Source organism: Marmota monax, unplaced genomic scaffold (genome assembly GCF_021218885.2).
Source record: "Marmota monax isolate L192 unplaced genomic scaffold, Marmota_monax_Labrador192_F-V1.1 WCK01_AAM20220418_F8-fsc00019, whole genome shotgun sequence".
Lineage (NCBI taxonomy): Eukaryota > Metazoa > Chordata > Mammalia > Rodentia > Sciuridae > Marmota > Marmota monax.
In genome coordinates this window covers 9356294-9484111 of record NW_026695242.1, presented here as the reverse complement: position 1 = coordinate 9484111, position 127818 = coordinate 9356294, and the positions used below count along the sequence as shown (strand labels likewise).

The 127818-nt window shown below is 40.9% G+C and overlaps 2 protein-coding genes and 1 pseudogene across 4 annotated transcripts; all 3 read left to right on the top strand.

Moving 5' to 3' along the window:
* The first annotated feature begins 7624 nt into the window (after positions 1-7624).
* On the top strand, positions 7625-12074 carry LOC124075972 (protein MIS12 homolog; annotated as a pseudogene).
* Positions 12075-62439: 50365 nt separating this feature from the next.
* On the top strand, positions 62440-76215 carry Srgn (serglycin). The gene is made up of 3 exons (XM_046419926.2): positions 62440-62594; positions 71284-71431; positions 75190-76215. Exons 1-3 carry the CDS (start codon positions 62516-62518, stop codon positions 75449-75451), a joined length of 489 nt encoding a protein of 162 aa, XP_046275882.1. The 5' UTR covers positions 62440-62515; the 3' UTR covers positions 75452-76215.
* A 10343-nt stretch (positions 76216-86558) lies between these two features.
* Positions 86559-125541, top strand: Vps26a (VPS26 retromer complex component A). 3 transcript variants are annotated; one of them, XM_046419853.2, is made up of 9 exons: positions 86559-86667; positions 94375-94524; positions 109988-110063; positions 111272-111428; positions 112610-112774; positions 114811-114917; positions 118872-118940; positions 120880-121022; positions 123805-125541. In XM_046419853.2, the coding sequence occupies exons 1-9, from the start codon at positions 86665-86667 to the stop codon at positions 123916-123918; spliced, it is 984 nt and encodes a 327-aa protein (XP_046275809.1). In that variant the 5' UTR covers positions 86559-86664; the 3' UTR covers positions 123919-125541. The 3 variants fall into 3 exon arrangements, with proteins under 3 accessions (XP_046275809.1, XP_058433901.1, XP_046275810.1); XM_058577918.1 differs by lacking the exon at positions 86559-86667 and adding an exon at positions 86860-86994; XM_046419854.2 differs by lacking the exons at positions 86559-86667; positions 109988-110063 and having other exon boundaries at positions 94386-94524.
* The last annotated feature ends 2277 nt before the right edge of the window (positions 125542-127818 follow it).

The window sequence follows — 127818 nt, the reverse complement described above, 5'->3', positions numbered from 1 at the left end:
GGATCTAAAATTCAAGTCCAGTCTCAGCAATTTAGACCCTATCTCAAAAAATAAAAAGGACTGCAGCTAAAGCCCAGTGGTAAAGCACCCCTGGGTTCAGTCCCCAGTAGCAAAAAAAATAATAATAATAACCCTAAGTTATATTGTCATAAAGTGTTATAAAATGGCTTGTTTGTCTCAATTATTGGGGGGGGTGGGGAGACCTTGGAAGTATAATAAATGAACTTATTTCAACTAATAAAGGCTTCCATTTTCTTTTTTAAAAGATGGTTTTATTTTTGTCACCCTCAAATATATTAGCTTATTTAAAGCCAAAGAATATTTCTCCAAAAATATTACAGTTAGAAAACACTAAATACCACTCATTTAATAAATGTTTACTGAGCTTGTACTATGTGCCAAAAAATCTTATAGGCTATAGTTTCTCATCAGAGGATCCTGCTATATTTATAAATCTTTAAGCTCTGTTGAAAAATATATATATCATAATTAATCATTATTAATATGTTAGTCATTTTAAGAAATACAGAATTGAAATGGCATCCCAGTTTACCTTGGTTGTAAAATTTAATATGGAGAATACCTCTATATGTTGACTTGCCTGTTAATTTGCTTCTGAAAGCTTAGAACTAGGTCAGCACAAAGATTCCATAACACATACACACACACACACACTCCTGGGCACAGTGGCACATGACTGGAATCACAGCAACTCGGAGATTGAGATATAGAGGAACCAAAAGTTTAAGGCCAGCTTTGACAACTTAGACCCTCAGCAACTTACTGGGGGTTGGGAATGTAGCTGTCTCAAAATTAAAAATAAAAAGGGCTGGGGATGTAGCTCGGTGGGAAACCACCCCTGAGTTCAATCCCCAGTACCAAAAAAAGAAAAGGTACTTGATGGAATTCACTACATGGGCTTGGACTTTTATCTGTGGAAAAGTTTTTCATGAAAAAATTGATTTTTTTTTTTTTTTTTCTTTTTGATGGGGATTAAGCCTAGGGACAGGATGTCATTACAGAGAAGCACTGTCCACTTGATATATAATGCCAGTCATGAGTTGCATTTCAGGTGTTCTGGCCATCCAGGGTGATTTAATCCAGAGGCTGAAGCATGAGGATAGCGAGTTCAAAGGCAGCCTGGGCAACTTGGTGAGACTCTCAAAATAAAAAAAAGGACTGGGGAGTAGTTCAATAATGAAGTGTCCCTGGGTTCAATACCCACCACCCTCCCCCCAAATCCATATATACATATATAACATACACAAACATGCATATATGTATGTTTACATACATGATAATTACCTTATTTTTCCTTTGAGATCAATTTGCCAGGAAAAAAATTTTGGAGTATAACAGCAATGTATAATTCACTGAATATTTAATATTTATTAAAATCTATTATTGGTCAGGAACTACTCTCACTTTTCTAAGCATAGAGTGTACTAGTGAACAAGATTGGGCTGGGGATGTGGCTCAAGCGGTAGCACGCTCGCCTGGCATGCATGCGGCCCGGGTTCGATCCTCAGCACCACATACAAACAAAGATGTTGTGTCCGCCAAAAACTAAAAAATAAATATTAAAATTCTCTCTCTCTCTTTAAAAAAAATAATAATAAAAAATATTTATTTAAAAGATAAATGAGGTCCTGCTCTCATGGAGCAAGTATGCAGAATAACTTCAGGTAAGAGCTATTAAGCAAGGAAAACCAGGTAAGAGCTATTAAGCAAGGAAAACCACTGCACCTCAGCTACCTTCATCTCCTCAACCAAGACATTTTGGGGAAGGGTGCTGTTTTAGCTATGGTGATCTAGAAAGGCCTTTGAGTAGGCAGAATATGACACTGAGTTGAGAACTAATGGGGTGAATAAGCAGCCTTATAATTTTGGGCAGAGCATTCCAGGGTGTGCAAGGCTAGAACAAGGTTTGGAAAGAATTTGGTGTTTTTATTTATTTATTTATAATTTTATTTGTAGTACGAGGGAATTGAATCCAGGGGTACTTTACTACCGGGCTATAGCTCCAGGACTTTTTATTTCTTTATTTTGAGACAGGGTTGCTAAGTTGTTGAAGGCCTCATTAAATTGCTGAGGCTCACCTTGAACTTGTGATCACAAGCTGTTTTTAAACTCCTGCACTAAAATGGTTTTCCCAAAAGCTGAGATTATAGGTGCACACTACCACACCCAACTTAAAATTTCAAGTCTTTTTTTTGGGGGGGGAGGTGCTGGGTTTGAACCCTGGGACTCAACCCTAACCCTAACCCTCACTCCTTTTCATTTATTTTTAGTTTAATTTTTTGTGGTGTTGGGAATTTAATCCAGACCTGCTTGGAATTTTAAAGAAAACTAAACTATTCTGGCTTTTAAGGGGCAAACCAGAGAATCAGGAAGACAAACTAGGTTTTATTAAGATTAATTCAGCTGGGTGCAGTGGCGCACACTTGTAATCACAGTAGCTCAGGAAGCTGAGGAAGGACTATTGCAGATTCAAGGCCAGCCTCAGCAACTTAGTGAGGGCCTAAGCAGCTCAGTGAGACTGTATCTCAAGATTAAAAGGGATGGGGATGTGGCTCAGTGGTTAAGCACCTTTGGTGCAATCCTCAGTACCAAAATAAATAAGAAAGATTAATCCAACCAAGAGTCAAAAGTGGTTTGCACTAGGGTGAGAAAGTAGGGATAGAAGGGGATAAAATCAGTGTGGAATCTTGGAAGTGGAAACACAATATGCTAAAGGGTTAAATGCAGGGCATGAGAGGAAAATAATCAGGAATCATATTAAGTTGAAGTCTGCAGGCAAAGCATGTTTCTATGGGGAACCTGAATTAGAATCAAGAGTTCTGTTTAGGTCATGTTTGTTTAGGGTGTTAAGCTTGAGATGAAACAATTGTTATTTAATAACATCCTTTCATCAGTCCTTAAAAGGAAATCAAGGAGGATCAAGAAGCAGCAAAAACAGGAGGGAGGTTTCTTGAAGACAGTGATGGGCACTGCACCTCAGCTACCTTCATCTCCTCAACTGTCTTCAGAACTTATTCTAGAACAACGCCTCTTGTTATGAACCTTTCTTGATACAGCTACTTTCCTACTAACCTTATTCAACTTCATTTATGTATTTATTCCTTTATATAACAACTCCTTATTGAACTCTTTCTGTGTGCTAAGCTTTGAGAATATGATCACTAAGACAGAGTCTTAAATCTTAATTTTTCTTGCTGATGCTCTTATTCAACTTGATTTCAAAAGATAACATTCAAATATAACAGGCAGTGATCTTAAAACCAGTCGTTATTCCAGTAGCCATCGCATACTCTGCTATTTGTCATTTGCTGTCTGTAATGACTTTTCATATTTTTAAGACTTTATCTTGAGGCTGGGGTTGTGGCTCAGTGGTAGAGCGCTCGCCTCGCATATGCGAGGCCCTGGGTTTGATCCTCATCACCACATAAAAATAAATAAACAAATAAAGGTATTGTGTCTAACTACAACTAAAACCTAAATATTTTTTGAAAGAAGACTTTGTCTTTATCAGTAGAAAATCTCACTGTCTGCTCTCTAGTCCTGCCCTCTGTTCACATAGCCTGTTCCCTAAACACTGCTTGCCTGATCATGGCTCCCGAAAGAGCCGCCTTCTGAGATTTTGCTGCTTCTCAAGATGAGTACTTCTCAAACGTTTTGGTCCTAAGCCTCCTTTGCACTTAACGTGATAGAAAGACACCAAAGAGCTTTTGTTTATGTGGGTTATATATTTCTATATGTACCCTATTTGAAATTTAAATTGAATTTTAACAATTAATGATAAAATGATAATAAGCCCACTACATTTAAACATGACCTTTAATGAAAATCATTATTTTCCAAAACAAAACAAAACAAGAAACAGTGGTGAGTGGTATATTTTGTATTTTGGCTTAACAGCATGACTCTCATAACTTGTGATTTAACATGTCATGTAGCCTTTGGAAAATTCCATAGTACCTTTGTAAGAGAATGAGAGTGAAAAAGGTAATATCTTTTTATCATGAAAATAATAAAATAATTCCATGAGACTCCTTTCTCCCCATGGTTGCCCCAAGGTTCCCTGAAACACTTTGAGAACTGTTAAGTAGACTATTTCATGTCAGGAATGGCAGAGCGGATGGTGTTGAAAGTTGGCTTAGGGAACTAATGTGACAACAGAGGCTGAATCTTCCCATTTCTTAGTACACATTGGCTTTGATTGAGTCTGAAGTCATGGCAATATTACATTTTTAATCATTATTTTGCCATAGAATATATTGGATTTCTTGGCAGTGCTGGATTCTTTAACAAAAACTCCTTTATCTGCCTGAACTCTGCCGAAAACTATGTGTTTCAATGTTGTTGTTTGTTACTGTGAAGTTGCTGAAATGTAATTAGGGACCCTCTCTCACTTGAACGATTGGCATGATTTTGTGTGAAGTTTGCAAAATCTTACATGAAATACTTGTGCTCAGAATACTTACTTCTAAGTGCTGGCAACATGGTAGAGTTTGGGCCAGAGTTACTGACTATCAGAGCCACAAATTTACTTCAAATAACCTTTTGTTCCTCTTTCCATCACCCCATAAACCGATTATCAAGACAAATACTGAGCTAATGAAATGCTTCTTTGCCACAAACTTTTTTGCAATATCCTGCTAAATTTAGACAATTAATAGCTAAAGACATTCTTCATTTGTTTACTACATCCACTCCTTCATTCACTTACTCAATAATATATATTGAATGCCTATTACCAGAAAACTGCATATTACCTGTCAGTCCTGCAATTGCCTGGGGAAAATGCTGAAATTTATATATAAATCTGAAGATCTTCCACATGGCATATTTGGAATATCCTAGTTATTAAGAACAGATTATGGCTAGGTGTGGAGGCCCAGACCTGTAATCCTAGCAACTAAGGCAGGAAGATCGCAAATTTGAGGCCAGCCTCAACAATTTAGCAAGGCCCTAAGCAACTTAGTGAAACCCTGTCTCAAAATAAATAAATAAATAAAAAAGGCTGGGATGTGACTCAGTGGTTAAGCGCCACTGAGTTCAATCCCTGGCACCAAAAATGAACGTGTAGCTCAGTGGTAGAGTGCATGCCTAGCATTCATGAGGCCCTGCCTTGGTTCAATCCTTAGCGCTGCAAGAAAATTTTTAAATAAACAAAATGCCACTCTCAGTTCTTTGCTGTTGTTTGGGGATGGGGCACACTGAGTGGAGGAGAGACTTTTCTTTTAGAATTCCTTGAGGAAAGTAGTTGAAATCTCCTAAAACTCAGCAGGATTTCTGGGTTATCTCTATCTTGCTCATCTCTATTCAGATCCCATCTGAGCCCATTCTGTCAGTTTCTCCCTGAATCATGTGACAGGAAGGGTTTCATAAGGACATGCATTTTTTGCCAGGCATGGTGGCACACACCATGTGGTAATCCACTTGTAATCCCAGTGACCAGGAAAGCTGAGGCAGGAGGGTCATAAATTCAAGGCCTGCCTCAGCAACTTAGTGAAGCCCTAAGCAACTTAGCAAGACCCTGTATCAAATTAAAAAAAATAAAGACTGGGGATATGGCTCAGTGATAAAGCACCCCTGGGTTCAATCCCCAGTGCCAAAAAAAAAAAAAAAAAAGAATGTCCTAAATAGACTGTGAGAAGGGATAGCTACATCTCAGGTAAACTTGCTGACAAGCCATTAAGCCAAAGAGAAGCAATAATAAGGGAATATTAAAAAAAAATTGTCCAAACTAATTATAATACCAATGTAGAGATATATATATATTTAAAAGTTTGCCCATAAGTGGCTGTTGCAATGTTTCTAACTTATGTCATAGTCACCTTCAATGATTATCTGTTTTTTGATTATCATTATCAGTTACAAATCATGAGTTATAAAGTCAGAAAAATATGGTATGGCCATAATGATACTTTCTAACAGAGTGTTATAAAATTAAATTGCTGGTTCTAGCAGTATGTGGCATTAGCTATATATATGGATACGTTCATATTGTAATACCAGTAAACAAATGGGCCTTTTGGTCATTTTGAAAGCCAGGGAAATGTAATAATCTCTTTGAGAAAAATTAATTGGAACCCATTATATCAATTTATTTTCTTTCTTTTTTAATTGATTTTGTGTGTGTGTGTGTGTGTGTGTGTTTAACTAGGATTGAACCCAACTAAGCTACAGCCCCAGCCCTTTTTACTTGGGTCTCTCAAAGTTGTTAAGACTGGCCTCAAATTTATAATCCTCCTACCTTGGCCTCCCAAGTCCCTGGGATTACAGGTGTGTGCCACCTGTTGTTTTTATTATTACTTTTGATCATGATGATTGGATGGATTTTTTTTTTTTTTGTTCATTTGTTTTGTTTTGTTTTCAGTGGTAGGAATGGAATCCAGGTCCTTGGGCTTCATGTGGTCTACCACTGAGCTGCACCCCCAACCCCCTATTATTAGTTTTCGAAGTAAAATACTTAGGGTGGGGGAAAAATTCAGGAAAACAACCAGGAACCATGTGTCAAGGAGAAATCCCAGAAAATTTACAGCTTTCATAAACTCTCCCTCGCGGAACCCGTAGAATCCAACCCGACATTTGAAGCCCGTCGTCTCGTTCTCAGCAAGGTCATGACCCACTATTCATTTTTTGAATCTATAGGAAATGACAAAAAGGCCGTACATATATTCTGTGTGAATGGGGGGTTCAAAATACAGTTCATAAACCTGAGGACATGCTGGGTGACAGCGAACTGCTGAATGTGACGGGATCAGCAGAGCCACACACCAGTTCTATCAGCACAGAGCTCTTTCCCCACTTCCTTCTGAATTATCACCCTCATTTTTTCTCCACTGGTTATCTTAATCACTTTGTCTTTCCTGTTACCACCCTAAGTCAGGTTTTGTTATCAGAAGATACATCACCCTCTGTAATCGGATGTAATCTGACTTATATAGATGAATTTTACACTCTTTTTTTAATGCTTACTTTTTAGTTTTAGGTGGGCACAATATCTTTATTTTTCATTTATGTGGTGCTGAGGATCGAACCCAGCACCCCACGCATGCTAGTCGAGCACCCTACCACTGAGCCCCAGCCCCAGCTTGAATTTCACACTCTCAACGTTCACCCAAAGGCTTGGATACTAAGAAAATGGTACAATCATGTGAAAAAATTCAACGATAAAAAACAAATAATCTTGTCCGCTCTGTAGGTGGCACTATATTAAGAACACATTGTCCTTTTGCATTTAGGAGTTTCGACTCTGCTTAATAATTAATCCTTCATCTGTTTTTTTTCTTCCCTCTCTTTCTTTCTTTCTTTCTTTCTTTCTGTATGCAGAAGCCATAAAATCTAATTACATTCTACTTATACATAAAAGATTCCCAAGCTTTTCGGGGGAAAAAAAAATAGTTTAGTTTTCATTCATTGAGGATGAGCTAGAGTGTACCAAGTTGTAAAAAAGTTAAGTCATTCAAGCTGGAATATTGAGGAACCAGCAGTGTTGCCCCTACTTGGCAGCTTGTGGTCCCCTAAAGGAGGTGGCGGGAAGCCTGTATGTGGTCGACTTTATCGCCACCATGGTCACTACAAGTTTTCATAATTGAGGACAGCAAAAGTAACTAAGATGTCAGTGGATCCAGTGACTATGGGGCCTAATTCTTTGGCTTCACACCATAAACTTGCATGTTTAGGATCTACGTTGCATTTCAAGACTGCCTGTTTGAAGTGATGCAGGCTCTTGAACAGGTTATTCTGAAGAAACTGGAGGGAATCCCAGGCTGTGAGATGAGCCCAGTCCAGCCAGATTTGTAAATGCACAAAGAAGTTTCTTTGCTTCATCAAAGGACATTTTCATAACCTTTTTGGTAAAATGGAACAGTTGTTTTCGCAGTTTGATTGTGTGTATTCCCCCAAATATCTTGCTTCCTAAAGATAAATGTCAGTAGGTGCATCATTATAATGAAGAAGAAACCCAGCTTCTCCAGAAAGAAATTGAAAAGTTACAGGAGAAGTATAAGACAAAATTAAGTACTAAGCAGTCCCTTCTCACAGAATTAGAAGAGCGAAAAATTGTTCAAGCCAAACTCAAATTAGACCTGGACTTAATTGAAAATGTTGAGCTTGAAAATGTTGAGAGAGATCATAGGACTAGTAATTTTAGGGAAAGTTTGAAGTCCCCGGACCAGAACTCTAGGAAACTCCAGAACATTAGAGACAAAGTGGAAAAGGAAAGCAAAAGACTGAAAATATCTTAATTTCTCAATAGTTAAAAGCAAAGAGCTTGGGCTGGGGCTGTTGCTCAGTGGTAGAGGCCCTTGTTTGATCCTCAGCACCACATAAAAATAAATAATAAATGAAATAAAGGTATTGTATCCATCTACAGCTAAAAATATTAATAAAAAATTAAAAACATAAAGAATTGGGCTGGGGTATACCTCAGTGGCAAAGTGCTTATCTCAAATATGAGAACCCCTGGTTTCTATTGCCAGTTCCAAAAAAGAAAAGTCAAACAGGCACGGTGGCACGCGCCTGAAATCCCAGCAACTCGGGAGGCTGAGGCAGGAGGATCGTGAGTTCAAAGCCAGCCTCAGCAATGAAGAAGCACTAAGCAACTCAGTGAGACCCTGTCTCTAAATAAAACTACAAAATAGGGCTGGGGATGAGGCTCAGTGTTTGAATGCCCCTGAGTTCAATCTCCGGTACTCACCCCCCAAAAAATTAAAAAAACCCACAAAGAGCCTTTAAAGAAATGGGTTTTATTTGTTCACTTTCTTAAGTTCCCCATCTGTTTCCCATTTTTTTTGGTTCACTCTTCTGAAGTATCTTTGTACTACCTTGAACAAGTTTGTGAAGCATCTGTTCATTAGAGACTTCTACTTAGTGGAAAAGAATTCTTTTTTAAAAAAATATTTATTTCTTTAGTTTTAGGTGGACACAGTATCTTCATTTCACATTTATGTGGTTCTGAGAATCAAACCTAGTGCCTCATGCACGCTAGGCAAGAGCACTACCACTTGAGCCACATCCCCAGCCTTGGAAAGGGATTCTTAGTAATGGCTCATTTGGGGGCATGATTAAAGAAGCAAAGCTACACCCCAAAATATTTTTTAAAGTTGTACCTGGATTATGAGCTCTTTGTGATCCTGATCTATGCCAGGGCAAGGTGATTAGAGAATCAAGCAGTCACCCTCCAGAGCACCTCATAATAAGGTAACTTGAGAGGCCTGGATGACTCCTGTTCAACAGAGATGGTGTAAACTGCCACAGACAGAGAAAGCAAACAGCTTTACATATGAGCCCCAAACTCAAGTACTTATTGCTATTGAAACTGCTTCGACATGAGCAATTCTCTTTCAGGCTTGGCAGCAGGGATTCGTTTATGTAATTACTTAAAGACAACTAATGATGACTGAATAATGGGAATAATCATGTTTAAGACCATATTTTTAGCAATAGGTTTTATTAGCACAAGCAATAAGATTATTTCCTAGAGTCAAGTCCCAGGACTGAATGTATCAGAATTATTTAGATATACATCCTTAGATGCAGATTTCCTGTCTCTCACCCAGACCTAATAAGAAAAACTGGAAATCCATATGCAACAAAATGAAACTGAATCCCTTTCTCTCGCCATGCACAAAAGTTAACTCAAAGTGGATCAAGGAGCTAGATATCAAATCAGAGACTCTGCGTCTGATAGAAGAAAAAGTTGGCTCCGATCTACATATTGTAGGGTCGGGCTCCAAATTCCTTAATAGGACACCCATAGCACAAAAGTTGATAACAAAAATCAACAAATGGGACTTACTTAAACTGAAAAGTTTTCTCTCAGCAAGAGAAACAATAAAAGAGGTAAATAGGGAGCCTACATCATGGGAACAAATTTTTACTCCTCACACTTCAGATAGAGCCCTAATATCCAGAGTATACAAAGAACTCAAAAAATTAAACAATAAGAAAACAAATAACCCAATCAACAAATGGGCCAAAGACCTGAACAGACACTTCTCAGAGGAGGACATACAATCAATCAACAAGTACATGAAAAAATGCTCACCATCTCTAGCAGTCAGAGAAATGCAAATCAAAACCACCCTAAGATACCATCTCACTCCAGTAAGATTGGCAGCCATTATGAAGTCAAACAACAACAAGTGCTAGAGAGGATGTGGGGAAAAGGGTACTCTTGTACATTGCTGGTGGGACTGCAAACTGGTGCAGCCAATCTGGAAAACAGTATGGAGACTCCTGGGAAAGCTGGGAATGGAACCACCATTTGACCCAGCTATTGCCCTTCTTGGACTTTTCCCTGAAGACCTTAAAAGAGCGTACTACAGGGATACTGCTACATCGATGTTCATAGCAGCACAATTCACAATTGCTAGACTGTGGAACCAACCCAGATGCCCTTCAATAGATGAATGGATAAAAAAAATGTGGCATTTATATACCATGGAGTATTACGCAGCACTAAAAAATGACAAAATCATAGAATTTGCAGGGAAATGGATGGCACTAGAGCAGATTATGCTTAGTGAAGCTAGCCAATCCCTAAAAAACAAATACCAAATGTCTTCTTTGATATAATGAGAGCAACTAAGAACAGAGCAGGGAGGAAGAGCAGGAAGAAAAGATTAACATTAAACAGATACATGAGGTGGGATGGAAAGGGAGAGAAAAGGGAAATTGCATGGTAATGGAGGGAGACCCTCATTGTTATACAAAATTACATATAAGAGGTTGTGAGGGGAATGGGAAAACAAACAAGGAGAGATATGAATTACAGTGGATGGGGTAGAGAGAGAAGATGGGAGGGGAGGGAGGGGGGATGGTAGAGGATAGGAAAGGTAGCAGAATACAACAGTTACTAATAGGGCATTATGTAAAAATGTGGATGTGTAACCGATGTGATTCTGCAATCTGTATTTGGGGTAAAATTGGGAGTTCATAACCAACTTGAATCTAATGTATGAAATATGATATGTCAAGAGCTTTATAATGTTTTGAACAACCAATAAAAAAAAAAAAAAGAAACTCTGGGGATGGGGATCTTAGAATCTGCATTTTAACAGAACCCTACACGATTTTTTTTTTGTTGGGGGAGAGTACTTGGGATTGAACTCAGGGACACTCAACCACTGAGCCACATCCCCAGCCCTTTTGTGTGTTTTATTTAGAGACAGGGTCTCACTGAGTTGCTTAGGGCCTCACTAAATTACAGAGATTGGCTTTGAATTTGATCCTCCTGCTTCAGCCTCCCAGCCTCTGAGATAACAGCCATGTACCACCAAGCCTGACCCATGTGATTCTCATATACCTCTCAATGCTAGAATCCCTGCTCTTGGAGTTAAGAAGCTAGAGGCTGAGTATATTGGGGCACTTTTATAGGAACAGGCATCCTGAACCAGAAAGTTATTCTGTGCCTTTGGTTCTCAAGGAGACCCCAGCCTGGAGACAGAGGGACAAAATGAACTTTCCTGGGAGCTTCAGTTCTCCCTTTTCTGGTGCTCTCTTCTCCTCTTACTGAGAGGAGCATTCTGCAGGGCTCCCACCTGGTGCTGAGTTTGGTAACCACAGCTCTGAGCACCCCTGGGGAGGTCTCCTGGGTGAAAGTAGGCACTCTCTAATAACTCCTGGGGAACACTCAGGGGAGGCAGGGAAAGGGAAAGAGGTCATTTGCTTAGGAACACAGAATAAGCAAGCAGCAATTCTTTGGGGATTTGAATGGAAATACCCAAACAGCTGCCCATGGTGTGGGATCAGCTAGTTACTCGCAAGATATAGTCAGGACCATTTCTCAGAACCTTTGGAGTAGAACAGATACTCCGGAATCCCCCAACTTCCACATCTCAAGAGGGCTGCATTCTGATGACCTCTGGCTAACATGAAAACAGAGTCCCTGCAATCTTTTCTCCAGTAGCAGACAGAGCCTCTGGTCCCTGGGGAAATCCCAAATGGAGCTGGGAGCAGTGGCCCACACCTGTCATCCCAGCAGCTTGGGAGGCTGAAGCGGAAGGATCTTGAGTTCAAAGCCAGCCTCAACAAAAGCAAGGCCCTAAGCAACTCAGTGAGACCCTGTCTCTAAATAAAATACAAAGTAGGGCTGGGGATGGGGCTCAGTGGTTGCGTGCCCCTGAGTGCAATCCCTGGTACCGGGAAAAAAAAAAAGATAAGGGATGTGCTGCAGTGGTAAAGCACCCCTGGATTTGGTCCTCAGTACCAAAAAAAAAAAAAAAAAAAAAAAAAAAAAGGAGGGGGAGTTATTTTATTCTAAATAATATCATCAATTTAAGAAATACCCTTGATAAAACAAAATAGTTTCAATGAGTTTAAAATGAAAAGTAACAGTCCCTAGTGGTATCCTTCCCTACTCCTCTCAACCTCTCCCAGGAAGGAACCTGTTTAACTGTCTTCTAGTGGTTACCCAGATATGATGTAATAATGTTCTCAAATCACTATTTTTTTGACTTATCAATGTGAAACATTATCTGTGACTGAGGATGTAGGTCAGTGGTGGAGTGCTTGCCTCGCATATACAAGGCCCTAGTTTTAATCCTCAGTACCACAGAAGAAAGAAAGAAAAAACAAAACTTTTGAGATAAAGGATATAGTTCATGTCCAGATCTCCCACTTCTCCTCCCTTTTCTCACTAGATATTCCAGTACAGTTTAACGCTTTTTCTGGGGGAGAGGGGTACTGGGGATTGAACTCAGGGGAACTTGACCACTGACCATCCCCAGTCCTATTTTGTATTTTATTTAGAGACAGGGTCTCACTGAGTTGCTTAGGGCCTTGCTTTTGCTGAGGCTGCCTTTGAACTCGTGATCCTCCTTCCTCAGCCTCCTGAGCTGCTGGGATTACAGGCATGCACCACCATGCCCGACTCTAGTTTAACACTTTTTGATTAAAGTAGATATGTTTTATATGTCGTGTATATATGTGTGTGATTCCATTTATTTTCTTTCTTTCTTTTTTTTTTTTTTTTTTGGTAGGGGGGATTGAACCCAGGGCCTTCATGCATGTGAGGCAAGCACTCTATCAACTGAGTTATACCCCCAGCCGGTGCTTGACCATCCATGAAAATAAGGATAAAAGTACCCCTACCCTTCCCTTTTAACTCTTTTCTGTGCTGGGTGGTGGCACACACCTGTAATCCCAGTGGTTCAGGAGGCTGAGGCAGGAGGATCAAGAGTTCAAAGCCAGCCTGAGTAATTTAGTGAGGCCCTAAGCAACTTAGTGAGACCTGTCTCCAAAAAAAAAAAAAAAAAAAAAATTTTTTTCTTTTCTTTATCAACCTTGCAAATCATCTGTATTTTCATTTACACATTGTCAGGGGTTGATAATTATGTGTTCTATAACATAGTCATAATTAAGTTCTGCTATCTCTGCCTATAAGGGAGATTCTAAGTTATCAATAAACAGTAGCTACATTATAATGATTGTACAAATATTACCGACTGCAGAATCAATTAAAATGTGCTGACTGTATTGCTTTCCTGTACAAGCTTGTGTTCTTCCTGGAGTTCCCACTGTCTTTCTTTTTGCTTCGGTGTTTGCTTTTGACATAGTCTGATTGTCAGGCTGACCATCACCATCACCATCATCTCCCGGAAGACCTCCCTCTAGGACCCTTCCTTCTTCCGGTCTGGGCGATTGTTCTCTGGGCCCATGTTCAGCTCTAACCCTGGGACTTCCTGTCGCTGTTCTTCTAGAGTGTAACCATTATTTCTTTGATCCTATATCTCTTTTTCTTGATTCAGTAAAAATCTAATTAGTCAGGTGTGGTGCTGCACACCTGTATTCAATCCCATCTACTCCAGAGGCTGGGGCAGGAGGATTGCAAGTTTGAGGTCAGCCTAGGCAATTTAGTGAGACCCTGCCCTAAAAAATAAAAAGTGCTGTGGACGTAGCTCAGTGGTAAAGTGGAGAGGACTTGCCTATATGTGCAAGGCCCTGGGTTCAACCCCAGTACTGAAAAAAAAAAAAAAGCCTGAAAATATCATGTGCTTGTTGTAATGCTTCAAGCCCAGGGATATATGAAAATCTGCCCTCTTCTTCTCTAACTTGCACCCCTGAGGTAACCAATGTTAGTGGCGTGGCCAGCGCTCTTCCTACCATACACATATACATTCAAACATATAAACACGTATATAGACTCTTTTTTGTTATTCTTTAAAAAAATGGAATCAAACAATTCATCTCACTCTGCAACTTACTTCCCCACTTAGTAATTTAGCACAAACCTTTCTCCAGCTCAATACAGATGGATGGAATTTTTAAGTAAGTTGCTTAGATTCCCTAGGTTGGCTACAGTTTATTTATTCAACTATTTCCTATGATGAACATTCAGTTATTATCAGTCATTTTAGACAGTGTGTGCAGGCCATGGACCCAAGGGCAGCAGACTACATGTCCTCATACTTCTTCCCTCAAACTTTTTTTTTTTTTTTGGCGGGGTGCCCACATGGTAGGCAAGCACTCTACTACGGAGATCATCGGCACCCGCTTCTATCAGACTAAGAATGGACATTTTTAAAGTTAGTATTTTAACAAAGTCATCTTTTCTTTTCTTTCTTTTTTTTTTTTCTTTTTCTTTTTTTGGTACCAGGGACTGAACTCAGGGGCACTCAACCACTGAGCCACATCCCAGCCCTGTTTTGTATTTTATTTAGAGACAGGGTCTCACTGAGTTGCTTGGGGCCTCACATTTGCTGAGGCTGGCTTTGAACTCATGATCCTCCTGTCTCAGCCTCCCAAGCCACTGGGATTACAGGCACCTGGCGATTCTTTCTTAATTTTAAATTTTATTTCAGTTATTTTAGGGCAGTGTCAATAGCTGGAAACTATTAGACAATGGCAATCTGGGAACCTATGCAGACTTTGGAAGGTAAATCTTTTATTTTTTCTCCCCCCCCCACCCCGAGTGATGGGGATGGAACCCAGGATCTCACACATGCTAGATGAGTGCTCTACTACTGAACTACATCCACAGTCATTTAAAAAATTTTTATATAAACAGGACCTTGCTAAGTTTCCTAGGTTGGCCTGGAAGTTTTTATCGTCCTTCCTGCTTCTCCCCGTGGCTGGGATTACCACCTGGACTATTAATTCTTAGGGATTTTTTTCTCTCACAGGTGGTTTTGCTACAACTATCCTTTTTTGGATCGAACCTTGTCGTGTCACATGAACTCTCTGTTGAAGGCCTTTCTGCAAGACTTTCTTGGATGGCTGCATCAAATGACCCTGATCCTTCCTTCAGGTTGACAAAAAGATCATTGATAGAATCCAGGCTCCCTCCGCATTAGCATCACTGCCCTCAGGGTGGCGCTCAAGAGTGACTCCAGCTCATCAGGAGCCAGAGGAGGGCAGAGGCTGGGTTTGCTCCCAGGCGGCCTTGGTGGGACACGTGGGCCCCTGACTTGAAGGATGGCTCAGCTGCCATTGACACATGTGTGGGACTACAGAGGTCTGGGTCCCCTTCAAGCTCCCCGGCCAGAGCCCCACATAGACCTGACCCATCTGGCTAAGTTTCCTAGGGCCTCCCTAAATTGCTGAGACTGGCCTCCACCTTGCCATCCTCCTGCCTTGTCTCCTGAGTCGCTGGGGTCACAGACTTTCACCACCCGGCTCTGCCCTGCAACAGCTCCATGAAGCACCTATCAGGAGGCCCGGGCCCAAACTAGTAGGTCACTGCGCCTAAACTAGTAGGTGACTGCGTTGGTTAGCCAGCTTGGCTAGGCTATGGTACCAGGTTTGGGGCAAACATCGTAATGGATGTTTCTGTGAAGGTATTTTGGGAAAGAGATTAATTTTAAAATCTGCTTTGAGTAAAGCAGATTATGTTCCATAATGCTGTGGCCCTTGTCCAATAAGTTGAAAGCCTGACAAGAAAAGACACCCCTCTGCATAGGAAGGAGTCTTGTCTCCAGACTGCTGCTTTTGAACTCAGGACTGCCATTTTAACTCCTGCTAGGATTTGCAGACTCTCAGACTGCCCTGAAAATTTCATACTTGCCAGCCCCACCATGTCCTAAGCCATTTCCTTAAAATTAAAGTCGTCCATCACTTAAAGATGGAGATAGATTCTGAGAAACCTGTTAGGTGATTTCTTTTTATTTTGGTGGGGGGACAGGGATACTGGGAATTGAACCAAGGGGTGCTCTTCTACTGAACCACATCTCCAGCCCTTTTTAAAAACTTTTATTTTGAGATAGGGTCTCACTCAGTTGCCAAGGTTGGCCTTGAATTTGCAATCCTCCTGCCTCAGCCTACCGAGCCACTGGTATTACAGGTGGGTGCCACCACACCAGGTTAGTTAGGTGATTTTGCCATTGTGCTGACATCATAGAGTGAACTTACCAAGACCTAAATGGTATAGGTCCATCACTTCACCTGGCCTCTTGATGCAATCAGGAGACACAGTAAACACGAGCTGTAGGAGGCTGTCACATGGCATATTGTTGGTTTTTTAAAAATACTTTTATTTTTTATATGTGGTGCTGAGGATCGAAACCAGGGCCTTGCACGTGCTAGGTGAGTGCTCTACCGCTGAGCCACAACCCCAGCCCCAGCATATTGTTTTAGAGTAAACTTTTTCTTAAAATTTGGAGCGCTGGGGATTGAACCCAGAGCCTTGTGCATGCTAGAGAAGAGCTCTACCACTCATCTACATTCCCAGCTCCCTTCATTTAATTTTTTTTAATATTTATTTTTTTAGTTGTAGTTACCACAATACCTTTTATTTTATTTATTTATTTTTATGTGGTGCCGAGGATCGAACCCAGGGCCCTGCAGCACTAGGTGAAGGCTCCACCGCTAAGCCACAACCCCAGACTTCCCTCTTTTCTTTTTTAAGTACAAGGGGTACACTAAAATACCAGTAAGAAGCATAACATAGTAAATAAATAAACCAGCAACATAGCTGTCCGTTCTGTTTACCAGGTGCTACGCACTGCGCGTGATTGTGTGTGTTGTCCTCTACAGGATTGTCAGCACAGTAGGTTTGTTGACACCAGCATCATCATAACACATGTGAGTAGTGCATGTGCTCTGATGGTATGACAGCTGTGACATCATTAGGTGACAGAAAATTTTCAACTCCAGCCAGGTGCTGTGGCATACATCTGTATTCCCAGTTCCTTGGGAGGCTGAGGCAGGAAGGTGACAAGTGCAAAGCCAGCCTCAGCAACTCAGGGAGGCCCTAAGCAACTCAGTGAGCCCCTGATCTAAATAAAATATAAAAAAGGATGGGGATGTGGCTCAGTGGTTGAGCATCCCTAGGTTCAATCCTCAGTACCAAAAAAAAAAAAAAGAAAAAAGAAAAATGTTAACTCCATTATGACCAGTGTCATCTGTGTGGTCCTTTTTTTTTTTTTTTTTTTTTGCACCAGGGATTGAATTTAGGGGCTCTCAACCACTGAGCCACATCCCCAGCCCTATTTTGTATTTTATTTAGAGACAGGGTCTCACTGAGTTGCTTAGGGCCTCACTAAGTGGCTGAAGCTGGCTTTGAACTCGCAATCCTCCTGTCTCAACCTGTGGAGCCGCTGGGATTACAGGTGTGCGCCACCGTGCCCAGCTGTGTGGTCCATTTTTGACCCAAATGTTGTGGTGTATGACTGTAGGGTGTGTATGTGTGTGTGTAAATGTGTGTGTGTGTATTCTGTTTCTCTGGAGCACCCCAACTAATGCCTGAGATGGAATATAATGGGACATGATGACCCCACTCAACTGCCACCTTCCATCTCTGATAGTGCTTGTGTAGGACTGCAGGGGTAATCCAGGGCTGGACCAAGAAGAGCATTAGGGAGGACAAGTCCAGAGACTGACAGGGCCTCTCCTGCTGAGGGGCAGTCGGTCCAGCACCTGAGCCCTGCAGTTTGTAATCAGAAATGGCTTTCCCTGAGGCAGAAGCAGTCTTTCAGCCATTGAAGTGTAAATGGTCCGCTTTGGCCCCTTGAATCTTCTTCCATGCCCTGATGCAGACCTGTTTTCATTTTGTTATTTCTGTCTATAAAAGTAGCCAGGTTTCTTTCTTTCCCTTTTCATTGAAACTTGGACAACTAGAACACCACTGATGTGAGCAGTGTCATAGTGGGAAAGCGGTTGCTCCGGGAACTTGTGTCTGTGTGTCCACATGAGGTGTGGGATCAGGACCTGTCTGTGTGGCTTTGTGTCTCCCTTCCTTCATCTGCAGTGTCAGTGCTGATAGTGAAGCACTGTGGACCTACTTATTCCCTCCTGAATTCAACACATACAGGCAGGACCTGTGCCAGGACCTGGCGACCAAACAGAGGACAAGGCACAGCCATTGCCCTCAGGGAATGTGGGTCTGAGAGGACATGAGGAGCATTAGACTTGGGATCCTGGGCTCTCTGCTATATTACCTGTTGATCACTACGACCAAGGGACCGCAAACCTGGTAATATCCTGCGTTGAAATAAAACTCATGTGTCTTTTTTTCGGAGCAGGCCAGCAGGAAGTGAGCTCCCCATCCACCAGCTTCAGGGCACCTTCACTTTCTGCCCACAACATGCGGTTTGATGGATGTGGTGACCCAAAGCCAAAGTTTCAGCACCATCTAGATTGAGCCTGAGTCCCCGCCACAGGGTCCCCCAGCTGGGATTCTGGCCTCATGACTTAACCTCTCAGCTTCCCTTTCCTCATCTATAAAGTGAATGTTGGAAAGAATAGTTCTGTATTTCCATTTGTAGGGCTGTTGGGGAATTTAGTGAGAAGACACACAACACAGAGGCTTGCATAAGTGCTAAGTAAATGTTAACTTCTGTTAACATTTTCAATGCTTATCTTTTATCAAGTACTCAAGGGTAAGATCATTTTCCCCTTCTCCTCCTTCCTCCCTCCTTCCAAATAGAACTTAAGGCAAATTCTAGCAGGTTAATATGAAAAATAGAGGAAAAACAAAGGTATAAAACATAAAATGGAGCCAACCAAGAGACTCATATAGAAATGGAACTTCCTGGTACCAAATGAGAAAAGGGAAACTGGACTGATTACACAATTCAGGACGGTTGTCCATGAAATAAAACAAGCTAACGGCTCAGAAGACACACATCCAGGAAGGATTTTTTTTTTTCTGCTTTTTATGTTTCCTTCTTGACCTTGTGATTCATTTCATTGAAGAGAAGACCACCCTTGGGAAAGTGTTTCTGAATATGACGAAGATCCTGAGCCTGGCAGAGGCCCATCCCTCCCAGTCTCCAGCTGATCCAGTGAAGACCTAGTTCCTGGCTTAGAGAACTAACCTTGCAATAGGACTGTTTCTGAAACCAAAAAGCGTCACACTCAGATAACAAACAAGATGTGCCGAACTGTGGTTAGGCCGTTTTGTAGCAACACTTGTTTCCTCTGTTTTGCAATTTCAAGTTCAATGGGACTTGACCAAAACACGAGATGTGCAGGCCCAGCGCTCAGGATGATCTTAGTTACGTCTGGGCCCTGAGCTGATGTGAATTTACACTTCCACTCCTTGGTGCAGCTTATCCACCCCAGCCATCAGCAGAGCTTTCTTGAGATTTCAAAGATTTCAAAGCCAGGCACAGGGCCATGTCTGGGAACCCAGGCTTCCAGCTTCCCATAGTGGGGGCCCAGGAAGAGGTGCAGGTAACCCAGCCTGCGCTATTTTGGAGGAGGAACCCTGCAAACCCAGGGGGTTGGAGAGGCATGGAAACTCCACAGAGGAAGTGGGACTTTAAGGACAAGAGGGGCAGGGGCAGGGGACAAGAGGCCACCATGATGATGAAGACTCAGGCTGGCAGGCCCAGTGTTGTTCCCGGCACCAGGAGGAGCCAGGCCTGCTTGGAGTGGAAGTCCCCAGAGGGAAGAAGGGGGAGGATGTGGGTGTCACTGTGTCCTTGGAGGCCAGCTGCTCCCTGCCCGCCACCCATCAACTCCTGGCACAGGGAATCGGGGAAATCCATGCTTGTTTCTTGTCCCCCCCTCCCCCCGCCCCCAGGGGATCTTTGGGAATAATCCAACATGGGACTTTCTAAAACTACTTGTTACTCAGAAATTGAAGGACTTTAAAAAAATATGTCATCCTGCCAGGCTTAGTGGTGCACATGCATGATCCAGGGACTTGGGAGGCTGGGGCAAGAGAACCACAAATTCCAGGCCAGCCTCAGCAACTTAGTGAGGCCCTGTCTCAAGATTAAAAAAATAAGGCTGGTGGTGTGGCTCAGTGGTAGAGCGCTTGCCTGGCACATGTGAGGCACTGGGTTGGACCCTCAGCGCCAGAAAATAAATAAATAAATAAAATGAAGGTATTGTGTCCTTCTAAAACTAGAAAAAAAAAAAACTTAAAAAGAGCTGAGGATGTAGATCGGTGGTAGATCCTGGCTTCACTCCCCAATACCCCCCACCCACACCATCATCATCATCATCAAGGTCTCTTAGTAGCTGAGGTCAACCTTCACATTTCTGTCTAGTGCAAATCGCAGCGTCCCGGCCTCTGGCTCTGTGCAACATTAAATGCCTAGGTTTGCTTTTAATGCAAGTGGAACTGGACAGTGATCTTTTCTAGGAATCATGACAGAACCCAGGTTGCGGGAAGATCCTTTTTCATCCTTTAAGGAAAATGACTGTGTAGTCATCTTTATTTTGTCATCTTCGAAAGAATTCAAGGAAGAACCTTGACCCCAAATATGGCAGTCTCGAACACATTTGGTCACTGTTAAAACCACAAAAATACCCTTCCCTATTATATGGAAGAGACTGGGAGGAGGGCCACAAATCACAAGCCACTCAAGCAGGAACAAACTTTATTTCCGAACTCACTTGAAGGCCACCCACACGGCCCTTGCAGGCACACCACACACCAACCAGAACTCCCACCTCCGGCACTTCCCCAACCAATGCCAACACTCCAGGAATCCTCACGAGAACTCCGCACCCTAGGCGGCCAGTAAAGTTCTAATATACAATTGAATCAATCCAGCATCATCTTAATGGCTCGCCTCTCAACCAATACTATTGGCAAAATGCCAGGGGCCATTCCTACTCGGCTGTGGCTCTCACCAGTTAAAACCACAAAAACACCTTTCCCTATTATATGGAAGAGACTGGGAGGAGATCCTGGGGTCACCAGGGGAGGGCAGTCCCCCGGGCTGGTGTTTGCAGTGCCCTTACAGCTGTGAATGATTTCATCTCCTATTATCACCATTCTGTATGAAAGAAAGAAAGACCCAACAGGTAAAAGAAAACTTGCCCAGGATTGCAACTAGAAAGATTCAGGAGTCTGGCATCGAAATTTAGGTGACTGCTGGTCGGGCCTGGTGGCGCTCTCCTATAGTTCCAGCTGCTTGGGAGGCTGAAGGAGGATTGCACATTGGAGGCCAGTCTGGGCAATTTAGCAAGACCCTGTCTCAAAATAGAATTTAAAAGAAAAGGGGCTGGGGATGTGGCTCAAGTGGTAGCATGCATACCTAGCATGCGTGAGACACTGGGTTTGATTTTCAGCACCACATAAAAGTAAAATAAAGATATTGTGTCCATCTTAAAAAAAAAAAAAAAAAAAAAAAAGAACAAAACAACAAAAAAAACTAAAAAATAATATTAAAAAAATAATGATAATTTAAAAGAAAGGGCTGGGAAGGTAGCTCAGTGATGGAGCGCTGGCCCAGCCTGCAGGAGGCCCTGGGCTCAACCCCCAGAACCACACACACAAATTCAGGGGACAGCAAAGCTCAGCCATGCCCCCTCCTCTAGGAAAAGAAAAACAAACCAAAACCACAAACCCTCACGCAAACAGAATCACCAGGAGAGCTGGATCCCAGCTAGGATTCCTGGGATCCCCGGGGATTCTGAAGACCAGCCAGAGTTGGGGACCCCATTGCAAAGAAACTTCCTGTAGGTCTGGGGGGTGGAGTGGGGGGCAGGAGGGAGGGGTTCCTCCTGGGAGCAGCAGGGTGGACACGCCCACAGATCAGATGGCTGGCTCCTGCTGAGTCAGATCGGGGAGAGCGAAGAGGAAATGGCGTCCTTTCTGGGGACACTTCTGTGAGAACAGTGGAGCACAGAATGTGTCACCCTTGTAGGTGCAAGAAGCTGTGGAAACTGCTGCTTGCTGACTTCAGTTCCCCTTCCACCCCCGCCCCGCGGCTGACATCACAGGAACCCCAGCTGTCCTCCAGGGCTGGGGGCAGGGGCGGAGGGGACCTGAGCCTCCAGAGCAACTGGGATCCCCTGAGTCGGGAACCCCCCTTCTCTGACCACAGACTCACTCGTGCATTGCACAATGAAGACTCAGTCTTCAGTCTATAAATCATACCCATGGCAGGGCTCTTAACATTTTAGGACCAGACTCCTTTGAAAATCTAAAAAAAAAATTAAATAAATAAAGGCTGGGCACGGTGGCATTTGCCTGTAATCCCAGCAACATGGGAGGCTGAGGCAGGAGGATTGCGAGTTCAAAGCCAGCCTCAGCAATGATGAGGCACTAAGCAACTCAGTGAGACCCTGCCTCTAAATAAAATACAAAATAGGACTGGGGATGTGGCTCAGTGGTCAAGTACCCCTGAGTTCAATTCCCGGCACAAAAAAAGAAAAAAAAAAAAACTAATAAAAGTCATTCTCTGTCCCCTGAGGAAAAGGCACACCCTAGCTAACAACATCAGGAAGTTCATGGGCTTCTCAAAACTCATTCATCAAGTATTGGGACCCATGAGCTCACATTAAGACCATGTTAAGTACTCCATCTGGGCGCCTCTATTTCTGCACCAGCCCATATGTCTATCTCTATAGCCACGTGAAGCCTGGAACACTTGAAATGTGGCTGGTCTGAACTAAGTGGTGCTATGAGTGCAAAGAGGATTTGAAATTTTGGTACAAAAGAGGAATGAAACTGAGGCATGAGGGCATGTGCCTGTAACACAGATACTCAGGAGGCTGTGGCAGGAGGATTGTACATTTGAGGCCAACCTTGACAATTTAGGAAGACCCTGTCTCAAAATAAAAAAATAAAAAAGGTCTGGGTATATATCTCAGTGGTAGAGCACTTTCCCTAGCATGAGTGAGATCCTGAGTTTGATCCCCAGCACAGTTAAAAAAAATCATATATCTATATCTATAATGTGTATATATATATATATATATATATATATATATATATATATATATATTGGTAGAGTGCTTGCCTTGCATGCACAAGGCCCTGGGTTCAATCCCCAGCACCACATACACACACATACACACAAAATATGGCTGGAAGTCTCGGGTTGTGGCTCAGTGGTACAGCAATTGCCTAATATGTATGAGGCACTGGGTTTGATTCTTAGCACCGTATGCAAATAAATAAATAAAACAAAGGTTCATCAACAACTAATAAAAATATATATATTTTAATGTAGATGGAAGGCTGGGGCTATAGCTCAGTGGTAGAGTGCCCACCTCGCATGTGTGAGGCACTGAGTTCGATCCTCAGCACAACATAAAAATAAATAAAGATATTGTGTCCATCTACAACTAAAAAATTTTTTTTAAATGTGGCTGGAACTTTTTTTATTTTTATTTTTTATACTGAGGATTGAATTCAGGGTTATTTAACCATTGAACCACATCTCCAGTCCTTTATATTTTTTATTTTGAAACATGGTCTCACTAAGTTGCTTAGGGCCTGTAAGTTGCTGAGACAGGCCTTGAATTTGTAATCCTCCTGCCTCAGCCTCCTAGGTTGGTGGGATGACAGGCGTGGGCCATCATGCCTGGGTGACTAGAGCATTTGAAACGCAGCCTGTGACTGGCATCATGTATCAGCTGGACAGTCCTGCTCTGTGATCCTGTCTTACTGGCAGGGACTGGCCGCCCTTTCCCTTTGGTCTCCGGGTGCACTTCCTCTTTCTGGAAGATGTGGTTGTGAGAATGGGTGGGGAAATCTCGTATGCACCAGCTGTCAGTCATGGTCTCCCAGCCAGATGGAAAGTCCCTCCAGAGCAAGGGTGTGTCCAATGCTCTGGATCCCTCCAGAAATAGATAGGCACCCAGGAAACGGAGTGATCCATCTTTGGCCACTTATGAGACCTGGCATCACTGATGTCTTAGTTTCCTAGGGCTGTCCCAACAATGCACCACAAAATAGATGACTTGGAGAAATTAATTTTCTTACTGTTCCGGAGGCCAGAAGTCCACCATCACACAGTTTTGCAGGGCTGTGTGTGCTCCCTCTTCCCTGGGGGAAGAGTCCTCCTTCCCCACACCTAGCTTCTGGTGGTTGCTGACAACCCTCCACGTTCCTTGCCTTGCAGATGTGTGCCCAGTCTCTGTCCCCATGGCACGTGGCATTCTCCTTTGGTCTCACATCCTCTTCTCTCTCTGTTCAAATTTCCCTCTTCTCATACACACCGGGCGTTGGATTGGGGCCCCTACAAATCCAGTATTACTTCATTTTAACTAAGTTCGTTATATTGCAAAACAACAACACAAACACACAATGACCCTATTTCCAAATAAAGGCACATCCTGGGATTGCAGGGGACATGGATTTCGGGAGACAATGTACAGTTTCCTACAACTGGTGCGTATCTTTTGTGAGAAAGATATTTCCAAGAATTTGGTTAGTGTTTGGGAAATTTTCTGAGCATTTTCTAAGCCAAAGAAGGAGCAGAACAGAGTGCGTAGCATATGCCTGGTGCTGGTCTAGATTCTAGGGACACAATAACATGTGTCCCTGGCATAGCACAGTCTTTGCCCCATGAAAGCCATTCTGGTGAGGGAAGCGGACTGTGGATATGTCTGCTGGGTTGTGGGGCAGGATGTGGGGACAGAGGAACAGGGTGATAGAGTGGTGAGTTATTTTTGACAGGATAGAAGGAGAAGGGAAGAGCACCCTAAGGTGAGACTGAGAATAGAGTAGATCACGACAGTGAATGCAGAAGGATCTGGGACAGAGATGAGAGCAAGTGCAAGCCCCCAAGGCGGAAATGTGCCTGATGAGTTTGAAGAGCTCTGGAAGAAGCCAGGTTCCTGGGGGCACACCTGTAATCCCAGCAGCTCAGGAGGCTGAGGCAGGAGGATCACAAGTTCAAAGACAGCAACTTAACGAGGTGCTAAGGAACTCAGTGAGACCCTGTCTCTAGATAAAATGCAAAAAGGGGCGGGGATGGGGCTCAGTGGTTAAGTGCCCCCAAGTTAGATCCCCAGTAAGCCACCGCCCCCCCCCCCGCTGTTCCCCCCAAAAAAGAATGGAAGTGGGTCTTTTCTCTGCTACTGGCTCTTGAAGCTCAAGGTCCTACCACCCCTTCCCCCATTCTTGTTTCCAGCAAGGATGTGCCTGAGACTTTTCACCCTGCCTCTCCAGGGTTTGATATTGGCTTCTGCTTTCCTTAGGAAGGAGGCAAGGAGGCCCCCGGCTCCCGCCCCTTGGTAGCAGGAGTGTAGCTCTCCACCCAGCTCACTCACTCCACCACTTCCTTGAGACTTCACTCTGATGTAACCTTCTGCAGGAGCTCCCCTGACCTTCTTTGAGAAGAGGCTCCTCCACTCCTAAATGCTTGTTCTTTTTTTTTTTTTTTTGGTGGTACTGGGAACTGAACCCAGGGGTACTTAACCACAGAGCCACATCCCCAGCCCTTTTTTATTTTTTTTAATTTTGAGTCAAGTTCTCCCTAAGTTGATCAGGGCCTCACTAAGTTGCTGATGTTGGCCTTGAACTTGTGATCCTCCTCCTCCTCAGCCTCCTGAGCTGCTGGGATTACAGGCATGTGCCCCATACCTAGCTGCCTGTCCATTTTACCTTGTTTATTTCCTCCAGTAGCACATTGTACAGTTTCCTTAAGAATCCCATGCTTCTTCATTTCTCCTCAACCATCCTCCCTGTCCTACCAAATGTAAGGTCCATGAGGGCAGAGATCTTGCTTCATGTTCACTGACACAGCCCATGCACTTAGAAATGTGCCTGGCACATTGTACGTACTCAAAATTATTATTATTATTAATTTATTTTTTGTGGACTGAAATGAATAAACCAGTGCCTGGGTCGTGGAGAATCCCGGAAGGTCAAACTGGAAGAGCTCAGGATCACTCCCGGCACCGTCCCTTCCAAGGAACTGAGATGCGGGGAGCAGAAAGGAATTCTCCAGAGAGGCGGCGAGTGGAGCTGGACACAGAGCCCGTCCTCTGGGGGAGCGGTTAGTGACACCTATTTGCACAAGTCCAGGGGTGCTGCCGAGTGAGGGGTGCTGGGGTAATGCTCAGAAGAGGGCGAACACCATCGCACAGGGTGACGGCTTGGAGGGCGCAACCCCAAAACAGCACCAGCAGCTGGGGCCCAGGAGGAGAGGAGTGGAGGATGGCCTCGTGGGGTCCCTATACGGAGCTCAAGGTCTGGCTCACACGAGCACCCAGTGGGTGAAGCTTCTGTGAGTCCCTGGAGCAGACTTGAGGGGGGCTGAAGCACCACTCTTCAAGCCGGGGCTTCCCCTCTTGACTGTTCCTCTAGCTCTGGCCCTTCTCTCTGGCTGCATGGTAGGATCTAAAGCCCCTGGGGAATTTTAAATCACACTGGATTGTGGGGCCCCCCATCCTAGTGGCCAAGAGTGGGCCCAGGCATCGCTCCACCAGGGGATTCTAATGTGAACCAGGTTTGAGAACCGCTGTGCTAGAAGTTGTCCCAGGACTGTGGAAGGACCCAGGTTCAGGATTCTTAATCACTTAGCTCTGCAGATAGAATTCAAAGGAATCAGCCATCCACGCCTGTAATCCTAGGGACTCAGGAGGCTGAAAAAGGAGGATTGCAAGAGCAAGTTCAGCCTCAGCAACTTAGTGAGATCCTGTCTCAAAAATTTTAAAAATAATAAATAAAAAGGGCCAGGGATGCAGCTCAGTGGTAAAGTGCCCCTAGGTTAGATCCCCAGCACCAAAACAATGGCGAGGAATCCATGAATTCAAATGGGAATAAGTTAAAGTTACACCTTAATTTTCACCTCCAACTGAAATCGAGCATTTTCTTCCACTGTGAATGACAGCTGGTGACTTTGTTACTCAAAAAAAAAAAAAGAAAAAAGAAAAATCACAGATATTTCCACATCACTTCATAGTTATTGTGGGCATCTTGAAATATCACTTAAGCTCATCCCTACTTCAAAATTAAGGTAATTAGGCTGCGAGTATAGACCAGTGGTAGGGTGTGTGCTTAGCATGCACGGGCCCTCGGTTGAATCCCCAGCAACAAAAGAAAACAAAAACTTTAGATAATCATTAGACTTGTTCCTAGATTTTGTTATTTAATGCATTAATAAAGATGCACATATATTACTATAACACTACTTAATAATGTAGTTACTGGTATTTGTATTCAATATCATTGTTTTGATTGAAATCTTATGGGTTTCTTTAAATGTCTTCTTAGTATTTTTTTTTCCTTGCTTTTAAGAAATGAGTCTTGCTAGATTGCCCAGACTGACCCTAAACTTCTGGGTTCAGGTGATCCTCCTGCCTCAACCTCCCAGGTAGCTAAGACTGACTATAGGCTTGGGCCACCCTGCCGGGCTTTGTATCTTTTACGTCTTTTTATTTTTATATTTTGTAGTACTACTGGACCTTACACCTGCTAGGCAGGTGCTCTACACTGACCACACCCCTAGCCCTTTTTACTTTTTATTTTGAGACAGAGTCTCACTAAACTGCAGAGGGCCTCACTAAATTGCCAAGGCTGACCTCAGACTTGCTATCCTCCTGCCTCATCCTCCCCAGTCCCTAGGATTGATTAGGGATGTGGCTGAGTGGTAGAGTGTCTGCTTAGCATGTGCGAGGGCCAGAGCTCAATCCCCAGCACCAGACAATCCCCTCAGAAACTATTCTGAGAAGTGGTCGAGAGGCTTCCCCAAGGGGTCCTGGCTGGTCAAGGTAAAGTTCTCCCGGAGGAGAACTCCCCGCCCCTCGCCAGGAGGCAAAGTGGGATGTGGTAGAAAGGGTGACCTCTCGTGCCCTGTGTGTTGTGTAGGCAGAGGTCACACCTATATGGTTAGGGCTGTCTGTCCTTCCCCTGGGGGTGGTGGGCACCCCCATTGAGTCTCCTTCTCATTTCTTAGAGGAAGTGCCCCTTGGCCTGCTGTGACAGCCCTGGAAGAGGCCCCACTGGGGTTTTCCTTTTTGCCACACTGACCCTGGGTAGGTTCCCAAACAGTGAGGAAAGCAGAGCTTGGCCTGGGGAGCCCTGTGGTCTCTGAGCCTCAGCTGGGCACTTGTCCACCGCGGGCTCCTTGCTGCTGCTCCTCATCTGTCTTCTTATTAGCAGTATCTGGGCCGGAGGAAAGACCAGGGACACCCAAGCGTTCCCACCAGCACTCGTTTGGAACTTTTTGGAACCTTCCTTTAGTTCAGCAGATGCCTGGCCTGTGCAGACACAGGGCTCCAAGCTGACCCAGACAGGTCCTGCTTTAGGGAGCTGCTTTGGGAGAGGGCATCAGGGTGAAGAACTGAGAGCGGGAGATGACAACCTCTCAGAGCCTGCCGGGGGCTGTGCCGCTTTGCAGCACAGGTCAGAAACAGAAGGGTCCCTTCCAAGGCCGCTGCTGCACTACCCACGCCCACTCCTGTGCCTTGGTGGGGCCAAGACTGCTTAGTCAGAACAGGAGCCTAGGCCAGGGACAGGTGGGGACAGTCTGTGCTGAGCTGCTTGGCTCCTGCTGAGAAATCACCACTTCCAGGCATCCCAGCTCGAGTGCCTCTGGCCTGCTGGGCACAGGGGCACACATCTGTAGTCCCAGTGGTTCTGGAGGCTGAGGCATGAAGATGGAGAGGCCAGCCTCAGCAAAAGTGAGATGGTAAGCAACTCAGTGAAACCCTGTCTCTAAATAAAATATTTATAAAAGTGCTGGGGATGTTGCTCAGTGGTTAAGCCCTCCTGGGTTCAATCCCCAGTATGTGTGTGTGTGTGTGTGTATGTGTGTGTGTGTGTATATAAAGCCTGTGGCCCTCTTCCCTCTCAGGTTTCAGCAGGGATGAACACCCTGGGGCACCGGATTTGGTTCTTGTCAAAACCCTGAACCTTCCTCTGCTCAAGGCATTGGGTCTTGGATAGAAGAGTGGCCCAGCTCACAAGGGGTCCTTTGGGTCCACCCTAGCCTCCCCCAGTGGACATACACATTGTGGTGCATGTTCCCTGGTGACCAGTTGCTGAGAGATGGTGGTGGCACAATCAGGGAAAGTGACCCCTCATCCCAGCAGTCAAAAGCAAGGCTTTGTCAAAGCAAAAATAACGGTCTTGTGTGGCAGGATCCTGGGTATCTGAGTGGATATTTGAGCCTCAAAAGCAAGGTCCCTGAGCTTACTTAAAACTGTGTGAAGTGGGCTTGGTAGTGCACTCCTGTAATCCTGACAACTCTGGAGGCTGAGGCAGGAGGACTGCAAGTTTAAGGCCAGCTTCAGCAACTTAGTGAGACCCTTTCTCAAAATAAAAAATAAAAAGGGCTGGGGCTGTAGTTCAGTGGTAAAAGGACCCTGGGATCAATCTCTGGTACCAAAACAACAATAAACTGCACACACAGGTACAGCGGTTCTACTCCAAAGGGTGGAAAAACCCCCCTTGTGGTGGAGGAAGAAGCAAAGCTAGAGAGGTGAAAAGAAGTCCCCATCTTCTATTGATGGCCTTCCTGGCAGAGCCAGGACCCAGGTCCCTAGTGGCTTGTCTGCCTCTTTCCCCTCTCCTTCAGGGTCTCCTCTGGAGAGGAGGAAGTGGGATATGCAGAGGTAGCCCACACTTCCTGTCCTACTGGGGAAACTAATTGGTCACCATGGGTCAAAGGGTAGCAGAAGTCTGTCTCCTCCCGCTCTCATCTTTCTGCTTTCTATTTTTGGGGTGCTGGGGATGAAACCAAGGGCCTTGTACATACTGTGCTCTACCGCTGGGCCACACCCCCTGTGACCTTCTGACTTCTTGATTTTTTTTTCCCCCATGCTGATGATTTGAACCCAGGACCTTGGGCGTACTGGGTCCCACTGAGCTACATCCCCGGGTCCACCCCTGAATTCATGACTCCAGTGCCAGACCAACAGACTTTCTCCCGAGGCCTAACAGAGCCCTGCTCCACCTGGTCAAGTTGGGGTCTTCAGGCCTCTTGGTATCTAAGGCCATCCTCCTCAAGCACAGAAAGTGTCCGGATTTTAAAAAGAACCAAACCACAGTGACCCCAGAGTGTCCATCTTGCTGAAATCTGAAAGGAGAGTGGGCCAGAGGCTTTGTACTGGGTGGCCTGGGTGTGGTGCCTTTTCATTCGGAGCCAAGTGCAGCCCAGGACAGTCCAGTCCCCTCCCAGGACCCCTGTCCGCTTTAGCAGAGAGGCTCAGATAACAGAGGGAATTCACTAGAAATCCATGGAGAGTGGTTTACAATCCCCAAACATCCTCCACCTCCAAGTAAGGGGGAATGTTCCTGTGGGCTGAGTCCCGGGTCAGAGTAGGGCTGACCCCATCCCCAAAGGTTCAAGAGTGACTCAGGCCAGGGCTGCAGCGGAGGCCTTGGGTTTTCTGAAGCAGAGCTCATTTCACGTTTGCTATTACCCTTCTATGATTGACTCAGAAAATCTGTCATTGAGGTCTGGACAAAGTCCTGGGTATCTTTATAGGCAGGCCTGGGTGGTGGCCTTGGGAGTTTGTGTGTGGCTGAGGGATTTCCATCCTGTCTTCCCCCTCTGGGCCCTCACTGGTTCTGAGAAATATCTGTGGCCCCATTCAGTCCCCTTGTCCTCTCATTGTCCAATGTTAGCCACCACCAAAGGGAAGCTGGCTCTTTCTTCCTGCCTTCAAACAATTTTTCATTTCATGATCATGTTTTACCCATTTGGGCCAAAATACAGACTGACTAGTGAAGGATTTGTTCTCTGAAGTTCCCTTCAGTCTCTAGCCTCCCACCCCTGCCCCCTGCCCCCTGCCCTTGATCTTATTTGCATAATTAGTTTTCCCAGTTTCAGAAGGAGTTTCCTAAGTGAAAGTCAGTTTCAGCTCCACCCCTAACAAAATGGGTGAGATTGCCCTGAGTCTGGACTCCTAGGTGGGGCTCCTTCTGCACAAAATTCTCCTGGTTTAGTAGTGCCTCTGAAATACGAACCACAGAAGAAGCAGGCCCCCCGCTTTTCAACACCCAGAAAACTCAGGGACAGTAATCCTCTCTGCCACTTGAAATTGCTGCAGAAAAAAAGTATATATACATACACACACAATTTTTTAATCTAAAAGATCTATCTTTTATCTAGATTTTTTTGCTCATCACAGTAGAAAAAAATCTGACATTTTCTTTTAATACAAATAAGCAATTGATCCTTAATGATGTTCACTTAAAGAAAAAAACCCTTTAAATGCAAGTAAGCACTTGGCATGGTGATATACTCCTGCAATCCCAGCAGTTTGGGAGGCTGAAGCAGGAGGATTGTAAATTCAAGGCCAGCCTCAGAAATTTAAGGAGGACCTAAGCAACTTGTTTTTTTCCTCCTCAGATTGGGGATTGATTCCAGGGGTGCTTTACCACTGAGCTACATCCTCAGACCTTTTTATTTGTTTTTAAAAGTTTGAGACAAGGTCTTGCTAAATTGTGATCCCGAGGCTGGCCTCCAACTTGCGATCCTGGGTTACAGGCGTGCACCACTATGCCCCACTTCCTTGTGAAGATTAAATGTGCGATGTATACCACAAAAGTGATGTGTGGTCACTTTTGCAGGGCATCACTGAGTAGCAGGAATTTTTAAAATATCTGCTGTCATAGGTCTCCAATAATGCATGAAAACTCAGAATTTCTTACGAACAGAGGGTGGCTTAGAATGTAGTCTTTCTTGGACTCGGGTTGATGACAAGGCATACAGCCTGGGAATTACACAATCTTAACCCATAATATTTCTTTTTAATTCACTGGATACAGTTAAATGAATACTTTTCCCATTTGGTAAAAACAGCAAGAGAAGCATCCACCGAATTAGGAGAGGAAAAACACCGAAGACCAAGTTCCATTCCATTCAACCCAATGTTCACGATAGTGATCAGAGGACACTCCAGAGGAGAACTCCTTTTCCTTTTGACCTTGTGTACTTCCTGCACCTCCCCAGCTCTGCAGGGCTGTCCACCATGCACCAGCATATTGTGCGGGTCACTGCTCCTACCCACACTTCACAGATGACAGAAAGAGTCTTTCTGGCTCCAGAGCCTGTGGGTGTTCAGCCTACTCCCCAACTCTATGGCTTGACTTCTTTTTCTTGTTAAAATGTTGTAGCAGTACAGGAGTGAAAAAGCCTGGCTCCAAGGAGCTCACAATCTAGTTAAGGAGAAAAGACAAATATATAAAGAATGTTTCCTTCTCTGGGCAACAAGGAGTCCGGCATTCAGAGATTCTAACTGAATTATCAAACCAGATACAGGTTGTTGGAAGAGAGCTGCTGTGGGAATCCCTGCTAGTGTCACAGACGGTGGAAGTAGAGGGCACCGTGACTCATGCCCTCCAACCTTGGGTAAGGAGTAGACAGTGTAATCGCAACCTCAGTAGCTAGCATGGTGTGAGCCTTACTAGTAGTTAGCTTTAAGTGTTTTGCAGAGTTTTGGACTTGAATTCACCTTACCACTCTGTGTCCATCTACAAAGGAAAAAAAAGAAAGAAAGAAAGAAAGAAGGAAAGAAAAAGAAATGGAGAGGTAGGGAGGTTGGGAAAAGTGGCCTGGGTCCCCCAGCTCATAACTGGGGAATGGGGATTTGAACCTGGGAGGGCAGACTCCAAGCTGCAGGTGCTTAATCTCTATACAAAAGACGGGGTAAATTAGCATAGGCTTTCTTAGACCTCATCTCGGTTTACTGTTTTTCCCCTGTAAGCTGACTCCAGGAGGGCAGGAACTGGGGCTGTTTGTTCACAGGCAACTTCAGCACCTAGGCTCACACACCAGTCACTAGTTTTGCATGATGGATAAAATGCAAGGAGAGAAGCAGATGACTCCTTTTCTGGGCCACCCCCAGCCCCTGGGTGAACCGTGCCAGAGCCAGGGAGTCTCAGTTTATGACCTTGCTTTTCTCCCTCTCCCAACCCACCAGTTTTCCTATCAGCAAAAAGAGGAGGATGACAGAAGTGGAGGTGAGGTTTTAGAAAACAGTCTAGCAGTTCCTCAAAAAGTTAACTATAGAGCCACCAAAATGACCCAGCAGTTTCACTCCTGGACATATACCCAATAGAACTGAAAATACAGTTTATGTCTACATAAAACTTGTGCAAGAATGTTCATAGCAGCATTATACATAATAACCCCAAAGTGGAAACAACTCAAATGTCCGTCAACAAATAAATGGGTAAATAAAAAGTGGTCTATCAGCCAGGCGCGGTGATGCATGTCTGTAATCCTAGTGGCTTAGGAGGCTGAAACAGGAGGATCATTAGTTCAAAGCCAGCCTCAGAAACTTAATGAGACCCCAAGGAACTCAGAAAGACCCTGTCTCTAAATAAAATACAAAAAAAAAAAAAAAGGCTGGGGATATGATTAGTAGATAAGCACCCCTGAGTTCACTTCCTGGTACAAAAAAAAAACCAAAAGTACAAATGTTGTCTATCCACACAGTGGAACACTTGGCCATGGAAAGCAATGAAGTGCTGGAACAGATGGATTCATGCTACAAGGGTAAACCTCAAACACATTACGCTAAGAAGTAAACACAAAGCCCAGAGAGTGCATGGTTCCATTTATATGAGATGTTCAGAACACACAAGCCCACAGAGGCAAAAATAGATTAGTGGCTGAAAGGAGCTACAGGTTTACCCCAGCTCCTGCACCGCCCCCACCCCCCATTCTGGGGCTTGAGTCCTGGGGGTGCTTGCCACTGAGCTACATCCCAGCCCTTTAAATTTTTTTTTTTTTTGTATTTTGAGACAGGATCTCATTAAATTGGCAAGACTGGCCTCAAACTTGCTATCCTCCTGCCTCACCCTCCTAAGGATGGCAGCTATGTGCCACTGCATCTGGCTCAGGATTTCCTTTTGGAGGGATGAAAATGTTCTGGATTAGACAGAGGAGATGGAGCTCAATGGTGGAGCACTTACTTAGCATGCAGGAGGCCCTGGGTTCAATCCCCAGCAATTGAATAATAATAATAATAATAATAATAATAATAATAATAATAATAAAGCCAGGTGTGGTGGTGTACACCTGTAATCCCAGCAACCCAGGAAGCTAAGGCCAGCCTGGGCAATTTAGCAAGACCATGTGTCTCAAAACAAAGACCAAAAAGGTCTAGGGATGTAGGTCCGTGGTAGAGCACCCCTGAATTTAATCCCCAGTACCACAAAAAATAAATAAATAGAAACCACTTAGTTAGAACCCGCACCAAGGTCCATGCCTGTAATCCCTGATTTCAATCCCTGGTACCCGCCCCCCCAAATAAATAAACAGTGGAAGTAAAGCAATATACTAAGTTCTAGTTGATTTTGGTCAACTACTTACATAATTGAATTTGGGGTTCTGGGCACAGCCTCACAAATCACTTCTTCCCCTCTGATCTATTTTAGGTGATGAGGCCTAATCAAAGGGAAGAAGGAGGGGGGAGGCCAGAGCTGGGGCTCAAGGACTCGCAGCTCTTCAGGCCTTCTACACAGGGGACAGTGACAAGGACGTGGGCTGGGGGCCAGCCAGCCCTAGACCTGTTCAGCCTGACCCCCCAGGGCTCTCACTGCCCTCGCCCCATCTCCTCTGCTTCCAGGATCTCCTGTCTGAACTGCTGCAGCCTCCTCTTGGCTTCATTCATTCCAGAAATATTTGCTGAGCCCCTTACAAGTTTTGGGACACTATTTTGGGTACTGGGGATCAGCCCTCGAACAAAACACACCCGAAGCCTCCAGGAGCTGACATTCCAGGAGGCAGTCATTACACAAATGAATATGCAAATTATGTGACTGTTAGAAACAAGTGAATGAAGCCCAGGAGGGAGTGCTGGGGGAGGGGTCGCAATTTCGAGTTCGGTGGTGGGGAAGGAGGCCTGTGCGGAGGGTCTCCTTTGAGTCCAGGCAGAAACAGGTGTCGGAGCTGGCCAAGTGGCAGCTGAGGGAAAGGCGTTCTAGTCAGCGAGGTCTCAAGGTAAGAGTGGCCTGGAGTGGTCCTGTTGGTGAGCAGCACGGGGCCAGTGCGCTGGGGGAAGGCGGGGAACAATGAGGCTAAAGAGGACAGGGGCTGCCAGGATCCACTGGGGTGGCACAGGCATCCATTCTTTCTGCAAGATCCTCCGGTGGCTTCCAGCGCCTTCTGGGCTACAAGGAAAGTTCCCCATAGAGCAGCCCCTCCTGCCTCTCAGACCCAGTCCTCCCATTCCCCCGTCTGTTGCCAAGCTCTTTCCCACTCAGTACCTTCTTCTTCTTTTCTTTTCTTTCTTTTTTTCCTGTTCCCTACCTGGAAAGCCCCCTCCCGTCTTCTCCTGACTGGCTTGTTTTTGTCATTCGGGTCTGATCTTAAAGATCTCCTTTTCTACTCCACCCTGTGACCACTATCCCATTACCAGATTTAGCCTCTTCATTTGTGAATGTCTACATGATCTTATTCATTTCCGTGTGAGCAGTCGGTGTGCTCCTCCACGAGGTCCCAGGCGTCCTCTATCCAGCTCGTTCGCATTGGCCGATTGGACGAGGACTTCTCTGGGTTCGATATCGTGGGTTGCATCTGATTAAAGGGGTGGCTTCTGGGCATCAGCATAGGCGTAGGCCTTCCAGAGGGGCTTACGACCGACCGTCTTATCCAGGGAACACCGACTGTATCTTGGGCTTTGAGAAGCATTCTTTCCTCTCTCTCTCCCCAGGATATCGCTTTGTGCCGTCCACGCGCTCGTCCTTTTAGGCACGTGTGCAAGCACATGTGCGTGCTTGCTTGCGCACGAACTTTGCTTTTCTTTCCTTCCTTCCTTCCTTCCTTCCTTCCTTCCTTCCTTCCTCCCTTCCTCCCTTCCTCCCTTCCTTCCTTCTTTTTTTTTCCTATACTGGGGTTTGAACCCAGGGGTACACATCCCCAGCCCCCCCCCCCTTTTTTTTTTTAAATTTTGAGACAGGGTCTTGGTTAAATTGCTTAGGGTCTGCCTGCGTGTCGGAGGCTGGCCTGGAACTTGGATCTCCTGCCTCCCGCCTCCTGCGTCCCCGGGATTACAGACCTGAGCCACTGCCCCTGGCTACGTGCGCTTCCTGCCATACTTGATAACAGAGCTGCGGGGCAGCTGGGGAGGGGATTTTGGAGTCACAATCTCTGGGATTTGTGAAGCTTTAGGGATCGTCTGGTCAATTACGTTGCAGGTTTCATGTTACAGATGGGGAAATGGAGGCATAGACTAGGGCAAGAACTCTCCTTGACAATTGGTGGTAGATTCCAGCTGGGCGTGGTAGCACGTCGGGAATCCCAGCGGCTCAGTCAGTGAGGCCCTGTCTCTACCTAAAATACAAAGTAGGCTGGAGATGTGGCTCAGTGTCTAGTGCTCCTGAGTTCCATCCCTGGTTACCCCCGCACCCTGCCCCCCCCCCCCCCAAAAAAAAAAAAAAGAATTGGTGATAGATTCCTGGTAAAAGTCATCAGATGGGGAAGTTTAACCCTGGAGGTTCATTCAAACCGTTAAAATTACATAAATAATTTTATGGTTACAGTCAGTTTTCTGAGAAGAGATTTCATCAGTCTTTTGTTTATTTCTATAGTACTAGAGATCAGCCTAAGGATCTTGTGCACATGAGACAAGCGTTCTACTTCTAAGCTACACTCCGCAACCCTCATCAGTGTCTTTTTTTTGTACTGCATATTGAACCCAGGAGTTATCATTGAGTTACATCCCTGGCTCTATTATTTATTTTTTGATATTGGTGCTGGACACATCCCCAAACCTTTTTTTTAATATTTATTTTTTAGTTTTAGGTGGACACAATATCTTTATTTTATTTTTATGTGGTGCTGAGAATCGAACCCAGTGCCTCACCTATGCTAGGTGAGCACACTACCACTTGAGCCACATTCCCAGCCCCATCCCCAAACCTTTTTAATATTTTATTTAGAAACAGGGTTTTGCTGAGCTGCTCAGGGCCTCACTAAATTTTGAGGCTGCTTTGAACTTGTGATCCTCTTACCTCAGCCTCCTGAGCTGCTGGGATTCACAGACATGGGCCCCACCCTTTTTATATTTTGAGACAGGGTTTCACTATTTTGCTGAAGTTGATTGAACTTGCCATCCTCCTGCCTCAGCTTCCAGAGTCACTAGGATTGTGCGTTGTGCGTGCTACTGTACCTAGCTCCATCAATATCTTTTTTTTAAAAAAATATTTTTAGCTCTAGATGAACAAATGCTTTTATTTTATTTGTTTTATGTGGTGCTGAGAATCGAACCCAGTGCCTGACACATGCTAGGTAAGTGCTCTACCACTGAGCCACAACACCAGCACCAGCCCTCCATCAATATCTTTTTTTTGGTGGTGCTGAGGATTGAACCCAGGGCCTTGGACACACAAGGCAAGCACTCTACCCACTAAGCTATATCCCCAGCCCCTCCATCAATATCTTAATGGTGGATTTGTAATGTCTTTAGGGGATCAGAACATTTTGAATGGATGTGGACTCCTTTGAAAAGTATGATTGTATTTCATGGGGGTGTCAAGTTACTGTCCTTTCCCTAGAACCTAGGATGCCAAGCTTATAGCAGATATTTAAATCTGTCTATTGACCTTGGCATAAGACTGTAGTCCCAGTTACTTGGGAGGCTGAGGCAGAGGATGAGGCCAGCCTGGGCAACTTAGCAAAACTTTGTCTCAAAATAAAAAAAAGTAAATAAATAAAAAGGGCTGAGGATGTAGCTCAGTGGTAGAGAAGCCCTGGATTTGATCCCGAATGCCACAGAAAAGAAAACAATACAAAAACCAGACCTGTCTAGTGAGTGAATGAGAAAAAAAAAAAAGTGAAGAGATGAATGCATTAATAAATGAAACCATCTCCTGCATTTAGTTCCATTTCTCTCTCTCTCTCTCTCTCTTTTTTCCTTTTGTTCTGGGGACTGAGCCCAGGGCCTAGCACATGCCACACAGGTGCTCTGCTACTGACCTATATCCCCAGTGCTCTTTATACAAGTCACTGATTCAAGAAGTTTACCCTAACCCGTAAAGGACTGGGGATCTTGGATCTGTTGCGTGACAGTTCTCCTCTCCAGGATGATCTATATCTTCTGGGTTGGCCAGACCTTGAGGAGCAATATCTGAGCCCCTTTGTTGGAGATTGCCAGCTGATCTGAAGATGATCCTATTGTATGTAAAAGGCTTTAAAGCGCTGTCTGGCTGACTTTCCGAGGTGTTGAGTAACCCGGCCTCTTTCTCTGGAAGGGTTGGACCCCTAGCAAGCCTAGACGCTCCTCAGCTTCTGTCCTTGACAGCACAGCCCAGAAGGGACAGGCACAGGGGCCAGTGAGAGGTGAGTGGCTGGGAATTTGAACTTTTCTGGTCATGATGTAGTGATTCTTGTGAGAGAGGGGTGCTTTGGTTTGGGACATAATATGGTTCATTTCTTACATTTTTTTTAGTTGTAGATAGACACAATACCTTTATTTTGTTTATTTTTTTATGTGGTGCCGAGGATGGAACCCAGTGCCTCACACATGTTACACGAGCGCTCTACCACTGAGCCACAACCCCAGCCCCACTTTTTTTTTTGTGTGTGTGTGTGTGTGTGCTGCTAGGGATAGAACCCAGGGCCTTGTCCATGCTAGGCAAGCTCTCTACCTACCTTGAGCTATATCCCCATCCCCAAGGTCCATTTCTTTAAAAAAAAAAAATCATCAGGTAGGTCTTTGTGTTTTATTTTATTTTTTGGTACCAGGGATTGAACTCAGGGGCACTCAGCCACTGAGCCACATCCCCAGCTCCATTTTATATTTTATTGAGAGACAGGGTCTCACTGAGTTGATTAGCGCCTCGCTTTATCATATAGCCCCATATCCTATTCACTTGTACTTGGTGACATGCCTGGGAGAAGGCAATGTCCCTTGTTCCATTAGCGCCTCACTTTTGTTGAGGCTGGCTGGCTGGCTTTGAACTCTCCATCCTCCTGTCTCAGTCTCCCGAGCCACTGGGATTACAGACATGTACCGCCATTCCCGGCTGGTCTTTGTGTTTTAGAACTCAGTCACTTTGGCCCAGAAATACTCAGACTAAGGATCTGGGAAACAAATGGAGAAAGGAAGAGTTGGACCCAAGGCTGGGTAGACTGAGAGGTCCTGGTTTGAGGGGACTGGAAGGGTCACTTGGATGCATTGTTAGTTCTGTGGTTGAGGCTGCTCTCTTTCACTGTCACCTTCTCTATTCTGAGGAGACCTTGGTTGGGACTTTCATTAGTGCTCTGAAACCTTCCTGTATTATCTAACAATGGTTGTGAGAAAAAAGCACCAGGCTTGGAGTCTGGAAGCCTGGATCTTGGCTTGGCTGCTCTTGGGCTGAAGAACCAGCGCCTTGCAGACAGAGCTGAATTGAAGTTTGGCTCTTCCCTTGCCTAGTTTCTCCATTGTTGGAGTCTCAGCTTCCTCACCTGAAAGAGGGAGACCCTGATCCCCTTAGAGCCCCACCATCCTGTTCACTGGTACTTCGTGACATGCCCGGGAGAAGGCAGTGTCCTTGTTCCACTGGATTGCCCAGAGGGCAGCAGATGCCCTTAATTGCTTTGGATTAGGCAAGAACTTTCCCTTTATGTTGAGACCTCCTGGCATGGGGCCTACCTGGTGCTTAGGAAAGTGATGTGCTAAATGCACTCCCCTTTGGACATTTCTGCCTCGTTTTCTCCTCTTTTCTCAGGTTGTCCTTCACACACTACACAGGATACTATTTATTGAGGTGTTCTACACAAGGAAGGTGAGAAGGAGTTTATGCGAGCCACACCTTTTAATTACTGCTGCAGGGGCCCAGGCCAAGCTGGTAGCACAGCAGGAAGCTCCATGTCTCATGATGGGATTCCACAAACGCAATTGGTCCATACATGCAGATGGTTTGGGATTTAGCAAAATTAGCAACTATCAGCCAGCTACAGAAATCCCTGTCACTCAAGGAACGAGCTATCCACTGCCAGCTGCAAGAGAGAGGGTTGCAATTGAGGTGGAATGATGCCGTCAGTCCTTTCTTATCCCCTGCTACTTCAGAGAAACCTTTGTATCGTTCCTAGGTGTACTGGGTTCACTGGCGCATGCCTGTAATTAATCCCAGCGACTTGGGAGGCTGAGGGGAGAGGATTGCAAATTCCAGGCCAGCCTGAGCAACTTAGTGAGTTCTTGTCTCAAAAAATGGCTGGGGACTTGGTTCAGTAAGTCCTGAGTTCAATTCCCACTACTGCAATCAATCAATCAATCAATCAATCAATCAATCATTTTCCTAGGAGTTCCTGATGTGATGTGCATCAAGTTTGAGAATAAGAAGTCAGAGTGAGGGGGCTCCTACAGACCACCAAGGACCTGCTCCTACTCCTACTCTTTTTTTTTTTTGGTACCAGGGATTGAACCCAGGGTCACTTTACCACTGAGCCCTCTTATTCATTTATTTTTCCTTTTCCTTTTTTTTTTTTTTTTGAGGCAGGGTTGTGCTAAGTTACTTGGGGCCTCCTTCATTAAGTTGCTGAGGTTGGCCTCAAATTTGTGATCCTCCTGCCTCAGCCTCCTGAATTGCTGGAATTACAGGCACGTGCCACTGCACCCAGCTCTCCCACTCCCTTTATGGGATATTGTGCAGCCTTCGTCAAGGCACAGTGCTCTCAGGAGCTCAGTTTCTGACTGACCTGAGGAGAAACCTGGGCCCAAATCTTGGCATTAGCCAAGAATCATCAGGGAACTTATGAAAAAGAATGCAGAGGGCTGGGGGTGTCGCTCAGGGATAGAGTTCTTTCTTAACATATGTGAGGCCATGGATTTGATCCTCCGCACTGGAGCTGGGTGGGGTGGGGAAAGAAGAATGCAGATTACTGGGGCCTAATTTAAGAGGTCTGACTTCATCCTGGGCCTTGTTTATTCTTTTTTTTTTTTTTTTTTTTTTGGTACCAGGAATTGAACCCAGGGGCACCTAACTACTAAGCCACATCCCTAGCCCTATTTTCTGTTGTATTTAGAGACAGGATCTCACTGAGTTGCTTAGGGCCTCCCTAAGTTGCTGAGGCTGGCTTTGAACTCATGATCCTCCTATCTCAGCCTTCCAAGCTGCTTGGATTACAGGTGTGTGCCACTGCACCTGGCTGATCTTGTTTATTCTGTCCCCAAAGTTCCTCAACTAACGTTGCCAGAGAGCATCAGAACCACTGGAAGGCATTTGTCTATTACAACAGCAGTTGTGGGCTCCACCCCAAGAGTTTCAGACTCTATACCTGGGCTGGGATCTGAGAACCTTTATTTTCTAATAAATTCCCGGATGATGTCAATGAGGCTGGTCTGGCCCACACTGGGACCAAACTGCAGCAGAGGAGTTCACTGTTACCTGGATAGCAGACTTGCTTGGCAGCTCTACAACTCAATGCACAGGATACATCAATTAAATCAGAATCTTGGGTGGAACCAGATCTCAGGATTTTTTTTTTCCTGATATTTCATTATGAAAATGTTTCTACATATAGCAAACTGGAAAGTATTCTACAGGCAGCTATATATCTGCCACCTAGATTCTACCGTGGACATTTGGCTACTGTTGCTTTGTCAAACATTCCTCTGCCCATTCTCCTGTCACCCTTGTCATTCCCGGTCATCTTTCTTTTTTCTTTTTCGGTACAGGGAATTGAATCCAGGGGTGCTTTATCACTGAGCTACATCCCCATCCCTGTTTGTTTTCTTTGAGACAGGGTCTTGCTTAGTTGCTTAGAGCCTCGCTAAATTACTGAGGTTGGCCTCTAATTTGTAATCTTCCCCCCTCAGCCTTCCAAACCACTGGGATTATAAGCATGTGCCACTGTGCCTGGCAGGATGTCTTTTCTTTTTTCTTTCTTTTTTTCTTTTTTTCTTTTTTTTAGTATCAGGGATTGAACTCAGGGGCACTTGACCACTGAGCCACATTCTCAGCTCTATCTGTATTTTATTTAGAGACAGGGTCTCACTGAGTTGCTTAGTGCCTCGCCATTGCTGAGACTGGCTTTGAACTCGCGATTCTCCTGCCTCAGCCTCCCGAGCTACTGGGATTACAGGCATGTGCCACCATGCCTGGCCTGGCAGGATTTCTTAAAGCCCCGAGTTCCCCAATATTCAGCCAAGCTTGAGAACCAGAAGCTGTAGTTTCTGATTGTGGTCTGGGGTTTTCTGTAGATGCCCTTTCTATCTCCTGTGCTTTGTCGAAAAGGAAAACCTGCACTTACTTATTCAGTATGTACAGAGCACCACTGGGGATCCCCTTACCTTGAGCTGAGTCAAGTGGGAGATTTTGTCTTCTGGAATGTTTTGCTTTTGCTTTTTGTTGTTGCAGATCAAATCTTGATCCTTGCACAGGCTGAGCACGCGATTTGGCCACTGAGCTATACCCCCAGCCCCTGGAATGTTTTCAAGTCAGAGAACTTCAGACCCAGGATAAAGTGTACTTAGCTATGACTCTCTGTGGTGTTTCGCCATCATCGGTGCCTGACGGGAGCTGGGTTTGAGTTATCCTGCATCCTCTATCTAATAAAGATGAGGTGGGGATGAAGCTTCCAGAGAGAGCCCCCTATTAATTGATTCTAGGACACTGACCACGCTGTGACTGGGCTCTGTGTCCTGACCCCAGAGCTCAAGGCCTCCCAGGGTTAAGTCCACTGCCTTTCACAATTACTATGTGATCCTTGTGAGAGAAATGCCCAAGGCCTGCAGAGCCCTGGAGATAGACTTTGGAGCCAATTCTGGAGAAAAAGAATGCAGGGGTCTGGAGGTGTGGAAGCTTCCAGAAGGACAAATCTGGCCCATAGCCTTTTCTCCCTGCCTCTGCTGTGCTGTTGGGTGCACAGCTGGTCCTGTGAGTCTTGGAGTAGAGAGGAAGAGGCAGAACCCACAAGCACACATAAACTTGCCCTAGGCTGTCTGAGTTTCTAGCTGGCCACCTCTGGTTTTTCTTCCATATCCTATTTTGGCAGCTGGAGTGGGGAGAGGGAGGGATCAGAGAACTGACTTTTATAGAGACAGTCTTGGCGGGTGGAGTGGGTATATGTGTTCTTGTTTCTACTTCAGAGGAAACTGGAAAAAATGTTTAATGAGAAATGATAAGCCATGAGTGTCATTTAGGGTTTCTTTCCCACCCTGTTTGGATTGTGAGATAGAGAGGAGAAAGAAAGTTCCTGAGAGAGGCCAGTCCTTGCAGTGACCTCCTATGCTGGGCGCAGGTCTGCATTTGTAATTCCTTTGGGCAGAAAGGAGTCTGGGATTTCCTGATAGAGTTTGTTCTGAAATAAAGATGGGCTTTCCCTCGGAGCCAAGGAGATCACAAGAGTTGCCATTTAGAAATACGATCTAGGGCTGGGCACAGTGGCTCAGGAGGCTGAGGCAGGAGGATCCCAAGTTCAAAGCCAGCCTCAGCAAAAGTGAGGTGCTAAGCAACTCAGTGAGACCCTGTCTCTAAATAAAACACAAAATAGGGCTGGGGATGTGGTTCAGTGGTCCAATGCCTTGAATTCAATCCCCCATACAAAAAAAAAGAAAGAAAGAAAAAGAATTTTATGATCTTGGTTGGTCTGGGTGTAGTGCCATATGCCTGTAACCCCAGTGATTCAGGAGGCTGAGGTGGGAGGTCACAAATTCAAGGTCAGCTTGGGCAACTTAGCAAGACCCTGTCTCAAAATAAAAAATAAAGTGTTCGGTGCGGCACTCCTGTAATTCCAGTCGCTCGAGAAGATGAGGAAGGAAGATCATGAGTTCAAGGCCTAAGCAAATCAGTGAGCCCTTGTCTCTAAATAAAATATACAAAAGGGTTGAGCACCCCTGGATTCAATCCCCAGTACCAAAAATAAATAAATAAATGGATAGATAGATAGATAGATAATAAAAAGGGCTGGGGAGTGTAACTTAGTGGTAAAGCACTCCTGGGTTTAGTCCCTAGTACCTCAAAAAAGAAAGAGAGAGAGAGAGAGAGAAGCCAGGCGTGGTGACACATGCCTATAATCCCAGTGGCTTAGGAGGCCCAGGCAGGAGGATTGTGAGTGCAAAGCCAGCCTCAGCAATTTAGTGAGGCACTTAGCAACTCAGTGAGGCCCTGTCTCTAAATAAAATATAGAAAAGGGCTGGGGATGTGGCTCAGTGGTTAAGCATCCTGGGTTCAATCCTAAGTACCAAAAAAAAAAAAAAAAGTGGGGGGGGAGGCTAGGGAGAGAGGGAAAGGAGGAAAGAAAGTCAGCCTTGTATGGATGTAGTTTTCAGTTCGGCTGATGACTGGTGGCTGGGACTTCCTCAAACACTTCACCCTGTCATTTTGAAAATATACGCCTTGTTCGGGTCCCTCAGACTGGAGTCCCTCTAGCTGGGCCTTTTCTTGTGATTCATGTCGTGTCTTTCACATCTCTCCATATCGTACTGAGATGGTTTGCTGGTCTTTCTGGGGTCTTTTGGGCCCAATGGGACCTTAAGTTCTGTGAGCCTCTGTGGCTACTTGGTGGACACCTGGGAAATAAAGGTGGGCTTTCCCTTGGTGCCGATGAGATCACGAGAGTTGCCATGTAGAGATGCACATGCCTGTAATCCCAGCGACTCAGGAGGCTGAGGTGGGAGGTCACAAGTTGGAGGCAGTGATCTCCCATAGGATCTGGACAGGGTGGGACTCCACAGGCATCGCAGGGTCCATGAGCACTTCAGTTTTTTACAACTAGCCAAAAAGCCTTCCAAATCACGCAAGACCAGCGATGGGAGACTACTGCTGTAATTTCGGCATATGAACCAGAAATCTCTCCTCAATTCTTTTGAAGTGGTCTTTTGGTGAATGTGTAACCAAATTATTTATTTACATCTCTAGGCTTCTCCACATGTAAATAAAAATCACAAAAGAGGAGACAAAAATCCTTTGTCAACCATGGGACCCCGTTCTGGGATCAGAGTCCAGAGAGAGTGATAAAGCCCTGCTCTCTAGAGACAGCGCTTGCCTGACTGTCCCCTTTCCCCCAGGACCCAGAATCAGGAACCAAGGCTGCAGTTGATTTCCCACTCCTCCCTCCCTTGGGGGGGGGGGCATCTGGGCAGCAGGACATTCCCTGCCATTTTTCTTTGCCTGGGGTCCTGGTGCTTAGGTCCCTGCGATGCCAGCTTCCCTAGGGACTTTCCATCACGACATGGGAGGACTCAGCTTGTCAGGGAGGAGGAGCAGGTAGGATGTTTTTGGTTTGTAACTGCTAACTGTAGAGGTCGTTCCTCCAAATATTCTCTCGACAACCACCCTGTGTCTAAAATGCCACCAAGAGTCACTGTTTGACAACAGAGCTTTGCAGCCTCCTGCTTAGGCACAGATCTGGAAAGGGAGCGGCTCTGAGCCATTTCTTCAATGGAAAAAGAGCCCTAAGGTGATTCCACCCTGGGGACATTAAGGAAGTTGGAAGAATTGGGGCGGGGAGCTGTGTAGATTAGGCCCTGAGCTAGGGCAACCTCACAGCAGTACTTTCTTGTCTAGAGAATCTACCTGGACCTACTAATATGAATTAATATACACAGCTAGTTGGTCACTCATCTTGAAAGACCCTAAAAGAATGGAATATAGCCAAGAATTTTTTTTTAAGAGAGAGAGAGAGAGAGAGAATTTTTAAAATATTTTTTTTTAGTTTTCAGTGGACACAATATCTTTATTTTATTTTTATGTGGTGCTGAGGATCGAACCCAGCGCCCCGCACATGCCAGGTGAGTGTGCTACCGCTTGAGCCACACCCCCAGCCCCAAGAATGTTGTTGTTGTTGTTATTTTTAGTTACAGGTAAGTGAACTCAGGGCTGCTTAAACACAGAACCATGTCCCCAGCCCCCACCCCCCTTTTTTTAAACTTATTTAGAGACAGGGTCTGGTTGATTGCTTAGGGCCTTGCTAAGTTGCTGAGACTGGCTTTGAACTCATGATCCTCTTGCTTCAGCCTCCCGTGAGCCCCTGGGATTACTGATGTGCTCACTGTGTCTGGCAAAATGTTTTTTTTTTTTTTTTTATCATTGCTGTCTAAGCAGTGCGCCAAGCTCTCCACACAGGATACTCTCTTGCAGTTTTCCCAACAGTCCTGTTAGGTGCGACTAAATATAGGATGCTAATTAATACCTAATACCAGGGAGCACTTAGGGGCCCACTACAAGGGCTTCCTGTCTCAACTTCCTTAACTTGAAACCTCCTTGAGGAGGATGTAAAATCCCCACTTAAAGAGATGTGGAAACTGGAAGGTTCTACAGACTCCGCAAGGCATTCTGCTGGCAGGTGGCTGTGGACAGCCACCCAGTGATCCCGCCATGCTGTCTATGCCAGTGTCGAATCTGTCTGTCACAAACAGGCTCCCGGAGCCCACTGTGTGCCATGCACACACAGTTGCCCTGGGTTCAGGCTGTCCTCCTTGTCCTCGTGGGGCGCTTTTGCTGGCATCATCGAACCAGGACGGGGTGAAGATGGGCCAGAGCAGGGAGAGGGTTGGGACATGTAGAGGTCACTGGGCCCCAGCAGGAAGCTGCCCTGGCTTCTGTCTCCCTGCCTGGAAAGGAGCCTAACCTCATCCTGTGTGGCTGCCCGAGGTAATGATCACCCTCCCCGGGTTATGAGGCAAGCAGTCAGGTGTCTCAGGGCCTCCTTATCTCCGGACTTGGACCTCTGTGGGCCCTTGTGTCACATACCCACTGTGGGGCTTTCCCTATCTCTGCTTCACATACACACCATGAGATGGGAGATGCTGTCGCAGGGTGATCAGAGATGGCCCTCCCAAGGAGATTTTGAGGCTAGGATTAAGAGGCCTTATGTGGAAATTTCTGTTGAAAGTAACTGTGTTTGACTAGGTGCCCTGCCTTGTGGAGGGCCCAGGTACAAGATAGGATCTGATTTATATTTTTATTTCTTGCTTGCTTTTTTTTTTGGGGGGGGGGGCACCAGGGATTGAATCTAGAGGTACTTAACCACTGACTCACATCCCCAGCCCTTTTTTGTACTTTATTTAGAGACAAGGCCTCGCTGAGTTGCTTAGGGCCTTGATAAGTTGCTGAGGCTGGCTTTGAACTCACCATCCTCCTGCCTCTACCTCCAGAGCAGCTGGGATGACAGGTGTGTGCCATCACACCTGGCTGATTTGTGTTTTAACAAGCCAGTTCTGGCTGCTGGGTAGTGTCAGGGTTGATGGATCTGGACTCTCTCCTTCCACTGGAGCTCTGAAGACCTGCCCTGGGTCAGAGACACCCCACCCAAATTCCTAAACCCTGGTTTTCAGCCTCACGGGTTCAGCTTCCTCATCAGTATGATGCTTGGGATTATAAAAAGGATTAAATGCATTACTTTTTGAAAAATGCATAAAGTGGGGCCTGCACTTATTTTACATGTAAGTGATTCTATTTTAGCTATACCTGGCTTCACGATCATGAACACAGATGAACAGAGACCTGAATCCTGTCCTGGCTCCCTCGCCTTTACCAGCCAGCCTTGAGCCTCCATTCTCATCTGTAGTTAGGGGTGTGGCAGAGTTGTGTGGCCTCACACCCACACTCTACCTAGCATACAATAGGCCTCTCCTCATTTCAAAATGGTCAAAGAAAATGGGTTTAAGATTCCTCAGGGATGGGCCCAGTGTTGTTCACCTGTAATTCCAACAATTTAAGAGGCTGAGGAAGGAGGATCACAGTTTGAAGTTAGTCTGGGCAATTTAGCAAGACCCTGTTCTAAAAAAAAAAAAAAAAAAAAAAATTTCTTTGGTACTAGGGATCGAACCCAGGGTGCTTTACCACTGAACTACATCCCTAGACCTTTTTAAAATTTTTTAAATTTTGAGACAGGGTCTTGCTAAGTTGCTGAGGCTGGCCTCAAACTTGTGATCCTCTTGTCTTGGCCTCCTGAGTTGCTGGGATTATATGCATGCAGTACCACACCTGGACATTATGAAAATATCTTTAAAAAGGGCTGGGGATGTAGCTCAGTGGTAAAGTGACTCAGTTCAATTCCCAGTAGCAGGGGGAAAAAAATTCTTCAGGAAGATTTTTGTTTCTGCTGTTTTTCCTTCCTGACTTCTCACTGTCCCTCCCGTGGTCACTATCTACCCCAAGCTTCTCGTCCTGCAGTTTCCAGGTCTGGTGTGCTTCCTTGCAGCTTCTAACAGGATTACCCTTTTGGTCCTATCCCAGCTCTTCACCTCTAGAACGAGGTCCACCTCCTTCTGTCATTCTTTTTTCCCTTTTTAAAAATATTTATTTATTTATTTATTTATGTATCTTTAGTTTTAGGTGGATACAATAGTTTGCTTTTATGTGGTGCTGAGGATCGAACCCAGTGCCTCATGCATGCTAGGCGAGCGCTCTACCACTGAGCCACCACCCCAGCCCCCTTTTTTCCCTTTTCTTAGAAGGTATTTTACTCTGGAATTTAAAGTTCCAAATTTCCCCTGGTTATATTCTGCTGATATTTAAACTCATTCTAGATAAGGCACTCTTTCTACATTCTCTGGTGCTCCAAAACAAAGGCACATTTGGGCTGAGGGTGTAGCACAGTGACAGAGGGCTTGCTTAGCATGCATGAGTCCCTGGGTTCCAAAAAAGCGTATTTTCTCTTGTTTCATCACCTGTGGCGAGGGAAAACAGCTGATTAGCACATTCTTTTCAAGGTCTGGGCATTGAGTTACCCTGACTTGAAGTCAGTTGGAGTTTACTCTTCTTTGAAGCAAGAGGGACCTGGCTTCTTTGTGCCATCCTGATTTTCCGTACCAGCCCTGACAAGTGTCAGGCATTTCCTGGGTTCTTTCCTCTCACTGTCTTCTCCGGGCAATGAGGTCATGCTTAGGGAGCCACAGGGTCCAAAGGAAGCCACACTGTTTAGGGTCCTCTGCCCGTGCTCAGAATTTTATTTGAGCTTACTTTATTATTTTTATTACTTTAATTTCTTTCCGCTTGTTTTGTTTGAGATGGGAGATGGGGTCTTGCTTTGTTGCCCAGCCTGCACTCAAACTTGAGATCCTCCTTCCTGGACCTCCTGAGTAGCTGGGATTACAGGCTGTGTCACACGGCCTAGTTTACTTCGTTATTTTTATATTCCAGAACATTCTGGAATAAATTAAAGTGTAAATATGTATGGAGAAAAACGTTATTCTTAATTCTTCCTTCCTTGACATTTTAAATACAGGTTACAGTTTATTTTTTATTTTTTGGTACCAGGAGTTGAACTCAGGGTCACTCAACCACTGAGCTACGTCCCCAGCCCTGTTTTGTATTTTATTTAGAGACAGGGTCTCACTGAGTTGCTTAGCGCCTCACTTTTGCTGAGGCTGGTTTTGAACTTGTGATCCGCCTGTCTTGACCTCTTGGCCTATAGTTTACTTTGACCTTGAGGTCCTTTGTGCCAGGTACTACAGAGTTATGGCAAGGAACATCCTACTTGGTCCTTGCTCTCAGGTCCCTATGATCTGAGTTTGTGAGTATCAAGAATAAGCTTCTCCTGGGCTGGGGATGTGGCTCAAGCGGTAGCGCACTTGCCTGGCATGCGTGCGGCCCGGGTTCGATCCTCAGCACCACATACAAACAAAGATGTTGTGTCCGCCGAAAACTAAAAAATAAATATTAAAAATTCTCTCTCTCTCAAAAAAAAAAAAGTTCCTTTCTGTTAAAAAAAAAAAAGGAATAATCTCTGAGCTAGGCGAGGTGGCACACACCTGTAATCCCAGCAATTTGAGAAGTTGAGACAGGAGGATTGTGAGTTAAAAACCAGCCTCAGCAAAAGTGAAGTGCTAAGCAACTCAGTGAGACTCTGTCTTAAAATAAAATACAAAATAGGGCTGGGGATGTGGCACAGTGGTTGAAAACCCCATAGGTCAATCCCCAGTACCCCCAAACAAACAAACAACAACAACAACAACAAAGAATAGCTTAGAGCTGGGTGTGATGGGACCTGAAACACCAGCAACTTGGGAAGCTGAGGCAGAGAGGATTGCCCCTAAGTAACTCTGTGAGACCCTGTCTCTAAATAAAATATATATAAAAAAAGGGCTGGGGATGTGGCTCAGTGGTTCAGTGCCCCTGGGTTCAGTCCCAGTTACAAACAAAAAGAAAAAAAAGAAAAGAGTAACAATTTCCATTTCAGCCAGTATTTATTGAGCATTTCTCTAAGCACTTGGGGATGTATCAGACAGCAAAATGTTGTACCTGTCCTTGTTAAGCCTTTTTTTCCTAGTCGGGAAAGGCAGACAATGAGTTAATGCCACAGGAAGTATGGCAGGAAAGTGAGGGGGCTGCAGCTTGGTACTGGGTGTGGGGGGGTATGTTGGGTATTAAGTGAGAGGTCTGGGTCAGCTCTCAAAGAAGGTGACATTTGCTGAGTGCCCATAATCCCAGCTCCTGGGGAGGCTGAGGCAGGAGGATTGAAAAGCTCAAGGCCAGCTGGGCAACTGAGTGAGACTGAAAATGAAATTAAAAGGCTGGAGGTGTGGCTCAGTGGCAGAGCACCAGGCCCTGGATGCAATCTCCAGAACTGTGTCCACACACACACACACACACACACACTCTCACACACTCCCACACACTAACACACAGTGAGATTTAAGCCAAGATTTGAAGGTGAGGGATATGATATGGGAATAGAGCAGAGCATTTCGGGCCCAGGGAACCGCTAGAGCCTAAAAGAACAAATAGCAGGAAGGGGCCACCCAAAAGATAAGGAGTCTTAAGAAAGGGCCAGGGGCCCCGAGGATGGAGGCCTGCATGCCTTTGCTAATTGTATTGTGGCTGCCCTGAGGGTGGGGTGATTCACCCTATGGGGTGCCTCTGCCTGAACCCCTGGCCCAGTGGAAATCAGACACACAAGGCTGCTGGAAACAGCTTAGATGGAGGCCCTTTCACAACTAGGACATGGCTTTGAGTAGACCTCTTACTCCATTGGGCTCAAGATAAAAGGAGATGGCCAACATGGGCAGCTCGCTGGTCTCACGCTTGTGACCCCTCAGTGTGCTTGATGATGATGGGGATGATGGTGATGGTGATGGGGATGGTGGTGATGGTGGTGGTGATGGTAGTGATGGTGTTATCCATAAGATGCAGCATCCTTCCAGGGTGGAGAAATTAATTATTCTTACTATTGAGACTTTTTAACATCAAAAGCAAAACCATCCGACTTAACTGATTTCTGAGAAAAAAGAAGGCAAGAGTATGGTCTTTGGTCAAAAAGCAAAAGAGACAAAGCGTTCCTCTCACCAGCATCCTGGCCATGTGGAACTGTGATCTGCGGGAAGCTCCCTGAGCCGGGTTCCTTAGCTGAGGTGCAGAACATCCTCAAGCAGCCAACTGTCAGTCCGTTGGGAAGGTTTGGAAAGTATTATGCAAATGGTGAAGAAACCAGTCTTAGACAAATTAAAAAAAAAACAAAAAAAACCTGGCAGAGCATCTTAGCCTTTAGGCAGCAGAGGTCAGAATTGCGAAATCTCATGCTCACAATCCCCCAGTTGCTAAAAGGAGGGATATGAGAGCATCCTGTTGGCGCACACTTGGTTTTGACCACAGTGGGGGTTGGGGGTGGGGGGTGGTTAGGGCTCTATGAATCCAGCTTTTCCTGCCCACTTCACATAGGAGTGTTTGGTTTTTTTATACCAGGCAGAGGTAGTATAGGCTTGCTAGGGAAACCCAATTGAAAAAGAAAATCCCTTCCAGGCCCAGGGAACCTTTACAGCCTAAAAGAACAGAATCCAATACAAATAGCAGGAAGGGGCCACTCAAAAGATAAGAAGTCCAAGAAATGGCCAGGGGACCCAGAGGAACAAAGAAGAGCTCTTGTAAAGTGTCACAGAACAGGCAAGAGTGAGGGTTTGTAGTCAGATTGCCCAAAATCAATCCCTCCCACATTTAAACCTCTCAGTGCCTCAGTTTCCTCATCTGTATGATAAGTATAAAAATGATGCCTACTGGGCTGGAGTTGTGGCTCAGCAATAGAGCGCTCGCCTAGCATGTGCGAGGCCCTCATAAAAATAATAAATAAAATAAAGGTGTTGTGTCCAACTACAACTAAAAAATAAATATTTTTTAAAAAATGATGCCTACCTCCCAGAACAGTTATGATGAGTAAGTGAATTAATAAACATGAAGTCCTCAGAAGGGTATCTAGAATGTCCTAGTGAAAAGCCACCATTAGGTGCTTTTGATTTGGGATTAACTGGATTCTTCCAAATAATAGCTGAGTTTTTTTTAATAGTTTTTTAGTTGTAGTTGGACACAATACCTTTATTCTATTTTTTAAATTTTTATGTGGTGCTGAGGATCAAACCCAGGGTCTCACACATACTAGGTGAGTGCTCTACTGCTGAGCCACAACCCCAGCCCCTAGCAGAGTGTTTTTATTGAGAACAGTCTATTTAGGGGACATTTTTCAGCACAGGAACACTTTAAGCCTTTCTTTTTTCTAAGATTTTTCCTTAATTTTCAGGGCTGGGGATGTAGCTCAGTTGGAAGAGTGCTTGCCTCACATGCACAAGGCCCTGGGTTCAATTCCTAGCACTACAAAAAAAAAAAAAAAGGAGAGATTTTTTTCAAAGAATTTTTAATAGTTGTATTTAAAAAAGTAAAATGACACAGGTGAAATTAATTTTAATGATATATTTTTACATCAATGAAGATAAATAAATAAAAATTTAAAAGATTTTTAGCTTAGTATATTTAATATATCATTTCAACATATAAAAATATTAATGTGGCTTTACATTATTTTTTTCCTTGCTATTTTGAAACCCAGTGTTATTATTATTATTAATATTATTATTAGTTTTTAAATTTTTATTTTTTGCACTACTAGGAATTGAACCCAGGGGTGCTCCACCACAGAGCTATATCCCCAGCCCCTCTGTATTTTTTGGAGATAGGGTTTTACTAAGTTATTGTCCACGGCATCTGGCTTTGAAACCCAGTGTGTTTGTGTGTGTGTGTGTGTGTGTGTGTGTGTTTACTGATTGGGTTAAGACTCTTAAAACCCAATCATTTCTCCTCTGACCCTTTTTGTTTTTTCAAAGTAACTTTTTAAAAATATTAATTTTTTTTCTGTAATTATTTTATATTTTTAATTTTTGTTTTTTTAAAATTTGTTCTAATTAGTTTTGCAAGGCAGTAAATGCATTTTGACACATTGTACACAAATGGAGCACAACTTCTCATTCCTGTGGCCATGGTGCAGAGTCACCCCATTAGTGTAATCATATAGGATAATAATGTCTCTCTGGTTCCACCATCCTTCCCACCCCCACACCCCTCCCCGCTCCTCACTCCCCTCTGCCCAATCCAAAGTTCCTCCATTCTTCCCTACCCCCTATTATGGATCAGCATCCACTTATCAGAGAAAACATTTGGCCTTTGGATTTTTTAGGTTGGGTTTATTTTGTTCAGTGTGATATTCTCCAGCTCCATCCATTTACCTGCAAATGCCATAATTTGAAACCCAGTGTTTTATTTGACAAAAACAATGCATCTTGATTTGGACCAGCCACATTTCAATTGTTTTATTTATTTATTTTTTATTTTTTTTTTAAATATTTATTTATTTATTTTAATTCAATTGTTTTAAATAGCCACATACGCTAATGTGTTTAACAGTGCAATTCTAAGTGCTAGGAGGATGCTTCTCTGCAGTGAGTTTGGATGGGCTATTCAGGTGGGTCCTGAATCTCCCTTAATTACACCATGGTACCCAGAAAGGTCTCTGAGATGAGAGTCTTCTGATCATACAGGAAACCAGAGGATCCTTATGCAAGCCCTGTAATTCCAAGACTGTGGTTTGGAACTAAGATATATTGAGTAAGCTCTTGCCTACCCTAACGGTCTTTTCCTTCCTACTAACCCCAGCCTTTCACCTCAGCCTGTCTTTATTAGTATTTTTTTTTTATTTGTGGGACTGGGGATTGAACGCAGGGCAAGCACTGTACCTTTGAACCCTCCACTTGTCTTGGGGATTAAATTATAAAGTGATCATCAGTCTTCCGATGATGATCATCCTCTATTGAGGTACAAATGTTGGACAAAATTTCAGTTAAATAGGAGAATAAGTTCAAGATATCTATTGTTCATTATGTTGACTGTAGGTTAATAATAATCCCAGTAAACCCATCAGAAGTTAAAAATATCATAAATCAAAAATACCCTTCATACACTTAACTACTGCTCATCCTAACTTAACAGCACCATATACTGTGGGCGCTGGGTTGTTTCTCCTTGTAATCTCATGACCTACTGTGGTCTTTGCTTGGGAAAAGACCAAAATTCAAAATTTGAAGAATGATTTCTACTGTATGTATATTACTGCCAAAGCATCATAAAGTTGAAAAGTCATAAATGGAATCATTGTAAATTGGGGACCATCTGTATTGTATTCTTAGAAATGATGAGTAGAGGGGCTGGGATTGTGGCTCAGCCGTAGGGTGCTCGCCTAGCATGGGTGGGACCTGGGTTCGATCCTCAGTACCACATAAAAATAAAGGCATTGTATTAAAAAAAAAGAAAGAAAGAAAGAAAGAAAAGAAATCATGAGTAGATATTAAATATTCTCATTTTAAAAAGTTGATAGGTGTGTGTGGGCTGGCTGTGGAGCCAGTGGTAGAGCACTTGCCTAGCAAGTACAAGGTCCTGAGTTCAATCCCCAGTGCAGCCAAAAAAAAAAAAAAAAAAAAACAACTGAAGTTATACGTTACCTAGCTTCACTTAGTCATTCCACAATGTAAACATATTTCAAAACATCATGTTGTACATGATAAATATATACAGTTTTTGTTGGTTAAAAAAGAAAGATGATATGGATGTTGGGATCATACCATCATTGACTCAGTTGAGATTAAGGTAGCTGAGGTAGAGATTGGGATGGAAAGCAAATGTCTTTTTGGGTTTTCTTTGGAAATTTTTAGAAGTGGTATTGCTTAACAAAACCAGTTTTTTTTTTTTTTTTGTACTAGGGATTTAACCCAGTGGTGCTTGACTACTGGGCCATATCCCTAACCTTTTCACTTATTTGTTTATTTTTAAATAAATTTTTTTAGTTGTTGATGGACTGTTAATTAATTAATATGTGGTCCTGAGAGTCGAACCCAGTGCCTCACGCATGCTAGGTGAGCACTCTACCACTGAGCAACAACCACAGCCCCTATTTTTTTTATTTTTAAGACAGGGTCTTGCCAAATTTCTTAGGGCCTTGCTAAATGGCTGAGGCTGGCCTTGAATTTGCAACCCTCCTGCTTAATCCCCAGTTACTGGGATTACAGATGTGGGACACCATGCCCAGAAGCCAGTATTGAGAGGAAAGCCCTCCTTCCATCAGATTCTCCAGGGTCTGGCCTTTAATGAGCCCTTTTTGCCTAAGTCACTTAGCTCTGGTAGGAAGGCACCTGTGAGGCCAAAGGAGGGAGAGAGCAGACTTTCGCATTATGGGCACCTTGGGTCCGTATTTTCCCTGTGAATGGATCTGAACCTGAAAACGACATCAGGGTCCTTTGAAGGAGAGATTCTACAGACTTGTCCTACCCATCCATTCCCACCAGTCCAGAAGGACAGGCCTCTCTTCTCTCTCCCCTGGGGAAGAATTTCCCTTGGTTTTGCTTGAGGTAGGATGTGCCTTGGGCAGTTTGGCAAATTTCTTTGAAGGGGATCTAATTTCCCTTTTCCCAGATTCCCTGAAAGAGCAGAAGGGACTCCTTTCACCCCCCCCCCCCCATGAGCTGCTAGTATCATTTCCATTTATGCTCTAAAATCTGAAAAGAAACACTTCATTTGTGATGAGATTTGGTTTATTTACTTAACCCCTAAGTGTTCTTTCCCTCCAGCCTTGCTGATTACAGTGTATTCATTGTTTGTTTTTTCAATCTACAGTATTCCAGCTATATTGTTTTGAGGCAAATTACTCTTTGGTGTGGGGATGGAACCTAGGGCCTTGTGGCCTTGTACTTGCTGGGCAAGTGATCTCCCACTGAGCTGCATCCTCAGCCCCAAGGGAAACAATTTTGATCAGCTGGTCTTTGGGTGCTGATCTCTGACCCAAGTTCCTCAGTCCTATTGTGTCCTACAGGAGGCTATCCCAAGTTTAACTATTAACAGATTTTTTTTAAGCCAAATTTTTGTCAACCATCAAAGTATTTGTACAGAATATTATTTTCCTGATTCGTAATATGATACATAATTTTGTTCTCCAAAATTTGGAATGGTCTAGAAAGGATAAAGAGGAAACATTTGTCATCTTGTGTTTAGAAAAATAACCACTGCCAGCTTTCTGGTCATCAACAGTTACTTGAGCCCATCATATTCTGTAACAGTCAAAACGACATCCTTTGTATAATCCTGATGTGAAGCCAAGAATGGCACATGGAAAAAAGAAGTATTCAATACAGAATTTATTCATTTATTCATTCATTCAGTGTACTGGGACAATGTGCAGGAGCAGGCTAAGGTAATCTGGAGGTTTAGTCTCTTTGGAGACATGGTCAAATGAAAGTTTTCCAAGTGCAGAGCATTCATTAAAGTCAGAAGAGAAGCAATTGATTCCAGCAGTAGATGCTATGGTTTTGGATAGGGGTTGGCTTATATTCTGTTATTCTTTAAGTCCAGCAAAAAAATGAGAACCAGGCTGGGCAAAGTAGCTCACACCTGTAATCCCAGCAGCTCAGGAGTCTGAGGCAGGAGGACTGGGAGTTCAAAGCCAACCTCAGCAAAAGCGAGGTGTAAGCAACTCAGCAAGACTGTGTCTCTAAATAACATAGAAAACAGGGCTGGGGATGTGGCTCAAGCGGTAGCGCGCTTGCCTGGCATGCTTGCGGCCCGGGTTCGATCCTCAGGGCCACATACAAACAAAAATGTTGTGTCCGCTGAAAACTAAAAAATAAATATTAAAATTCTCTCTCTCTCTCTCTCTTTAAAAAAAAGAAAATAGGGCTGGAGATGTGGCTCAGTGGTTGAGTGCCCACCCCTGAGAGTTCAATCCCTAGTACTAAAAAATAAATAAATAATAAGAACCAACAACCTGGCCCAGTGGCACATGCCTGTAATCCCAGTGGTTTGAGAGGCCGAGGTAAGAGTATCGAAAGTTCAAAGCCAGAACCAGCTACTTACTGAGACCCTAAGCAATTTAGTGAGATCCTATCTCAAAATAAAAAAATAAGAAAAAGAACCAACAAATATGTAGTAACCTAATTGGTCAATGTGGTCAGCCCCCAGAGAAGGAAATGAAGAGGCCGTTGAAGATCTGGTGTTGATGGTCAGTGGTTACAAATGAAGGGGCAAGGATGTCACTCTTCCCTAGTGAGAGATTACCTCAAATATAATGGTGGGAAGGAAGTAGCCTAGGAAATATTGTCCATGAGTTTGGGAACTTGGACAGATTTTTTGTTCCAGAGGGAACTTAAAGTTTTGAGGTAGTAGAATTGATGGATGAGTTATAGGATTTGCTGGACTCAAACAACCAAGTTAATTCTGGGGGCATCGATGGGGCCACAGAGTACCACAGGCAGAGTATAAAACGAAAGCCACAAAGGGAGATAAAGGGAGTAGAGTGTGCCACTTTGAATTGCCAAAGCAGGACATGGCTGCACGACAGCCATGACAAGGTGACAAGGGATTGATCCTTTCTTTACATTTCTTCTTGTAATTCCTCAGCTGTCCTTACTAATTTTTTTTTATTTCAAAAAGATAATCAACTAGAGATATATTAAAATAATTGCAGAATAGCATTGATGATGTAGCCCAGGAAGAAGGTAAGATTTCAGAAGCCAAATAAAGATCACTTTTCTTTTCTAAGGGCCTAGTTTCCCCTCCCCCCACCTTCACTCCGGATCCCTTATGTGTGAAATTTCCCCTTAGAGATTGGTTTCTAATATATTTGACTTGTGAAAGTATTCCCAAGAGAAGTTGCATATTCCCCTGTTTCCAGTTATTTATGTCAATAATATTCAGCAAGTGACTCTTCCATTGTAACGTTTAGCTCTTCGAATCCCTATGATTTTGGAATTGTGATTTCATATTTTACTAGACCCAAGTTTTTTTATGCTTTGATCCCTTTTTTTTTTGTTATCAGAGTTTGAACCCAGGAGTGCTTAAACATTGAGCCACATGCCCAGCCAGTTATTTTTTCATTTTTTATTTAGAGACAGGGTCTTGATAAGTTGCTGAGAGTCTTTGCTAAGTTGCTGAGGCTGGCTCTGAACTTGTGATCCTCCTTCCTCAACCTCCCAAACCACTGGTATTATAGGCTTGTGCCACTGCATCCAGCTATGCCCCCTACCCTTTTTTTAAAAAAAAAATTATTTTATTTTAAATTATTTTAAACAGCAGTTTTCGAGGAGCCACATGGCCCAGCAGGGGATGCCCTTGAAAATGTGTCCACTCCCAGGGTACCCCTCTATGGTGCCTATTCATTGTTTCTTGGTAAGGAGGCCATGGACAAAATGGGAGCTGTCCCACTGGGCCAAGGCATCAGGATACTTTTCTATCTTGACTATGGTCTCCCCATACACTAGGGGAGAGCGGATGGGAAAGAGGAGAGAACAGAAAGAATGGGAAACTTCAAGGTGCCTGAGATCCTTTAATAGATGAGTCATCTTCTTTATTTTCTCTACTGCCCTGCTAATCAGGAGATGTTTTCAAGAACACCCTTTCATAATATGATTATCTATCTATCTATCTATCTATCTATCTATCTATCTATCTATCTATCTATCTATCTTCTTTATGATACTGGGGATTGAACCCAGCAGGGATCTACCACTGAGCTATATCCCCAGTTCTTTTTCTCTTTTATTTTGATACAGGATCTTACTGAATTGCTAAGACTGGGCTCGAACTTGTGATCCTCTTGTTTCAGCCTCTTAAGTCACTGGGGTTGCAGGTGTAAGCCACCATGCCTGGCTACATTTCCCTTGTAAGACCACCCTGAAATGAACAGGGAGTAAAAATTAATGTTTGTATTGCTTTTAGGAGTTACTTTCTTAGATAACAAGGAATTAAATTGTCATGTTCAAGATGTCTTAGTTTGTATTCTGATGTTGTCATTGAATTCCTAAGATTGGGTATAGGAAAATAAATTTATTTCTTATAGTTCTGGAGGCTGGAAAATTGAGAAATGGAACTGGCATCTGCTTGGCATCTGGTGAGGGCCTTGTGCTGCATCATAACATGGCGGAGGGCAGCACATGGTGAGACAGGGCAAGCATGCTGGCTTGGGTCTCTTCCTCTTCTTATAAAACCACCCATGCCATCATGGGTGCCTCACACTCATGTTATTTAATCCTAATTAATCCCAAAGGGCCCATCTGTAAATACCATGACTTCAGAGATTGAAATTTCCAATACATGACTTTTGGGAGACATATTCAAACCACAGCTCAGGGTGCTTGTTAAGGAATAAGGCTACTCACTTTATATGGAACTTAACTACCTGTGAAATAAAGTAGGTTCCTTTAAGATTGCCTGGTAAATGCTGGGTGTAGTGGTGCACACCTGTAATACCAGCTACTTAGGATGCTGAGGCAGGAGGATCTCAAGTTTGAGGCCAATGTAGGCAACTCAGAGAGGGTATGTCTCAAAATAAAATGATAACAAAAACAAGGACTGGAGATGTAGCTCAGTGGCAGAGCAATTGCCTAGCAGGTCAGATGCCCTGGGTTCAATGCCCAGAAGCCCTCAGCCCCAGCAAAAAGAAAAAAAAATATTGCCTGAGCCAGGCTCAGGGATGCATGTGTATAATTCAGGAGGCTGAAACAGGAAGATCACAAGTTTGAGGCCAGTCTCAGCAACTGTGTGAAACCCTGCCTCAAAATAAAAATAAAAAGGGGCTGAGGATGGGCTAGGGTTATGGCTCAGTGGTGGAGAGCTTGCCTAGCACATGTGAAACCCTGGGTTCCATCCTTAGCACTACATAAATACAAATAAATAAAAATAAAGGTATTGTGTCCAACTACAACTAAAAAAAAAAAAGGGCTGACGATATTGCTCAGTGGTAGAATGCCCTTGGGTTAAATACCTAGCACCAAAAAAACCCCCAAAAAACCAAAAACAGTTGCCTGGTAAATAAAGGATTAAGTTTGGAGTACCTTTTGTCTTTTAAAATTGTGAAAAACATGTTTACTGCAGAAGTTGAGGTTTAGGAAAAGACACAGGTTCTCTTTAGTTAATGGAGGAAGCTTCAGGCAAGAAGATGTCCAGGGCCCAGAGAAGCAGTGTCAGTATGGACCCCCACACGCTCTCATGGACGCCCTCTGATTGGCTGCCCACACTGTTGTCAGACCAGGCTGAGGCAGGAAGACAGCAAGTTCAAGGCCAACCTGGCCAACTTAGCCAGACCTTGTCTCAAACTTTTTTTTTTTTTTGAAAGGATTAGCTGGGCTAGGGATGTAGCTCAGTTGGTAGAGTGCATGCCTACCCTGCACAAAACCCTGGTTCAATCCCTAGAACCAAAAAAAAAAAAAAGAAAAGGAAAGGAAAAAAAAGGGTTAGCTGGGCATGGTGGCTCACACCTGTAATCCCAGCAGTTTAGGAGGCAGAGGCAGGAGGGTTGTTAGTTCAAAGCCAGCCTCAGCAAAAAGTGAGGTGCTAAGCAACTCAGTAAGACCCTGTCTCTAAATAAAATACAAAATAGGGCTGGGGATGTGGTTCAGGGGTTGAGTGCCCCTGAGTTCAATCCCTGTACCCCCAGCCCCAAAAAGGGGCTGGGTATTTATCTCAATCTCCAGTACTGGGAGCTGGGGGAGGGGAAGAACTCAAATGATAGAGATGCAAAAAGAAAGAGTAAGTGACCAGCATCACTCAGCTGGTAGGTAGGGTCATGAGCATTTGTCCTGGTCCTGTCTATCGCCTGAAAAGAAAATGACTAGGGAAATGAACTGGAGGAAGGCTCTTTGGAACAAGGAACCGTGGGCTGTCATGAACCAAGAGGAGAAACTGCTTATGAACACTGCAGGTGTCTTTTTTAAAATCACCATGGCCCCCAAAGGGAAAAAAAATGAATATCCAAAGAGAAAAGCCCCCCAAATTACCATTTTCAGGCACAAATTCTAATGTTGCTCAGAGGCTCTGCAGAAAACTTGTTGAAGCTATTGACAGAACTATTGTTTTGGTGCCAAGGTTTTAAATTGGGAATTACAATGAAAAGGAACTAGAGAGGATGACTAAAACTTTAAGCTGAAGCCAGAATTCCCTGGTGAAGAACTTGCTGGTGTGTGAGTTTGAGGGCTGATGACTACATTCTGAGGAACCCTGGGCTGAAGGACCCACTTCTGGCTGATTCTGACGAAAGTCAGATGTGCAGGCTTTTGTTCTTGAACCCCAGCTACGCATCGGTTAGATTCAAGGCCCAGTCCTTAGCAGGAAATGGTAAGGAATCAGCAGGAAACTCAAAACAAGGGAAGGGAAACTCCTCCCTCTGTCAAAGGACAGGCAGGGAATGGAAAGTGGGACCCGTGCTTTAGGAATGTTAGGGACAGGACACATGTTCCCAGGGTGACAATATGTCAGAAAACACTGTGGCTGTAATAAGGAGTCTCAGTCCTCCAGAAATCTGCACAGCATCCCCAGGACCAGGGAAAAATTCTACCCCTATATGCCCAGGGCAGAGGTGGGGAAAGTGGCTTACATGTTTTTCAGGCAATACCCAAGGGGGGGACAACCACCCCTTGTTCCTGATTTCTGGCTTATTCAAGGCCAGGAGACCCAAAAGCAAGTTGAACATTTTTTACTTGGAGAAAAGATAAGGGTATGCATGGAACCAAATCATAATTGTTGGTATAAAGGAGCCGAGGAATGCAAGATAATTTTTTTTGTTGTTTATTTAGCCAAGTTTTTTTTTTTTTGGTGTGTGTGTGTGTAATAAAAAATCCTCACCATACTTTTGGGGCAGAGGGAAGCCAATGCAAAAACTGAGTGAAGAACAGACTTTATCTGAATGAGGAACAACTCATTGTGGTGGATGAGGACCCAACGTGGAAGTTACACTTCTCGAGCTTGGCTCACGAGTTAGGCTGCTCCTTGATGAAACAGAAAATCGAGAACATTTTGTGTGGAAGGCACTTAGTGATGAGAAGGCGACACCTGGCTCTCTCCTCTCATCATTGGTGGCTCACTCCTACAGTCATCAACCTGTGTTTAGATTGTCACCTGAAGAAAGGAAAAACAAACCGTCCTGGATGTTGATTCTGCTGTTTTGATGGAAAAAGAAAAAAAAATTTTTTTTTTTTTTTTAAGGCAAATGGCAAACAACAAAACTTTAGAGAAAGCAGGCGTGGGGAGAGCCCAGTGCAGTTTCATAATGGGTATGAATAGTTATTTTTGCTGCTTTCCTTTTCTTTCTTTCTGGGTTTTGATGTGGATCTCTTTCTATTTGTTCAGGAAACTGTGACGTGTGTTCTGGGCAGGGTTTGAGGTTTTGGAACCTTTTCTAAAAGGGACAGAGAGCACCCTGCTGCATTTCCTAATCGTGGGCTGGCGTGTTGGAGTGAGCTGGTCATGATGCAGAAGGTCCTCAAGTGCAGTAGCCTGGCCCTGGCTCTCGCCCTCATCCTGGTTTTGGAATCTCCAGTCCAAGGTAAGACCCAGGAAACTTGTTCCCCTGTAACCTTTTCCATAAGCCCCAGGGACCATGCAAATGATAATGACTATTTTAATACAAGGTACTGACGGTATTATATTGTGGGAAAGGAGGCAAAGACGAAAGATTAAACATGACCAAACTCCTTTGTGTGAGTTCAGTTGAGTCTGGTACCAAGAAAAATTAAACTCTGAGGCAGGTGCAGCCATATAAACTCTTACAATGATTGAAATGTGCTGTTTGTTTTTGGATGAAAATGTGTGGTTTATTAATTTTTAAAGGTCAGGAAAGGAATAAGGAAAAGGACTCACATGCCTGATCCATGGAGATGGCACCTTGGAATGTTCTGGAATTTCTACCTATTCCTGGATGTCTACACAAACCCCAAGTTGGAATGCATTGTGGTGGTGTCATCATTTTAACATTGGGAAATACTATTTTTTAATTAGGGTAAATTTGACAGTGTGTATTTTTTTTCTTTTTCTAATTTGTCACTGTAAATTTGATTATAGGTAGACATAGTTAATGTAAACCTTAGGTTTTAAAGAAAGCCCAAAGAATATTAGGATTTGAGCTATTGCTCAGAGAAACATCACATTTGGAAATATCTTCTTAGTTTGATCTATCATTTAGGGCTCTTTAGTTGGACTGAAACAATTTAAATCTTTTAATGACTAAGAAAACGAAAATGCTCAGTTTATAAGAAAAAGGCAATTTCTTTTGCTTTTGGTAAATAAAAAAAAATCATAATAAGGCAGAAGGTCCCAGCCTAACAAGTAGATGACAGAATTTATAGTAGGAAAACATTAAGTTCCCCCAAATGGTAAAGGAAATGTTGAGTCACAGTGACACGCTTGTCCTGGATTTGTTTCTTCGAAGTGACTTCTAACTGTCATGTTCTTACTTCCTGTGGAAATGAAATCTTACAAATGATCTCAAAGAAATTCCTCAGATATTGGAAATTCATAAAGTCATCATCTTCTAGTTATTGCATTAGAGGAAAAACAGCAAGTAATACTACTGCAACAGTTCCCTTCATCTTCTTAGTTTTAAAGTGTAAAAGTAGAGAACGAGCTTTTCTTGGATCCTTTTGGGAAAAGCTACAGCCTGATGTAATGATTCCCTAACACCCGTGTGCTTTGACAAGATTAAGTGAGGTTCATATTTGTGGCACAGACTTGAGTGATGCATTGGTGCTGAGTAGATCCCTACCTAAGTTTTTCTATCTTCAAAATTTCCCCAAAGTGTCACATTTTTCACTGACTCAATGGGTAAGACCAGAACAAAAACGAAAACTTTCCTTTTATGTGTATGCAGAAGAAAGAAACCATCTTGAAATTGTTGAAAATACTAACATTTATGTAGATTTCGATCTTCGTTAGAAAAGGAAACCAAAAAGAAGACAATGAATGAACTGAAAAATGAGGGTATTTCTGAGGGGAACTTGGGCTTCGGCTCAAGGACACGTGCTCACATTGAACTTGAGGGGAAAAGAGATGCCTTGTGTGTGTTAGTGATGCAATAAGAGGCCAAGGGCAGAGCCAGGACTCCATTTCACCACACCCCACCTGATGCCAGAGAGAGGGGATAACATCCTCCCCCAGCTTAAAAAAACAAACAAACAAAACTTACCATGCCCTGCGCATGCCTGTAATCCCAGCGGCTTGGGAAGCTGAGGCAGGAGGATCACAAGTTCAAGGCCTGTCTCAGCAATTTAGTGAGGCCCTAAGCAATTTAGTGAGAGCCTGTCTCAAAATTTAAAAATATAAAAAGGGCTGGGGATGTGGTTCAGTGGTTAAGTGTCCCAGGGTTTAATCCCTGGTACAAAAAAAAAGAAAAGAAAAAAAAAGTTTACTGAATTTACTGGTTTTAGATTAGCAAGGCTTTTGGTGTGCTTTTGCTGAGCACCTTCAACCCCTCTTAGGTTCCTGCATTCATCTGCTTGGCCCGCCATAACAAAGTAACACAGACCACATGACTTACACAACAGAAATTCATTTCCTCACAGTTCTGGAGTCTAGCATCCAAGATCAAGGTTTTGCTAGGTTGGTTTCCTTCTGACGCCTTTCTCTTTGGCTTATAGATGCTGCCTTCCCCTTTGGTCTTCACGTGGCCTCTCTTGCACACATCTGTGTTCTAACTGTCTATTCTGATAAGGACACCAGTCATATTGGATTGGGGCTACCCTAATGATTTCATCTGAACCACATCTGCAATGATCCTCTTTCCAAATTATGTCACATTATGAGGTTAGGACTTGAACATATGAATTCTGCAAGGGATATACTTCAGCTATCACATAATTGTTTTTAAAAACCCAATACACACACGAATGTAAAACTGTCCACTGAGTGGAAAGAAATGGAAGTGCCGTGACGTGTGCAGAGGATGGAGAGCACAGATGGCTAATCTAGTTCATGTAGGCTCCACGGGGTTATTAATGAGGTCTGAATCCTAGCGCTGTGTTACAGCCTTTCTTTTCAAAGATGCCCGTAAATAAAGAAAATGGAACATTCATGAGCAGGTGTGACCAAGGGACCAGGGCTAGCCCGTGTGTTCCCACCACACTGTCTCCTAGAGCACAGTACTGATCCCACCCACATGTGCAGCTGTTTGTAAAGGGCATTCACACCCATTCTCTGGTAAGGATCATCACATTCCTTGGGAGGAGGAATTAGCACCAATTGGTAGAGAAAAAAAAACTGGACCTGAAATTCATCATCTCATTTGCTCTTTACATCAGCCTCTTGCAAAATATGTGTGGGTTTTGCCCAAGGCCCATTGCAACTGACTAATGGCAGAAGTAGTCATTCCAACGTCAAGTCTAGCATTAACTTGTTGTTGATTAGAAGTTTTTTAAATTTAAAACAACAACAAAAAAATATCACTGGGCATCATGGTGCCTGCCTGTCATCCTGGTAGGTTGGGAGGCTGAGACAGGAGAATTGAAAGTTCAAAGCCAGCCTCAGCAATTTAGTGAGGTCTTAAGCAACTTAGGGAGACCCTGTCTCTAAATAAAAAGGGGCTGGGGGGAGGGGCTGGGGTCGTGGCTCAGCGGTAGAGCGCTCACCTAGCACATGCAATGCGCTGGGTTCGATCCTCAGCACCACATAAAAATAAATAAATAAAATAAAGGTATTGTATCCAACTACAACTAATCTATATACGTGTGTGTGTGTGTGTGTGTGTATTTATAAAGGGGGGGGGGTGCTGGGGATGTGGCTCAGTGGCTGAGTGCCCCTGGGTTCAATCCCTAGTATTAAAACAAAAACAAAAAACAATCGAAAACACCAAAACCCTTTCTTTGACTATCGCCCTTGCTATGTTTACTACTGACTTGAGGGAGAAATTGAAACTAAACTTGGAGTTTTTTATAACTTGTCAAACCATGCAAGAGTCGGAAGTTTATCCATCTTGTGGAATTGTAGACCAGTAGGAAGTAACGTCAACTTAGATAATGACAGTTGCTTAAATGCACCCATTTTGAGTGAAGCAAATATCCCCTCCCCCTTTATGACAGTTTCTGCTTAAGCTTCTGTAACACACTTGCAATACGTTTCCATTAAGAATAGGAAGTTAGTAAATAGTGATTATGTTAGGGGAAAAAGTGTTACTATCATATAAAAAAATACAGAGGCACTACTGGAGAAAGTTGCTTGATAACATTTACTCATGGAGTGTATGTTGATCAAGCAGAGCTAGTGAGGGTATGTGTGTGGGTGTGGGGGAAGTGGAGGACAGTGAGGGAAGGGATTTTTTCTTTTTTTTTGCCGGGGGTACAGGGGATTGAACCCTTTTTATTTTTTGAGACAGGTCTCACTAAGTTGCTGAGGCTGGCCTTAAACTTGTAATCCTCCTCCCTCAGCCTCCTGAGTTGCTAGGACTATAGGTGTGCATCACCTTGTCCAGCTGGAAGGAATTCTTAATAAAAATCATACTTTTCCCTGGAATCCATACACAATGAACCAGCAGATCCTCTGTGAAGCAGATCCTTCTATGAAGATGTTTCTGACTAGAAGAGCATTTTCTTTTATTTTTAAGATTATGATAATTGTGAGAAATTTATCTCAAGTAAAAGAAAGTCAAGGTACTCTCACAACTTCAGGAGTTAGAACCTTGACTTTTTACATCCTGCCAGCACCTGTGGATAACTATGTCAGGAATTTTGTGTCTATAACTGCTCTTTCTTTATTTTTTTAATTGTAGTCGGACACAATGCCTTTGTTTTATTTATTTACTTTTATGTGGTGCTGAGGATCGAACCCAGGGCCTTGCACGTGCTAAGTGAGCACTCTACTGCTGAGCCACAACCCCAGCCCTTGTTCTTTATTTTAAAATATCTTCAACAAATTCAATAGACTTTTGGAGTGGGAGACTTCTATCTCTGATTTTTTTTAATGTTTATTTTTTAGTTTTAGGTGGGCACAATATCTTTATTTATTTATTAATTTTTTATGTGGTGCTGAGAATCGAACCCAGTGCCTCATGCTTGCTAGGCAAGCGTGCTACCAGTGAGCAACATCCCCAGTCCTATCTCTGATTTTTAACAGCTTTACTAAGAAGGAGTTCATATACCATACAATTCACATTTTAGGGTATATAGTTTGAGCCAGGGGTGTGTCTTAGCAGCAGAGCACTTGCCTAGCATGTAGAAGCCCTACGTTCAATCCCCAGCACTGCAAAAAAAAAAAAAAAAGTAAGGTCTATAATTCAGTTATTTTTAGTGTATTCACAGAACTGTGCAACCATCCCCATAGTTGATTTTTAGAACATCTTCTAATCTGGGCACAGTCATGCATGCCTGTAATCCCAGCGGCTCTGGAGGCTGAGGCAGGAGGATCCAGAGTTCAAAGCCATCCTCAGCAACAGGGAGGAAGAGTTAAGCAACTCAAAGTTCTGAACTTGGGGGCTAATTTTGTATTTTAGAAATAAATGTTGGGGGGGGGTTGGGGTTGTGGCTCAGCAGTAGAGCGCTGACTCGAACGTGCAAGACCCTGGGTTCGATATTCAGCACCACATAAAAATAAATAAGTGAAATAAAGGTATTGTTTCCAACTACAACTAAAAAATAAATTTGTCAAAGTTAGAGCTGCTCTACTAGTGAAAAGATGCAGTCTTTCACGGGGGTACCCCCTCAAAGCATTCATTTAGGGGTACGGGGGGAGTGCTTGCCTAGCATGCATAAGGCCTGGAGTCTGATCCCCAGCACCAAAAAAATAAACTAAATAAATTTAATTTTTCTGTTTAACTTCCTATCCAAGAAAATATTTTCTCACCTTGCTATTCAATGTATTTCAAACTCTTGAAATATGACAAGTCCAAATTGACACATGCTGTGAATATGAAGTATATTTTATTTTGAAGACTTAGTTTGAAAAATAAGAATGTAAAATTCCCTGGTAATAACTGTTATCCTGGGGCTGGGGTGGAGCTTAGTGACCGAGCACTTGCCTAGCATATTCAAGTCCTTGGATTCGCCCCCAGTATTGAAAAAACAAAACAAAACAAAAAAACAACTTTTATATTGATTATGTGTTAAGTGATAATATCCTAAAACATGAGTTAAATAGACTATATTAAAATTAATTTTACCTGTTTTTGAAACATCTCTGATTGCATTAGCTGGCTTCATGTTTCAATTGGATAGTGAGGTCTGGACCCCATAGGTGTGAAGACATCGCCCTCTGCTGGGGGAGATGTTTGATTTTTGTCTCACCAACTAGGAGTTTCCTAAGCCCTAATTAGATGCCACATTATTACTGCCTCAGGAAAGAATCAGAAAAGGAGATAAAATATATTCAATATCTATTATGTGCAAAAGCTTGTGTTAGATGCTTCACATAATTTTATTTCACCTAAACAGAAACTCGTATTTTTATTTATTTATTTATTTTTATTTTTGGTGTTGAGGATTGAACTCAGGGACTCTTTACCATGGGAGCGATATCTGCAGTCCTTTTTGAGACATGATCTTGCTAAATTGCTGAGGCTGGCCTTGAACCAGAGATCCTCTGCCTCAGCCTCCCAAGTTGCTGGGATTACAGGTGTGCACCGCCATGCTCAGCTAACTGGGAACTCTTTGCTGTGGTATTTCTCATATTTTTGTGTAATTTTCCCCAATATCTGTTTGAAAGATGATAATTTGAGAATTTGAAAGGTACTAAGTTGTCGAATGGTAACTCAGATTTAAATTCTGGACTCTCTACAATCCTCAAGTTGTAGGTTGTTGTAATTTTCATCATAGAAACTAGCATTTGAAAAGCTCTGCCATGGTGCTAGTTGCCATTCTAAGAACCTAACATTCACATCTCACTGTTACATCCATGATGGTTCCCATTTTACAGATGAGGAAGTTGAGGTGTGGAGAGGTTAAGTTGGCCACGGTCATATGGCCAGTAATGGGCAGACCTCGTGATGTCATCTTGCCTGCCTTATCCCCAGAGCGTTTTGGACAATTAGTTCCCACACCAGACTCTGTAAGCTCTACTCAGGAACCATGGGGAAGATTGTGATCGAACAGAGAAGAGAAAGGAAGCAAACTGGCTAACTAAATGTGGAATATTTACTCTCTTTCCAAGTCAGTCTTTTAAATGTTTATGTTTTAGAGGAATGTTATCTATTATAGCAAGTTAGAAAAGAAAAAAAATCATCAAAGAGTCTACCACCAGTTATTTTTGTGTAATTTCTTCCATTTTCCACAGTATCTTTTTTTTTTTTTAACAAGTTCTCTCTCTTTTTTTTTTTTAAGGGAGAGTGAGAGGGAGAGAGAGAATTTTTAATATTTATTTTTTAGTTTTCGGCGGACACAACATCTTTGTTTGTATGTGGTGCTGAGGATCGAACCCGGGCTGCACGCATGCCAGGCGAGCGCGCTACCGCTTGAGCCATATCCCCAGCCCCTTTCCACATTATCTTTTCACTCATTTTTTTTTATTTATTTGCTTACTTATTTAATTATTTTGGTACTGCGAATTGAACCCAGGGGTGCTCAACCACCGAGCCACATCCACAGTCCCTTTTTATTTTTATTTTGAGACAATGTCTTCCTAAGGTGCTGAGGATCTTGCTAAGTTCCTGGCTTTGAACTTGCAATCCTCCTGCCTCAGCCTCCGGGATTATAGGCACCTCAGCTCCTGGCAACAACTACTGTTTAGCTGTTTGGTTAGTGAGCACCTTGTCATTTTTCCAAGCATTTATATTGTTTTGTGCTGGGCTTTTCTGCTTTGCAAGAATTGCAGCCATGCTTCTTCTTGCTAGGTGATTACTAGTGCTCGAAGCACTTGTTTGAATAAAATGTGCGCTGGGGCGGGGAGGAGATGAACTGTTTGCAGGATGGCGTGGTATTTCTCACCATCAAGCTTCTGTCCTTGCTAAACTGAGTCATGAAGAAGGTGTTTCATGAATTAATAAAGGGTCCTATATATCATATCACCTTAGAATACCAGATTTGGAGACTTTTCTATAGAATTTAAATTCAAAGAAGCAGTGAGATACTTGACTATTGCAACCTCTCTGTTCCTCTGTGAATAGGCTAGTCTTCTTGTGAAATCTCTGAAGAGAAAGAGTTTTGATTTACTTTTCATTCCCAAGAATCCTGTATGGTCCTAAAACATAAGCCCCAGCACTCTCTAATGGCTTAGATACTTCTCAGTGCACTTCTTAACCTTTCTGAACCAGATTTGTCTCATCTCTCTAAAGAGGCTGACTTTGGGATCAGGTATAGGTTGGAATCCTGGATCTTCTACTAAGCTCCTTGGTGGCCTCAATTTTCCAATGTGAAAAGCGGAGATAATAGCACAAAAATAATAATAGTCCCAGGCATGATAGCACACACCTGGATTCCTAGCAACTTGGGAGGCTAAGGCAGGAGGATCACCAAGATCAAGGCCAGCCTGGGGTACTTGGTGAGGCCCTAAGCAACTTAGTGAGACCCTGTCTCAAAATAAAAAATTAAAAGGATGGGGATGTGGCTCAGTGGTTGAGCACCTCTGGATTCAATCTCCAGTAAACCCTACACATAAATAATAATAATAATTAATGTTATCCATTGTTTACTATGTACCTGGCACTATGTTAAAGTTTTCTCATGATTTTTTTGATTTAATTTTTATTTTGGGGTATACCAGGGATTGAACCCAGGGGTACTCAACCACTGAGCCACATCCCTAGCCCTATTTTATATTTTATTTAGAGACAGGGTCTCACTGAGTTGCTTAGTGCCTTGCTTTTGCTGTAGTTGGCTTTGAACTCGTGATTCTCCTGCCTCAGTTTCCTGAGCTGCTGGGATTACAGGCGTGCACCACTGCACCCGGCTTCAATTTAATTTTGTGACAAGCTTATGATACTATTAAGACCTGCATTTTACAGCAGGGGTTCCAGGAAGTTTAGGTTTCATAACTAGCCAGTAGCAGAGTCAGGATTTGCTTGCAGGCAGCTGACATCAATATTAAACTCTCTGCTACTTTATGGGAATGCTGTGGGGACAAAAAACATTTACAAAAGGCTAGTGCAGAGTGGGAGCTGCTATTTTGTTAATGGACATTAAACCTGTCTGTGCTGCACCTTCTACCAAATTTAGAATCCATTTAATTTAAAAACTTCTGGTTTCAATCCATTTAATTAACAACAGAGCAGTTCAAAGCTGTGGAAGAGATACTTATTTCTCACGGGTTCCTTGTTCGGGCAGGTTATCCTATGCGGAGAGCCAGGTACCAGTGGGTACGCTGCAGTCCCGACAGTAATTCTGCAAACTGCATTGATGAAAAGGGACCCCTGTTCAACCTCCCTCCAGGCGAGTCTAACAGGATCCTCCCTGCAAGGACTGACCCTTTTCCGTAAGTGAACTTTGATTTTACAGAGGTCATAGTTTCACAATGTCTAGTGAAATCTTGAAGTGGAAGTTGGAGGACCTCCACACCAAGCTTTAAGCTTCTGCTTTGGAAGTTTGGATTTTACTGTGCAGTACTTGGTAGAACTGTACCATATACGCTGGTATACAAGATGAGCAAGTATACATATTTTGTCTGTTTTTGCAAGGTTTGTTGTGGGTGACAGACAAGCATTGAGTGCTTTTCACCAACAGATATTAAAAATGACTAAAGATTGTTTTATTTATGTACATAGAGTATATTATATTAAAATTCAATTGGAGTCCATCAGGTATTCTAATAAATAAACAGTGTGCTACGTCAGTAAAATAGAATATTATTTAACTTATTTAGCCATGAAAGAATGAAATACTGATATATGGCTGGGTGCAGGGATGCATGCCTGTAATCCTAGTGGCTCAGGAGGCTGAGGCAGGAGGGTCACAAGTTAAAAGCCAGCCTCAACAGCTTAGTGAGGCCCTAAGCAACTCAGCAAGACCCTGTCTCTAAATAAAATATTAAAAAAGAAAAAAAAAAGGCTGGGGATGTGGCTTAGTCATTGAGCACCCCTGGGTTCAATCCCCAGTACCATAAATAAATAAATAAATAAACCTGGAAGTACCAATATCTGCTACAACATAGGTGAGCCTTGAAAACATTAAACAGAAGAAAGAAGCCAGTTACAAAAAGCCACATATTATATGATACCATTTACATGAAATGTCCAGAATAGGTAAACCCCTAGAGACAGGAAGTAGATTGCTGGTTGCCAGGGACTGAGGAGAGGGATGACTAAGGAGTGATTGCTACTGGGTATGGTTTTGTGGGGGAGGATGATTAGAAATGTCCTGGAATTGGGGGTGATTAATAAAATGGGAAAGAAAAAAATAAATGGAATGTCATGTAGAACAACCCAAACCCCTTCTTGATCAACAAAGCCTGCTTAAACTTGCAAACAGTGCCAATAGGAATTCGTAAGTAACCAAACGTTGAATTACATAAGTCATTTACTTTAGTGAATATCAAAATTATATAGTTTATAGCAAAGATGGGTGAAAAAAAATGATTATCATCAAAGTTTAAATCTTCAGGCTCAAACCTAGATCAGAATGAAACTTTGTAGTCCTGCCCTGTGTTCTTACTTTAAGTTTATAGCATGAAGTCTGAACTTAATATTGTAGCATTCTCCATTTCTTTAAGCCATAGGTTTCACTAATAATTCTTTTAAATCTAAAATATTAGAAGAATAACTTAAATTCTCCAAAACAACTCTTCTTCTTCTTCTTTTTTTTTTCCCTTTAACTGGGAAAGGAACCAGGGCCTTATATGTGCCAGGCAACCATTCTACCATTGAGCTACTTCTAGCCTCCTGCTTTTTAAAAATTTTGAGACAGGGTCTCCCTAAGTTGCTGAGACTGCCCTTCCATTTGCAATCCTCCTGCCTCAGCCTCCCCAGTAGCTGGGACTACGGGCGTGAGCCACAACACCTAGCTCCAAAACCTCTCTTCACATCATTTCTTCTCTCTTATAACCTCTGTGATCTTCCCTTCCTGAAGCCAGTAACTTTGCTTCTCATTCCAACACTCTGATTTTCCTCCTGTCATTATAGATGAATGGTCTCTGCTTCTGTGCCTAACGCAGGCCCCTTGCCTTCTGATCCATCCCTTGTCCTTCCTGGTCCTGCTCTGTATGTGGGTGGGGGAGGGCTGATCCCTGTGGTCTGCTTTCCTGAAGCATTCAGGTTTGTGGCTGACTGTGGGCCAATGGGGGCACAAAAGAGAGATGGGGGAGGCCAGCAGGAAGAGAACTCAAGAGGCACCTCTGGCATGGGTTTGTCATATAGTGGCTGCATTTCCCACTGGATGCCCCTGGTCTCTCAGATAATATCAGTCTTCTGCGATCCCTCTAGCTCACTAGGAAAGTACTTTCTTGCTGTTGCTAATCTCTGAATTACCACATCATCCTCTATTTGGCTTCACTTCTCCTTGAACACATGCATAAGCAGTGCCCTTTGTATTAAATATTTAGAGAAGTTTCCCGATCGGGCCTTGGTTGTTGCAACTTCTAAGGTCAACCCTCTCTGTGTCTGGTATCCTATCCCCATTCACACCACCTTCTCTACAACTTCAATTCTGCAATTACCTCTCTGAACCCAGTATCTTCTTCCCAGCAGGCTTCAGGCATACTTTAGTGTCTCCTATTTAGGTATCTTCTCTCTCTCTCTCTCTCTCTCATTCTGGTACCAAAGGCTGAACCTAGTGGGACTTAACACCTGAGCCACATTCCCAGCCCTTTTATATATTTTTCATTTAGAGACAGGGTTTCACTAAGTTAATGAGGCTGGCTTTGAACTTGTGATACTCCCGCTTCAGTCTCCTGAGCTGCTAGGATTACAGACGTGCACTGCCGCACCCAGCATCTTCTTTTCAAATTCTTGCTTCTCTTTGCTTCCATACCCCACCTTATCATGGTTTCCTCCTGCCTTCCCTGGCTGTTTTCTCTTGTGCTGAATTTTTTATATATTGGTGTGGCCCCGGCTGTTGTGGGTCCTCCTCTCAATCTACATGTTTTCGCTAGGTGACCTCCTCCTGTTACCTGGCTTCTAACACCATTTATATGTCAATAACTACCAAATCTGATCCCCCAGGCTGAAGTAGCCACATGGCATCCTCTGTGACATTACTCTATTTCATTTCTCTGCACCACTTAATGTTTTCTTGATTTTTTATTCACTTTTTGTTGTCTTTCCACTAAGTTAAAAGTTTCTTGAGTCAGGTGCACACCTGTAATCCCAGTGACTTGGGAGGCTAAGTCAGGAGGATTGCAACTTCAAAGCCAGCCTCAGCAATTTATTGAGGCCCCAAGCAACTTAGTGAGACCCTTTCTCTAGATAAAATATAAAAAAGGACTAGGGATGTGGCTCAATGGTTAAGTGCCCCTGGATTCAATCCCTGGTACAAAAAAAAAAAAAAAAAAAAAAAGAAAAGAAAGAAAGTAAGTTTCTTGATCAGGGACCTCAAGGACCTCATCTATCTATTCCTGTTCTTTCCCAGACACTCAGAACAGGGATCTCTTCTATGGTTCTTATTCAACAGATATATTTATTGAATCCATGCATGACTGAAAACTCCAATTGATTGTGACCTGGGTTTATTATTTTCATGGTGAAAATGATCCGCAGGATGTGATGCTCAACTTTAGTCTCTGATGCCATGCTCTGATCTCCTAAGGAGAGATGGCACCATTGCTTTGATCTTTGGTTGCTCACTTGACTTCTAAGGAGCACACTCAGATGCATAAGCCCCACCCTTCAGCACCTTCAGCTCATGAATGCAGATTGGAAGCAGATTAATTTGGGGATATATTGGGGGGTGATAAATTGAATGTGAAGGATGGGCATGGTGGCACATGCCTGTTATCCCAGAAGCTCAGGAGGCTGAGGCAGGAGAATCAGAAGTTCAAGGCCATCCTCAATAACTTAGCAAGACCCTGAGCCACTTAGTGAGACCCTGTGTCTAATAAAATATAAAAAAGGGCTGGGAATATAACTCAGTGATTAAACACCCTGCTTGACTTGGTTTTTTGTTTTATAGCATTCAATAATTTAGAGACTTAAAGAGCTAAACTCTTAATTTGGCTGCATTTATTTCTTTATCATAAAAATATTATGATTATATTCCCTATGAAACAAACTTTACTATGTTTTTTTTTCTTTCATATTTCAGAATGAAAAGATTCCAGAACTTGAATGATGTTTTCCCCCTTTCTGAGGACTATTCTGGATCAGGCTCTGGGTCTGGTTCTGGATCTGGATCAGGATCTGGAAGTGGCTCTGGAAATGGTTTCCAAAATGAAATGGAACAGGAATACCAACCAGTTGCTGAAAATGATGCTTTCTATTACAACTTCAGGTCTTTCGAGAGCAATCAGCCCTCAGACAACCACAACTTGGGTCAAGAAGGATTAGAAGAGGATTTCATTATATAAAAATGAAGGTTTCCCCACCTTGATGCCAGGCGATGTATTCAGTGTATTTTGTGTACCATGGTTAAATGATCAGTCTTGGGACAAAGAGTTTTATGGAAATTTTAAAACATCTGATAAAAAACCTTAAACTTTATCACCTTTATTTCTCATGAATTCTTAAAGGATTATGCTTTAATGTTGTTATCGGTCTTATTTTTCTGAAAAATACCTTCTTTTTTGGCACTGGGTATCAAACCCAGGCCTTCACACATAAGAGGCAACTGCTTTACCACTGAGCTACATCCCAGCCTAATACTTGCAATTTTTTTGGTTATCTTGTTCAACCCAACATCATTATGAAATGAACTAGACTCCCATTACATGAAGTTACTTTAAAGAAGAAAAAATTATACTGTTTTTTAAAAATTCAGTCTGTGAAGCAAATTGATAGGCAATATTTCATACCTCAATCTTCAGGCACCTGACTCTGATTATGAATTATAGATCTATCCCTTTTATTATGGGAAAAAAAGATGAAACAGTACATTTATAGAGTGGGTATTTGACATGGAGTACAATGTTAAGGGTGGTATTGTACTGTTACTGTTGGGTGTGTTGCAAAGCTAGAGGACACTGTTCAGCTGAAGTGTGATTGTTACGATTAAAAACTTAGGACCCCAGTTAAAGCACAGTTGTGCTTCTCAGTATCGCATCCTGCTTTACCTTTTACCACTGGATATCTTCATTTTCAAATGTTATTCTATTAAAGCAGAAGTATAACCAAAGGGTTAAGCTGTCTGGGATCTCTTGTTGTAAACTGGGGGAATAATTATTTTTGATCAGATGTTTCTCTAAAAGTCCTAAATTTAAACTTTCAATCATGGCTTCCCTGTTGATGGGGATGGATGATGGTCAGGTACTCAAATGGAATCTTGACCCAGGTCTGGCTCACAGGGATCATTTTTCCAATCCTTAAATATATCATTAAATGGATATGCTTGGTAGTTAGCACAACTCCCACACTGGTTTCTTTCTTTTTTCCTTTTTTTTTTTTTTTCCTGTCAATAGACTTTATTTATTTATTTATTTTCGGTGCTAGGAATTGAACCCAGGGCCTCACTCATGCTAGGCGAGCGCTCTACCACTGAGCCACAACCCCAGCCCCCACACTGGTTTCTTGACCTGTGTGATAGGAGAAGCTGTCTCTCTCCCTGTATGCCAACAAATCAAAAACAGTCCTAGGGGAATGTTAGAGGTTAGTAGCATCTTTAAAAACCTAAAGAGTAAAGGAATGCTGGTCTCCAATGTGTTTCCATTTAATTCATCAGTCTGGGTCATGAAGAATCCAGGTGCATCCTGGAGGGTGACAGTACACTATCACATGTCCAGGCAGATATGAGCTCTACTGCAGCAGCTGTGCCAGCTAGAGCAGTGGCACAGCTGCAGGAATGTGGTTGGCAGTCACTGATCTGGCAAATGCTTTTCTATCCCATAAATCTCCAAAAAAGAGGATCAGAAAGAGTTGACCTACTCTTAGAATCAGCCCCAGAGTACATTTACAGTCCCTTCCCAAATCGTTGCTAATACTTCCACCCTGTCATAACATGGACTAAAAAGACCCGGACTGGCAGGACATTTCCCAGAATGTCACATCACAGTGGTCCATTGTATCAGTGGATCATGAGTCCCTGACCAGACCTGTGTCATCACCCATGATGTGCCAATACCTCCCTCTCAGCTCACATCCATGGCCATACATGGAGTTCCTTATGACCAACCATCAGAGTAGGATTGAGCTCAAGCTTTGTTCACATGGATTGGCCTAGGATGTAGAAACAAGCCAAAAAGGGATGGCAGCTGTGCTACTGTACCCATTAGGAGTGACTTTGAAAAACGGTCAAGGGAGGAAGTCTCCCGGTGGCAAAGTTTCAGGAATTATTCCAGGTCATCTCCTACATGTGGAAAGAAGAGCAGCTGGAGGTTGGGATATCTATGCAGTTTCATGGACAGTGGTGAATGTTTGTGTCAGTTGGTCAGGAGCCTTGAACAGAAAGAAGTCTGGGTTAAAGACGTGTGTATGGGTCACTGAGCAAAGTCACAACGTGTGAAGACTTTTGTATTGGATGTTAATGCCTATCAGAAAATATCCATTGCAGAAGAGGCAGTAAGCTATTGGATAGATAAGATGACTTGACAGATATCAGTCTCTGTTATGGGTCACAATGAGCTCATGGAAATGGCAGGAATGGAGGCTCCCACTGACCGTCTAGCTATTGATGCTGCCAAATGTCCAATGTGCTAGGTCACTTTGAGCCACTGATATGGTATCATCTCTGAAAGCCCTAGGTGGCAAGTTGACTATAACAGATCCCTACTATCCTGGAGGTTCAAGGGATTTGTACATAGGGACAGAGCTGTATTTCAGGTACAGGTTTGCCTTTCCTTCCCTAGGGGGTCTCTGGCACATTAATACCTAAATGATTACAGAGTGATTCACCAACAGGATTTTTCATAGAACATTGCATCATGACATTACAAAAGGAGATGCAGCCCTGAGCATATGACTGTGGGACCCACTGGTTTTATCACATACCACATCACCTGACTTGGAACACCAACCTCCAGAATGCAGAGTACATATTAAATCAAAAATTTTACTGTGTCCTTAATAGATAGACTATGTGGGTCCAAGAACTAAGGAGTGAAAATCGGAGAGGTTCACTTTGCATCAAACCTCACTTCCCATCACTGCAATGTTGTTTTGCAGATTTAGATGTTATGGTTCTTTGGGGTATATATTTCCACCGGGGGGCACCATAAGAGTCCTACTGAATTCCAGGGGCTCCGGAGGCTGAAGAAGGAGGACCACAAGTTCAAAGCCAGCCTCAGAAACTTAGTGAGGTCCTAAGCAACTCAGCGAGACCCTGTCTCTAAATAAAATATAAAAAAAGGCTCAGTGGTTAAGCTTAAAGTATGGCACTTTAAACTCTTTGTGCCAATGAATGAGTCAAGAAAAGTCACTATCTTGGTGGGGTTACAGACCTGATCATGAGTGGGAAATAAGACCACTGCTACACGGTGGGAACAGAATGGACTGGGTTTACATTCAGGTGATGACTGAAGCTTCCTTTAGTACTTCCTTACCCAGTTCAGGTGATAAATGGGTAAATTCAGCAGCCAGGTCTGAGAAGAACCATCAGCTTAGATCCTCATGTTTGAAGATCTGGGTCAGCCCTCCAACCAAACAGAGGTGATAACCAAAGATGAGAAATAAAAACAGGTCATTTAAAATAGAGGAGAAATTTGATGAGTATCGGCTGTAGCTTTTTTTGTGGAGGGGGTCACTAAGGATGGAACCCAGGGGTGTTTCACAACTGACACACATCCTTAGCCTTTTCATATTTTGAGACAGAATCTGAGGGCCTCACTAAATTGCCAAGGCTGTTCTGAAATTTGCGATCTTCCTGCCTCAGCCTCCTGCATCACTGGGATTGTAGGCATGTGTCACAAGGCACACAACTATCAACTATAGTCTTTTTTTTTTTTTTTGGTGAGGGCTGGGGATTCAACTCAGGGGTACTAGCCTACTGAGCCACATCCCCAGCCCTATTTTGTATTTTATTTAGAGACAGGGTGTCACTGAGTTGCTTAGTGCCTCACTTTTGCTGAGGCTGGCTTTGAACCATAATCCTTCTGCCTCTGCCTCCCAAACTGCTGGGATTACAGGTGTGCACCACATGCCCAGCTTAACTGTAGTCTTGATAGGAGCTGCAAAGGTAGCAGCCTGTACTGCCTTCCACTAAACTTCCCCTCATTAAGTTTTTCCCAGGAAAAGAGTCCTCTAGTGTCTTGAAGGAGCTGAACTTATATGAAGCAAAGGGTTTGGAGTGGCACAGGGATGAACTTGTATGGATGCTGGACTGTGTTGCTCAGATTCCCTCTTCAGGACTGGAGGACTTATTCCTCCAGCTTCTGGGAAGGTTGGCTGATGAAGAGAGCCACCTCATCCAATGTCATGGTCCCTTCTCTGGATAGCTCGAAGTCGCAGTCGAAGATTCATCAATGTGGGGGTAATAAAGGCTCAGAATTCATGCTCCAATTACAACAACTCTGAAGGGATAGCTCAGCTTCCAAACTCTTTATGGCATCAGCTGAAGACTTGTTGTGATTATACTATAGCTCAATTTATTCCTGCCTAATCCTTCTTCCTTCTAATACTGCTTGGGTGTTGACCCTAAGATCACACCCTAATAAACAACCCCATGTTATTCTTCATCTAAGTTTGCCTCTCATAAAACCCAACTCATAGAAATTATCTTTATAACACCTTATTTATGGTGACAGGTGTTAAATTCTGTTTTTTAAATTTTTTATTTTTTTAATATTTTGTTTTTGGTTGTAGATGGACACAATACTTTATTTATTTATTTTTATGTGGTGCTGAGGATTGAACCCAGTGCCTCACATGTACTAGACAAACGTTCTACCACTGAGCTACAACCCCAGCCCCTAAATTCTTTTTTTTTAATAATTATTTTTTAGTTGGCACAATACCTTTATTTATTTATATGTGGTGCTGGGGATCGAACCCAGGACCTTGCACATGCTAGGTGAGCACTCTACTGCTGAGCCCCATCCCCAGTTGACAGTTGTTAAATTCTATCCTGATCTTTCCATTAGTAAATCTGTTGTTGTTATTATTTTGGGGTGTGGGGGATTGAACTTAGGGGCACTTGACCATTGAGCCACATCCCCAGCCCTATTTTATATTTACTTAGAGACAGGGTCTCTAGGAGTTGCTGAAGGTCTTGCTAAATTGCTGAGGTTGTCTTTGAACTTGCAATCCTCCTGTCTCAGCCTCCTGGCTGCTGGGATTATAGGCATGCACCATTGCTCCCAGCTTACCCTGATTTTAAGAATTCTCATTTTAGGGGCTGAGATGTAATTCAATGACAATTGTCTCACATTCACAAAGCCCTGGGATCCATTGCCAGTTCCAAAAAAGACAAAAAAATAATTATTCTTTTGACTGGGGGTGGGAGGTGTAGGGTTGGTGGTGTCTTTCAATTTGTACTTTTGAGTAACTCTATTTCATAGTCAGTTTTCTTCTCTGATATTTTATAATCAACAAAACCCCACTGAAGACCAAGCCACCAGGAATGAACTGTCCAGACTACTCATCATTTAATGGAAGAAAAACAAATAACTGCAATACATTTTATCTTATAGATATTTTTCAAATCTGTAATAATTATAAACAAAAACGACAAGGCAGCAAAGAGAAGGGAATGATTGATTGTACAGGAGTGTTTTGTCTTTCTTTCCTCAGCATGTTGTTGGTTTTACTGTTTGAGTCACTATTTAAAATATTAATACAATTGATCTTTCAGAACTCTATTTGTCTTCTCAGGTTTTTACTGAACCAGGGCTTCTTAGCCTAGTCATTATTGGCATTTTGGACAAGATATTCCTTTGTTGTAGAGGACTGCCCTGTTTCTTTTTTTCTTTCCTTTCCTTTTCTTTCTTTCTTTCTTTGTGTGTGTGTGTGTGTGTGTGTGTGTGGAATGTCTAGCAACATTCCTGATCTCTACACTCACTCAAAGCTGCTCGGTTGCACCCTGCCCCTAGATCTGACAATCAGGATGTCTCCAGATGTTGCCAGACATCTGCTAAGGAGAAGACCCTTCCCTCTTGAGAACCACTTGCACCAAACTTATGATTATTTTTGGACTGAAGTCCTATCAATTGTAAGTCCTATTACCATAATATGATATAGTGTGATCTATCATTAATCTATGGGAAGTAGGAACTTGATTTATTTATGTTTTTAGTATGGGGGATCAAACCCAGGGGCGCTTAGCCACTGAACCACATCCCCAATCCCTTTTATTTTTTATTCAGAGACAGGATCTGGCTAAGTTGCTGAGGCTGGTTTTGAACTTGCAATCCTCTTGCCTCAGTTTCTTGAACCACTGGGATTACAGGCATGCACCACCGCACCCGGCTAGGAACTTTATTATCAAAATATCTCAGCTGGCTGGGGTTGTAGCTCAGTGGTTGAGCGCTTGCCTGGCATGCATGAGGCACTGGGTTCAATCCTCAGCACCACATTAAAAAAAAAAATTAAAGATATCGTAAAAAAAAATCTCAGCTACTTATATAATTTGTTATCAGTGGCTTATGTAAAAATCTACATTTTTAGATGTTTGTATGTCAATTATTGGATATTTTGTTTCTTTACATTCACATGGACAAAATGTTAATTAAACAGGACTTTCAGAGAATAAGAAAGAACTCTTAAAAATTTAAAATGTAAAAATATGCATTAGTTACATGCTCTGTGCAATAAATTACCAAAAATCTTAGTGGCTTAAAACAGTAAACTTTTTTTAAAAATTTCATACTTTCTGTGGATCTGAAATTGGGGAGATTACTTGGGTGGTTCTGTTAAGGAGGTCTTCCATGGAATGTCATTCAGGATGTCAGCTGGGGTTTTGGTTATCTGAAGACACCATTAGGGAGGGAGGTCAGTTTCCAAGATGGTGCACTCATGTTACTTGCTATTTACAGGAGGTCTCAGTTCTTACTTGGACCTCTCCATTGGGCCATATGACCTGGGCTACTTGATTTCTCTAGGAATGAGTGATCCAAGAGAAAGTAAGCCAGAAGCTGCCTTAGAAGTTGCACATCATCCCTTCCACCTCATTCTGTTGGTTACATAAAGCAACCCTGACAGAATTTGAGAAGCAATTATATGATGGTATAATCATATAATCTGGAAGGCAAAGTCATTGAGGACCATATTAGAAGATGGCTTTCATAATACAGAATAAAAGTCATTAAGGGTTTGGATCATGAAATTAGAAAAATCATGTTGAAGGGAGAATAAAAAGACAGAAAATAGGAAAAATAAGAAACTAATAATTCAGAAAACCCAATATGTGATTAGCAGAAGACTGAAGAAAAAACCAGGCATGGTGGCACATACCTGTAATCTCAGTGACTCAGAAGGCTGAGGCAGGAGGACAGCAAGTTTAAGAGTAGCCTTAGTGAGGTGCTAAGCAACTTAGTGAGACTGTGTTTCAAAATAAAAATAACAAGGGCTGGGGATGTGACTTAGTGATTAAGGGCCCTTGGTCTCAATCCCCAGTTCCTAAATAAATAAAATTTTAAAAATAAAGATGATTCAAGAAAAGAGGGGAGAGAAAAACCACACATACACAAATACACACATAAGCTCAAACAATGAACAATTGAAAAATAGAAAATTTAAATTCCATTTATGAGTATCAAAAATACAAATGCTTAGAGATAAATTTAGCAAAAGATATATAGGGCACTGAAAACTACAAATGTTGCTGAGAGAAACTTAAAAAGACCTAAACAAATACAGAAATACACAATGTTCATGGATTGGTAGGTCCAACATTGTTAAGGTACCGATTTTCATTTTAAGAACCCCAGTGAAGCCATGGACTCAAATCAATCCCAACCAAACTCACAGCAGATATTTTTTTCTTTTCTTTTTTTTTGGGGGGGGGGTGGTGGTGGAGGTAGAAGTGTACTGACAATTCAAAAATGTATAATGACATACAAATAACTTAGAATAACCAAATCATTCTTGAAAAAGAATAAGTTGGAGTAGTTACATTTCCTAAGTACAAAGCTTACTACAAAACTTTACTTATCAAGAGAGTATGACATTGCATAAAGAAACAAAAAGGTCAATGTAACAGAATCAAAGTCCAGAAATAGACCCATCATTATATATTCAATAGATTTTTTGACAGACATCAAGCAATTAAATGGGAAAGGAAAGTATTTTAAACAAATGGTGCTAAGCTGAGCACAGTGGCACATGGTAGTAATCCTGGCCACTTGAGAGGCGGGAGGCAGGGGGATCCCAAGTTTGAGGATGGCTTGGGCAATTTAGTGAGAACTTGTTTCAAAATAAAAAGTAAAAAGGGATAGGGATGTAGCTTAGTGGCAAAGCACACACCTGGGTTTAATCTTCAGTACCGGAAACAAAAACAAAAAACATGGGCTGGGGTTGTAGCTCAGTGGTAGAGTGCTCGCCTAGCACATGTGAGGCACTGGGTTTGATCCTCAGCACCACATTAAAAATAAATAAATAAAATAAAGGTATTGTGAAAAAAAAATAGATGATTCATTAAAACAACAACAACAAACCCTCCTAAAACAAAAACAAAAAACAACAAAACAACAACAACAAAAATGGTTTTGGAACCACTTGGACTCAAGCCCTCAAATATTATTTTACACTATTTGCGAAATTTAATTTTGGATGGATCACACTCCTAAATGTAAAAGTCAAAATTCTTGAGTCATCAATAAATATTGTTAGGAAAACAAATAGGTGAGCGACAGACTAGGAGAAAATATTTGCAATTGATACATGATATAGGACTTGTATCAAAAATACTTAATAAACTATAACTCAATAACAAGAAAACAAATATCCCAAATAAAAATTGTCAAAGTCTTGATAGACACTTCACAAAGGGAGGTTCATAAGCATGAAAAAGAGCTCAATATCATTGATTATTAAGAAAATGCAAATTAAAATCACTGCAAGATAATTATATCCAAGAATGGATGATATTGAAAATATTGACAACACTAAATGCAGATGTAGAGATACTTAATTTTCATACACTGCTGATTGGGGGTAAATTGGCACAACCATTTGAAAAATAATGATTGTTTCGTTCTTTTTTTCCCCCTAATACTGGGGATTGAACCCAGATGGTTGTGCATGCTAGGCAAGTGCCCATCACTGAGCTACCTCCCCTGTAAAATTTCTTATAAAATTAAATGTATTCCTATCATACCCAGAAATTCCATTTTGTTATATTGAAGAAACATTTGTACATGAATGTTAATAGCCATTTATTCACAATAGGGGGAAAAAAACTGGTGAAAACAGATGTCCATTAATGAGAAAATAGGTAAATGTTCTGTGGTTGGTTCACACAGTAGGCTACTCCTAAGCAATGAAAAGGACCAAAGTATTGATACATAGAACAAAATAAATACATTTCAAATTCATGATTGGGCTGGAGCACTCACCCAGCATGTGTGAGGCCCTGAGAGATAGTTCCTAGGTAACACACACACACACACACACAAAAAAAAAAAAACAAAACCCCCCCCCCCAACATTATGATTAATGAATGAAATGAGACACAGAAGAGTTCCTTACATATAAGTATATCAAAAAATATATGTACAATTTCTCTTTCCTATTCCATAAGTTGCCTTTTCATTCTGTTGATTAGTGTCCTTTTAAATTTTTTTTAAAAATTTGTTTGTTCCAGTTATACCTGACAGCAGAATGCTTGGATTCACTGTACACAAATAGAGTACAATTTTTCACTTCTCTGATTGTACACAAAGCAGGGTCACACCATTCATGCAATCATACATGAACCTAGGGTAATGATGTCGGTCTCGTTCCACCAACTTTCCTATCCTGCTCAGCCCTCCCTATCCCTCTTTCCCCTCTGCCCCATCCAAATTTCTTCCACTCATCACATGCCCCCCCCCCCCCCAGATTAGCATCCATTTATCAGAGAAAACATTCAGCCTTTGGTTTTTTGGGATTGGCTTACTTGGCTTGATTGTGTCTTTGATGCACAAAAGTTTTAAACTTTTATGTTGCCCAACTTGGCTGTTTTTGCTTTTATTGGCTTGTGCATATGGTGTCATATCCAAGAAATCATTAAGTCACGAGGCCAAGGCTTTCCTTCTGTGTTATTACAGGAGCTTTTTGGTTTAGAAATGATGTTTGTGGATTTAATCTATTTAATTTTTTGTACATAGTGCAAAATAAGAGTCTAAGTTTATTCTTTTCCATATGAATATTCAGTTTTCCCAGCATTACTTTTGAGGAGACTATCATTTCCTCAGTGTTTTGGCACTCTTGTCAAAGTCCTTGGATGAAAGAGCTTTTCTTAAAAAAAAAAAAAAAAAAAAGACTTTTTAAGCACAATTTTAGCACAGCAAAATTGAGCTAATACCTTCTCCATCCGCATGCTAATTTGCTTTTTAAAAGCGTCCTGTTTTAGTGAAAAAGATTACTGATTTTTCACTTTTTTACATACAAGCATTAAAACTACAGACCCCCCCATTAAGAACTACTTCAGCTACATCCCACAAAGTTTTATAAGTTGTATTACCTAATATCTTTTAGATCAAACTAATTTTAAACTTCTATTGATCTCTTCTTTGACCTAGAGCTTTCAAATTGCTTGGTTTCCAATTATTTATGGAGTTTCTAGCTATTTTTTGTTAACTATTGGAGACCATATTCTGATTTCAATTTTTAAAATATGACACTCCCTTCTTCCCACTCTTGATTTTTGTTTTGTTATATGGAATGATTTTTTTTTTCTTTTCGATTTTATATATAGAGTGCACTGTGGTGGTTCAACAGTTTTGAGACTCTGAACATCATTTCATTCATCTGGAGATCTTCCAGGCTTACTTTATAATGACCAGGACACAATGAAAGCCAGAGAAGTCTTCCGCAGCTTCGCTGGAATTTAGGAAGCAACGGATGTTGTACTCAAAGATTTTTCCCCTATTGGTCTCTTCAGAGGCAAGAAATTAACAAGTTGTCAAAACTCAGAAGCCCGGGGGTAGGATGGTGAGCTGGGTTGTTCCAGAAGACCCGGTCAAATCCGCATTCAGACAGCACGTGTCTTGGGAGGCCTAGGGAAGCGGGGTCTCGGGTAACGTCTCTCCTTGGCCTCGGCAACCCAGCACCCAGTGAAGGAAAACGCCAGGCACGAAGCTTCCCGAGTCTCTCAAACTTCCACAAGGGAAAGGAACTGGGTGTGCCCAAACAGTCCGACCGCTCACTGCCAGTCATGTGATGGAACAGCGAGCAAGGAGGACCGGGAAACCTACCCTCACCCGGGCCCCGCCCACACGACGTCATCCGCGGTGGCCCCGCCCCACCCTCTGGAAGAAGGAGCACCAGGCCCCGCCTTCAAACGGCCTCTCCTGGAGGGCCAGGCCGGCCAGCGGGGCGGAGGGAGGCCGGGAGAGGCGCCGGTGCAGGGGGAGGGGAGTAAAGGAAGGGGGTGGTCACGTGCGGCGGGCGGCTGGAGGTCACGTGACGGGGCGCCGGGCGGAGGGAGCCGGGGCTGGGAGTTCTCCTGAGAGAAGAGGAGTGAAGTGGCGGGGACGCGGCGGCGGCAGTGCTGACAATGGTGAGTGCGCGGCGGCCGGTGCGCTAGTCTCCCGCCTTCAGCTCGGAGCGCGCGGCGCGACGGCCAACGGCGGGCGCGGCGTCGCGTCAGGAAGGGGCGGGCGGGGAGCTGGGAGCAGGTTAGGCCTGTCCGGCTACCCCGGGTTCGGGGGAGTGCGAGCGGCGCCGCCTCTTCCCGGTCTCGACGAGGCCCGAGGACCGGCAGGCGGCCGTGCCTCTCCTGGCCATGTCGGAGCCTCTGCCGGCATTCCTCGACCGGCTGTGGGGGCCCTGGCTGGGCACCCGGACCCCGCCCCTGCGGGGGCCCGCGGCCGCTTCCCCGCCCAAGGTAGCAGGTCCCTGCGCTGCTCCCCGGCAACCTCGCTTCCATGCAGGTTGGGTGACCCAGAGTCCCCCAGTTCCGGCCTCTGGTGGACTTGGTCACTCTCCCTGTGTTATGAGCTTGATAAACTCCCTTATTTTTTATCCTGGGTACGGTGACTGTGATTTCATGACCCTACTTGAGGGTGGAGGTTGACACTTGTAGAATGGGAGAGAAAGGGGTGTCTGAATGGGGTGACGTTTTTAACTCCGAACACTGAGTTTCGTGTCCGCGGATTTCAGCGTTGACTTCGTTTCCTTCCCTAAGCCGTTTCTTTAACTTAACGCTTCGGGATGTTGAAATGGCCTAGGAAGCAGAGGAGGGAGGGAAATCAGTTTTCTAACCCCAGTTTGTGGGAAGCACAAACGTGGGCACGGTGGTGGTTAGCTTTGAGTGTCGGCAGCCTCCTCTAGATTGGATCTCATTGGGCTCATTTTACGGTAGCATTCGTTTATTCGTTTCATTTGCTCTGCATGCTTTGAGTGCCTACTATGTGCTTTCCGTATCCTACCTCCTTTCCCAAAGCTTGCCTTTTAAATAAACTGAAACTTTTGGCTAACGGTCAAGCCAGTTTTTTTTTTTTAAGTTACTTTGAATAAATAACTTCTAAAGTCAGAAATTGCTTTGCTTTCATTTAAAGAAAAAAAAAAAGATGTATTCATTTTTGGAGTTTTTTTCCTTTCGTTTATTGTCCAGGGGCCATAAACAAAACTGCTTGCTTTCTTTTAGCATACAGTCTAAGGAGAGATAAACATTAATTTGTGTAAACTGGTTGTTTAACGTGGAAATTACAATTGTGATAAATACTGAGAAGGAATTGCTGGAGGATTTCACCTAGTCAGGGAGTTGGGGAAGTCTTCTCTGATTATAATTTGAAAAGAAAACTTTATAAAACTCTCCAATTTTTTGCTTATATGTGTAATTAGTGTTTTTACTAAGCTTTCTGCAATATGTTAAAGAACATGGTTTATTTTCAAGTTACTTGTCAAACAAATGAAATTGTAAAACTTTGAAACGTTGAAATGGCACAAATGTATGTGTGAAAATATGCTGTTTCATTGTGTGTAGGCTAAGCAAATAAATTTTGAGAGTCTCCCTTCCACCTCACCTTGATCTACATTTCATCCACCGGTCTTGTGCACTTTGTTCTATTAGGACTAAAAAATGTCTTTTATGTATCCACATGTAATTTTGCTACATGATAATGCTTAATGTAGGGTTTACACATTGTATGAAAAATCTTAAATTAACCCAAAGTTAGTGATTAATATGAAGTTTAGGCCAAGATTAGAAAACTGAAAACGCTATAATGTTTTACTAGTAGTATATTGCAGTCTAGTTATTTAAAAGTGACCTAGAAGTTTTATTATTTTCTTTTTTTGTTTTGCTGATACTGGGGATTGAGCCCAGGGCCTCACATGTGCTAGGCAAGCCTCTACCATTGAGCTACATTACTAGCCCTAAGAGTTTTTTTGTTTTTAATATTTTTTTAATTGTCATTGGACTTTATTTTATTTATTTATATATGATGCTGAGAATCGAACTCCAGTGCCTAGGCAAGTGCTCTACCACTGAACCACAACCCCAGCCTTAGCCCTAAGAGTTTTAACTTGTATTATTAATTGTGTAGTATTGTTCTTGAACATTCTTTTTTGGGGATACTTGTAAAGACAAGTGCTCTGCCACTGAGCCATATCCCCAACCTGAAAATCTCATACTCCTATTGCTCACTTGAAGTTGTCTTTGACAGAAGATCTCAATAGTATTCTTTCAAAACTGCCTTCTGTTATTTCAGCAAGTCTAAAGTATCCTTTTTATTATATTTTCTTTTTCCTATTTTTATACTGGGGATTGAGCCACATCCCCTGCCCTTTTTAAAATTTTTTTATTTTGAAACAGGGTCTTGCTAAGTTACCTAGGGCCTCCCTAAGTTGCTGAGACTGGCTTTGAACTTTCAATCTGCTTGCCTCAGCCTCCCTAAAGTTGCTGGGATTACATGTGTGCACCACTGCATTGGGCTGTTTTTACAATTTTTGTTCCCTTCCTTTCTTGTATTTTACTTTCTCTTTAACATATCAGAAGTATTATAATTTGATTGTGAATAATTAGAATTAAATATCATGACTTTTTATTTGAAATGTGAGAATATATAATCTTGAAATAAAATAAAACCAAGACCTTGGGTAAAGAATCTTTTACTTTAAACGGCTTTTAGAAAACAAAAAAGACAAGTTCTTTTCTCAGTTTTTTTTTTCTGTTGTTGACTTGTGAAATATAACACTTTTTTGGAGTGTTCTTTTGAGTAAAACTATAGGTTCATTTTTGATATGTCCCAATATTAAAAAAAAAAAGCTGTATGTTAACCCAATGCTAAAATCTTATGGCATAGTTAACTTGTTAAAATGCTATAGTTTATTACTCAACCTAACTCTTTGGCATGTGCTATTTTTTGTTATACCTTTTTTTTTTTTTTTTAGTTGTAGTTGGACACAATACCTTTATTTCACTTATTTATTTTTATGTGGTGCTAAGGATCGAACCCAGGGTCTCACAAGTGTGAGGTGAGCGCTCTACCACTGAGCCACAACCCCAGCCCCTTGTTATACCTTCTGATTCCTCACCATTTTAACTTTAAAAAAAGTTTTATTATTTATTGATGGACCTTTATTTATTTATTTGTTTAAATGTGGTGCTGAGGATTGCACCCAGTGCCTCACACATGCGAGGCAAATGCTTTACCACTGAGCCACAACCCCATCCCCATTTTAACTTTTTTTTATTGTATTGAGAAGGAAGTCTGTTTTTTTTTTTTTTTCATTTTTAGTTCTGAAATATTTAATGCATATAGAAAATAATGTAGTACATAACACCTAGATTTTTCTTTTTCTTCTTTTGGTATTGGAAATGCACTCAGGATTGTTTAACCACTGAGCCAAACCCACAGATATTTTTATTTTATTTTTTAAATTTTGAGACAGGATCTCACTAAATCCTGAGAGCCTCAATAATTTGCTAAGGCTGGTCTTGAACTTGCAATCCTCCTGTCTCACCCTCCCAAACTGGGATTACAGGTGGTGTATGATACCATGCCTAGCTGCATGTATTTTTAATGCCTAGGAATTTTTAATTTTTAAGAATTGGTATCAGGACAAGACTTTTTGTGTATGATTATTAATTGTGTAGTTTTCTAAAACTAAGTCTTTTGGCAATTTTAATTAGCGCTGATTTTAATTTTGCTAAAATTGTTTTTATTTATTTTGGGAGGGGGAACTGGGGATAGTACTTAGGGACACTCGATCACTGAGCCACGTCCCCAGCCATATTTTGTATTTTATTTAGAGACAGGGTTTCACCGAGTTGCTTAATGCCCCACTTTTGCTGAGGCTGGCTTTGAACTCACTATCCTCTCTTCTCAGCCTCCCAAGCTGCTGGGATTACAAGCATGTGAAACCGTGCCCAGACAAAATTGTATTTAATTTTTGATTATTTGATTTTTGTTATTTTTCAAATACCAAGTGCAGCTCTGTTAAATATTATAACAATATATAATGTTATAAAAAACTGTTAGAAAACAGTTTTTATAGTTTTCACAATTTATTTTTCCTTGAAGTAGCCTTGGTAAGTGTCGGGTTAAAAATTAATATTTCTGCCTTAATTTTGTAACTCAAATGAATTGATGTTGTGGGTGTCACAAGGGAGAAGAACTCATTTTCTTCTTACCCTCACTGCCAGTTGGTGTTCTCTTTTTCTGCACCTGACTTTGTTTCCCCAATTAAAATAGCTACTTGGAGATGTTGCTTTTATCCTTTCATAAGTGATCTATCTGCAGTAGTCTCCTCTCTTGTTGGCTCAGTGGTTAATAGTGCACATAGTTAATAATTAGTGGATTGATTTTGAACTGTTGTACATCTTTTTTAAAAAAATTTTTTTAAGTTGTTGATGGACCTTTATTTTTTTTATTTATTTGTATGTGGTGCTGAGAATCGAACCCAGTGCCTCATGCATGCTAGGCAAGCTGTCTACCACTGAGCCACAACCCCAGCCCTCCTCCCCTCCAAACTGTTGTACATCTTATCTGTAGTCTTCTCTTAGGAGAACATGTAGTATTTTAAAATTTGCCTTTTTTGAGTAGGTTTTGAGTTTTAAGACTTAGAGTGTGAACACTAACTAGAATAGATAATGCAGGTAACCTATCATTGAAGTTTTTCATTCTCTCTAAATTAGTTCATTGTAGTTTTCTGATAACAATTTTGAGTTTGTTGTTCCCAGAAAAGACTAAAACATCACGTCAAAAAGAAAATTTGGGGGGATGGGGGTTGTAGCTTAGTGGTAGGGGGCTTGCCTAGCTGTGTGAGGCACCGGGTTCAATCCTCAGCACCACATAAAGATAAATAAATAAAGGTATTGTGTTCATCTACAACTAAAAAAAATATTTTTAAAAAAAGAAAATTTGCTATTTGGAATATATCAAAAACACTAATTTGGCAATTCTTGTAGTTTCTTGAAAGTATAAGCCCACCCTTTTAATATAGGAGTAATGAAAACAAAGAAGCAAGTCCACATTTTGGGAAAACACTGTCTCATTTGATCATAGCCTACAAAGCCTTTTGGAGGCTCATTATCTTGCTTGCCATTCCCTGGCCACCTCAGGACAGAGCTGACCTTGTCTGTGCTTGAGTTCCATGCTCTAGGCTTCACTATTAACACCAGTGCTAATTTGTTGGGAAAGGGCTGGCATTACCACCTATTCTAGATATCATCCAACTTCTTTTGTATAGTCAGTTTTTTCCCTATTATTAGAATGGTATTTGTATGTTTAAATTTAACATTCCAATAGGTATTTCAGTGCCTTCTATTAAATGCCACTACTGCTCTAGGTCCTGTCTCTTCAGTGAGGAATAAAGGATATGGTGTCCTCACATAGTTTACAGTGTAGTAGGAGTGTCAGGCAGTAAAATCAGCCTTGCGACACCTAACTTTGGAGAATCCAGTTTGGATTAGGGAGTTAGGGAGAGTCTTATGAAAATGACTCAAACTTAAATTAAAAGGATGAGTTAGGTTAAGGTACTTTGCTTGACTCTAGGACAAAGAATTTGGCAAATGTGATGAACTTTTGCAGAAAAATCTTAAGATCATTTGAGGCTGATGTCACTGAAGAGATGTACAGAGCTATGTAAGATGTTACAGAATGCAGTGTGTGTATGTGTACTATTGAAGTTAACATTATGTATAAGGATATAGCTTGATGAATTTCATAAAGTGAACATGCCTGTGTGTCAAGTGCTCAGAACAGAGAACAGTACTAGCACCCCACTTATTTTATTCTTCCTCCCACTTCTTAACTTCTAATATTACAATGTACAGGGGCTGGGGATGTGGCTCAAGCGGTAGCACGCTCGCCTGGCATGCGTGCGGCTCTGGGTTCCATCCTCAGCACCACATACAAACAAAGATGTTGTGTCCGCCGAAAACTAAAAAAAAATAAATATTAAAATTCTCTCTCTCTTTTTTAAAAAAAAACAATGTACATTACATGTTTTTGACTTATATGTATATGAGATCGAAACAGAATGTATTCTCCTGTGTGGCCTCTTGGACTCTTTAATTCAACTTTTTTTTGTTGTTGTTGTTGATAGATGTTTGGATTGTTTCCATTGGAGGCTGTTGTAAACATATTTGTCTCCTGTAAGTTTCTGTTTAGGAATATATCCAGGGATGGAATTGTTGGGTTATGGGATGTATACATCTTCAGCTTTACTAGATCATGCCAAACTATTTCCTAAAGTAGTTCTAATTTATAAGTTCACCAGCCCATGGAAATATTTTATAAACAGGAAATGATATGATCAAATTTATGTTTTTTAAAGACTACCCTGCTTGTTGTATAGGGTAAGTTAAAAAGGGATATAGTACATGATAGAAGACTATTATCTTGTAAATTAAAAAAAAAACAAAAAAAACCCCAAAATAGACTAGAAGACTGGCTGGCTTTCCTTAGTGACAAAATAATTTTTGGCTTGTTTGTTTTTGTACTGGGGAATTGAACCTAGGGGTGCTTTATCACTGAACTACATCCCCAGTCTTTTTCTTTTTTCTTTTGAGACAAGGTCTTTCTAAGTTGCTAAGGGTCTTGCTATGTTTCTGATGCTTCCCTTGAGCTTGTGAACCCCCTGCCTCAGCCTTTCAAGTCGCTGAGGGTAGAGGCCTTCACCAATGTGCCTGATGACAAAAATAATTTTAATTATATCCTATACTATAGTTGCTAATGGATTCTGTTCATATTACTTGATTATTACCAACTAATATGTTTTGGCATTGATAAGCAATTGATTTTTGTTCTTTATAGTTCTGTCATATCGAGGATTTACAGAATAAGGCTTGTATAAATTGGAGAAATTTCATTGGTTTCCTCAGAGCCAGCTTTTACACACACACACACACACACACACACATTTTTAGTAGTAGGTGGACACAATTCCTTTATTTTATTTGTTTTTATTTTTATGTGGTGCCAGGGATCGAACCCAGTGCCTCACACATGCTAGGCAAGCTCTTTACCACTGAGCCACAACCCCAGCCCCTAGAGCCAGTTTTACTCAAAGGGCTTATATAATGTAACACATTCTGTTTAGACCTAATATAGCAGTAGATTTTATAGTAAGTGCATTATAATAATTCATTTCAGCTTTTTAGAAGTAATTTGGATTATGCAAATTCTGCTCTCATGAAAACTCATAGAGGTTTAATAAAAGTTAATTTTTCAAACTTAAGATGTTAAGATGGCTGGGCTCGTGGTGCTCGCCTATAATTGCAGCGGCTCAGGAGGCTGAGAAAGGAGGATCTCAGGTTCAAAGCCAGCCTCAGCAATGGTGAAGCTAAGCAACTCAGTGAGACTCTATCTCTAAATAAAATACAATATAGGGCTGGGGATATGGCTCAGTGGTCAAGTGTCCCTGAGTTCAATCCCTGGTACCCCACCCCCACCCTGCCCAAAAAAGAATTCTTACAGTTCTAGTATGCTAGTATTTGATTATTTATAATGGTTACCTATGGAAATGATTGAAATTATAACATATTTAATTGTTTATATTTTTCCCTTTTTGGTGATTAAAAAAACCTATAAAATGAAATCTTTTAATCTAACTTAAAAAAGTATATAGTACAGTACTGTTCACTGTTTACACATTATTATATTCAGTTTGTAAAGTTTTGATGTAGAATTTGATGTAAGCTTGTGAACTCACAGATTTGGAGTCTAACTGTAGGTCAATGGTGTAATAAAATTTGAATTTAAAATGTTGTGACTGGCTGCCTACGATAATTATGAGCATTTTTATTTTATTTCAGAGTTTTCTTGGAGGCTTTTTTGGTCCCATTTGTGAGATTGATGTTGTCCTTAATGATGGAGAAACCAGGAAAATGGCAGAAATGAAAACTGAAGATGGCAAGGTGGAAAAACACTATCTCTTCTATGATGGAGAATCAGTTTCAGGAAAGGTAAATCTTTTGTTTGGCAGAATTACCTAGTTGTAGGATATTGGAATTACTCATCAAAATGATCTGCACTGTGTCTAAATTTGAGCTCCAGATGAATTATTACAGTGATTTAAAAAAATTATTTGGTTTAATTAGTTATACATGAAATTAGAATGCATTTATGCATTTTGATATTCTGTACATAGATGGAATATAATTTCTCATTTTTCTGAGTGTACATGTTGCAGAATCATTGGTCATGTAGTCATATATGTACATACATAAAGTATTAGAGACGGAATTTTTTTCTCCAAAGGTCAGCTAAAATCTTTGATTAGAACATTTAGAAAGACTCTTAATCCTGGAAGAATTCTAAGTTACTCAAAATAATTCTCTTTTTTTGATTGTGAATTTGTTTAGCTTTGGAAAGTTTGTTTAGCTTTGGAAAGTTTGTCTAGCTTGGAGAGTTTCTCCAGAATAGAGTTGTGATCCTCTCAACATTTGCTTCCCTTTCAACATACAGTTGAGTTGTAGAGATTGCAGTAACTCTGGTGTGCCATTCTAAAGGTTTCTCATTCTTTGTAACTTACCTCTCTATATTATTCTTGTGTCTGTTGATCTTATTTTTGGTACTCCATTGAAGACCTAAGTATTTTTGGAATGTGTTTGTGTGAAGGCATCTGTATGTCAGATTCTGCAAGATTTCACTTTTCCCCCCTTTTCCTTATACACTGATATGTAAGATTATTCTTAAACCTTAGGGAATAGGATCAATACTCATTAGCTTGAGATACTAGGGAATAGTAATATCATAGACAAAAGCAAGCTATAAAACATTTGAAATAATTTTTAAAATACAAAATGTTAGGATTTTTCTTTCTTGCTTCTTCAATTAATTTATACATGTGGTAGGCAGTTTGGGAAAATAAGGTATAATTCTATTATGGAAATAATTCACAGTTAAATTTGAATGTGTCTTCTCTAAGTTTCCCTGTTTTTGTTTATATGTTTGTAGCACAGTCTTATGTCATTTAATGACAGAGATATGTTTTTGACAGATGTGTCTTTATAGCCTTTTTTTTTTTTTTTGATGGTGGTGCTGGGGATTGAACCTAGGGCCTTGTGCATGCAAGGCAAGCACTCTACCCACAGAGCTATATCCCCAGCTTGACAGATGTGTCTTTAGGTGATTTGGGCATTGTGTGAGCATAATAGAATGTATGTGCACAAACCTAGTGGTATGAAGTTCTACACACCTAGGCTATATGGTATAGGCTACTTAAATTTTTTTTTTTTTCACTTTTTAAGTTTTTTTATTGTTGAAAACTAAGATACAAATATATTAGCCTAGGCTTACACAGAATCAGAATTATCAACATCATTGTCTTTGATTTTCCCATCTTGTCCCACTGGAAGGTCTTCAGGGGCAATAACATAGTTGGAACTGTCATCTCCTATTATAACAAGTGCCTTCTGGAATCCCTCCTTAAGGACCTGCCTGTTTTACAGTTATCATTATTTTTTTTAGTAAGTAGAAGGAGTACACTCTAATAAGTATAGAAAATATGAACCAGTAAATAGTCATTTATTATCATTATCAGTTTTTATATACTATGTATAATTGTATATGCAGTAGGTTTGTTTACTCCAGTATTACTAAAAGCATGTACGTAATAATTTGCAGCATCATGATGGCTACTCAGTTACTAGGTGATAGAAATTTACTCACTTTATTATAATCTTAAGGTACCACCATATGCAGTTTGTCCTTTGTGGGAAGCCATCCTGACACGTGACTGGGCGACTCCCGTTAAGGGTCTGAGGCTTCTGGCTGTGTCGGAATATTCCCGGCCCTTTCCTGATGAGAGAACCCGTCCGTGTGGGGGTGTGACTGACCACTGACCCCGGGGGCCCAATCACTGACCCTGACCTTGGAGTGCAGTCCCCCCTCAACCTTCATTGGATGGAATTATCCCCTGAATTTCTTGTTCCCCAATAAAAGGCTACTCCCTGGCGTGTTCACTCTCTCTCTCCTGCTAGCCCTGAGTAATCCTTGCTGCCCTGCTGGGCGGTTAGAGGTTGGAGTCAGAGAGGGGAGCCGTCTCGGACCTGGCAATAGAAATAAGGTAACTGAGTCTGTGTGTTTTATTTCGATCTCTTCTAACTAACTTTATGCCAAGAACCTCATTAATGAAACCATTGCGCAGGCCACGTGGTAGAGTCCTTGACCAAATTATCATGTGGTACATGAAAGTAGTTTCTAGTTTTGTTTTTTTTTTTGTTTTTTTTGGCAGAGCTGGAGATTGAACCCAGGGCCTTGTGCATGCAAGGCAAGCACTGTACCAACTGAACTATATCCCTAGCCCCATTAGTTTCTAGTTTTTAAGATAGCTTTTAGTATATAATATCATCTTTGATAATATGGACATCTGTATGCATACATTTTTCTCCAGATTCTACAGGTCAAGATTGTTTACTTAGAATAGATTCCTGGAAAAAGTTGCTGGGCCAAAAGACATGAGTATTTGCAGGGTCGTAATACATATTAATTTGGAAAATTTATGTGCGTTAAATTACATGATCTACATATATTGTCTTGTTTCATTCAAGGAAGCATTGAATATGATCACTTTATTTACACAATATATTTATTTTGTTTATTTGTTTTATGTTGTGCTGGGAATTGAACCCAGTGCCTTGTGCATGCTAGGCAAGCACTCTACCACTGAGCCCAGCCCGAATATGAGCACTTTATAATGTAATGTGGTTCAGTGGTTAAGTGCCTCTGGGTTCAATCCCGCCCCGCCCCCCCCCCCCCCCCCCCAATTTATGGAATATAATAACCTTGCCTACATTTTCATTTTTTAGTTATAGGTGGACACAATATCTTTATTTTATTTTTATGTGGTGCTGAGGATCGAACCCAGTTTCTTACAACGCTAGGCAAGTGCTCTACCTCTGAGCCAGGACCCCAGCTCCCATTTTCTGTTTTTTAATATTTCGGATTTATTGTCTTTAGTATAAAGTCTTGCTGACAAAGCCTAATTTTATTTCACTTAAATGTTGTAATGCCCTTTTTGCCTTGATACCCAAAGGATATCTTTTTCTCTCTTATTTTTTTGTGGTGCTGGGCCTCATACATGGTAGGTAAGTACTCTACCACTGATCTACAGTTCAAGCCAACATTCTCCCCCCTCCTTTCTTTCTTTCTCTGGGGATTGAACCCAGGGGCGTTTTAACCACTGAGCCACATCCCAGCTCTTTTTACTTTTTATTTTGAGACAGGGTCTTGCTTAATTGCTGAGGCTGACATTAAATTTGTATCCTCCTGCCTCAGCCTCCCAGGTAGTTGGGACTACAGGTATGGGCCACCATGTCTTGCTAATATTTTTGTTTATAGATGAGGTAATAGTGGTTCATAGGTTGAATAGCATGTTTGAAAATGTACAATCATTGGTGTGAGTAAAACAGGTTACAGGATAATATACTATACTATTTTTTTTCTTTTTTACAGTATTGGGGATTAAATCCAGGAGTGCTTTACTACTGAGCTCTATCACCAGTCCTTTTTTTTTTTTTTTGAGACAGGGTATTGTCTAGTTGCTGAGGCTGAACTTGCAATCCTCCTGCCTTTGAAGTACCTGGAATTACAGGTATACACCATTATACCTGGCAGGAAAACATTTTACATTTAGAATAAGAAAATAAATAAGGAAAGAATATGCTTGGCATGTCATTTATTGTAATATAACAAATGCAAAAAAAAAAAAAGAGTTAATATTTTGCTTTTTTTTTTTTTTTAAAGAGGGAGAGAGAGGGGGAGAGAAAGAGAATTTTTTTTTTAATATTTATTTTTTACTATTTGGCGGACACAACATCTTTGTCTGTATGTGGTGCTGAGGATCGAACCCGGGCCGCACGCATGCCAGGCAAGTGCGCTACCGCCTGAGCCACATCCCCAGCCCAATATTTTGCTTTTTTTAACATCTAAATTGTTTTTTAATTGGAAAAGGTAGAATCATTAGAGTAAAAGCTAATTATAATTATGAAAAGTAAAAATAATCTAGTTTTAAAACATTCTGGTGGCTAGATCAGATGAATGTTATGCTATATAGTACAGAGAGAATTTTGTAGAACTGATTGCAGAAATCCCTCAGTAATTCTGGAAAATGAGAAAAGTTTTAGAATATAGGAAGATACAATATTATATATTTAAAATGAGGTAAACAATTTATATTAGTTAAACTTAATATTGATTCCTGGTATAACTGTAGAATGGATGATTTATGAGCAGTTTGAAATGAAAACTTAAAACAAGCATTCATTATATGTGATCCAGTATGTGTAAGAACAGGTCTTATCTCACAAGTGTGCTAGTGTAATAAAAAGATGATTGGGATACAGTTGTAATATTTAGCCTTTACTTGTCTATTCTTTTAATAGGAATTCTGGAGAGTCATTTAACTTCCTGGATTTCACCAATAAATTGTGGAAGTTAAACTGGATCATTGGTTTCCAAACTTGGCTTTGCATCTCTTTGGTATCTTCATATATTTAGTATTATCTTGGATCTTAGAGGTTTGACATGCACCCAAAGGAAGAATAATTTCCTTTTATAGTATTCCTGATTTGTTAGTTTCCGTATGCTCACTTTACAGGATGGGAATTCTATTATTCTGAAACCACTATCCACCCTGCTGTTTAGAAATATACATAATAAATCTTTCTCTTTTTTTCTGAACCACTGTCTTGTTTATCATAAGTCTTCTCTAAATTAAATATGCTATTTTCCATTTCCTTTATTCCTGAGGAAATATGGATTTTGAGTCTTAATCATCCTGATTGCTTTCTTTTAGGAGGATTGAGTTATCTGGCATTCCTGTGTTTCCAGAGCCTGAAACCATATTTAATTCAGCAACAATGGAACTGTAGACTTTTTAAAACATTTAAGTCAGTTCTACATTCTTGTAAGCATTCCACAGCTCTCCCCATAAAATGACTGGGCTACCATTTACATTAGTATTTCTAAAATGAAATACTTAGGTGTAAATCTAACAAAATATGTACAGTGTCTGTATGAGGAAAACTATAAAACTTTGATGGGCTGGGGCTATAGCTCAGTGGCAAAGCGCTTGCCTCGCATGTGGGAGGCACTGGGTTCGATACTCAGTACAACATAAAAAAATACAAAAATAAAATAAAAGTATGCTGTCCATCTACAACTACAAAAAACCAAAAAAACCTGTAAACTTTGATGAAAGAAATCAAAGATAAATAAACAGAAAGATAGTCTATGTTAATAGATCGGAAGACACAATATTAAGATATCTGTTTCTCACCTGATCTATAGATTCAACTCTATCCCCATAAAAAATTAGACACTTTACTTTGTAGTTATCAATAAACAGATTCTAAAATTTATATATAAATACAAAAGTGTATGTAAATAGTAAGTAATATTGAAGAAGAACTAAGTTGGAGAACTGACATTACCGAGTTTCAAGACTTACTACACATAGTATCAAGACAGTCTGGTATTGGTGAGAGAAGAGAGAAATAAATCAAAGGGATGAAGTAGAGTCCAGAAAGACCCACACAAATATAGTGAACTGCTCTTTGATAAAGGAGCAAAGACAATTTAATGGAAAACAAATACATTTTTTTTTTAACAAATGGTGCTGGAACAGATAGATTTTAGATATAACACCAAAGGCATGGTCCATGAAAAAGGACTGTAAGGTGGACTTTGTGAAAATGTAAATACTTCTGCTTTGAGAAACACAGTTAAAGATGAAAAGATAAGCCATATTTACAAAACACATCCAATAAAGAACTTTTATCTAGCTAGGCACTGTGGTGCACACTGTTAATCCCAGCTACTTGGAAAGTGGTGACAGGAGGATGGCAGATTTAAGCCCATCCTCAGCAAGTTAGAATACCCTGCCTCAACATACAATAAAAAAGGCTGGGGGTATAGCTCAGTGATAAAGTGCCTCCCTAGCCTATGCAAGGCCTTGGGTTCATCCTCAGTTATCTCAGAAGGAGAGGCTGGTGGTGGTATTTGGGGGGACACTTGTATCCAAAATACACAAAGAACTCTTAAAACTCAACAATCCAGTTAAAATGTGGGCAAAAGATCTGAACAGACACCTTACCAAAAATGATATACATATGACAAATACATGTGGAATGATATTTAACACTATAGCATTAGGGAATTGCAAATTCAAACAGTAATGAGATACCTGTTGAAATGGCAAAAATCCAACATTGAGAAGATCAAATTATGGTGAGGATGTGAACCAACAGGAACTCACTCACAGGCAGTGAACAAATGCAGAATGGCATAGCCAGCTGGGTGTGGTGGTGCTCACCTGTAATCCCAGCTACTCAGGCTGAGGCAGGAAGATTGAAAGTTTAAGGCCAGCCTGGACCTTGTCTCAAAAACTAAAATGGGTTGGGGATCATGCTTCTTAGGATTCACCCAAATTGAAAGCACATGTCTGCACATGTGTACTTATAACAGCTTTATTTAAATTACCCAAACTTGGAAACAATCAAGATGGCCTTCAGAAAGGGGGAAAAAAAATCATTTAAAAAAATAGGTACTTGGGGCTGAGGTTGTGGCTCAGTGATAGAGTACCTGTCTAGCACGTGCGAGGCATTGTGTTCTATCCTCAGCACCACATAAAAATACATAAGTAAAATAAAGGTATTGTGTCCAACTATGACTAAAAAATAATTTAAAAAAAAGTACTTGATTTTGTCATAGAAGTTGACTAGTTGTTTTTCATTTGGATATCCAGTTGACTCAGGCATTTATTGAAAAACTATCCTTTATCACTTCACCATAATGCCACCTTTGTCACACATAGATAGAAATCATTTGGGGTCTGTTCTGGCCTCTGTTCCATAGGCCCATTTGTGGCATATACTTTTCACTTTTCTTTTGTAACTTTTTTTTTTTTTTTTTGAGATGGAGTGTTGCTAAGTTGCTAAAGTTAGTCTTGAACTTGAGATCCTCTTGCCTTAGCTTTCTGAGGTGCTGGGATTACAGGCATGTGCCACAATGTCTGGTTTGCTTTTCTTTTTTTTTTTTTTTTATTAGTTGTTCAAAACATTACAAAGCTCTTGACATATCATATTTCATACATTTGATTCAAGTGGGTTATGAACTCCCATTTTTACCCCGTATACAGATTGCAGAATCACATCGGTTACACATCCACATTTATACATACTGCCATACTAGTGTCTGTTGTATTTTGCTGCCTTTCCTATCCCCTACTATCCCCCCTCCCCTCCCCTCCCCTCTTCTCTCTCTACCCCATCTACTGTAATTAATTTCTCTCTCTTGTTTTTTTTTTTTTCCCTTTCCCCTCACCTCCTCTTATGTAATTTTGTATAACAATGAGGATCTCCTTCCATTTCCATGGAATTTCCCTTCTCTCTCCCTTTTTGTTAAAAAAAAAATTTCTCCCTTTTCTTAAAAAAATAAAAAAGAAAGGGAAAAAAGTAGTCTTTTTGAGTGGTAAGTCACATAACATAAAATTCATCTTGTGGAGGTTAGTGGTATTTACTATGTTGGCAGACTTATGTAACATCACCACTATCTAATTTCAAAAAGAAACTTCATACAATTAGCAGTCACTCCCTGTGAACTCTGCAAATCTACTTTCTCAATTTTTGTCTATTCTGGATATTTCATGAATGGACGCATACTCTGTGGCCTTGTCTGGTTCCTTTCACTTAGCATAATCTTTTGAAGGTTCATCAGGGTGTAGTAAATATAGTATGAAGTACTATATTTTTTTTTACTATGAAGTAAAAAAATATATATGTAACATGTACCATTTTACCATCTTAAAGTATACAAATTCAGTAACATTAATTATGTTAATAATTTGGCATTCATAGTTGCTATTTTCCAAAGGTTTTTCATTACCCCAAACAGAAACTTTGTATCCAATTAATTGTCCCCCATATTCCCCTTCTCCCAACTTCTGGTAAACTTTAATCCACTTTGTCAGTTTGCCTATTCTAGATATTTTGTAAAAGTGGTCATATTTATCCTTTAGAGCTTGGATTATTTCATGTAGCATATTTCCAGGGATCACCCATATTATAGCATGTATCAGAATGCCATTTTTTTGACTGAATGATATTCCAGTATACCATACTCATGTGTAAAAGAATTTACCACATTTTATGTATTCATTTACTAGCTGAGGATATTTGGGCTTTTACTTTTTGGTATTGAGAATAAGCTGCTATGGACATTGAAGTACAAATTTTATGTAAACATATATATATTCACTTCTCTTGGTTTTAACTTAAGAGTGGAATTGCTAGGTCATATTTCAAGTCTGTGTTTCACTTTCCCAAAGCAGCTGCACCATTTTGCATTCCCTCCAGCAATGTACGAAGGTTCTATTTCTCCACTTTCTTGGCGATACTTTTTTTTTTTTTTAAATTAGGGCATCTAAAGTGGATGTAAAATGGTATCTCATGGTTGTGACTTGCATTTCTCAATTAACTGATAACATTGAGTATTTTTTTTTCTTGTGCTTTGTGTCATTCATATATCTTCTTTGAAGAAAAGTCTGTTCAAATCCTTTGACCTTTTTTTTTTTTTTTTCCTTTTGGTGGTACTGGGGATTGAACCCACTACCACTAAGCTACATCCCTAGCCCTTTTTATTTTTATTTTATGACAGATTGTCTTGCTAAAAAAGTTGCTGAGTCTGGCCTGGAACTTGAGATCCTCCTGCCTTTGCCTCCTGAGTCTCCACACCTGGCATTAACCATTTGAGTTAATGCTTGTGTAGAGTTCTTTTTTTTTAAATTTTTTTAGTTGTTGATGGACCTTTATTTTATTCATGCGGTGCTGAGAATCCAACCCAGTACCTCATACATGTGAAGCAAGCGCTCTACACTGAGCCACGACCCCAGTCCTTGTGTGGGGTTTTAACTTCATTCTTTTAAATGCTGATATTTATTTTCCCTGGCATCACTTATTGGAAAGAATATTCTTACTCCATTGAATTGTTTCGGCACCTTTGTGGTAAATGCTTTTAAAAGTTAAAAACTGATAATGTTGTCTGTCAAAAGTCTTTTGGAGTATTTTTGAAGCATTCTTTAAGATAATTAGAAATTTTTTAGATTATTAAAAAATAGGGAAATTATTAAAAGCTACTTATTCAGGTTCTTTTTATCCTTACCTTGGATATTTACTGCTTTGGTTCATGTCAAATGGCAATTGGACTGTACCCAATTTTTTTTATGCTTTAAGAAATACAGTTGAGGGGCTGGGGTTGTGGCTCAGTGGTAGAGTGCTTCCCTAGCATGTGTGAGGCACTGGGTCCGATTCTCAACACCACATATAAACAAATAAATTAATAAAGGTCCATCAATAACTAATAAAAATTAAAAAAAAAAAGAAATACAGTTGAATAGGCAAATAATGGTAGAGTTCTTACTTAGGCTTCTTTATTTTGAAGTGCTAAAGCCAGAATTGAACTGAAAATTACAGGTTTATTTCTTTGAGATATACATGGTACCTCAATATTAACTTGCTTTCTGAGACACAATTATACTTTTAATTATTTTTGAAATGTGTTAAGCCACATAAGATTAAGATATGATTATTTTGGATAAAATGTTACTTTGACCAGGAAAACTTTTGTCTAAATGATTTTACAGGTTCAAATGGATTAAAGAAATTTCCTGTAAATCTACAGTATTTCCCTCTAAATTACACAAAAGAGTTATCCTCGTTCTAAGTTTCTGTGCAGGGATTTTTTAAGACTAGCCATTGCACAGTTCTCTATATTAATTCATGTTCTGAAGGGATTCACTTTTCCTTGACTTTATATGACAGCTGATCAAGAACAGGTATTATTTTTCCCTCCCCTTTTTACATTTTAAATTTGAAACTGAGTAAGGAAAAAAAAAAACTATTTTGAGTAAGTTATTTACTTATTTATTTTTGGTACCAGGAATCGAACCCAGGGGCACTTAACCACTGAGCCACATCCCCAGTCCTTTATATTTTTTGTTTTGAGACATGGTCTTGCTAAGTTGCTTAGGGCCTCACTAAGTTGCTGAGACTGGCATTGAACTTGATATTCTCCTGTCTCAGCCTTCCCAGTTGCTGGAATTACAGGTGTGTGCCACCACATCTAGTCATATAAATTATTTAGAAAACAAAAAAGAAATACATTTGGCCAAGGTTTCCTTTTTATTTTTTTAAAATTTTTTAGTCATAGATGGACACAATACCTTTTATTTATTTAGTTTTATGTGGTGCTGAGGATCAAACCCAGTGCCTCTCTTGTGCTAGGCAAGCATTTTACCACTGAGCCACAGCCTCAGCCTGCAAGGTTTCCCCTTTATAATACAGCTTATGTTCATCTGAGTAATTTTGAGATAACTGTTTAATTGATTATTGATGTACATTTATTATTTTTTAATTATAAAAATTTTGGTGAGTGGTTTATCTGGGTTTTATTTTGGGGGGGGATGATATTCATAAGTTAGGATTCCTTAATTGGGATATTCTTTGAAAAGGCAAAAAAAAGCCACAAAATATTAATATTCAAGTTCTTGACTTGTCTACAGTTTAATTCCTTTTGTGTTCTGTTCTTTGCTGTGAATTTTTGAAGTGAAAAAAGCAAAAATTCACTTTGAACCAAGAAGACGACTCCTCTCTCTTGTTTATGCAGTTTCTAAATGGCAGCTTTAAGAGAGAACTGTTGTGCTGAGTGTGGTGGCACACACTTGTAATCCCAGCTACTCAGGAGGCTAAGGCAGGAGAATGGCAAGTTTGAAGCCTGTCTGAGCAATTTAGTAAGACCTTGTCTCAAAATAAAAAGGGTTGGGGGTATAGCTCAGTGGAAGAGCCCTTGCCTAGCATTCACAAGCCCCTTGGTTCAATCCCTGGGTACTGAGAAGAAAGAAAAACAAGGAATTGTTTTACTTCTCCATTGTTTTTGCATGTGAAAACAATCCTTGTGAAACTGGGTAGTGCTGAGAAGTTACTCATTCTATGGCTTTTAAAAAAAAGGTACACAGTACCTTTATTTATTTATTTATTTATTTATTTTTATGTGGTGCTGAGGATTGAACTCAGCACTGAGGATTGAACTCCAGTGCCTCACACATGCCAGGAAGGTGTTTTACCACTGAGCCCCAGCCCCAGCCTCTATAAATAATGCCTTGAAGTGTAGTACAAGTGTCAGGCCACCTTCACTGAACTGTATCTGTTCCCTGTTGCAAAAGTGATCAAAGGTATATGTTTAGTCTTGAGATTATAGGCATTTATAGTTTAATTTTTAAAGCAAAGAAGAGTTTCATAGTATCTTTTCATCAACATAGATATAGACCGTGTTCTTCTGGCAGCAAGTGGAAATTAATCTTGGATAACCATAGTATCTATCAACAATAATGTACAGATACTTTGATGTTTCACTGTGAATAACCAAGTAAATGGAGTGTAAAACATCAATTTTATGTTTCTCTTGAGCACAATGTAGAATTTCACTCCTTATATATATTCTGAAGGTATCATTATTTGAGGCATTTACAGAAGACCTCAAATAATGATATCTGAGCTTTCAGACTGTTTATTGGAGCAGTGAATATGTTTTACATATAGATTAGGTTTCTCTGTATGGCCTTGTAAACATATACACACATTCTCAAGTATATCCACAGAAAGAAATTACTTAATAATATCAAAAGGAAAATAGTAATTTTAAATTGGAGAAACCTGGTGGATTGCTTTAACAAGTGATCAGAGTTGAATCACCAATATTGGGACAAACTGTATCTTGTACTTCCTAATTTTGATACTCTGAGAACACAGGTATTCTTGCCAAAAATGCATGAGTTTAATCTACTTGGTTCTATAAATCAACTGATTTGTATTCTTAAAAAAAAACTCAAGGTCAAGCTGGGTGTGGTGGCCTATAATCCCAGTAACTCCAGAGACTGAGGCAGGAAGATGGCAGGTTTGAGACCAGTCTGGGCAACTTAGTGAGACCCTATCCCAAAATAAAATTTTATAAAGGGCTGGGGATGTAGCCCAGTGATAGGGCACTCCTGGGTGCTGTTTAAAAAAAAAAAAGTCAAGAAGGGGAATGATTGAGGAATGTTGTAGGTTAAAGGTGACTGATACACACCACAACTATATCTATGTGTGAACCTGGAGTGAATCCTGAACAGGAAAGGATATAAAGTACATTATTGGGACAATTAATAGAGATTGAATATAGATCATAGAATATTATACTTTTTTGATTTTGGTAATTAACACCGTGTTTATGTAAAAATGTTCTTTTCCTTAGGAAATATACATGCAGTATAATGGAACATGCTGTCTCCAACTAATTTTTGGTTATTAAAAAAAAGTGATGGATGCATGCATGTACATGTATATGTTGAGAAGATAATGAAGCAGATGAGGAAAAATATAAACATAGGGTGAATCTGGGTAAAGATTATGTGGGATTTCCTAGTGCTGTTCTTGCAACTTTTTTGCAAGTTTGAAATTATAATAAAAAGCCATGTAAATATAACTGAGTGGTGTTAAAATTCTTTGATCCAGTTCATCATTGTGGTTTCAATTCTTTTTCTATGTTCCTTTGCAGAATAGCCTTTAAATGAAAATGCTTTGGCTGGGGATATAGCCCAGTAGTAGAGCCCCTTGCCTAGCATGTGTGAGGCCCTGGGGTTCAGTCTCTGGTACTGCAAAACAACAAAAACAAAAATGGAAATGCTTAATTATGCCTTTCAATTCTGGGGTTCTTCACGTTGCAGAATAGCATGCATTAGGCTTAAAGCAGCTGTGTATTAAAATCAGTGGGAGATCAAGGAAAAATAAAAGAGTTCAGGCAGGTGGTGAGAAAACTGAATAGATATACATTTCTACTTTAATAGTGTGGTTTCATAATATTCTTTGGGAAAAATGTAAATTTTTAAAATATCAGACATAGCCATGTTCAAGCAAAGACATTATCAAAAACTGCCAAATGGACTTTTTTTTTTGTGTGTGTGTGTGTGTGTGTGTGTGTGGTGCTGGGGATTGAACCCAGGGCCTTATGCATGTGAGGCAAGCACTCTACCAACTGAGCTATATCCCCAGCTCCCCAAATGAACATGTTTTTAAAAATATATTTTTAGATGTTGATGGACCTTTATTTTTATTCATTTATTTATATGCGGTTCTGAGGATTGAACCCAGTGCCTCCTCACACATGCTAGGCAAGTGCTCTACCACTGAGCCACAACCCCAGGCCAAAATAGACATTTTTAAAAGTACAGGATGAATTATTTCTTAGCTTGAGACCTGAAGTGTTTCAGATTTTGGAATTTTTTGGGTTTTAGAATATTGATGTAGATTTTTATCATTTGAACATATGCTCAAAAGTTTAAGCTTTTGGAGTAGTCTGAATTTTGGATTTCATCTAACGTGTTTTTATCTATCAATCGATCTATATCTATCTGTGCTGGGAACTGAATCCAGGGGCACTCTGCCACTGAGCTACATCCCCAGCCCTTTTTATTTATTGAGACAGGGTCTCTCTAAGTTGCCCAGGCTGGTCTTGAAGTTGAAATCCTCCTGCCTCAGCTCCTGAGTAGTTGGGATTCCAGATGCGCACCACTGATTGAAGAAAAGCATTGTTTAAAGAGAAGCTTTTTAGAGTCATATTGCCAGTATTTGTTATAGTAAAGAAACCTGGGGGCTGAGGATGTAGCTCAGTGGGAAGTCAGGTGGGAGGTCTTGTTCTCACAGGTCTTGCTCAGTGGGAGGTCTTGCTTAGCATGTGTAAGACCTGAGTTCAATCCCCAGCATCACACCCTGTATGTATATTCTCTGTGTGCTTTATTGGTACAAAGTAGTGAATAGTCTAATTACTGCCTGGCTTATGAAACAGCTAGGAGTTGCACTTGTTTTTATTATTTGTGATTTGAACCTAATATTTTTAGTGTGTGTGTGAAGCTTGTCTAAGTACTTTTTGTTCTTTCTTTTTTTTTTCTTTGACAGTATTGTTAGCCCATTGTAAAAACAAAATTTGAAAACTATAAAAAAGAAAAAAAATGACCCATAATCAGTCTTTCTAAAAGTAACTGCTGTTAAGAATATTTTCTTGGGCTGGGGATGTGGCTCAAGCGGTAGCGCGCTCGCCTGGCATGCGTGCGGCCCGGTTTCGATCCTCAGCACCACATACAAACAAAGATGTTGTGTCCGCCGAAAACTGAAAAATAAATATTAAATATTAAAAATTAAAAAAAGAATGTTTTCTTTTTGTAGTTTCAAAAAACATAGTGGGCATTATACTTGTATACAATTTGACCATGCTTCCTTCATGTAACATATCATGCACATTGTCCCACATCATTAAAAATTCTTTTGACACTGTTATTTTTAAACTTTTAATAATAATCCATTATATGATGAACTACAATTTACTTCTTTGTTCTGAGATAATAATTTTGAAGGCAAATAACATTGGTTATGAGATATGCATATGGATGAATATTTTAGTGCATATACTTTATAAGCAGAAGTAACGAGACCTCTGTTTTTCTTGATTTTTATTCTTTTGAGAAGCATTGTTTGAAGAAAAGCTTTTAAGAGTCATATTCAGTATTTGTTATAGTAAAGAAACTTGGGGGCTGAGGATGTAGCTCAGTGGGAGGTCATGTGATTAGCATGTGAAAGACCCTGGGTTCAATCCCCAGCATCCCCCCCCCCCCCAACCACCCAAAAAAAAAGGAACCTGGAGGAAATTTTTTTTTTTATAAAAATATTCTTTTGTTAGTTAATTCTTAAACATTTGGCAATTTATTTCTGATATATGTATTATGCAGATGTTTTTCAAATTAATTAAAAATTTAATGTTTCTACTTGGCAGATATGAATTTAAGAACTTTGAGACTATTTACCTTAAAATTATGTAAGATAAATTACAATTTAGATCTTAAGACATTCTATAATTTTAGGATGAGTTGCAGACTGAGGGCAGTCAGCATTACCTTTAATGTCAGGAAGCATAGTAGTATATTCTTGATTATAAAACACTGAAAGTGATCTTTCACATTAATTCTTGGAATTAGTGATTATTTTCACATTAAAATATTATTTTATTAGTCTTAGAATTACTTATTTGACCAGAAAATACTCATGAATAGTTGAAGGTCTTCCCTTTCTTTGAGTCTTTTTGCATTTCTTCAGCAATAACGAGGGATTCCTTCCTAATAAAGCAGACACTTTTAAGTGTATGTGTAATAGGTTCATTAGGGATTGTGTATGAATAAATCACATCTCCTCTGGTGCTTAAGGTCATCCTGATTTAGGTATATGGTGGCGTCTCATATTTCATAAATGAGTACCTGAAATATATATTGCATTCATCTGGAAGGAGTCTAATAGACCCACTTAAAGTACTGTTAACATCTCTTATAATTTCATGTTTTGGCAGGTAAACCTAGCCTTTAAGCAACCTGGAAAGAGGCTAGAGCACCAAGGAATTAGAATTGAATTTGTAGGTCAAATTGGTGAGTTTTAAAATAGTATTACTTTTTCTTTTGATAACTTGAGTTTGAAGAGGGTTGGATTTGGCACTTAAATAATTAAGAGTTAAACTTGGTGGAAGGAAGGAATTGATTTTGCATAATAAAAGAGGACTTAATATATTAAATCAGAATGTTTCTTTTAATTGTATTAAATTGCATTTGACTCATTCTGCCTGTATTATTGGATTTTACTACTAAAACTGAAAGATATTATATAAACTACTAGCCTTGAAAAATCAATTGGCTCACTCACCAAAATTTTCATCTGTCTACATTTTCACCAACCTTACAACTACCAGCTTCACCTTCATTTTTCATTCTCTAATTATCCATGCCATTTGTCTTCCTGACCTAGTGTGTGCCTGTAGCCAGACTCACCTGGTAACAGAAAATTCCATGTGAAAAGGAAAGGGATGATTTATTCTTAGATCAAATTGTGTACATTTCCATATATGTATTTTAGAGACATTCTTGATTTAGCTGGGAGTTAAATTGTATATAAATCTTTTATACTATATATTCAGAAAAAAGAGGGTTAGGAGTATGGCTCAGAGAGAGGTAGAGTGCTTGCCTAAGCATGTGCAAGACCCTGGGATCAGATCCCCCCATACCATAGATAGAAAAGAAAGTATGTCTTTTCAATACTGTCTACAAAGCTAGGTTTTTAAATCTAGTTTTCTAAGTTTTACTGTACATTTTTAAAGCATCAAAAATGGAATGGGTAGATATTTGTTTACATATTATTCTGAATGAGATTGTACTTAAGGGTCAAATTGTAATAATTAACTGATAGTTGGTTTTATTCTTTTGTGTATTACAGTTTTATCAAGGTAATATATTTGTCCAAAACAAAACAACAAAACAGAATTTTTGCCTTAAAGGGAAGAAGTTCAAATAATTGCTGGTAATGTGTCAAACAGCTTTATATTGGGGGAAATCCCTAACTACATCAAAAGGAATGAACTCATTTCTGATAGGAATTTTCATTGTGCTATGCTTCTTGAATTTAGTGATGCCTAGGTGGAGCATAATAATGGGGATGATAAAATTCAGATCATAGTTCTAGTTTATTAGAGACAAATCCAACTAATTCTTTTGGTAAAAATTATTTGCTTTGGAGGTAGAAGTTTGGGTTTTATTGAAATGGACATTAAAATATAATTAGTCTTTTGCTGTTTTAAATTTCTTAGAACTCTTCAATGACAAGAGTAATACCCATGAATTTGTAAACCTAGTGAAAGAACTAGCCTTACCTGGAGAACTGACTCAGAGCAGAAGTTATGATTTTGAATTTATGCAAGTTGAAAAGCCATATGAATCTTACATCGGTGCCAATGTCCGCTTAAGGTATGAATGTATTACAAACTATAAGCAGAGTCAAAACCAGAAAGTAATGGCTCTTATTAATGTCTTATTTGAACTCCTAGTTGTAATTCTGTACTGAAGATTTAAGGTTGGAAAATGTTCTGCACATTACTTTGTTTGGCTAGGACTGATCTGAAGAGTTTTTTTTTTTTTTTTGATACCAGGGATTGAACTCAGGGGCACTCAACCACTGAGCCACACCCCCAGCCCTAATTTGTATTTTATTTAGAGACAGGGTCTCTCTGAGTTGTTTAGCGCCTCACTTTTACTGATGCTGGCTTTGAACTCACGATCCTCCTGTCTCGGCCTCCCAAATTGCTGGGATTATAGGCATTCACCATCAATGCCCAATGACTGGAAGAGCTTTTTAACATAGATTCAGAGAAACCATATGAAAAGTTTCAGTTATATATTTCCTTTGTGTGAATTATCTTTTAAGTACTTCATTTGTGAAGAAGTACCTAAAATTTCCATCTGTCCACATTTTGAACTGAATTACTCTCCAAATATATTTATTTTCTAATGAATCTTATTCAATATATGGTTAAGAAGTGATCTGGAACTCCAAAGAGGCTGACTTATCTGAAAGTACAAAAGACGCAAATGGCAGAACTGAAGTAGGAACCCAGTTTTCTAAATTCTCAATCCAGTATCCTTTCCCTAGGTCTTCTTGCAGGAAGCCATGAATGCTTCAGGGACCAGGGCAATTAAAGATACTAATCTGAATGCATCAGGTCTAAGAACCTGCTTTCTTAGCATTGTCCATCTGTTACTGGATTTGACAGCCCAAATGCCAAACAGCAGTACTTTAACTAGATATAGATTTCCTTACATAGGTTTGACAGTTTCCCTGCAAACTTATCTGAAAAGTATTTATTCTTAAAATTGAATTTTCTTCCCCCATATGCGGAACAGTTTTTTTGTTTTTGTTTTTTATTAAGAGGGCTAGGAGTATAGCTTAGTGATAGAATGCATACCTAGCATTTGTGTGGCCCTGCACCAAGAAAAAAAAAATTAGAACACTTTCATAAGGTAAATGCAAAATGTAGTAAGTTGACCCCAAAGGAATTCCAGCCAAGAAAAAACTGAGGTAATGTTTGCATATTTAGAATATTTAAATTTATCATAGGTGATTTATCTCATTTCCTCTATTAATTTTATAGGTATTTTCTTAAGGTGACAATAGTGAGAAGACTGACAGACTTGGTGAAAGAGTATGATCTTATTGTTCACCAGCTTGCCACCTATCCTGATGTTAACAACTCTATTAAGATGGAAGTGGGCATTGAAGATTGTCTGCATATAGAATTTGAATACAATAAGTCAAAGTAAGTACCTTTCACAGATGAATGTTCAGGGAAAATTTAAAAATAAGCTTTTCAGGCCTTTGTAAATTGATCACCATAAGGATAGAATTAATATTAATCTGATGTTAACAGACTGACAGTCTCTGAGCTACAAGAAATTTGAGGAGTTTGGTCTTGCTTCCACCCCAGGGAAAGTATCTTTTATATTCTCTTCCTGATAAGATTCTGCTTGATCACTTTATGTAGAGGATCTTAACATCTCAGAAGTAGCCAGTTTCATTTGTCTGTAAAATTTACTAGCTTGATATCACTTCATCCTGGCTATTTATTTAAACTGAAACAAAAATTCTTTTTTTCTGACTACATAAACAGTACTTTTTCATTATTGAAAATTTGGAGGATGTAAAAAGTGAAAGGAAGTAAAAACGTCACATATGTTCACCTTTACTATTTAACCACTAATAATATTCTCTTGTGTGTCTGTTTTGGGGGTGTGGTATATATATATATATATATATATATATTTTCAAAATGGGTTCATACTTATTATTTAATACCTTTTTAAATTTTATTATGGAAGATTTCAAACAATGCCAAAGTACATGAATATTGAATAATATAATGAATCTTCATGTACCCATTGCCCAGCTCCAACAGTTACTAGCTGCTTTGTTTTGTCTGTATTTAGCTCCCACACTTCTCACAGACTATATTGAAACAAATTCTAGACACATAATTTAGTCTAAAAAATTATGCATTATTTTAGTGTAACTACAATACTATTCAAAAATATTAACTCCTTAATATTTCTATAAATATAGTCAGCATTCACATAACCCAAATTGACTCATTTTTTGTCTCTTTTTTTCACATGATTTGTTCAAATCTGTATCCAAACAAGATCCACAAATTTCATTGGATTTTTTTGACTCTTAAATCTCATAATTTTATATTTTTCCCATTTTTTTATTAAAGTTTTAATTTGTTGAAGAAATAGATGGCTTGTTTTATCTCTCTTCTACATATTATTCTCTTACATAATTTTTTATTGTCACTGCCAACTTTATAGCACTTAAAATTTGATATATGTGTCTATAGAATCTTAAATTGTTGATAAATTATCAGATACTTGGAAACCTAAACACTTGTCACTGGAGTTTCCCTTCAGACTCATGTGGTTGTATTCCCAGATTTGTTAGCACCTTATTTCAAATAATTTAGCAAGGTTCTTTGATTATTAAATAATATACAACAAAATCAGATCTGTGGAGGTAGCCCCAATTAATCTCTCTTTGAGGTCAGATTTGTTAGTTGTATTATTGTAGCATTTATAATGATGCTGTTATATAGAACTTTTTTTTTTTTTTTTTTTAAGAAAGAGAGAGAGAGACAGAGAGAGAGAAAGAGAGAGAGAGAGAGAGAGAATTTTAATATTTGTTTTTTAGTTTTCGGCGGACACAACATCTTTGTTTGTATGTGGTGCTGAGGATCGAACCTGGGCCGCACGCACGCCAGGCAAGCGCGCTACCGCTTGAGCCACATCCCCAGCCCTATATAGAACTTTTAATGTTGAAAATATCTTCAACTGGAGGCCAGTCTGGGCAACTTAAGCAAGACCCTCTCTCAAAATAAAAAGAACAATAAAAAGGGCTGGGGGTATAGGTCAGTGATAAAGTGTCCTGGTTCCATTTATATTACAGTTGATCAGTCAATCAATAAAATGAAAATATATTCATTCACTTGAAACAAATATTTCAAGCATAAAGAATCTAATTTTCTATTTGGTTAACTGCTTAGATTCTGTAGGCAATAAGTCCTAAGTAGGACCAACAATTCATCAGGCTAATTGTTCCCTCCGAGATATTGAAGGTCAAGTAAAAGTTTGATAGCATACTTTATCATAGTGAAATGAAAAGGGACCTGAAACATTATGAATAGTCAAAATGGTATTCTTAAAGTTGTTATCTTAAAGATACCTATTAAAGCCTTCCATGGCTTATTTCACTCTTTTTCTTGTTTTTAAAATATACTTAGTGATATGTATTCTCTCCCAATAGATATCATTTAAAGGATGTGATTGTTGGAAAAATTTACTTCTTATTGGTAAGAATAAAAATACAACACATGGAGTTACAACTGATTAAAAAAGAGATCACAGGAATTGGTAAGTTGAAGAAAGTATTTGAATTAAAATTTCCTTCTTTTAGTTGAAATTTTAGAAATCTCGAAATTTTATTTCAACATAAAATCATTTGATAGCCACATTGGAAACTGACTTTGCTTTGCTGCCTATAAGAAATCCACTTAATGCTTTTTTAAAAACTGGTTTTTGAGCTGGGTGCGGTGGCATGCATCTGTAGTAGGACCACCTGTTCTGAAGACTGAGGCAGGAGACTCTCTTGAGCTCAGGAGTTCAAGGCCAGCCAGGACTACACAGCAAGACCACATCTCTTAAAAATATAAAGAAATACATAAAAATTTGAATAGGTGGCAATTTCACTTTGCTCAACAAGTATGAAAGACTATATGGTAGCCAGGCATGGTGGCACATGCCTGTAATCCTGGTGACTAGGGAGATTGTTACAAGAGGATCACAAGTTAAAGACCAGCATGGGTAATTTAGCAAGAACCTGTCTCAAAGAATAAAAAAGGGCTGGGGGTGTGACTCAGTGGTAAAGTGCTCCTGGGTTCAGTCCCCAGTACCGAAAAAAATAATAAATAAATAGGGCTGGAAATGTACCTCAGTGGTTGCCTAGCATATATGAGGTCCTGGATTCAATCCCTGGTACAAAAAAAAAAAAAAAACCAGTAAAAAGTATCATATTTCAATACTTAAGTTATTAATAGGTAATACATTTATAAGTTTTTAAATCCTCCTAGAAGCTGGGCACAGCAGCATGTGCTATAGTGCCAGCTACTTTGGAGGCTGAGGAAAGAGAATTACTTGAGCCCAGGAGTTCAGGGTCAACCTGGGAAACAGTGAAACCATGTCTTTTTTGATAAAAGGTGAAAGATTTATACAACCTAAAGAGAAACCAGAGTATGAGACCCTATCTCTTAAAAAATATTTATAATTGGTTATCAAAATAATAAATATCTGGGGCTGTAGTTGTGGCTCAGTGTTAGAGTGCCTAATGTGTGAGGCACTGGGTTCGATTCTCAGCACTGCATATAAATAAATAAAGGTCCATCGACAACTAAAAAATATATATTTAAAAAAATGAGAAACATCTGTGATTTTTTAATCTCCATTTTTTCACATGCTAGCAAAAAGTAAGTGATTTTAAGATATTAAAACACAACTTGAGCCAGGAGTGGTGGTGCTCACCTATAATCCCAGTGCCTCAGAGTATTGCAAGTTCAAAGCCAGCCTTAGCAACTTAGGGAGGCCCTAAGCAAGTTAGTGAGACCCTGACTCAAAATAAAAAACAAAATGGGCTGGGGATATGATACCAAAAGAAAAAAACAAATAAACAAAAAACCCCAACAATAACACAAAAACGTTACTTGAGTTTCTCATTTGTTGTTTAAAAAGAAATTGTTTAAACTTTTTTTTTTTAATATTTATTTTTTAGTCGTAGTTGTACACAATACCTTTATTTATTTATTTTTATGTGGTGCTGAGGATTGAACCCAGGGCCTCGCACATGCTAGGCGAGCGCTCTACTACTGAGCTACAACCCCAACCCCTAAACTTTTTTCTTGATAAAAAAATTATGTTCTAGTATAGAAAATTTTTAGTTTTTGATACTGAGGGATTGAACCCAGGGGAACTTTACTACTGAGTAACATCCCCAGTTTTTTTTTAATTTTGATGCAAGGCCTTGCTAAATTGCTGAGACTGACCTCAAACTTGCAATCCTTCTGCCTCAGCCTATTGAGTCACTGGGATTACAACTGTGAGCCACCACTCCCAGCAATTGCAGAAAATTTTAAATGAGGCGTTGTTCCCTCATCCAGCTCTCCATCCTCTTAACCACTTCCACTGCTTCGGACTTGGGCAGCTTTATCACCAGAGTCCCTGAACTCCAGCTTTCTTTTTAACCTACTGCATTGCATCACCAGTGTGTCCCCCCATGTCAGACGCTGCCATGGACACTAGCTCTGAGATCACCACAGAAGACTTAGAGGAGAAGAAGTTGTGGAGGAGGCAGCTAATGAAAGGATGCCCCTGCTAATGGCAATGCTAATGAGGAAAAGGGGGAGCAGGAAGCTGACAATGAGGTAGATGAAAGAGAGGAAGAGGAGGAGACCATGGCAGCTGCCAAAAAATGGGCAGCTGAAGATGTCGAGAATAATGATATGTTGATGCCAAGAAGCAGAAGACTGATGAGGATGACTAGACAGCAAAGAATGAAAAGTTAAACTGATTAAGGAATAAAGAAAGTCCACTGTGAATTATTCACCCTCCACTTCCCATCTCAGAATCTAAACATTGTTACCTTTGGGTAGAGAGTGCTCCTGTCTGCCCACCTTGGGCACCATCTTCAGATGATATACTTTCCACCACCTAATCAAAACCACAGTGTGAATATTGAAGACGGGAGGTGAAAAAGAACCAACACTTCAAGACCCTGAATTTTTTTCTTAAAAGTACTTTAAGAAAGGAAAATTTGTTCGCATTTTTTATTTACATTTTAATTTTTGTACATATTATTAGTAGTCAGCCATTTTTTTTTAAAGAGAGAGAGAGAAAATTTTAATATATATTTATTTTTTTAGTTTTCAGCGGACACAACATCTTTGTTTGTATGTGGTGCTGAGGATTGAACCTGGGCCGCACGCATGCCAGGCGAGCGCGCTACCACTTGAGCCACATCCCCAGCCCAGTAGTCAGCCATTTTTAATGATCTTGAGCAGACAAGACTTTGGAGCGTTTTCCGTCCTACTTGTGATTTTACTTATGTTATTACCGTGTTCATTATAATCTCAAAGGAGAAAAAAAAAAACGAGAAAAAAATAATCTTTTTTTTTTACCAGGGATTGACCAAGGGGCACTTAATCACTGAGCCACATCCCTAGCCCTTTTTTTATATTTTATCTGACAGGATCTCGATAGGTTGCTTTGTGCCTTGCTAAGTTGCTGAAGCTGGCTTTGCGATCCTCTTACCTCAGCCTCCTAAGCAGCTGGGATCACATGCTTGTGCCACCACATCTGGCTAAAAAAAAAAAAAAAAAAAATCTTATCCCAAGCATTCCAGTATTTTTTTTTTTGGTATACTTACTTTCTTTTTAAATATTTTTTTTAGTTGTTGATAGACCTTTATTTTATTTATTTATATGTGGAACTGAAAATCAAACCCAGTACCTCACACGTGCCAGGCAAGTGGGCTACCACTGAGCCCGAGCCCCAGCCCCAGCCTTGTATATATACTTTAGCTATACTATAAGTAGTTGGTTTGTATGAGGTGGTTAAAAAGGCCAAAGATAGGGCTGGTGATATAGCTCAGTTGGTATAGTGCTTGCCTTGCATGCATAAGGCCCAGCGTTCAATCCCCAGCACTACACACACACACACACAGACACACACAAAAGGCCAAAGATAAAAATGGTCCCTCCCCCCTTATTTGTATATGAAGTTGCTCTTTATTTTTTTGGCCTCTTTGATGTATGTGTGAAACAATGTTGTCCAACAATAAATCAGAATTTTATTTTGCTAATTTGTTCTAACAAAAGAAAAAGAAAATTTTAAATACAAAAAATTTACTCATCAGCAACAACAGCCTTTAATCTTTAATACTAAGAGTAAGAGTAGATCAAGCCAGGTGCGGTGGCACATACCTGTAATCCCAGCAGCTTGGGAGGCTGAGGCAGGAAGATTTCGAGTTCAAAGCCAACCTCAGCAAAAGCGAGGTGCTAAGCAACTCACTGAGACCCTGTCTCTAAATAAAATATAAAACAGGGTTGGAATCTGGCTCAGTGGTTGAGCGCCCCCAATCCCCAGTACCAAAAAAAAAAAGAGTAGATCAAAAACTATAAATGAATGAGGAACATTTTCACAAAATGGGGAAAAAATAATAGTAAAATAATGTGGTTGGAAATAGAAGAAGGTATAAGGCTGGGGATTATATTCTGGAAGTATTTAAATTAATGCCATTTACATTATTACATTTACCAGGACCCAGTACCACAACAGAAACAGAAACAATCGCCAAATATGAAATAATGGATGGTGCACCAGTAAAAGGTAACACTCTTCCCATTTACTTCTGTGTACGGCAAACAGAAGTGTTTTGGTCAGTTTAGTTTGTGAATATTCATTCATTATAAAAGTATTTATGAATTTCTTTTTCCCACATTTTTGTTGTTGCATTATAATTGTACATACTAACGGGATTTCTTGTTATATTTATGAATTCTTAAAATGGTTCTTATGATGATTTTTTTTTTAAGGATCTCTGTATAGCTGCTGAGAAGACTGTAATAATACTTCCTAGTCGGAAATAAATTTGGTTAAATATTTCACTCAGTTCAAATTTAGAATTCAGAAGAGACAATTTTGTGCATCTCCTTTCTGGTTCTGAATTTGTAATTTTTTTTGTTTTCTGTTATAATAGTTCATCTTTGTACATCTTTTTATTCTCACATTGACCATAAGATGCAGTATAACTGAGCATTAATTCCTGTCAGATTTTGGAGTCGTCATAGTCTCTAAAAAAAAAAAAGAGCAGTTAGTTCCCTAACTAGATAACCTTTAGTGTCTGAGACCTCCTGAGCTGATTTCAGGTTTGCACCACCACATTCAGCTCTAAAACTTACTTTTTATATGAAGTATTTATCATAAAACTTATTCTCATTTGAAAGACAGGCTTTGGTGAGTTTTGAATGAAGATCTATATAACAGAAAACTTAAATCATAGTTAAATAGTAATTTAGAAGAGAAAGTTCACTCCATTAAGGTGGCCATAATGCTGTATAATTCAACATATGTAATTTATAATTTTAAAATAAGTTACATGATATTTGCAATTTCCAAATCAGTTGCACGTTATGGCACTACTGGAGAAAGTGTTTTGTTTCCCACAGGCATTCATTTGAAAGACTGTTGTATATGTAGGTTTTAAAAAAAAAAATTTTGTCTGAATTTTTTTCACTTTGGAATTACTTCAAAAAGTAGCTACCATTTATGGAGTACAGGTTGTGGATGAGGCATTGCAGGTGAGGTGCTCTAAAGCTCCCTACCACTGTTCAAGTTAGGTGCTTATATCCTGTATTTTACACCTTGAAATTAAGGTGCCAAGGTTCAAAACTATACTAAAGGTGGGGGAGCTAATCATTACAGAGGAGAGGTTTGAACCTAGACCTTTTTGACTCTAAAGCCCATATGTTTGTACTTATGTTAAACAACATTACTTGCAAAATTTCACCACCCATACATTTTTATGAAGTGATGGATTTTATACCTTTCAACAAATAAATGTGCATAAAAAATACTACATAAAATATTAAAAAGAGAACATGCAAATAATTACTGTCCTTAGGAAAACAGAAGCCATGTGAACTTTTTGGTAATGAAGGCATGTTGTCGTTCTGTACATGTTTGTTTTAGATGGATTAGTAAAAAGTTTTTAACATTTTACACATGATTAGAAATTAGGTAAACTTGTGAAAGTAGAAAAATAAACTAAACTACTGGCTGGCACTGTTGTAAAGTCTATGTATTTTAACCCACATAGCTCTTATAAATTCCCTATTGGAGGAGTATTGCTTGTCTTCATTTTACAGTGAGGAATTCGAAACAGAATAAGTCCTCAAAGCCAAGGTCTTATAGCCAGTAAGTGGTGGAACTGAAATTTGACATAGGCATTTTGACTCTAGAGCATTGATTCTCATCAAGGGGCAACTTTGTCCTCCAAGTGACATTTGGTATTGTCTGGAGACATTTTTAGCTGTCATAGTTGGGGAGTGCTCCTGGCTTCTGGTGGGTAGAGGCCAAGGATGCTGCCAAGTGCATAGGACCTTCCCCATAACAACCAATTATCCAGCCCAAAATGTCAGTAGTGCCTATTGCTGCATCTCATGAGGAAGAGGAATGTAAGCATTAGTGTCTCCCCTGTAATGCTTAGTCCTAGGTTTTATGTGACTAATCATCTTTTAGAATTAAACGGAAATTGCTTTTATTTCAGGTGAATCCATTCCAATAAGACTGTTTTTAGCAGGCTATGATCCAACACCAACAATGAGAGATGTGAACAAAAAATTTTCAGTAAGGTACTTCTTGAATCTAGTGCTTGTTGATGAGGAAGACAGAAGGTACTTCAAGCAGCAGGTATGGTTCCACCCACGCTAGTCATTTTAGATGTAAAATCACCGAGAAAGCACTCTCTTTTCTAAGCATCATACTGGGCAGGTCGGGTGGGGGAGGTTCTAAATAATTTAAAATACTGAGGGTATAATAAAGAGTAGGTATTGTGATAGACCTCTCCCCAGTCATTCTGTAGGATTCTGAAATGAGCTGTAATTTTTCAAGGCTTTTATTTTTTTCTCTTAAAAAGCTTTTTTTTTTTTTTTTTTTTTTTTTAAGTAGAAACAATATAGCAGTACTTGCTGTTCAAAAAAATTCAAGCAATTAAGAACAAAGAAGGTGGGGCTGAGGCTGTTGCTCAGTGGTAGAGCATTTGCCTAGTATGCGTGAGGCACTGGGTTTGATCCTTGGCACCACATAAAAATAAATAAATAAAATAAAGGTATTGTGTCCATCAACAAATGGAAAAAAAAAAGAACAAGGAAGTAAAGGCCAACAAAATTCCTTTTAAAAAATCAATAGTTTCTTGAATATTTTTCTCATCAATTACTATAGATCTCCATGGTCACTTTTTTTTTTGGTGGTGGTGGTACTGCAGACTGAACTCATGGCTTTACCTGGGCTTAGACAAGTACTCTACTACCTAGCTACATCCTAGCCCTTTATTTATTTATTTTAAAGAGAGAGAAAGAGATATTTTTAAATATTTATTTTTCAGTTTTCGGTGGACCCAACATCTTTATTTTATTTTTATGTGGTGCTGAGGATCAAACCCAGCGCCCCTGCGTGTTACCACTTGAGCCACATCCCCAGCCCCCCTAGCCCTTTATTTTAAGATAGGGTTTTGCTAAGTTGCTTAAGCTAATCTTGAACTTGTGATCCTCCTGTCTCAGCCTTTTGCGCCTAGGTTGTTGTATTTTTTTGTTGTTGTTGTAGTTGTTATTTTGGTGCTGGGGATTGAACCCAGAGGCCCATAACTACTGAGCCATATCCCCAGCCCATTTTATTTTTTATTTTGAGACAGAGACTGGTAAGTTGCTTAGGGCCTTGCTAGTTGCTGAGACTGGCTTTGAATTTGTGATCCTCCTGCTTCAGTCTCCTGAGCCACTGGGATTACAGGCATATGCCACCACACCCAGGATTGTTTCTTAATGAAGGCTACATTTGAAGGATTTGGAGGTTTTCATTTTTCCCTTATTAAGCAGTTTTGTTATAAATGTACGCGTGTTGACTCAGCCCTAATACTTCTTTTTTTTTTTGGTACTGGGGATTGAATCTGGGGGTGCTTAACTACTGAGCCATATCCCAGCCCTTTATTTTATTTAGAGACAGGCTGTCCATAAGTTGCTGAGGCTGGCTTTAAACTCGTGATCCTATTTCCTTAACCTCCTGAGCCACTGGGATTTCAGGTGTGCACCACCACATTCAGCTCTAAAACTTACTTTTTATATGAAGTATCTATCATAAAACTTGTTCTTATTTGAAAATCAGCCTTTGGTGAGTTTTGAATGAAGATTTATATAACAGAAAACTTAAATCAGTTAAATAGTAATTTAGAAGAGAAAGTTCAGGGAGGGGAGGGGGGATAGTAGGGGATAGGAAAGGCAGCAGAATACAACAGTCACTAATATGGCATTATGTAAAAATTGTGAATGTGTAACTGATGTGATTCTGCAATTTGTATTTGGGGTAAAAATGGGAGTTCATAACTCACTTGAATCAAATGTATGAAAGATGATATGTCATGAGCTTTGTAATGTTTTGTACAACAAAAAAAAGAAGAGAAAGTTCACTCCATTAAGGTGGCCATAGTGCTGTATAATTCAACGTATGTAATTTATAATTTTAAAATAAGTTACATGACATTTGGAATTTCCAAATCAGTTGCATGTTATGGCACTATTGGAGGAAGTGTTTTGTTTCCCACAGGCATTCATTTGGAAGGCTGCTGTATGTGTTGTTTAAAAAAACAAAAAAACCACTAGCTAGTCATCACTTGATGAAGGAGATTATGTTAGGAATTGGTTAGAGTTAGGATTTAGGCAGAGTAACAAGGATTTGATTATGTAAGGGAAATGCTAGGACATTTGGCGTGCATTACAGGTAGAGAGTGATTGATTTTGACTGGTAGGGGAGAAGCATGTATGGAGGGAAGCTGGTCGTGTTTTAGATTTAGGATATGGAGGGCCCTGAATATGTTTGGAGATTTATCCTGAGGCACTGATAACTATTGAAGAGTAATTCAAACAATGTTTTACAAGATTAATCTGGTAGTGATATGAAGGATGAATTAGAAAGGGGTCTCAGTCAAGAGCCATCTATGAGGAAGTTGGTTTAGTATCTAAGGTTGAAATGACAAAAGAGTTTGAACTTGGATGAGGGCAGTGTAACAAGAAGCCACAGGATAGATTTTAGGACTTTCTTTAAAGCAGTAATAGCCAGGACTTTGTTCCAGATTTGACTGGCAATGTTGTGCCTGATGCTGGTTCAGGGAGCAGGGAGGCATAAGATACAGTCCAGGATTGAAATCAGAAGAAAGTGCTTAGTCAGGAAAGATTTTATTTATTTATTTTTTATTTATTTTTTTAAATTTACGTATGTGGTGCTGGGGATCAAATCCAGGGCCTTGTGCATGCAAGGCAAGCATTCTACCAATTGAGCTGCATCCCCAGCCCAATCAGGAAAGATTTTGTAGAGAGAAATTTAATTGTGTTAAAATTGAAGTAGCAGTCAGTATTTCCATGGTGAAAATTGAAGACATAATGGAGAACATTAATTTGTTGCTATCTCGCACTTACTTTTGTAGGAAATCATCTTATGGAGAAAAGCTCCTGAAAAACTGAGGAAACAGAGAACAAACTTTCACCAGCGATTTGAGTCTCCAGAGTCACAGGCATCTGCTGAACAGCCTGAAATGTGAACTGAAAAGAAGGGAAAAAAACCAAAAAACTGTAACTGTTGAAATTAAGTTCAGCAGGTTAAAGATGGTTGCAGCTTGTAGGGGCGGGGTGGGGGGAAGCCAAAACTCCATGCATAACAGTCTTCCTTTATCTTACAGTGCTGCATTTACTTTACAGTATAACTAAATGTACGTACCTACATTTTACAAAGTGCTTTCTTTGAGACACTGGAGATTTCTTAGGCTGCCCTTATTTTTTTTTTTTAACTGCACACTTTGATGATGAGCACTCAGATATGCATCAGCATAAACATTAAAGATTTTCATGCAGGTAGGCTGGGATTTGTAATTTTGCTTTCTTTCTGCATAATGTTGATTATAAATCTTTTTCTCCTTTTTTTTTCTTTTTTGCTAATGATTACCTCTTACTCTCTCCATGCAAAAAATCAAATATTTTGTGTTCAAATAAAACTAGAAAACCTGATTAGCTCTTACATCCTGCAAAGACTTAAAATATAGCATCTCGGTGTTTTTGAGAATTCCATTTGTTTTTATGTATGTATTTGAGAAATGTATATGAATTTTTTCATTGTAGGTGTTTCTGGGTCTGCCATTTCATGGCTTCTTGTGTTTTATCCTCTTTGAAGTCTTTTATAGTATGAATGTAAAATTTTTTCCCAAGGGATGAGATGGCTTTTCATTTTGGCACTTGTGTCCCACTGCCTCATATTAAGTAACCATTTTGCTACAACTTTCCAGCAGTACTACCATATGTGTTCTGCAGTGTGGAGTTGATGTATGTTGGCATTTTAGAACTTGCTAAAACTATATGAATTTTTCCATAAATACTTTGAAACATATGTGTATATATATATATTTTTAAATTTAAAGAGTCTTTTTGCCACATTTATGCAAATATCATTTTCTTGACTTTACAAATTTGTTCTTTTTACTTTTCAGTGGAAAATTTGGGGGACTCAGGAGGAACTTGTGAAGCATGTAGCTAACCCAGATATGCACAGTTTCATGTTTGTTAAACTGGAGCTTTGGCTAGTTCAAACTCCATTAAACTTCACCAGTCTGTTTTAATTTTTTTTTAAACACTAAAGTCATTTGTTCAACATCTCTTAAAAGAAGGTTGCAGTTATCTGATCATATATATGGGATCTGATCTCAAATACACTAAATGTGGAGCGTGGGAACCAAAACAAAGCCTCCTATGTGAAAACTATTTTCACTTATGGTTCATTGGTTTTTGTACCAATATTTAAAAATACTTCAGTGCAAGTTTTGTCAGTTAACCTTACTTTATGAGTAAGCTAAATAATCCAAATTACATTTCTTTAAACCTGTTTTACTACTATGGCACTTTGATAAAATGGTCAGTAACCAACTTTATTTACTGGCCAAAGGTTCCATGTACCATGTGCTGGAGCATCTATTTTAAATGGGGGTATCTATGAATGGTAACGTTTTCCTTCATGTAAGTGCCTGTTCAGAGTTTCAAAATTTAAAAATGCCAAATATTTTCATGGTCACTTGCATGTAGTAATCTAGAAAATATTCAAAGATTTTGAAAACCAAGTTGTATTTAACCAGCCTCAAATTGTGCAACCATGTATAATAAAGAATTTGAAACAGAAACTGAGCTTGCAGTTTGATTAAAATAGCTTTATTTTCAAAGTCTTGTCATTGTTAGAATTAATGTTGAGGATTGGATCACTCAATAGTTTAGGAAGCTACAATTGTGACAAATTTTCATAAGTAATACCAGTTTGTTTTACATAGTTACATAAGGCTTTTAATTAAGTTGACTTAAAACACTTGTCATATACAAGATGCTTTTTCACTTTGCTGGAGACTTTTTGTTGCATAACCAACTTGAAAAGTAATCTGAATTCAGTATTTGATAATTTGAGTCCAAAGTGATCAGTAACTGGGCTTGGTGGAGCACACCTGTAATGCTAGCAACTCAGGAAGCTGAGGCAGAAGGATCACAAGTTCAAGGCCAGCCTCAGCAATTTAGTGAGGCCCTAAGCAACTTAGACCCTGTCTCAAAATAAAAAAAAGGGCTGGTGATGTAACTCAGTGGTAGAGCATCATATGTATTCAAACCCTAGTACAAAAAAAAAAAAAAAAAAAAAAAAAGAAAGAAAAGTGGCCAGCTAGAAATAATAAACTGAAAAAGAAATCTGTGTTTTTAGTAAAGAATACAATGCCTAATAACCAGTTCAGTGATTCTCATTATGGCTGCATGTTAAAATCATCTTAGTAGCTTTTAAAAATAACCATGGTTGCTGGGTACTGTGGTGCACACCTGTAATCCCAGCAGCTCGGGAGGCTAAGGCAGGAGGATCACGAGTTCAAAGCCAGTCTCAGCAATTTATTTAGCGAGGCTCTAAGCAACTTAGTTGAGACCCTATCTCTAAATAAAAGATAGAAAAGGATTGGGGATGTGGCTCAGTGATTAAGCACCTGTTGGTTCAATCTCAGTTACCAAAATAAATAAATAAATAAACAAACCATGGCCGGATCTCACTGAGACTACTAAAACCAGTATCTCAGAGGCTAGGACATTTAAAAAAAAAGGGTTGAGAAACACTAATTTAGACCTTCAAGTGGTTATTTCCTCTCATTAGTGAAAAATTTTCTTATTTTGATACAGGTGAGGAACACTTTTCCTCTATACTGTTACACTAAGTGCTTGGAGACGGTGCATTAAATTGACAAAAAGAAAAAATACACAAAAAAAAGAATCCATTTTATAACATGAGGGTTCACAAAAATGTGATTCAAAGAAGTGGGTAGGATTTGGGGTTTATTATATGCCATCTTAATAGAGGAAGTGTGGGGAGAAAGGATATTTTAGAAGATAAATGGGTCCTTAGAATACCAAGAGGATAATTTTTGTGATACTCTATTTTTGGTGTGGTGCCCACTTACTGTCTCTGGGGATAAAAGTCAGTTTTCCCTAACTGCTCCTGGGGAAGGGATTTGTGGTAACTAAGTTCTTTTGAGAAGTTCAGCTTATAAGCAGATTGTGATTTCAGGGATACCAAATGCCTTCTCAAAATATTTTTTATGCCTTAGAGGCCTATTCTGGAACCTTTCAATACGGATCAATTCTAATTACAATTTGATAAGTTCTTTGCTTTCCATTTATATTCAATTGAATCTCTTTAGTATGCATAAAGACACCCTCCAGTGACTATACCAGTCAGTATGAGAACTTAATATTTTAAGTTTCAAACCACATATAAAAGCCAAGCATGGTGGCGCACATCTATAATCCCAGCGGCTTGGGAGGCTGAGGCAGGAGGATGGCAAGTTCAGAGCCCCTCAGCAAAAGCAAAGCATTAAGCAAGTCAGTGAGACCCTGTCTCTAAATAAAGCACAAAAGAGGGCTGGGGATGTGGCTCAGTGGTCGAGTGCCCCTGAGTTCAATCCCCATTTACCCCCACCCTCACACACACACACACACATACACATACAAAATATTGAGGAAAATGTGCATCCTTCAATACAACCCTATTTTTAATACTTGAGGTCCTATAAGCATTATTTTATGTCATTTTACCCAAAGTCTTTTAGTGATTGAGCTACATCCAGGATAAAATTGGAATTCTACATTGCAGAACATACCTTCAGCTGCAGTTATGCCAGACTTCTAGGAGATGGCCCACTCCTGCATGCTGTTTCAGTAAGGCTGTCCTAGCAAATCTTGCCTGACCCCTGTCCTAGCAAAATTTGTCCTAGCAAATCTTCACCTCCAAGTCAAAGAGTTGTCTCTTTATTCTGCCAAGACATGCTGTGTACCCCTCTGAGACTAAATGACACTTTAAAAAAGACATTTTTTTTTGTGGTGGGGGGAGTACCTGGGATTGAATTCAGGGGCACTCAACCATTGAGCCAAGTCCCCAG

What these genes read in the sequence shown, in the direction of transcription:
- Srgn (XM_046419926.2), top strand. Translation starts at nt 62,516, where the DNA reads ATGATGCAGAAGGTCCTCAAGTGCAGTAGCCTGGCCCTGGCTCTCGCC. An exon ending in TTTGGAATCTCCAGTCCAAG is followed by an intron (nt 62,595 to 71,283) that starts GTAAGACCCAGG and finishes TTGTTCGGGCAG; the next exon opens with GTTATCCTATGCGGAGAGCC. An exon ending in GCAAGGACTGACCCTTTTCC is followed by an intron (nt 71,432 to 75,189) that starts GTAAGTGAACTT and finishes TTCATATTTCAG; the next exon opens with AATGAAAAGATTCCAGAACT.
- Vps26a (XM_058577918.1), top strand. Translation starts at nt 86,893, where the DNA reads ATGTCGGAGCCTCTGCCGGCATTCCTCGACCGGCTGTGGGGGCCCTGG. An exon ending in GGTGCCAATGTCCGCTTAAG is followed by an intron (nt 111,429 to 112,609) that starts GTATGAATGTAT and finishes TTAATTTTATAG; the next exon opens with GTATTTTCTTAAGGTGACAA. An exon ending in TTTGAATACAATAAGTCAAA is followed by an intron (nt 112,775 to 114,810) that starts GTAAGTACCTTT and finishes CTCTCCCAATAG; the next exon opens with ATATCATTTAAAGGATGTGA.